Source organism: Pipra filicauda, unplaced genomic scaffold (assembly GCF_003945595.2).
Source record: "Pipra filicauda isolate LSUMZ 115617 unplaced genomic scaffold, ASM394559v2 scaffold436_size1054928_pilon, whole genome shotgun sequence".
Taxonomy (NCBI): domain Eukaryota; kingdom Metazoa; phylum Chordata; class Aves; order Passeriformes; family Pipridae; genus Pipra; species Pipra filicauda.
Genome location: NW_024104572.1, coordinates 324,702 through 468,355, shown reverse-complemented (window position 1 = coordinate 468,355; position 143,654 = coordinate 324,702). Strand labels below are relative to the sequence as shown.

At 44.0% G+C, this 143,654-nt stretch overlaps 4 protein-coding genes across 9 annotated transcripts in view; all 4 read right to left on the bottom strand.

Annotated features, from left to right (window-relative positions):
- The window catches only part of RIPK4 (receptor interacting serine/threonine kinase 4), a 46,835-nt gene extending 40,823 nt beyond the window's left edge, over positions 1-6,012 (bottom strand). The window contains 4 exon segments of the mRNA XM_039385796.1: positions 3,892-3,975; positions 3,977-3,996; positions 5,169-5,340; positions 5,998-6,012. Coding sequence (XP_039241730.1) covers positions 3,892-3,975; positions 3,977-3,996; positions 5,169-5,340; positions 5,998-6,012 — 291 coding nt within the window.
- A 7,930-nt stretch (positions 6,013-13,942) lies between these two features.
- Positions 13,943-51,236, bottom strand: PRDM15 (PR/SET domain 15). 5 transcript variants are annotated; one of them, XM_027741991.2, is made up of 25 exons: positions 51,177-51,236; positions 46,853-46,898; positions 43,582-43,675; positions 39,395-39,548; positions 38,342-38,594; positions 37,109-37,228; positions 34,684-34,782; positions 33,525-33,749; positions 31,963-32,098; positions 30,706-30,887; positions 29,979-30,073; positions 29,010-29,097; positions 27,381-27,548; positions 26,037-26,131; positions 24,799-24,930; positions 24,242-24,376; positions 22,167-22,330; positions 21,354-21,433; positions 20,621-20,740; positions 19,783-19,914; positions 19,208-19,291; positions 18,851-19,026; positions 17,701-17,781; positions 17,150-17,362; positions 13,943-16,131 (listed from the first exon to the last, which is right to left on the bottom strand). In XM_027741991.2, exons 2-25 carry the CDS (start codon positions 46,887-46,889, stop codon positions 15,655-15,657), a joined length of 3,540 nt encoding a protein of 1,179 aa, XP_027597792.1. In that variant the 5' UTR covers positions 46,890-46,898; positions 51,177-51,236; the 3' UTR covers positions 13,943-15,654. The 5 variants fall into 5 exon arrangements, with proteins under 5 accessions (XP_027597792.1, XP_027597795.1, XP_027597794.1 ...); XM_027741994.2 differs by having other exon boundaries at positions 18,851-19,023; XM_027741993.2 differs by having other exon boundaries at positions 15,655-16,131; positions 30,706-30,884.
- Positions 51,237-59,971: 8,735 nt separating this feature from the next.
- On the bottom strand, positions 59,972-94,150 carry C2CD2 (C2 calcium dependent domain containing 2). The gene is made up of 14 exons (XM_027742036.2): positions 93,761-94,150; positions 91,741-91,839; positions 82,176-82,295; positions 81,726-81,827; positions 78,490-78,612; positions 78,227-78,347; positions 74,925-75,033; positions 72,016-72,077; positions 70,343-70,482; positions 69,919-70,090; positions 69,067-69,180; positions 66,575-66,702; positions 65,169-65,481; positions 59,972-60,580 (listed from the first exon to the last, which is right to left on the bottom strand). Exons 1-14 carry the CDS (start codon positions 94,052-94,054, stop codon positions 60,354-60,356), a joined length of 2,124 nt encoding a protein of 707 aa, XP_027597837.1. The 5' UTR covers positions 94,055-94,150; the 3' UTR covers positions 59,972-60,353.
- Positions 94,151-109,823: 15,673 nt separating this feature from the next.
- On the bottom strand, positions 109,824-124,737 carry ZBTB21 (zinc finger and BTB domain containing 21). Of its 2 annotated transcripts, XM_027741942.2 has the most exons (3): positions 124,599-124,628; positions 116,088-116,142; positions 109,824-113,239 (listed from the first exon to the last, which is right to left on the bottom strand). In XM_027741942.2, the coding sequence occupies exon 3, from the start codon at positions 113,224-113,226 to the stop codon at positions 110,050-110,052; it is 3,177 nt and encodes a 1,058-aa protein (XP_027597743.1). In that variant the 5' UTR covers positions 113,227-113,239; positions 116,088-116,142; positions 124,599-124,628; the 3' UTR covers positions 109,824-110,049. The 2 variants fall into 2 exon arrangements, with proteins under 2 accessions (XP_027597743.1, XP_027597740.1); XM_027741939.2 differs by lacking the exons at positions 116,088-116,142; positions 124,599-124,628 and adding an exon at positions 124,700-124,737.
- Positions 124,738-143,654: the final 18,917 nt, after the last annotated feature.

The following is a 143,654-nucleotide window of genomic DNA, read 5'->3' as shown; positions in this document are numbered from 1 at the left end:
GGCTAACTGGGTGAGTAGTCCCCATTCTTTGTGGCAGGGATGTGCCTGTTAATGTGCTTCTGCTGATTTATTTCTTTGGCACATTTTTACCTTCTCCTCTCTCTCCACTTCTCCCTGCTCCTATTCCCGGGAAGGCCATGAGGGCAGTGCAGGTAATTCCAACAGAAATGGGAAGGCTGCACAATGTCTGATCTGAATCAAGTGTCAGGATGCAGCACTGCAGGAGTCAGTACTTATGTGACATGGGGGACTAAACCTTAACTAGCCTCTGCCTCACTCCACAAAAAATCCACACTTGAGAGTGAAAGTAGACTCATATTGCATTTTCTTCAGGTGACACAAGGTGTCATTTGACTGCATCAACTGCATCAGTCCAAATTCAGTGTTCCCCTCAGCTCCCAGTAATTTAACCCTTAACCTCTCTGCTGTGCTGGCACAAATTTTGTAAGGCCACACCCTGAATTTGGGACAAGGAGCTGATCTGGCTCTCAACCAAATCAAACACTGGGGAAGGGAAATGGGAAACAGCTGAAACTCCTTGGGCTGATGTTGCCATGCTGACAATGTACAGCTGATTAAAATGTAAACAGCAGTCTTTTTTTTTTTTTTTTTTTTTTTTTTTTTTAAAGAAAAACATATAAATGAAAAAAACCCACACATTTATTTTGGATTATCTGGTTTTAATCAACCTAATCTTAGCAGAGTGGATTAAACTAAGCTGCCAGGCATTCTGTGTGTGCAGAACAGAGCGTTCACACAAGGAGTTAATCCAGGCAAATCCTGCATTTTAAATTCGTATTCCAATGTATTTCACAACAGCTCCCTAAGGGAGACAAGCCCTTATTTCCTCTGAAGGGCTTGAAACAGGATCTGAGAAATCCAAAGGTCTTGTGTATATGGAAACATATAGGCATAATAAGGTGAATCAACTAAAATATTGAGCCAGACAGATCGAGAACCACTTCACTTCTTAATCAGAGTAACCATATGGGGCTTAAACCCATTGTAATTTGTTGGCACCAAAACTTTGAGTATTTCACCGGAACTTTCTTGAATATTCTTTACATGTAAACAGGAGGGAAGTTTTTGGGGCTGTTGCCTGAGTCGGAAGCTTTACCTTTGGGGGAAACTGAATCCGACACAGCAAGAGGTACCACGAGTGTCGGGGGGAAGATCTATGGGTGATTTTCAAAGAGAATTATATTCATAACTGTGGGAACATATTTGCAGGAGGGTGGGAAAGGTAAGCAGTTTTCCCTGCCCTCAAAATTCTCCTCTTTCACAGTGTGCCCTACCCCACCTTCTGGGTCTGGTGGAGCCTGCCTACTAGGTTGGGAAACATTCTTTTAATTAATAAAATTCACGACATAGTTTGAACTTGAAAAAAACATGTGTGAAAATATTTAGCAGAATGCTACGGAGTCCGGGGTTCCATCAGCCAAAACTGCCCACTTACATAAATGAAAAATGGAACATGAAATCAATTAAGTGATTTTTAAGCGTGTTTTTCAAGCAAAGACTGTGCTCACTGATAGATGCAGCAAAGTAAAATTCTGAGGGCTTTGAACTTTTTCTGAATCTCTCCATTTTTAAAATAAATAGACCAATCATGGCAGTATGTGAGTAAAGACTGATATTGGTATGTATTAAAGAGCATTAGTAACAAAAATGACTGCTGTAAGAAATATGATTCCTGTAAGATACGAGACATAAGGGCAGTAAGATTTGTTTGTAACAACAGTTTGCAATCAAACTATGCAAATAATCCAAAAGTTGTCATAACTAATGCTTAATATTATATATTTAGGTTTACAGCTTTAAAAAGAAAAGAATGGGGTACTACATGTGTAATCCACTAGTAAATAAAAGCCTTTATTTACAGAGATAGAGTTTCTCACAGACTGACGAAACAACAGAACACTCTCTATAAAATTCACTCAGATTTTTATGTCATTCCTTGTTTGATGTAAGGAATAATTAATGAGATGCAAGGTGTCAAAGCATTATGTGAATGCAGATATGCTAAAGTCAGAGCCAAAAGGATATTTCTAGTCATTCTCTCCAGGAATAATGCACAGATGAGGAGGAACTCACCTTTTATATGTGCAATGGCAAAACAATCTCCAGGCTGAAATGTTAGGAGGAAACTGGAAATGAACTTAGACCTAGTAAGGTGAAGGTTAGCAAAGCAGAGCCTGGACTATAACCACCACCAGAAAACAAAAGTAATTTCACTCCACCACTGCAATTTATTTACTTAAATATCACACTGGTTCCAGTTCAAGGATGTGATGCACATGAGGGAGACAATGTCTATGTAAAGCACCACCAGTCTGACATTCCCTTGCGTGGAATTATATTTTCATCCTCATTAGTGTCTGTTCTTAACCTCAAAAAGATAGTTTACATCATTAATTTTGTCACAATTTTAATATGAAAAAATCGTGGGTGATAGAGAAATGGGATTTAAGGATGATAACCCGTGAACCTTTGAAAGGCTTAGATTGATGTAAGGAAAAAAAGGATCAAAGGCCTCTGAAAAACAAAGCTGTTGTTTTGATTCATAGTTAGCCATTATTAAACCTACATCATATGATGTTTGAAAATTTGTTTAGTTTTACAGCTTCTCAGTGTCTCAATTCAGTTGTTTCTTCTTCACCAATATTTTGTTTTCAATTATATCGCTGAAGTGAAACAGAAAAACTCATACAACATGAAAAAATTACTGTAGAGCAGATAAAAAATTTTCCTGCACCTGTTTCTTTTTCTAAGAACTATCTTGCTCAACAGTTAGACCAAAGGAGACGGTAAGAAAATGTCATCACACTTGTGGGTGCAAAGGTAATGCTCAGCAGCCATAAATAACAGCTGATGTTCTGAGGCCAAGAGTGACAGAAAGTGCTTCCCCCTAATGTCATATCAACACGAAGCCACTTTTCATTAGGAATGGACACCTTCAAGATGCAGAAAAAAAAAATATATAGGCATCACTATTTATATCAATATTGTTAAAGAAAAGGATATCAACTGCTATTGTCCTGGTTTACTTGATACAGAAATAGCACAGTCAAAACAGAATGGAAAAATGATTTTATTGAGCACAGGACATCAAAAAGTGGCCAAGATAAAACCCATTTTTAGCTGAAGCCAATCTTAGCCACATTTGGACATTAAACTTATATAAAGAGCTTGTTGCAAATGTCCGATTTTTGTTCCAGTAAAGAAAAAATCCCAAACATTTGCAGCTGACCAAGGAAACATCAGATATTCTGTTGTCTTTCTTCAGACGAACAATAAACACTCTGGACCTGGCTATGAACTACCAAGTTCATTTATTTATCTTTAAAACGGGTACATTAAAACTTTTCATATATGCTCTTAAAACACAAGAGAAGTTGCATCTTTGTCAAAAAGATCGTTTTAGTCCCCTCAAAAAGAAAGAAGATTTGAATTCAAGATAGAAAATTTTATGCAAATATCCCAGAATCCCGGGATGGGTCAGGCTGGAAGGGACCACAGTGGGTCATCTGGTCCAGCCTCCCTGCCCCAGCAGGGCCATCCCAGAGCACATGGCACAGGATTGTGTCCAGATGGCTCTGGAATATCTCCAGTGAAGGAGACTCCACACCCTCTCTGGGCAATCTTTTCCAGTGGTTTACATTTTCGTGGTTGCTACTGTAATAATCATGTGTTACTTGCAAAGATAGTGGGACACAGTGTTCAGAGTGAGCAAAACCACCCAGTTATGAGTCAAATCTAAAGAACGCTGAAGTAAAGTTAGGAAAGAGGGAAAAAAAGGCAGATAAATATCAAGTATTTCACTTGCATCAAAATTCTCCCAACAGCGAAAAAGCCTCCTCCAAAGTCCTTGGGAACTGATGCCAGCTATGCCTGTTCTCCAAACATGAGAATCCTTTAGTGGTAACTGTGAAAATGGACATGTGCTGCCGGCGTTCCGGGATCTTTCACCCCAAAATTCACGACTTCTCCACCAACCTTGCTCTTAAAACGCAAGAAAGAAGTGACATTTTATGGAGCACTGAAATCTGCATGAAATGCAGAAACCTGCACGAAACACACGAAACCTGCAACTGGGCCACAACCCCGAGAATGCCCACAGTACTTACACGTGTAGTGACTTCGTAACTTCTGTGAGTAACCTTAGCAGAGAAGCTGGTAACTGCTATCTGCTGATAATGCACTAGATAAAACTTGCAAATCTCAGTGGCAAACAGATTTTTTCGCTGTCTCACAACTGCAGCAATACCACAGTGCTTTGTTCCTCAAAGCACAGCTTTTTGCAGAGAGGCACTTCATAGATTTGATAGGAAAATTTTGTAAAAATAAGTATTTTCCTAGGTATATACTGTGACACTCTTCAGCTTAGGTCACAGAGACATTGTTAATGTTGGTCCAATTTTACTTTTTTCACCTTTAATTAAAACTCATTCACCTTTAATTAAAATGTCTACACCTGTAATTACACTTGATTACAGTGTTAAGAATAAAGAGCAGGATACACAAGAGCCAAACCAGCTATATTAAAAAGTCTGGTATATTATTGCTATTACATCCACAGAGACTGCCTGTAATTTTCTGCAGAATCGGATTTTTTTGGTTTGCTTTTGAGCACATTTAATACTATTTATATAAAAAGTGTAAACCCCAATACCCATCATAAATACAGCAGTGTATGTACCCAAATAAGGCAAATATCATACAAACAGTAATAGTTTCCATTTTTCCATAAAGATTCATACGAATGCTGCTTTAAACTTAAAATTACGTAGCAGACCAGTTCCCTGACAGGGAAAAACTCTGCCATTCAAAAATAATTTGCTAAAATCTGCATGTGCTGAGGCCCTAATCTCAAAAAAACCCTATTTAAAAAACCTTCAGCAGAAATTCTCATGACATCACCTCTCCCATCTCTTTCCATATAAGTTATAGCTGTCAATACAAAAAAACCCCCAAAAAACCCAACAAGATAATCAGGAATGAAGCAAAAAGCAGGTATGAGCCCTTGACTAAAGGCTTCATGCAGCAGGGGCTTATCAAAGGTGAGGTGCAGGTAAAATGAAGTCTGTATTATTTTTCAGGAAAACTGAAGTTGGAATGATCTCCTAGGCTAGGAATAATCTTCCAAACTGCAACGTAATCCGTGTGACAGGTGAGATATGAATGACCTGCTGTTTCCAGGGGGTGCTGTAGGTACCTGTCCAAGTGTTCCACAATATGATTACAAAATTCCTCCATGCATTTCCCTACAAAGCAGCATTCTTTCCATTCACATGGCGGGATCAATTCAGCGTTCCTGAATTTGCTTCCAGGGGCCGTTGCCTAGAATTTTCAGGAGCACAGAGAAGTTTTAGTTATCACATTGCATTTCTGTAAAATGCTTCTTGTAAGATTAGTGGTCAGGATTGCAGTATCCTCAATGACATGAACATTTAATTTATTTTTTAATTACTGGATGCCTTTTTTTTTTAAGAAACTCAGGTCATATTTTGCAGACATTTACCCCTTGCCAGAAGCCACAAGTTGTAACATTTTCATTCCAACCACACAGTAAGAGTCCTGTGATCACCATCAACAAGCATCTGCTGAGGGTGCCTTTATTGTAATTTAACTCCATGGCAGAATTTTAAAACCTCTTTCCACATAGAAAGCCAAAGCAACCATTACCAGGAATGTAATTCCAGTCACTTTAGCCCGACATCAGCGTGGGCTCCCATTGAACACTCACCTTTTCTTCTTCTTAAGATCCAGCTCTGGAATTGGCACAGCCAGACACTAAATTGATGAGAAAATGGGCCCAAGTGAAAGCTGAGTGTTGAGGGGAATGATGAACAGATAAATCAGCTCAACTGGATGCATGTCTGTATCAATATAAAGGAAGCAACAGGAATATAAACCAAGGAGAAATAGTCCCACTGTTTTTGTTTTCCTGAACAGATATAACAACAGTAAACTTTATTAAAAAAAAAAGAAACCTACTGGCCCATTCTCCATGGTTTTCCACCTCCCTGCTCTTCCCTGTGTTACCAGCTTCCAAGATCTGCCAGTTCAGCTGCTGAGAGAACCACTCCCTAACTCACTTTATTCCCAGCACTCTTGAATTAGTTTTAAGAGTTTAAAGAGCCTCCAAGCAGATCAGCTGATGGAGCTCAGTCAGCAGCAGACTTGGGAAGGAGGATGGCAACAAGCAGCTGGGAGGAGCTTCTTCATTTTCTCATCAGCCCATAAAAATCTGGAAGACAAACTCTGTCCAATAGCCTAAAGCATCAGTGTAAAAGCCTGACTCTGTCTTCCCTGGTGCTGATTCTATTGATTAAAAAAGTTGGGCACTGACATAATGCCAGGTTAAAAAAACCCGTGTGTGAAAGTGGGAAAATGGGCAGGAATCGCTGTGCCAGCTCCATGGTGTTAAGCACTGACACCATCAACATAACTGGCAGCATCTTTGTACTTCCAGCTACTAAAAGTACTGATCTGGAAGTATTTCCCTACCACAGAAGGTAGGAAATACTTTTCCTACTGTAAAGCTTCTGAGAGAACTGATGGTCTTGTGTTCCAAGAGGGGACTCTTCCCACATGGTAACAGTTTAATATAAACTGCTACAACCAACCTTTTCCTTTCACCAGTGCTCCAGCTCACTGACCTGGAGCAGGAAATCCTGGCATCCCTAAAGACAGAAGGAAAGGCGAGAAGAGTAGTGTTTATGCTGCACATTAAATAATCCATGGTCAGGGAACTTTAATAAAGTTATTCCAGCCATGGCATTAATCCTACTGGAACAAAATATTTCAAGTTTTAATTATTCTAATTGACCAACGCCGGCATCCATAATATCCCAACGAGCAAACTGAGAGGCAAAAACCACCAGAGGGAAAGCTGGGAGTGACCTTGAAATCTTCCTGCCCATAACGGCACAGCCCCACCTCGTCTCTAAATCCCACCTGAACCACCCACATCCCCCTTTCCTTGTCTCTGCATCCCACCTGAAGCACCCACATGCCCTTTTCTTATCTCTTCATCCCAGCCAAACCACCCAGATCCCCCTTTCCTTGTCTCTACACCCCAGCTGCGCACTCACCCTCTAATCCTTCCATTTTTTAATATTGCCTAAACCCACCATTTTCAACATCCTTCACACAAAACACCTTTAAAAGTGAGAGTGTACAGCTGGCAGTGGAGACCTGGAAGGATTTGTAGCCAAGCACAGACCACACACATTCATTTACTCCTCCCAAACTGGTAAGTGTCCTGTGTGACCAGAATTTGTGATTTCTTGTGAGCATTAATTGATAACAGCAAGTTCTTGCTCTACTTGAATTACTTCTTAAGCTGCTCTTCATTTTGATAAAATGCTTACACTTAATTTCTAGACATTTTTTGCCAGTAGGTAGAGTCAGAAATCCTGGCTGTGCTGTGAGAAGACGAAGTAAATTAAGAAGGAAATGTGCATTTTGTATAATTAGAAAGACAGATATCCCTGTACTAACTACAAATGCTTTCAGGGGTGAGCGGATGGCTTTAAAACAACAGCAGTAAATAGAGCACTCTTTTCCAAGATCCTTCAGCAGGGAGCACCTCATATCTCTATTCAACCCACTTCTTACCTGAATAACCACACAAGTGTATCGTGCCTGGAGGAAAACTTAGTGCATGTTGGGATTTGCATGTATTTCATGGGAAAAAAAGTAGTGAAAAAGGGAGGAGAGTGAATGAGAAGTAGGTGCATTTGCCTTCAGGACAAAGTTTCTCATTTTTCTCTTTGATTATGCAATCTAAGCTCTTCTTTTTTGTGTCTTTAAAAATGGTGCTTTGTCACTGGTTCCAGTCTCTTCAGCAAAAACCTTCTGTTTGCATCAGCATAGACTCCACAGGAGGGCAATAAAACAACTATTCTTTACTTTTAAAGACACACACAGCCCCCAAACCAACCTGCTCCTGCCCAAATACCCCTAACCTATGTATCCATATTTGCAATATAGCAACCTGGAATTTTATACCCTAACTAGGGCCCTTGGGTGCAAGTGCCATCTGTATGTCTGTCAGACAAAGGTATTCATTCCTTTGAAAGCTCAGACTAAGATCTTAACATGGGCATGGGTGTGGAGAGAAGGGAAAAGGAGCATGAGCATGCAGGTAATTTATTATTTTTTTAACCTACCAGCCAGCATAGCAGATTGAGAGACATTCTTTTTTTACCTACCTCTCCTTGGCACAGGAAGGGTTAGAACTTCCTCGCCCTTTCCTTTAATGAGCTGATTTGATTTTTCAGGGGGGTTTTTTGATTGTAAAGCAACCCTTTATCCCAGTGTCATCCCCTTGACAACACTGGTGTGCCTGGTATCATGGAGGTCTGTTCCGTGCATGAGAAAGGACAGTCACTCTTGAAAAAACACTGCCTACAACCTCGCTTCTGCTCTTCCAAAAGCAGTGAAATGTGGGCCTTCTTCCTTATCACTGATCATCTCACTCCTTGGTTTCTGCACGTTGCTGCACATAACACGCCGAGCGTGTGAATTCAAACCTTGGGGTTTAATTTATGGTAAACTGAACACACAGTGACACTTTCCCCTCATACAAGTAACAGGACATGGATTCTGCTAGAAAAAAGGTGCCTGAATGCAATAATCACTAATTAGTTCACAGCCCTGCAGCCACCACAGCTCATCACACAGCTCAGCACAGCAGGCTGAGCACGTGTTCTCTCACGTTTCTTAGCTATGCTTCCAGTGTTCTTTGTTGCCTCTCAGGTCCCTCTTTATCCACAGTTTTGAATCCACTTCTTGATGCTGAGTAAGTTGGGGCGTGGAGAAGAGAAGGTTGCGTGGAGACCTCACAGCCCCTTCCAGTGACTGAAGGGCCTACAGGGAAGCCAGAGAGGGACTGTTCATCAGGAACAGGGGGGAATGAGTTCAAACTGAATGAGGGGAGGTTTAGATTGGATATTAGGAAGAAAGGCTTTACTGTGAGGGTGGTGAGGTCCTGGCACAGGTTGCCCAGAGAAGCTGTGGAAGCCCCATCCCTGGAAGTGTTCAAGGTCAAGTTGGATGGGGCTTGGAGCAACCTGGGCTAGTGGAAGGTGTCCCTACCCATGGCAGGGGGTTGGAACTGGATGATCTTTAAAGCCACTTCCAAACAAAACCATTCTATGATTCTATGATAACCAGCAACAGGACAAGAGGAAATGACTTCAAGCTGCGCCGGGGGAGATTCACACTGGTCATCAGGAAGAATTTCCTCATGGAAAGGGTTGTCAGGCATTGGAATGGGCTGCCCAGGTGGAGTCACCTGAACACCTTCCCTGGAGGTGTTCAAGAAACAAATGGACCGTGGCACTCAGTGACAAGGTGGTTTTCAGTCACAGGTTGGACTCTATGATCTTGAAGGCCTTTTCCAGCCTAAATGACCCCGTGATTTTATGTTCACTAAACGTGAAAGATCCGACTCCTGGAGACACCAAGGTTACTGAGCTCTGTGAACACAGCCAGCTGAGCTGGGAGGAGATACTGGAATGAGCACATGGCTTGAGGGGAAGGCTGGCAGAGCTTTGCTGGTGTCTGCTCTTAGTAACAACACCCAGCGCGTCAATCCCTACGCGAGGAATTCTGGCAAACGAGCCGGAGCATGTGCAGCCTCCTTCCCTGGGATACCACCACAACAAGAACCTAAGGCTCAGGTGGGCAGGAAAAGGGTGGAAATCTGTAGAAAATGAGCACCATTAGTTTCTCCTAATGTTAACTCCTCATTCTGCCACTGTTACACTTTTTTTTTTTTAGCCTTTTTTACTACACTTCCAGGACACGTTGAAAGTTTCTTAAAATCAAAATCTGCAAGCAAACAGAACAGTACAGGAAAGCACTCAATGACAGAAAAAACTGAAAAACTTAGCTTTAGTTGAAATAAATCCCCAAAGTTGGTATTTTTAGTTGCTTTTGATATCAGCTGATCTGCAGCCATTGCACCCAATAATGAGCTTTTCTGAAATGTTAGCAACTAACCAGGCACTGTGACTGGTCAACACTGCTCATGGATAAGGCAGAAAGACAAGAGCATTTCACTGCAAATGATGATGAAATCCTGACTCTGGGGGGACACTGAAGTCCCCCGGACAAGTCTCACCCTCATTGCCCCTTTCACTTCATATGTAGTGACAGGACAAGGGGGGATGGCTTCAAACTGAAAGAGAGTAGAGTTAGATTGGATATTAGGAAAAAATTCCTCCCTGTGAGGGTGGGGATGCCCTGGCCCAGGTTGCCCAGAGAAGCTGTGGCTGCCTCATCCCTTGAAGTGTCCAAGGCCAGGTTGGATGGGGCTCAGAGCAACTTGGGCTAGTGGAAGGTGTCCTTGCCCATGGCAGGGGATGGGACTGGAAGATCTTTAAGGTCCCTTCCAACCCAAACCATTCTGTGATTCCATTGCAGGGGCTGCATATGCTGAATCCTGTCTGAATTGACCCAGCAGCAGCACACATCCAGAACAGCCTGTCAGCACCCAGGAGGGAAAACAAATCCGGAAGAGCTTTCTCAAAGCATTCTAGGGCAAGAAACATATTTTCCAATCATGCTGGTACTGTATGGTGAAGTACCTGTGGCTTTCTACAGTGTTCCAACATTTTTCATCAAGACATTTTAACAGCTTCTTGCCATGCACAGTGCAAACAACACAGCAGCATCTCAGCACCGAAGAAAATCACTCTTGAGTTGACAAAAAACATGACAGAAATAATTTTTTTCCTTTATCCTGCTGCCACCATGACACTTCAGGTGTGCTATAGGGCAAAAGCCCCTATGTGAACACAAACCTCAGCAACCCATCTCCAAAAAACACTTTCCAAGCAGAGCTTTACTGTGCATCGTGGTGTGGATGAGCAGTACCTCCTCCCATATTTTTCCTTCTCCCTCTACACCAGATCACAGCCACCATGAAAAGGCAGCCAAAAATACGAGGTTTTAAAGACTTCCCAACAGGTACACCCACATCAGTAATAAATGTCAGGCCAAAAGGATTTAGGAGGAGTGACATTATTACTATTACTTTAAATAGCACCAAGGAAATCTCATTGCTGAATAATTCCCAAAGCAATGCTAACAAAGCTATTCACCCCATGCATTTGCATGTAGCACCTATAGTTTGCATATAACTGTCATTTTGGATGTATGGTATTTATTCCATTCCTAGTTTTCAAGATGAGAAACTGAGACATCTTTATGCATGCAGAACACCAGCAAATCACTCTGACAAACTGGCAGGAAACTCAGTTCTTGAAATAAATCCAAGTGTTTCCTGGCTGTTAACTTCAGACAATGTCTGAAACAATAAAATGGTACAGAAATGTAGCTGGTTAGACTGACAGGAGACTGACTGGTAGGTTTGTGCAAAAAGACTCACTTTTCATAGTGACACAGCTAAAAAAAAAATGAATTACTTTCAGAGAGCATATTAGCATTTTATACAGTTGTTTTTCCTGAGAGAACTCGCCACATAGCACAGCCAAGGAAGGCTCAATCTCCTCTGCTTTCTGTTATTACCCAGTAACAAGCTATAGAATCAATATTTTAGAATCAATATTTTAGAATACTGTGGGATCCATAAAGTTCTGTGAGATAATGACTGAGCTCATTGCTTTTGATACAAATCTATGTGATCTGAAGAAAACCACATTTCTTCAGATTTGAAGAAAAAAATGTTCGATACCTTAACGAAGGAACAGGAAAGAATAACACTGGTAGAGAAAGGGTTCTGTACCTTGATGCTCTTTTACTTCAGAGCCTGTGTGCCACAGACAGCATTCAATTAAACAGTCTCAGCAGTAAACAATGACAATACACAGAACACTACACAACATCACTCCTTTGGCTCCAAGTAATTCCAGTTTTCGACTGAACAGTTGTTATGCAAAAATCTCCCAACACCGTGGCTGAAAACAAATAACCTTCAGGTCCTACAGCTGAAGAGGCAGGTAAAAAATGGGCAAAGGAAATTTGGATTGCACATCCCTTAACATCCCTTTTGTCTCTTGTGCAGTTTGAAAACAGCATCGGTACAATTTTGGTATCCACCTGAAAAACACTGGGCTGGGAGAGCAGCTGGACAAGAGTCACTTGCTTGTCCAAGGTAAGCTCTGTGTCTGAAAAGGCAGCAACTTCCAACCTCTCCAAACAAAATAATTTGAAACAAAAGCAAACACAAAAATTAGGTTTTTTTGAAATGTTTTCGTGGTGCAGCACACCCAAGATACAGTTGTGTTCTCGTAGGGATGCCAATAACAGTAGTGATAATAAAGTCATGCTGAGAGATGATGAGGTACCATAGCAAGGGTTGCAGGGAAAGTCACCCTCCTGTCTCAAAGGAGTGCTCTGGGAAGATCAGCTTGCAGAGAACTTTCTATTGCCTGACACAGCCAAAGCCCTTCCAGTGCTTATATTTTTTCTTCCTGAAGTAAAATATTATTTAATTTCTAAGTAAGAACAACCATCCACTGGAACAACCTCCCCAGGGATGTGGTGGAGTCCCTGTCACTGGAGATTGTAAAGATGCAATTGGACAGGGTGCTGGATAATGATGATTCCATGAATCTATAACCTCATCCAAGCTCCCTCTCCCCAAAAAAGGCTGGACCACATCATCTTTTGAGGTGCCTTCCAATTCTATGATTTTGAGGATACTGAGAGACTAATGAGGGATATTTCTAAGTGCCCACCAACTTGCAAGCACTCACTGTGTGATCATTCCTTCTAAAATCAGCTGGAATCGATCCCTGTCAGAAAGGCAAGATCCCACCTGCCTGGGTGGGAACATGAAGGCCAGGTAATGTGGGTGGCAGGCCAGGCCCCACAAAAGTACAATGAACCACAGAAGAGTACAATGGACCACATCAGGGTAAAGAGGCTTTGTAAGGCCAGAGAGGTCTCTAGTGGTCCATTACCTCCATGTGCAATTCTTATCAAACAGGAAATGATGTGTTAAAATGATGCAGGTTGATTCAGTGCAGCATCAAGTGTTACTGTCAGTAGTATTAACATGGAGCAGATGGATTCTGCTAGGGCAAAACCCCTCTTTTTTTTCCCAGTCAAAACCTTAATCACCATTTACGTATGTTTAAACAAAACTTTGTTGTAGAAATTCTATATGCAGCACTGTAACCCTCCATCTGTGTGTACATATATATATATATGTATCTTTTTAGATGTTAGCCATCTTTTATTTACCACAACAGCTCGATCTAGGACCTCTCCATTTGCCTGCCTTCCCTTTTTTCCAACTCTCTCCAAAGTACCCTGCCAAAAGATAACGTGCCTTTACCAATTAGGCACCAAACACAGGGGGAAAAAAAGAAGTTTCAAGTACATAAACAGCATATTTTGTAAATAAAACCTGGCTTCCTCTTGCCCACCAGGTTTAGTGTGAAAGGGAAGCATCTGTGGACAAGACAGCTGAGGAGAAACTTAATTAGCTCAAGCCAGTGGTGAAATAATCCAAGAAGTCTACTTCTTGGGATATTGGGAGTCTAAAAAATTACAGCATCTCGTGATATTGTGTGAAAAGTATCTGAGGAAGACAGAACGGGGTAGGGAATGAAAAATTCTCTTTCCCACACCACTAAAAGGTATTTTCTCTTTCTGATATGTATCCTTGTCCCATCAAATACAGGTCTCCCCCATGCAGACATTTTGTAGACTTTTTGACATTTACAGAAAAGTAGTTCTGCTCCTCTGACACACAAAATCTGTCACCAGAAACCCCTTTCTTACACATGTCCTGCAGCTTTACACAGAGCCTGGCATAGCAAGGCTCTGGACACTGCTATGGCACCAGAAAAACCACTGGAGGTTAATTTTAATATCCAGACATTTATACTTTGGAAGAATTTGTTGCAGAGATCATAAGGCATCCTTTAGGGGTCAAGTAGTCCATGTTAATAGAGACTTTCAAAGCTGAAGTCATTCCTATTTGTATTTTTGCTAATACATGGAACATTTTCATAACTATGACAGGCACAGACAGGATTTTTACAACCATCAATCCATCTGTCAAACACAGCAGCTGCTTTATCCTCAGCAAGAATCCCCAGCAAGGTTCTGTGGCTCAGTCTGCTGCCCCAAAGGACCTTGTTCTTCAGCTGGAAGGACAGATTTGCCTTTCAGGATTCCAGGCAGCAACATATTTTATATATTATATATATTTATTTTTTTTTTAGTTTATTCCTTTTTGCTATCAGCTCTTTTTTCTTTTTTCTTCCTGTGGGAACAGTACTATCTTCTTGACATGCTAAAGTCCAGACTGCACATCAATGTATGGAGAATGGAATGAGAGTGAAGTGTCAGCAAAGATGTCCTTGACCCAACCCACTATTTGTATCCCCAACAGTCATGCAAACCTTGCCCGTTATACACTGGGGCACACTGACTCCATGTGGCAGCACACAGAAAATGCTTCAGACATTCCCTTTTCCTGCATGACACACAACCCTGTGTGTGGCCACGGATTTTGGAAATACTTCTGGAAACAGAAGGAACAGAATCCATACGTTATTTCCGTGAGAAAAGGCAACATGGGGATGAAAAAAATCAATGAATCGTATTGGCAACAATGTTTTTCACACAAATATTCACCAGGAACACACAGTAAAGTACAAAGGCTATATATATATATATGTATATGTATATATATATAAAAAGAATGCTTTCTCAAATGTTTATTACACGATGAAATAAGTCGAATTGAAAAAAATTCACATCCTGAACTTGATCAAAGGGGACTGATTGCTCTTCAGGCCTATTAGCTAAAAGCAAGATTGAAAGAGCAGGTTTGAAAAATTACATAAAACTGTATCACATTCTTTTTTTTTTTTTTTTTCAGTTTGTAATTGGTTTGATTCAAACTTGACTAGAAGACCCCAAAAGTTGCTTTAGCATCAGACCAGCTATCTGATTCAAGTAGCACTAACACTGTGTGACGGGTACAGGGTTTTTCCCATGACTAAAATGGAAATACTTTGTAAAATGGGTATATTTTCTTCCACACCACACTCATGCCCACCCCAAAGCCCCAAATTCCACCTAGTTTACCAGTGTTGTTAAGATACAAGACCTAAAGAAAATAAGAAACAAAGACAATTATTGTTTTGCCCATTTGTGTCTTCACGTTTCAGTCTCTACCAGCTGACCACAAGTACATTCCACTCACTGTGAACAAGGTCTTCACATTTCACTTCCAGACTGCAGAGAAGTGACATGGTATGGCTGAAAGGGTTTTGTACATCACAAGTGCCGTAACATTTAGGATTTCCCTGCTTTGGTTAAGGTGTATGATGATTTGACACCTGTCAAATCTCAATCTTACTGCACGAGTGCAAGGGGATGCTGAATTTGTGGTGAGATTTTTTTTTTCCTTTTTTGTTTTGTTAAGACAGTGCAAGGTCTACAGACAGCATGAGAATCTCAGATCAGGGTGCTGCAGGGTGCTGCTACGCCAATTTTACCTCACACCTCACTGTATAAACATTTTCCCGTCTCTGTTTGGTATCCAGCAAACAATCCTATTAGAAATTTTCCAATGTTTTGTTTTTTTTTTTTTTTTTTTTTTTTTTTTTTTTGTCTCTGAGTACAGTCCATTTCAAAACTTCCCAAAGTTATAAATTAGTAGCTGTACATCTGCTGCTGCTGCTCTGTCTGAACCGGCTGCTGCCCCGGCTGCTGTTGCGTCGCCGGCGCCTGGGGCTGCAGGACATCAGTCTGAGGCACTGACCTCCAGGTCAGGGGGTGCTGTTCCGAAATCTGGTTCCCCAGAGGAGCAATGGAGTTCACCAGGGTGGTCAGGTTTATAAAATGGGCCACGGACTGGGGGTTGGTCGCCTCTGGCTGGGGCTGGATCTGAACGTCGTTCTGGCGGTTGTGCAGCATCGCGGAGCCGCTGACGGTGTCGAAGGTGACGGTGAGGATGGAGTTGTCCAGCTGCAGCTGGCGCTCCGGGGCAGTCAGGTGGCCCACGGCCACTGGCTGGAGGTTTGTGAACTGGGTCCCAGCTGCTGTTGTGATGGGAGTGACGGTGATGTTTGTGAGCCCCACAGAGCTGGAAGGGGCCGTGACGTTTGGGTCGCCGAGGGTCACCACCACCTGAGGGGAAACACAAAGGTGACCTCAACCCATCTGAAGGGAGTTCCAAAATGCAGCAGCACAAGAGAGGAGTGTAAGTCTCTAAGGAAGTCCCCCGAAGGCTTGGGCTCGAGGGATTGGGATTTTCACAAAGTAAGAACAGAAAGATTCTGACTGCAATACTCAAATCTGCTGCCTTAAAAATAAAGGACAGTAACCAATACCACAGAAACTAATTTGAAGGAACTGTGACCTGAAAAGTGACAAAAGGGCTTTTCTCTTTTCTTCCTGGACTCTTGTTGAAGAAAAAGAGAAATTTAATCTAATGTAAATATATTATTTCATTGTAAAAAAAAGACAGTTGTTACCTATATATATATATATATGTATGTAAATAAACCTTGTAAGTATTTTCCCCTTCCCCCAATGCTGAGTAGTTGTGTTTTGCCTGAAAACCGTCTCACACTGAAGCAAATTGTGGGAGAGGGGCTTGAACTTAGAAATTGGATTTTTGAGGGTCTCAAACTGCGACACAACCTTAGACCTTGCACATGACTATCAAATATCGTCAAGGAAGACCACCTGATGGGCTCACATGTTGCTACTGCCAGCAGAAGAAGTCACACGCAGAGGGGAACATAGAAAACTTGGAATATAACAGCTTCCACGTGCAGAAAACTTGGACTATAACAACTTCCACATATAGCAGTACGATGGTAATGGGAGAGGGGGATAGGCAATATTCAAAACAACCAGCCACATTAAGTTTCCTGCTTTTAATCTCATTTTTTAATCAGCCAGCTAGTGGTACCTGGCAAACAAGGAGATGGTAACACCAAAGGAAATGAAAACAAACATAAGGAGCTTACTGGTCCAACTCCTTGTTTTTTTAACGTCTCTATCCATCTTTGTATTACCACTGTTTATCAAATCAGCTCCAGATGTTCCAATCACGCTCTTGTGTTTGCAATTAGCCAAAAACAAAGGGTTATCCCTCTAAGCAATGCCTGCAACTCAGCACCCTGCTCCTGGAGCTCACCTGCTGGATGCTCTGTACAGCTGAATTAGTCTCATCTCCAACATTCCCTGTGAATTCACCTTCCTTCTCTGTGTATTCACTGAAGGCAGGGTCCTCAGGCACTTGAGCTTCCTCCTCCTCACCCGACTTTTGTTTTCGTTTCTGGCCACGTTTAGGAGCTTTTATGTGCTGTTTCCCTTCTGGTAATTCGCCCTGTTCCAAGGCTAATTCCGGCTGGAGCAACACAGTTATAAACAAAACATCAAGTCCTTTTGCTTAATGAAGTTCCAAGTGAGAGCCTATCACCTGAAGCTGTTTTACTGTCAGTTCTCCAGCGAAGAAATAAACCTTAGAAAAACCTGATTTTGGGGAATGAGACTTCACCCTGTAATTATTTCTGTTTTACCAGCACCCTCGTTACACAACCAAACAGATCAAGAACCTGCAGCTGCTTGGACATGTTACTCTGGGGCTGGCTCTGAAAAAGCACATTCCTCACCCACAGCCTGTGCTCAGCTATGTTATGTACCAAAAATGTCCCCACCTCACCCTCCAGTGGGCCTGGAACTTACCTGAACAATCCCAATCGAAGAGGCATCAATGGTAGTTGTCTCTGGCAGCTGCTCTAAATCATCAATCCTCACTGAAAGGATCTGTAGACAAAGAGGTATCAGCTGGTGAGCTGCAGTCAATACAGCATCTCCCTAATAAATCCTGTCACAAAGCCAAAATGATGTAATCTAACATTTTACATGTATCATTTAATATGAAGGAGTTAACCATGGTTTTTTTCTAAATAACCTTTTGGCATAAAGTCTTCTCATTCTCACTGAAAACCAGCAAAGTTTAAAGACACCAATAGAAGAATATGTTTATTTTCACATTCTAGACAGAACAGAACCCACTGGGAAGTGATGAATTATATAGAAAACAACGTGTTTGGAAAAAAATACTGTGTCCTACTTCATTATTTTAAGCTGAATCTCTACATCTCAGCTCATCAAAGAATAGAGCATTTTTAATACCCAAATCAATAAATAGAGCACTTTGTTGACTTCCTTCACAGTCATCATGATAAAACAGCAAAGCAACAATAATGATAAAGTGGTAGTCAAAAAAAAAAAGCCTCAAAGGGAATGGACAAGCCTCAGTCAAAACTAAACAAGGAATGCTGAAGAGAAACACAGCAGCTATTCAGAAAATTAGAACATAGAAAAAACCCCGTTGGGGTCAGACAAAACATCCCTCTAATCCAGATTCTCTCCAGTCAGCATTCATCTTTAATGCTGAGAATAATTTTGTATCATCAGCAGATGCCGCCACCACCTCTCTATTCACCACTTCTTTCAGATCACTTCTGAACACAGGGAACACAATGGGGGAAAAAGAATCCATTACACTCACTAATTGATGAAGACAAAACATGAAAAAACACACATTTAAGCTGAGGCAGAGAAAGAAAAGTGGTTTCAATAAGCAGAAGAACTTCATTTTTAGGGACTGGCAATCAGATCTGTTTACTACTAAAACATGTAATGCAGTTAAATGGCTGATTCAGTTAAGTGCATGTTTCACAGACACTACCTAAAACTGGCTCCAAAAAAGCAGGGAAAAACAGAAAGGGAAAAAAAGTAATTCAAGTCGCTGAAGGCCATAAACTTTCCTAAAAAAAAAAAAAAAACCAAACCAAACCAAACCACCCCACAGTCCAAACTAACTCACTTCTGGATGTTTACGCCTCATGTGCCGACTCATGGAGGCTCTGGTAGAAACCTTTGTCCCACACAGTTGACAGCTCTGGGCTTCCACCTTATCATGAGTGAGCTGGATGTGCTTCTGTAGCATGTAATCAGTGACATACTTCTTATCACACACTGAACATGTCCACTGTTTTCCTACTGGTGGCAGATGGAAGGAAACCCAACAGATGAGTATCGTAATGTCAACACCTCAACAAGAGGAACAATTTTTTGTGTCTGGTAACAGGATATGCAACACCAGTTCCAAGACTGGCAAGACTAAAGCAAGCCTAGGAACAGAATAAAGGTGTTGCTGGATACTGTTTTTTAGAGGGTTTACCTGTATGAATCAGCTTGTGAGTCTCCATTGTGTTTCTCTCACTAAACGTCTTCCCACAGAGCTCACACATGAAATCTTTGATTCCTGCAGGAAGAGCACATTTAGCATCTGTCAAAGGAGCCTAAGGCATCTGGGACAATCCAGAGTCTCACATTACTAACATTAAAAAAACATAAAAACCACAGTCAAACCAGTAGAAGAAGCCCAGCTTCACCACCTACTTTCATCCATGGCACCATATCCAGCAGAAAATAAATCCAAGGGAAACCGATGTGGGAGGTAAAATGTTGGGAAATGAGAACCTGAAGACTAACTTAAAACAAAGCCAACGCTCTGGACCTACCCTAGACCAAAACAACCACTTTCAAAAAAAAACCAAAACTTGAAACCAACTAAGCTGTATCTCTCCAGTTGTAGAACAGGTGATCTCAGCTGAGAAGAGGACAAAATCTCACTTTTCAAAAGGCAGAAAATACGTATTTTATTAGTTTTCCTCATACTCTCTGACTGTTCTAGGTAAGGGTTCTCTACTGGGAAGCATTCAACTGATTAAGTGCCACTTTTAGAGCCCTCACCTGTGTGTCTTTTGTAATGCTTCAGCATATTGACCTTCTGTGCAAATTTTCGGTGGCATTCCTTGCACTCATATTCCTTAATCCCTTTGTGAAGTTTCATGTGGTGACGAAGTGCATGTTTTGTCTTCATTCCTGCGAGACAAAAGGTGCAGCAAGACAGTTACTCCACTGCTCCAACCTTCAGAGAACTCAGGATGATCATGTTGTTACCCAAGAGCTCTAAGCTTATATTTGCCACGAGTCCACAACTGCATATTTTTAATTGTTTATGTAGCAATGCACATTATCATTATTATTTTAATTCCAGGAAAAAGCTCTGGAAAACATCTGAGTAACCACTGAGGAAGAAGCAAAAGAGCAGGGACAAGCAAAGACAAAGCATCATTAGAGGTGTCAGACTTACTACTGCCTGCCACTAAAACACCAGTTCAGATTTGTCCAAGTTGTAACACAAACAATTAAAAAAGTCAAAGCAACTTTGACATTTAAGGCTCTTACAGAGAGAAATTATTCTATTTCTTAAGCCTGAAAACAAGCATATAATTAAAAAGAAAAATCAACTTGCATTCACTTTTGTGCTGCAAATGCATTAGAACCTAGTCAGGCATGTTATAAAAATCAGTGTTTTCTTACAGGCCATAAAACAAAACTATAAAATTGGGGGTAGTTTATGTAACCCTAAGGCTCCTGATTCATACAGTTACTACCTCTCAAAAAATGCAGGATTTACAGCACTCCCAGACCTTCCCAAATACTCTAAGAATGGAAGAAGTCTTAATTCAGATATTCACCTGCTATTCAGTATCACAATTAATGGAAAACAAGGCATCAGACATACCTTTGCCACACTCTGCACACAAGTATTCTCGGATATTATCATGGACTCGCATATGTTCTTTTAACATGTCTTTCCTAGCAAATGATTTGCCACATTGCTCACAAGCATGACTTTTTACACCTTAAAAATAAATTTAAAAGACAACATAAACAAAAAAAAAATGTTAATGAAAAATGTGCATCTCCTAAAAATTGACTAAAGTGGTGACTTAAAGAGGGCAACAGCCCCCCCTGTGCTGTCAACCACACCTTTCATGCATATTGTAGCCCAAACTAAATTAGCAGACTTTGGAGAGAGAGAAAAGCTGTTTTTTTGTGTGAGATCTGTAAAAAAAAGAGGTAAAGCCTGAGGCAGGAAAATACTGAGTAGCATGAAATAGTAATGAGCTGTTGAAAATGATTTTGCAGTAGCAGTTTTCAGCCTGTGTAATGGCAAGAAGGTGGCATGGATAAGAATCTGGGGAAGTACAGAACACAGAATTAGGTGAATCCTGCAACATCATATTATCTAGGAATTTGGATTGTGTGCCCAGATCAAATTTCATTAATATTACCTGCTTTAGAAAACCAGTCTACCCTAAAAGCAAAAATATTACATTTATCTGATTGTATCTTACAGTAAGAACCCATAACTTTTTTCCTCCAGCCAAAAAAAAAACAAACAAAAGGCAGGCACTGACAATAGAAATTTCTTTTTTTGTATTGATAATTATAAAGAAACACAACATTTTTACCTGTATGTATAAGCTTATGTCTTTCCAGATTTCCTATACTGTTAAAAATCCTTCCACAGATTTCACATGGGTGGATGTATCTGAAACCAAAGAGACCAAAAACTGCGATTCTTTTCTTGAGACAGAAGTGATTTTCAGGCATCTCTGTCAATAATTGTATTTCATTTGCTAATACTAATTATTATAAAAGTTCCTTGAAGCTTAATTTTTTTAAAATGAACCTTAAGAAACCTGTAAGTTGACTGCAAGCTTGGAGCAGCCTGGCATTGCTATTAACTCAAAAAGTAGTTTAAAAAAAAATTTATTAAAATAATTGATTTGTAATTTGCAAAGCCCAAACTACGAGGCTGTTGACTAATCATCTGTGTGAAGTCAATCATCAGTGATATTTACCTCAAGCTTTTAATAAACATTTTAACAGCCCTTATACTGTTTCAGATATTTTAGTACAGCCCAATTACACAGAATCACAGACTATGTTGAGCTGGAAGGGACCCACAAGGATTATCGAGTCCAACCCTTAGCCCTGCACAGGAGCATCCCCAGAGTCACACCATGTGCCCCAGAGGATCATCCAAACCCTCCTGGAGCTCTGGCAGCCTTGGTGCTGTGCCCACTGCCCCGGGGAGCCTGTTCAGTGCCCAACCACTCTCTGGGGGAAGAACCTTTCCCTGAGATCCAACCTGACCCTCCCCTGACACAACTTCAGGCCATTCCCTCGGGTCCTTGTCACTGGTTCTCTAAAAGCACCAGGGGGCAGAGCCACTGTCACTCCAAGAAGATGGTTCCTCTTATCAGTGCCACATGTCTTACTTCTGCACCTTGGGGTCAGGCAGGTTCTCCCGGTGGATGACCATGTGTGCGTGGTACGTCGCCTTCAGGGCGAAGCGCCGGTTGCAGATGCTGCAGCCGTAGCCCTTCTCCTTGTGCACGTCCATGATGTGCTTCAGGTACTCCTTCCCTCTGCCAAAAGTCAGCTGGGGAATGAAACAATAGTGAATGAAAGGGGGAAAAAGTCCTCAGGCACAGCAACGAGCTGGGAGTGCACTGCCAGGATCTCGAGGTGGCGTGAGTTGATGTGAATACCCTGTGTATCACTTCAATACCCTGTGTATCACTTCAATACCCTGTGTATCACTTAAATACCCTGTGTATCACTTCAATATCCTGTGTATCACTTCAATATCCTGTGTATCACTTCAATACCCTGTGTATCACTACATGAAAAACCCGTGAAAGCTGGATTTAGGCCTGAACTCCTTTGGCCATTACAAGGACGCTGCTACAGGACATCAGTTTGTTTGGAAAACCTGCTTGAGGTGGTGTCTCCACTTCTTAGACTGCACAAGAAGAGGACCCCAAATTATTCGTGCACTGAGGAACAGCCTTGAAGAGAGCCATGTTTAACCTCCAGCAGCTGTCAAAGTGAGGGTGCCACAGGTGGAAGAAATGTCTGCTGGGCTCTAAGGGCATGGCAAGCTCTAGTCTGCACAGTCAGCTTTGGCACTGGCTTCAGAAGAGTTGGAATTTCTAGGCATTGCAGGGCAGTGACTCCAGCTCAGCTCCTGGAAGTGCTAAAGCTGTGCCAGACAGCAGCTCCACTACTGAGCTCCCTGGGCTAAGTAACCCTGCATATCCAAAATGATCCAGCATGTCCAGACATGCTCCAGAACATCAGGGCAAAGTGCCATAATGACATGATCTTTTGCTCCAACTTTGGAATTAGTCAGGGTATTTCTGACAGCACTGCACAGCTTGGTGAAGGTGTACTTTGGGATGAGAGAAAACACAGAGAGATTTTGAAGAGCTCAGAAGAGGGATTTCACCAAGACTCATTTGTTTGTTGTTTTCCCTTTGGCTGTTCAGTTTCCCAGAAGAGCCTCCCCATCTCCTCACAGCAAATCTCACTTTCCACAGCTGCTCCCTTACACAACTCTTTATTTCACAAACACCTGTAAAAGTACTAAAAACACCCCAGCTTCCAAAAAGAGCCTTCTGATCTAAATGGCCCAATTGCCCTCACTTGGGAGCACACAATTTTATGCAGTTTATGTACCCATGAAGTGTCAGACAGGAAAATTAGCACACTGAAAGCAGCCATGTGATTAACTGCTGTGATACCACACCTTCTGATGTTTACTGGCATAAGCTTCAAATCAGTTTTCACTTTACACCAGTTCACAGATAAGAACAGAAAACTCAAGGATTATCATCTCCAGGTTATAAAATGAAGATAAGGTAAGAACTTTCACCAAAATTAAGTGGGCGCTGTGAAATAAGCTCTGATTTCCAGGGGTCGTCAGTGGCTTAACCACCAAAACTCCCCTGTCCCTATGTCAGTTTGGCCAATTTACTGAGTAAACTACATTCCAGCAGTACTCCCAACACCATCCTGTTAGTCACAGAGCAGCCCAAGAATAAGCAGCCATGCTGAACATAAGCAGCAGTCTTAATCCTCCAAATTGGATATCCACCAGAGGACCATCTGATCTCAGCAAAATCAATTTGTGGACTGTATCATTCAGAAATGCTGTAATGATTTTAGTTGGCACATAATCAAAAGGTGGTATAAGATCTGAATGTTCCTTATTGATTTGAATGTTCCTTTAGTGATTCTTCCTCCGGTTTTGCTTGTTTCCTTCCACGGGTAAGCGAATATATCTGTATTTCTCTTTGTAAGTGTTTAGCATTCACCTTACAGAACACCACTCAAAATCTTATGGAATAACATCACTTCACAGATTAGAGGTAACAAGCACTGCAGACCTGTGGACCGGCCCTCTCTTTGAAAACCCATAATGTTATTTAAAATTCTGAATGATTTACAGACATCGCCACTCTCCCATCCCCATCCCAAAACAAGTTAATTTGAAAGTATTTAAAGCTACCTGGCACCTTTTGCAGCTATACTTGTGAGGCTCAGAATCTGCACTTTCATCAGAGTTGTCATCATTTTCCTCTGATGAGATTCCAATTTTACCAATGAATGCTTCTCTCTGGTGATCATCCATGAGGGCTATGTCCTGTGCAGAGTGGGAAAGAACATTTTGTTTTAATAGATTGAACTTATTCTTCAAAAGGTAAAGACCTGTTGACCTTTTGTTGCCATGAAGACTGCCTTGCATTAACAATTGCTGTAATATTATTTATTTAAAATATCCTCCTGCTTCATTCAATCCAGGTCAACAAAGTTCCTCTGTCCATGACTACACAACAAATAACTTAATTAATTTTTTTATTCAAACAAATAGTATTAATTTTTTGTGTGTATAAAGGGAACTTTAATGTAAAGAGACTCAACTGGTACAGCATTACATCTATAAAAGGATCTTTATGACAACCACTGAGTGATACAATTCCCCTTCCATTCAATCCCTTACAATTCAGTGATAACCTAGTTATGTCAGAACAATCTGCCTCTTCTAATTAAATATTAACACAATACCTTAAAATGGACATGAATATGATCTCTCAACACATCCACCCTGAAAAATTTACGTCCACAGATTTCACAAGTGTACTTCTTGTCTCCATGTGTTAGAAGGTGTTTGTTCATGTTGCTCCTACATGAAAATACCTAAAAGCAAAGAAGGAAGGAAGGGATGAAGGGGTTTTGGACCATGTCCAGCAGTTCTTTGTAATTTATCCAATGAAGAGCACAGAATATATTTACTGTCTTTTTGATTCATTCTGGCCAGAAACATGTAGGATCTCCTGTTAGCCAGCCAGCAGGCTACCTTAGAAACTGCTGGCATGGCAAAATCCAGGGGCAAAGCTCCAAGGAACTGACTGAAACTGGCCATTCATCAGAGATGGACTTCCAAAAAAGCTGCGGCAGAACTACATAGGGTAGAATTAGAAATATTTAGAGTGTCTTTTGAATCATGAATGTTCCACCTGTCTACAAAAAGATATATGCACAAAATCTGCCTTGATTGATATGTAACACATCCAAAGCATCAAATCCAGAGGTCTACACACCAGCTTAAGAGCTGCTCAGGTACATTTTACACCATGAATCATTAACCATTTATAAAATCACTAGTTAAACCCACACTCTCTGTGATAACAGCAACTTAAGATCATGAGTGCTAAAACACCCAAATGCAACAATGCCATTATTATGCTATGAGTTCACTTTGATTCCTAGTGGAAAATGATTCCCAATGCACGCGGTCAACTCCAGCTGTTTACATTCTGGCAGAAAAACTCCACTTTAAATAACCTAAGCCATGAGATTTCACTGACACACACAGGGGCCATGTGTGACACTCCACGTTGTGCTGCATGTCCTGAAAAAAGGTCTTGCCTGAACTTTAGTTTTGTTCTTTTCTTTGTCCTAACAGCTCCCACCATCACAGTGGGCTTGGATACAATGGAGCTACGGCTGTTTAAAGAGCAATGTCTTGACTGGACTCCACAACCTCCCTGGGCAGGCTGTTCCAGTGCTCTGCCACCCTCAGTGGAAAGAAGTTCTTCCTCATGTTGAGGTGGAACTTCTTGTGTTTTAATTTACGGCCGCTGCTCCTCGTCCTATCACCGAAGAGAGTCTGGCACCATCCTCTGACACCCACCTTGGAGATATCTGTATGTATTGATGAAATCCCCCCTCAGCCTTCTCTTCTCTAGACTAAACTGTGGTATCTTTGGGGCTACAGTGCAGACCTGGCCACACACACCCACCTTCCCACACACGGGGCATCCCGAAGGCTCCTTCTTGTAGCGAACCATGTTCTCCGTGCTGTGCTCAAAGTCTTCTCTTTTCACACGCCTCACCCCTTCACAGAACAGTCCCCATCAAAAAAACAAAACAAAAAAATAAACCATGGTTTTCCACTCCAGTCTGCATGCCCTCTCAGGGGAGTACTGGGGAGAAGAGTGAAACACTGGGGAGGCCCTCGATGCAGGATTTAATTGATAACAAAAGGGTGATTTCTAAATTAAAACAGTGTCTTAAGAATATAAAAGCAGTCTCCCAAAGTGATGTGCTATGGCTTATTGGTTATTACACCAACTGTAAAGTGTCTGAAAACAGACATTTGTTGTCAACACCAGGAAACAGGCAGATCTAGTAGGCCTTGGTACTTCAATCAAACATTTTCACTAAGAAGAGGGAGAGGAGGGAGAGTCTCTAAGAAGAGAGGCAACAATTCAGCATCAGCTTTAATGCTCAGTGAGGATTTCAGACCTCTTTCCCTGCTCCTTTTAAGAGGACAGAGGGCTCCAGCTCTTCTGTGACAGCTCAATATGAGACACTTGGCCATTGCCATTCAGCCCCTTGTCCTCTGGCTCTCCTCTGGTTCATGACAAAAGGTCTGAATCACAAAAAGAGCCAGTGACAATCAGCTATGCCCCAAACACAAAATTAGACAATCTGGCTGTTCGTTTTAAATCACCTTTGGTTTTAACAAACAAAGGCATTTTAATACATATTTAGCAACCTATGAAGTTTTTCCAGTCTTTCAGTACCTATAACATCCTTAGATGCTTGAGATTCTGAACAGTAAACTCTCATAATCTCATTCTCATATATTCTCAAGTGTTTGAAAGATAACATCCCACGGCATCCCATTGATACTATATTTATACAGTAGCCACTTCCAGTTGTACATGGCAAGTTAATTCTCTGCTTTCAGATTTTCGAGTTACCACACGATTTTTTAAAAAATTCAAACAGAATTCAAATCATAATTAAAATCAGCTAGTCTAAACTACTGCTTAACAAGCCAAGCAGCTTTCACATGACTGTTAGTAGCACTGGATTCAATCACATGAGGCTGAAAAAAAAGGCAGGTGCATCTCCTAGAAAGTTTTTCACAGAATTAGACAACTCCCCTGCAGGATCCATGACTATTATTTTTAATAAATGTCACATTTTGCTGAAACTTGCTACTCTGGATCAGGTAACTGACAATAAAATAAAAAGCTACCATTCAGAAGAATCTAATGCACACAATCATTTCCCTAACTTTCTCACCTCTACTGCTTTTTGAGAGTAATAATTAGGTTGATCTGCAGTAAACTTACCTCCCAAGTGTCTTCTTTGATGGTCTAGCATGATATCCCTCCTGTAGAACATCTTATTGCAGATTTCACATGCAAACTTCTTATCCCCGTGCTTTTTCTTGTGTTTTGAAAGGTTGCTGTTTGTAGAAAAGAATCTGAAACACATCTCACACTGGAAAGTCTTGTCATCTGTAAGCAAAAGAAACCATGCAGAGCTCTTTATAGATGGACAGAGGCTTTGTATGCTTCTGAGGCAGGTAGTTCTTTTGTTCATCATTGCATGGGTTGAGGAGGGAAATGCAAAAGCATGTGTGTTTCTTTAAATTTATTTTTTTTTCAAAGGTAATAAATATATATGATGCTAACCTGAACGTGGAATCTAGCATTTTAACTTCCTCACATGGGATATTTCCACTGTGGTCTAGCATACACTAAAATAAAGTTTTGGAGTGGATTCTGTTACAACTGATTCGAATATTTAGTGTTGGTACAATCACTAAACAGAGCAACAGAGCATCACAGTTGCGTCTAAGCACCAGAATATTTCTGCCAGCATTGGCTCCTGACACCAGCCAGTACAGAATACTCCAGAATAAAGTATAAAACCTCAAAAATGTACCATCACACGACAATAGGCCTATGGGGAATTTGTTCTGTAGTCAGTATTTGAGACTGTTCTTGCAACACGAAAACATGGTCCTGTAGAGGGACTCTGTCAGTGCTGCAACAATCCCAAAGAAGTTAAAATTTGATGCCCTGAAGAACAGAGAAAACTTTGACCTTTTCAGTCAAAGGTTTGACTTGATGATCTTGGAGGTCTTTTCCAGCCTTAATGATTCTGTGATTCTATTCTATGAAAAACTGCTGCTTGTATTGGTCAGCTCAGAGGGAAAATGAGCTGCTGTCCTTGAATAAACACAATACTGAGGTTACTTGGCACTACTTTCCATTCTGCACGAGGCTGAGGTTTTATACAAGCTGCAGCCTCTGAAAGGAAATGAGAAACCCTGCTTTGAATGGTGCTCTAAGGGGCAGTACCTGGGGGATTCTGGACTGACAGTTATAGTGGGTGCACAAAAGTAAACCAGGATGTCATTTTTTAAGCATAGGATCACCCAGCATAAATAATATGAGTAATCACAAGGGATGGCTATGGGAGAAAAGGACAGGTTCTAGTGACATTAAGAGACACTATTGCAAGTATAAAATGTGAAAAAGCTGAATAAAACTGAGATTCCAGAAAACTACAACTATCACTAGTACTGATCCCCTTTCCAGTTCCTCTGTTTCAGAGAAATGAGGTGGAACTTAGTTTCAGGAAAGAAAATCAAACAGAGATGGTGACAGGTTATGTGTGAACATACAAATAAAATACCAGTGAGGGTATTAGACAGGTGAGCAGGAGATACTAAACAAAGCAGTACCTAACTGCACATGTTGCTCTACAGATTATTGGTTACACTTTTCTTATCAAAAAACCTTTTTTTTTTTTTTTGAGGGAAACAGGAAAGTTTGTTTCTTGTGATGATGGTGATAAAAAACTAAATTCCTACTGCCCTTCTGTAGTTTCTATGCTGAGATGGATTTGTGCACATCTCCCCAAAATGGAGTAGAGATGCCAGAAGAAGTGGAACAGTTATCCATTCTCACCTGTCCTGCAGTTATGGAATTCCAGTGCACTCTCTACCCGAAAGGCCTTTTCACACGTGGTGCATTTGTACCTGTACTCACTGTCAACCTGAGGATTGCAAACAGGAAGAGTATAAGTTGGGGAAAAAGCCAAGTCATGTCTGACAGAGAAATTCTAAATCTCAACTACTTTTTCAGCTTTCTGTCTTTTCCAATTTTTATTCCTTCAAGAGGACATTTAAATACACACTAATGCAAAATTCTGATGCTGTGTCATCCTGCCATGTTCCTACATCTGAGCTATTAAAAAAAAAAAAGGCCATATAGCTACTATGTTCATGTCACAGCCTTCCTGATAACCCCCCAGGCCAACACAGAGACAGAATGTTTGGGAAATAAGATGTGATCTGACTCATCCTCCAGAACAGATGGTAGCAATCTGAGAGCTAAGGACCTTGATGCCAAGCAGAAAAGGGAATATTCACTAATAAGGTGCCACTATAGGTGTGTTACTAATATTCCTATGGCAGCAGCACCAAAAGGCCCTCACCAACAGGCAGAGTTCACACTCTCTGCCCACAGCTCACACATTAAATGACACTACAGGTGGTGATAAATGAAAAACACAGGCAAACAAGACTGGAACAGTCCTATTTAGTACCATAAATTCAAGTCAGATCTCACCTCTGTTGCATCCAGGTCTAGCTAACTCCAGCTTGTCTTGCTGTAACTGATGCCTGGAAGCAACTTTCTATATGAAATTCGGATATGGAAAAGGGTTTGTACGTGCTCAAAAGCACGTCCACACTTTGCAAATTCATCAAACAGAAGATGTTACCTCTCCCCTATCAGTCTTGTCTCACTCCCATGGGATCCCTGCTCACATGGAACTGCCCCAAGCTGCCCAGCTGGCACCTGGAATATCACTGTACCTTCCCACCCAACCTCAGCAAGAGCCCAAGAGTCATTTCCAGAGTCATTTCCACTCACTTCGTTTCTGCTGTGCTTGTATGAAACGTGCTGCTTCAAGCTCTCCTTCCTGCTGAACAGCTTTGCACATTCCTCACATTTAAATAGTTTGTCACCTGAGGGGATCAACCAAGATAAAAGGACAGTACTCAGTGATTGATTATAACCATCTCCAAGCAAGACAGGAGAAACCAAAGCACAAGCAAACTGCAAACAAACAGGCTAGTGATGAAAAACAGTAATTCAGGAGATCTAAATAGTGGATTTTAACCATTTCCAACGATTTTGTTAAGCTCCCCCACCCTTTTTCGGTGACTATTTTTCAAGGAACCCTTAGAATAGGACACAGACCCCTGGAACTGCAGATCACAAGCTAAATAGCACTCAGCTGACATTTACACAGCTATGTTACCCATATGTCTGTGAAGGTGGGGGTGATATATATATATGTATACACTTTAAGGCAAGAATAGTTTTGGAATAAACAGTGCATCCTTGCCCTTACTTAAAAGATGTACTCAATTCAAATTTTAAATACTCTGGCTTCAACTTTCAGCTGTTACCTTCTCATGCTTTGGTCTGCATAACTAAAAGAGTTTCCTAGAGAGAGTTAAGAGAAAGAAAAAAGGAAAAATAGCTCTCTTATAGCTACGTATCCCAATATATAAAATATCCCAGCTATTTTACTCAAAGGTGGAAGCAACAAGAGACAAAATGAATCCCCAAGTGAGGTGAAGAGCAAACCCACCATGAGAACGGATGTGCCTGCTGAGGTTGCTGCTGTTCTGGAAGATCTTACTGCAGATACTGCACTGATAGACCCGCTTGTGCTCCCCAAGCTGCTTTATCAGCTTCCGCCGTATCCTGTGTCTACTAGAGAGAATTAAACTTCTTTTGAGGGACATGGTGTTTTGGTGATGAGCAAACCTACTGGATCAGAGAAAAAGGCAGGGACTGAAAGGTATCCCACAGGTTGCAAGAGAGTTCCACCAGCTGGCAGAAGCTGGAGGAGTGTTAATGCTCAGCTCCTGGCAGGAGAGAGGGAGGGAGGGAGCCTGGATGGAGCTTCCTCAATGCCAAGGTGCCCCCCCCGGCCACCCCCTGGAAGCAGCAGATGCCAGAGTGTGTCTCATTCCAAATTATCTTCACCCAGCACGAACAAGGCAAAAAGCAGCAGCAGATTCTCTTTGCAGGCCCCCTCAGAGGAACAGCAAGGATCTGTTCTGCTCACCCTCTGAAAACATCAGCGCTATTTCAGCTTGGAAACCTTGGCAGTACCCAGGCAAAAGGCATTGCCAGGCAGCACTGTGCTATTTCCCAGCACAACCACACTCTGAAATGCATTTTCTGTGTCTGCTAAGAACTTTAATATACAGCATTACTAGCTAATTTTGAAAAAACGAGTGCTTTATTATAAAAAAAAAATTAATTCAAGAGGCCAATTTTACTAAGACAAAAAGACACAAAAGAATCCAGATTAATCAAACGATACTTAAGAGTCTCCCTGAGGTTCTGTTATACCTAAGTTTTCCCCTCCCACTGCTCTAAATCTGAAGTATCACACAAAACCAACATGAAGTCATTCATGAGTTAAGATGACAAGCAAGACTGAATAATAATAATAACAGTTAGCAAATTGGTTTTTTTAGCAAAAATTTCTTTGCCTGTCTTATCACCAACATTCAATGGGAGTAATATTTCACCTTGCAGCTGCAGGAGGCTTTTGGAATCACACTGAATAAAAGCAGCACTGTGATGGAAAATGAAATTCTCGTTTATGTTCCAAAATTCTACCACCAATATCACACCATCTTCCAGTGCACAGGCCAATCTTTGTGGCACTCAAAAATCAGCTCTTGTAGCGGCAGCAGCAGCAGCAGCAGCATCACACAATTTTATGCTGATAAAAAAGAGCATCTGTGGGCCCAGAAGTCTAGCAGAGCTGCTACATGCTACATAATCTTAATTAAACCCAAGAGGAAACCGTGCATCCCAGAACACTTACTTTGTCACTGAGCTGATGCTATTTGTGGTGCTAGGCATCTTTCCTAAAACCAAATCCATAATCCTCTCCTCTGCAGGTGGAGGCAGGGCGAGCTCTTCTGGAGGGAGCTCAGTTACAATGTCAGCCACATGTTCCACTGCAAACACACCATAAAAATACAGCATTAATGTGGACAGCTAGAAGTACAACCTCAAATGTAGAATTTGTAACAAGATGTGGCAATGGACAAATTAATTGTCCGCAAACACGTTCACAGAATCATAAAACAGGGTGGGTTGGAAGGGAGCCTTAAAGGTCATCTAGCCCAATCCCCCTGCCATGGGCAGGAAGGTCTCTCACTAGACCAGGTTGCTCAGAGCCCTGACCAAACTGCCCTTGAATGTTTCCAGGGATGGGCATCCACCACTTTTCAGAGCAACCTATTCCAGTGTTTCACCACCCTCATTGCAAAAAATTTCTTCCTTATATTTAATCTAAACTGTCCTTCTTTTGGTTTAAAGCCATTCCGCCCTTGTCTTATCACACAGGCCCTGCTAAAAGGTCTGTTCCCATCTCTCTTGCAGGACTACTTTAGGCACTGGAAGGGGCTCTCAGGTCTCTCTGGAGCCTTCTACTTCTCCAGGATGAACAACCCCAGGTCTCTCAGCCTGTCTTTACAGGGGAGGTCTTTGCAGGCCTCCTCTGGACCCAATCCAATAGCTCCATGTCCTTCCTGTGCTGAGGAGCCCAGAGCTGGATGCAGCACTCCAGGTAGGGTCTCGTGAAGGTAGAGAAGAGGGTCAGAACCACCTCCCTCGAGGGCAGCCCAGGACATGGCTGTTTTCTGAGCTGTCAGCACACTCTGCTGGCTCATGTCCAGCCTCTCACTCACCAGCATCCACAAGCCCTTCTCAGATGGGCTGCCCTCAATCCCTTCGTCCCCCAGCCTGTTCTGAGACCACCGCCTTGCACTTGGCCTTGATGAGCCTCACGAGGTTCCAAATGTTATTTGTCAGTGACAAATAATGGATTGCTAACAAGTCACTTCCAGGTCAGAGCAAGTGGCTGCTGAATGACAAGATGTAGCCAAAATCTCATAGGGAGGCCTAATTTCTTACCTTTCCAACCTGTCACTAAAGGGTCAGTTGGCCATGCATTGTAAAATTTCCTACTAGAACTTCCCTTCAAGGAAGATAATGCCCTGAAAAAGGTCTCTTTCAAGAATAAACCTTAAGGTCAAGAGGAAGATGTCTCCTCTTGAGAGGGAAGATACTTTCTCTCCTGTTCCTTCCTGCAGAAAGCAAGGCAGGTCTCATAAACCTGTGTTTCTCTGGGCCTCTCTATCACTAAAACCATCACAGGAGAATGCAGGCAATCTAAATGTAGGTCCTGCAACATCCAGCACAGACAAGGCCCTTGGAGATAATTAACAAAGCCTGTTAATTATCTGCTTTGCTGGTCTAACTAAAAACCTCCGTCTTGTCTCTGTGCTACTTTCTAGGCCTTCCTGAGAAGGCATCAATACAGATGCATGAGCGGATACATTCCTTAACACTTTCTCATTTTCTTAAGTTCTGTTTTACCTGCGGGATCTTTCTCTTCATCAACGACAAGAGGTGCTTCTGCTTTTGGTGTTTTGGCCTTTCTCCCCCTCCTGGCCTTTCTCCTGGAGTCTGTGCTGGCACTGGCTGCATCACTGGGCTCTGGCTGCTCCATGGGGGGAGCCTCTGCTGCCTTCTCTGCCACAGCATCATTTGGGCTGGGCTGGGGGGCACCTTTGGCTTGTTCCAGGTGACTCAGCAAGTGCTCTGGGTGGATGGGAAAGAACAAGAGAGTAAGGAGGAAAGAAACTGTCATGAAAATAGTCCAATGGATCCAGCTGAAGCCCATCTATCAGGTTCATCTCTCTTTGCAGAGACTCACTTCAAATTATTTCAAAAGCAGCCCCAATACCTTCCCAAATAAAAGCATATCATTTATTAAACATTTACACAATTACAGGGACTGAATTTTTTAGGAGATTTGTTGGATATCACTGTTGTGATATCCAGTAAGGTTGTGCATACTAATAACAGGTATGTTTTTCCAAATGCCCAAGTTATTTAGGGGCTAAGCCCCCTTTTCAAAAACAATTAATTTATTGAATGGTCAGAGCTCCTAAATATTTTTTTTTAAAACTGCATAATATAGTTGCAAACAAAATGCAGAAAAAAAATTATTTCATTACTTTTACTAAATATGTGCCATAAATACCAGACAGAAAATATTACGAAGTATAAGCTGGCATCACTGACCTTCCACACTGCTCATGCAGCTCACCATCCTTGATTTTCCTGACAGTCACATGTCATCCTCTAAACGAGTTTTATTTCTTCTAGATTCAACAATAAAGTTGTTTGCCCACAGACTGACCACTCACATCCAAAATCATGGCTAGGCTTCGCGAACGAAGATTTGGGAAGGCTCTATCCACATTTGCTGCAGGCACGCTGGTGGCTTATGAGGCCAATACGTGACAGACAAATCCGATTGCAAAAGGCACAGCAGAAAGACTCCTTAGATGGTGTATTCTGCAATACATGGTTCTTTCTGCGTTGCCTTTTTTCCTCGAGGGTGATCCTGCACAAAAACTAAAACCTTTATCTTACTGCATCGTGGACTGTCATGGCTTCATAGCTGTGGAAGAGCAGAATTCTGCTGATGGTTCTCAGTATTCTCTCATGAATTTCTAGCACTTCTTACCTGTCAGCAGTTGAGGCTCCTGGAAAGCAGATGAACACACTTTACACATCCACTGGCTGGGCTTTGCTTCTGCTGTTCCACTGCCTTCCGGAGTGTTCACTAAATCACAGCAAGAAGAAATACTGAAAAGCCTTGGAAAGGGAAAGGTGGTAAATCCCTGTGGCTTTATTTATCTTGCAATACCTCCCTGAGTATCACAGGTTACAATTTAAGCGGTATAAAAGGCCCATGGGGATCAGCTGGGATCACTTCAGGATTTTCCAAACATGAACATTTGAAATACCAGAAGATACTAAATGATGCCAGGAGAGAGTATCAGTGCTCTTGTAAAGTCCTGAGGGCTCCTTTTTCACTTTCTAAGAACTGTGTTTATAAAAGTCATGATATAATGCAATTTTTAGCACCTTTAAAACTGGAGTTACCAGTGCTCTTCTGGGTCAGCTGAGGAAAGAAGCAGGAGAAGCCTCCTTGTTCTCTGTGAAGAGCATTGCAGAGTAAGAACATTTGGATTAATGGAAGTAAGGGTGAGGACAATGAAAACCTGGATTTGAGCAGTTCCATTAATCAAATGTGCTATGAAACCACCATATTAATGTTTTAATTTAATGTTTTTTCAAGTTCAGGCCAGATAGCGAAAATAAAGAAGAAATTAGAGGGAAAATGGAACTGGAATGAAAAAAAGAAAAAAAAGAGGAAAATGGTTACTCTGTTCAAAGTCCATTGTATTTTAGTCCTTGAATAACGTGTCTGAATTTGTCAAGAGGATCCAATAAATCTGGACCAATTCAGAGATTTTTTTTGCTCACACAAAGCTGAATATTCCACAGTGTACAATACTCCCTCAGAGGAGGAGGATCACACTGAAGTTTGGGTAAGTGAATGGCATCATAGGGAATTCAAATTGTGCTTCAGTTTCTGCCACAGATTAGCAGGTCAGTTCATCTCTCTCTGCCTGAGGACCCCATCTGTGATGGGACAATAAAGTTCTTCCTCCTTTTCAGAGTTGGCTCTTAAACCAAAATAACAGATTCTCTGAGGCAGAGGCTGTTCCCTGCTACAAGTTATGCTCAACATTCTGCACTACAGGGGTGTGATCTCATCCATGCTGTAATAAATAAATAAATAAGAAATTACTAGATAGTACAGCAACAGAAATTCCTTCTTCACAGGGTACATAAAGAACTTCCTGAGAGCTCTGTCCAGGAGGACAAAACCAGCAAATCTAAACCCCAAGATTCTGCATAGCTTAATTTTCCCTGACTCTGCACTTCCCTTGCTCCTCAGCTGCCTCAAGCAGTAAGCCCAGAAACCCTAGTTGTGCTCTGGTTTGTCAGGAAGAGTCAGGTCCTGTTTAAGTTCCCACTTCCTCAGGCTTCCAGGGAGGCTGCAGGGCAACGTGGTTTACTTGGAACCACAGATCTGTCAGTTGGCAACTGCTTTGCATGACTTGAGGCAAACAGTCAGAATCAAAAGGAGAATATTTTGGTTTGGAAGCGCCAAAACACGACATCAGTGGGAACACTTTAGGGTTCCCAAAATACAACAGGCAGCATTTTGTTTCTATTGAAGTTGGACTTTCAGACAGCAGGATGAAGGATGTGGGAGGGGCTGTTCAAATTCTTCATAATTTACCCCCAGAAAAAATCAATAATGCCAAGCTCAAAGACAACTCCCCAGTCAACTTCCCATTTTTAGCTGTGACAGTATCCAAGAGGAACAAATGGATCTTCTAAAGAATTAATTTGTACACATCTGCAACAACTTTCCTCCTGGCTACTTTTAGTATTAATAAGCAAAATTTAGGAAAGTGACCTTTTAAAGAACAGGCCCAGAATGGGTTTTTTTGATCCTGATCTCCACACTAGGTACTCTAATTGTCCTATTTCCTCAGCCATATGTTCTTTGCCAAGAGTATCTGTATTGCTTAAAAATTTATTTAAATTTGAGTTCCTGTAATCCAGAACAGTCTCAACATGAATAGGCTTCTGGTATTATTGTAATTTGGGGATGGCCAGTATTTTTGTAATTTCCAAACTGTTCTTACACCTACCCAACAGTCTCATGTTTTCTTCTGGAACCTGATCATTTGAACTGTTACACTTTGCACAGGGAGTCTGAAGATTTTCTTTAGGAGTGCCTCCACCTCAACACCAACTACCTCCAAAGTCAGGAGCAGTTGTGTTTTTCATGAAAATCACCTGCCTAAAGGTTTGGCCTCTCTGTTTCTTTTCGACCTGCATATGTATTTTAAGCACTGTGCCCATGAAAACTAAAAGAAAAATCCAGACTTTCAAATCCTCTCTAAATTAATATTTGCTGTAAGTTATATAACCATATATATACAATTATATACATAGAACTGTTAGACCTAAGAGCTCTGTAGATCTGCTCTCTACCTCCTTAAAAACACTGTAATTTTGCCTACCTGCTGGATCAGCTGCTGATATGCTGGATTTCTTTGTTTTTTTATGGGGTAAGACAGCAGAAGGTTTTGAAGAGACCTTATTCCCTTCTTTATCAGATTCCATCACTGCCAAGCACACATCTGTGAAGAGGAAAAACAGTTCATCTTCTTTACTTTCCAGACCTTTTGATTCTCTTGCTCTGTGCTGAGAGCAGTAACCATAGTCGTGGTGGTTTGAAACAACCACAAAGTCAAAAAGTTTTACTCTGTAGCAGGCCTGCAAATAACATTCTCATGTAAAATTTTAACCAGGACATTCTTATACCTGAATCTCATGCAATGTGCCTTTAATATTTTGGAGTATACAGTGAAAGTGCTGAACAGAAAGAGTAGGACATATTTAAGCAATATTTTTAAATGCCCATATCCATGCAATAATACATGAACAGGTTAAACTAAAGAGGAAAAAGATGAAACCTCTCAATACCAACCAAAAACATCTCATAATTCAGAAACCTGTTAACTGCAATAACTCAGCTGTAGCACTTGAGATTCTGCTTATGATCAAGATTCAACCATAAAGCTGATGGCAATGGCCTCTCCCCAAGCATTTGTCACCCCAAATTATACTCAGCATAGCAGTAATACCATTCAGGGAACACTCCCAACTCCAGAGCAGGAGGAAAACACCCTTGCAAATAAAGGGGCAGAGGAACAACAGACTTCTGGCAATTCTAATTCAGATTCTAAAAATCCGCTGCCTTTCTTTCCAATGCACAAACAGCCATGTGGATCTTATTCTAGTGGGTCCCATGTCTTAAGACAAATGTAGTTATTTCAGAACTGTGTAACAGTTTTGTGCAAAACCAAAACGCTTTCACTGCAACTGAAGGGGAATGGCTTCCTTAGAAAATCTGCACATATGTTTAGACTTCACTGATACTCGAGTTCCTTTGCCCTTTTACCCAGAAAAACAGAAATGCAACCACCAATTCTTTAGTTAAGAACTATTTATCCAGTTTGTTCACTCCGAAGAGGCTCAGTCACCAACTAGGCCGTCTGTTTTCAAAAACTTGGCTGCACCATGGTGAAGAATCTGTGCTTTCTTCTTGCAGGGCACCCCTGTACGCAGGTTAACCTGACTCAGGGGGCAGAGCCTACTGGATAAACAGCCCTGTCAACTACAACAGCAAGGGACTGTCAGTCCCTGTCAGCACTGGGCCCTTAGGAAGGAAGAAAGGCCCCCACACATACCATTGGCAACACTAGGGACCTGCTTCAGCACTGGCTTTTCCATTTTTTTGGCGTAAAAAGCTGCATACCACACTCGCAGCTCAGTCCCTGGCGGGATATCCTGGCAGGTGGTGAAGTAAATGTCATTGTCATGCTGGAAGGCAGTTAAGTTTTGGTGCTCATACTCGGTGGCCGGTCGCACCATCATCATCCAGTTGCAATCGTCCTCGTTTGTGGTGTCAAAATACACCAGGGGCCCATCCTTCTGGAACACCTACCAAGAAAAACATGTGCATGTAATAAAAACCCCGATAAATAACACGAAGTCAAGGAAGATTTTTATTTCCTGCTTTTGCAATGGCTTCTTTTCAGTGTACAGCAGAGAGACAAGGCAAGCCTCAACACTGGCACGAGGCGTGTTTCATTTATCAGTCGCACCTTCAGATGGGTAAGTCTGAGACAGACTACCAGGAGCAGGACGGGAACAAACTGACTTCCTATCCTAAGAGTTCTTGCTACAGCCACCAGTTTCTCAAAAAACGGCTGGATATAGGAGGATGGAGTGAAATACGCTGCAAAACACCCCTCAGCCCAAGTCATACTCCTAAGGCTTTACTTCTGACTTAGGTATCAGTGAAAACTAAGACCGAATTCCATTTTTAGCGCAGCATTTTTCCTGCCAAAACTTGTCAAGGGAGGAATAAAACAAATGCAAGGCAGAAGAAAAAACCCAACTTATTCTACATGTTCCATAAAGCTAAACAATCCAATTGAAGGGTCTCATTAACTGCCATAGCTGTTGTCCCTCTTGTATCATCACATGTAGAAGGTGAAAGACAACCAGTTTTGCTGACTATACCTCTTATAACACTTCAAACACAGAATGATCCACTAGTTTGCTTCTTCTGTACTTTGCCCAGAGATTGTTTCTTTAACTCATCCATTACAGAGCACACCTAAAAGATGTTCCAAATAATCCCCCTACGTACACTTTTTTCCATAGTTTTAGATGGCATAGATCCATCACAGGTAAAACTGACGGTTTGTTCTCGCTTCTCATGTGCTGTGTCTCACCTTCAGGGGAAAAACTGATTCTTTTTCCACCTTGAGAACTCTCTTGCACTCAAATGGGCCAAACTGGGTGCGTTTCACCAGCTGGGTCAGAGCAAACACTCCTTCAGTCCCATCTTCCAGTTGTCTTATCTCCAAATTAGAAGGCAGAGATGACCTAAAAATTGAAGAGAGTCTTAAGAAAAAAATAATTACCCATGGGACAACACTGCAGGAACCGATGAAAGAAAGAAGTCAACATGTATTCCTCCAAATTCTGGTAACAGCAAAGTTTTCTGATCAACACACCCTAAGTTCTGTGAGGGTTTATAAATGGAGGAAAACAACTACCAGCAGTGGAGGAGGGACAAATCAGTGATTACCTGAGAAAGCTCAGTCTGTGTAAGTCCAGGAGCCTACCTGGACTGGCTGCACCTGAGAATCCCAACAGAGTAGTCCAATACCATACTGAGACTACTCTCAATTGTCTTGGAAAGACCACGGGCATCAGGGGAGATGTCTGATGACTCTCCCCTCAAGAGACCCCAACCTGCAGTGCTGCATCCATCAGGAAAGATGTGGACCTGTTGGAGTGGGTCCAGAGGAGGCCTCAAGGATGATCAGAGGGCTGGAGCAGCTCTGCTGTGAGGAAAGGCTGAGGGAGCTGGGGTTGTTCAGTCTGGAGAAGAGAAGGCTCCAGGGAGATCTCATTGTGGCCTTTCAGTGGGCTTATAAAAAACAGAAAGAGTGACTTTTTGCACAGGTGGATGGTGACAGGACAAGGGGCAATGGTTTTAAACTAAATGAGGAGAGATTTAGATTAGATATTGGGAAGAAATTCTTTACTTCGAGAGTAGTGATGCACTGGAACAGGTTGCCCAGAGAATCTATGGATTCCCCATCCATGGAGGTGTTCAAGGACAGGCTGGATGGGGCTTTGAGCCACCTGGTCTGGGGAATGGCATCCCTGACCATGGCAAGGGAACTGGATGAGCTTTGAAGTCCCTTCCAGCCCAAACCATTCTATGATGGTGACCGAAGAAAGACAAATGTTGCACTCATCTTCAAAAAAGGATTATATTCCAAAGGGTTGATTGGCCTCACTTCAGCCCCTGGGAAAACCATGGAACAAGACCTTTTGGGAGGCATTTATGGGCACATGAGGAGAAGGTGGCTGGAAAGAGTCCCCACGGAATGAATAAGGGCAACTCATGTCTGACAAACTGTTTGTTTTCCAGGACAAAATGACTGGCTTTGTGGATGAGGGAAGAGCAACAGATGCCATGTCCCTTCAGCTTAAGGGAAATTACATTTTTTTAGGCTTTCAACAATCTTCTCTGTATCCAAGTTGGAATGTTGTGGTCTTGGATGGGTACACAACTACTAGAGGACATAACTCATTGGGTGGTCAAGCTTAGAGGGTCATGATCAGTGGAGGCCATAACAACTGGGGCACCACAGAGAGCTGTGCTGGGAACCTGTATTGTTAAACAATCCTTAACAACCTAGAAGGGACAAGGGAGTGCACTCTCATCCAGTGCAGATGACACTAACTGGGGGGCACAGTCCATACATCGGAGGGCAGGACTATCCAGAGGGACCTGGGGAGCCTGGATACACTGGCATGAACCACGTAAAATTCCAGGGACAAATGCAAAGTCCTGCACCTGGGAAGGAAGAACCCCAGCCAGCACCATCACCAGGGAGAAAGACCCTGGGGGGTTGGTGGGCAGCGAGGTGGACATGAGGCCATGTCCCAGCAGCAAAGGGGGCCAAACACAGCCTGGATGATTTGGAGGAGCAGCCAACAAATTGAGGCAATTGATTGTTCCCCTCTGCTCTGCACTCATGAGATCCTGATGATTTACTGCCTCCTTTTTTGGGCTCCCAGTAAGGGAAAGACATCAAAAACGGGCAAAAGCAGAAGGGACAATATGCATAAAAATGAGTGGTTGAGCATGGATGTTAGTTCTGACTGGAATATCCTGAGGCCTCTTCCCAAATGAATTATCCTACACATTTTTGGTTATGATCATGCTTACTTTAAAAAATAAACTATATCCCTCCCCAAATTAACACTTTATAGACTTATGCAGATCAAAAGCCCTGGAAGTTTCCCATCTGCTTTGTAGAGCCCTTATTACAAACACTGATACACTGATCACAAGTGCTTATGTGCAATGAAGATTGTTACTACACAGAATACATAGAGAACATCTTCCCAAAAAAATCATATGACTGGAACCACCGTATTGGTTTTACAGACCCCAAATGCAACTCTGTCTTTTCAGGTCTGTGCTAACAGATGGAAAAGCTAAAAATAATCAGACAAACTACTGACTACAAAAGTTGACACTGGCAGAACTGCTTTAGTGTCTAGATGAAGAGAAATACAAGAAGATAATAGTGATAAGCAAATAAATTGAAAAAAATGTTTTCAGTTTTAAACATAGAATAAGCAATGTTAGAGACAGTGAAGCTCAGGAGATGTTTCTCAACACTTCTTTTATAATCTTTATGGTTTATTCATTTCATCTCTTCATTAGGACAGAGGAAACAACAATTGTGGTTAAACAACTAGACTGGTTTTTAAGAGAGTCATATCCACATTGTGGTTAAACTTGCCCTCAATCTCAGACAACTCACTCTCTCAGCTACTGTTCCCAGATGTAAAATAAAGGTTGCCCTTACATTTCTTCTTTCCTTTTCTTATCTTACCTGATTTCGGCTGTAAACTCTTCAGGAAAATAAACACATTTTTCTGTTATACAGTCAGTTTTAAATTCTGCTTTCAAATCTACTGTCCAGCAGCCCAAACTTCCACTAGGGAAAACTTGGCATTTGCATGTCAAAAAAAAAAAAAGACTGAAAACCAGTGCAAGCACCACATTTGCAAACACTCACAGTTGGAAATTCTGGACGCTGTGGTAATTTTCCACCATACTTATAGTAAGAGCATTAAATTGCAAGGAAAAAGAAAATAGATAAAAGGTTAAGAAACAACAGTCATTCAATCTGTGTAGTGCAGGCTGGAACTTACTGCACTGCCCAGATTCTGTGTGTAAGAAAAGCACCTCCATTCCCAGTTTCTGTTGTTCCTATTTTGAAATTACCCCCAAAGACAAAGCACCTCTAGTGTCAGGGCTGTTAACAGATAACATCTGCTGCAGCAGATCATCCATGGCAGGTTTTTCCAGGCACAGGAAGGTGCTGCCTGGCAGGAGCTGCCAGGGCAGTTCCTTTTCCAGGAAGGCCCAGAAAACCAGTGACAGCTCCTGCACAAGTGCTGCCAGTGTACAGGGTGGGACACCAGAAGCATCCTGCCCCACGTGGCACATCCAGCACATCCAGTATTTGTTACAAAACGATCCTGGGAATACACACTACGGCCTACATAGCCAGCAGGTGCCAGACTTGCTGCCCACATGCCCATGTTTTCTGCCTGTGACTCCCCCAAGGAAAAATATAGAAGCCTTGAGCACATTATATAATCCATTTGAACTCCATTTGAACTCTCTTCCCCTTTTGGATTTGTACTACATCTTCACAATAGCTGATTCCTTTCCTGAGCCTTACATTTTACGTCTTAATATGAATTTTGCTGACAACGCCTGATTGTCTTTCTCTTTAAAAATCACTACTCAGTGTTGTTTGCTCCCAACTAGATTTAGTCTGTTTGTTTCTTTTGGCAAACATGAGCGTTTCTGCTGGGCTGTCACAGATTTTCTGACAGAACTATTACCCCTAATCATTCCTAAAGACCCACAATAATGAGAACAACTTGTTTTGCTTTTAAGCGGAGGAATGATGGGAGTTCATACCAAGCAGGAGGATACAGCATGAATGAGAAATCCTCACACACTTCTCTGAAACTAATACAGTGCATCTGAGGAGGGGAAAAAGTGGCAGGTACTCCACCAAGACAGCAGTCATCACCCCATCTGGCACTACCTGACTTTTTGCCAGAAACCTCTGCGGAGAAACCAGATCCTGATGAGCAGCACGTTATTTTTTTGGCTTCAGTTCAGTACAGCACTTAAGTGCGTGCATCAATTTTTCTATTTAATCAAGGCCATGTGCTTCCCATAAATTTCTGCAGCCCACTGGGACTTCGCTTTCCAGCTGTCAGCGACACCCATTAGCCAGCAGATATGTTTTAAAGGACTAACAGGGGTGTTGGGTTAGGCAGGACTAATTCAAACATTCCTTACCTTGCCCTGCTCAAGACAAAGGAGTCTTTGACTGTCACCACTGGGCCCAGCTCAGGACACTCTGAATCATGGTACTGCCCACAGTCCTCACACCCTGCAAGGAAGCAGAGAGAAAAGGTTGATAAAACACTTTTGTGAGACAGCTGCCGCCTTCTTCCAAGCCAAACCTGGCACCAGGCAAAATACATACATAGAGAGGCAGATGTTTATTTGTATTGCTTAAAAGAACATGAATAATTGAACATCGAGTTGATAGCTGGCACCTGCATAGGTGTGATAACATACTGTGATCAGTGCTATCAGAAGACAATTGTTTAAATTCTCTCTCAGAGGGAAAATAATTGCCTTACATCCACAGTAAATATTCTGCTTAAAGATGGCATTATTCTTCAGATAAAGTGCTGTAACATGTAGCAGATAAAGAAAACCACATTACTACCTTCCCCAGAACCTGGTTTTTTAGAAACAGCTTGGCTAATGTGGTGTTTTCAGTGACAGGAGGCATAAATCAGTACCAGAACTGGCACAGACCTCAGCACAAGCACGTTTTGGGAGCCCAGCTCTGCCCAGAGCCATGCCTGGCCCACACACACTTCTCACCCACAGAGCAGGGAGACAGACCTCTAAGATACCTTCTGGTGCCTTTCCAAACAAGTCATCTGGCTGCACAATACACTTAGTTCACTGTCAGTTTACCTAAATTAACTTTTAGTTTAAGTGGCTGTAAATTACCCAGAACTGAGTGGTTCCTAAGAAACCATTTTCAGACCACGATAATTTGAGGCTTTCTAAAATAAGCTAACTTAACAGGATTCCAAATGCATATACACTGCTTCGCTGTGAAAAAATAGCTGCCAAACTGCCCTGCCTGGTCAGCTGCTGACACAGCTTCAGAGGAGATCATCACACAGGGGTTATATTCCTGTAGTGCCATTTCCATCTGAGCTCCACACTTACAAGAGCAAGTCAGGTAACCACAGTAAGGATGCAAAGAGAAGGATCACTACACCTTGTTTGGGAAGAGACATGACAAAAGCCATGTCATTCCAAGGTATGTTCCCTCTGGTAAAGCTACTCTGAACTCCTAACTGGAAACTTCTGCCCCCCAGGTATTTTTCCCAGTGAATAAAAGGACTTCTTCTAAACCAGGGGATCCCAAACTGCAATACACAGCTCCACATTGTTTCTTCTTCTGGCAACAAAAACAGTTTGCAGTGAAAATTCACGTATATTTGACAAACAGCAGTACTGACTGATGCAACCCCCAAGCCTGGCTGCTGCCTCCTGTTTGTGCTAACTTCTGGTGAACTGAGGAATGAGACAACCAGCTCTTCCCATCAGTTTATTTTTCAGCTGAATTAATTTCCCAGTCTGGCTTGCTGTACAGCACCAGACAGTTGTGTCAGAGCAAAGAATCCGTGGGGAAGTTCCATCCACGCAGCACCAGCATCTAAACTCAGCCTACAGCTGTCCTGTTTACTGTCCCACCATCCCCACTCCTTTAGGTGAGCCTGTAGCTCACACTGTGCCTAATATTCCTGAAATAACCTGGGCTAAATACAGATTTCCCAAAGCAGAGAGGAGCCACAGAGGAATGTGTAAACCAGACTGCTGAAAAAAAACTGGATTATCCCCCACAAAGGGCTGTCATAACCAACGAGGACAGGAAGGAATAGCCAGAGCAGCAGCTTCTCACACAGGCTTTGCTGTCAAAGGAAACTTTGTGTTTTTCTTTTCTCCTGATTGCATCAAGGCACTCCTCATTTCTGCAAAGATAAGCCACTGTATGGGTTCAGACTGCACTGTCCATAACTACATGCAGGAATAAACCACACATTCCTCTCTTCTGCAGAGGAATGACCAGATCCAGGGGAATATGACACTGGCATTGTGTGGCATGTCTCAATATCCAGGGGATACCTTACAGCAACCAAGAGATTACAGCCACAGGAGAAACACAAAAATTAGCATGGGAATAAGCATAAAATACCTCCAGGGGGGACTGTATTCACAGACTTCTATAAAAAAATATTCCAAAACTCTCTTGTCTATGAAATATGTACTCAGGGTTGTTAATTCTGGGAATGCACAGTATCATTTGTAACAACTCGCTTTTTCAGAACATAAGCAGTCCCCACATCCCATGGGAAAAACTAATTACGGAGAGCACAAGAAAACTCGAGACATTCAAAGACCACGGACTTCACTGGAAAGAGGAAAATCGTGTGTGTGACTTTCTATCTGTGCAATTAAGGAATGGCATCACATTTCCATTCTTGTTGCTATCCACCAGAATCTTTCTATGGGAAGACAAGGTAACTTCACTACTGGTATCTGCAACTCAATAAAAATGCCAGCAGTCAACACCATTTTTGAAGGAATCTGTGGTGGAAGGGAAAAGTGGAACTTCCTGATATAGTTGCCATAAGGTTAAAAGTGCACCTGTGGAGCCATCAGGGGTAAAATACTGTGGATCCAGAAACCAAGGACACATTCTGGTCTGCCCTGATCGGATCCACAATATCGGGGCCCTCTCTGCTCACACAAGTAGGTGAGTGGACTCTGCATCTCTTAATTTTTTTCCACGGTGACACCAGATCCTGCACGTCCAGGCTGGTGACAAAGGCAAGGCTGCAGGGCTAATGTGCCACTGGGAAACGAGCTACTGGCCAAGCTCCACCAAGGATGGGACACTGCCCACCACACTCCCTGGCACACCACTGCTGCAGCCTTCCCTCACTCACCACGATCCCACAGTCCAGATCCCAGGCCACATGGGGTTACACAGAGGGCAGAAACGTGAAGCACAGGCAGTGAATGCCACGAGTGAGACTTGTCAGAGCAGTTGGTGCATCTCACACTGGGCTTGTTCTGAAAGAATAATGAGCCTGCCTCCCCCTCCTGTGGAGGTGCAGATCTTCAGGTCAGGCCAGAGGTCACAGTTCCTCACAGACACCTCGGGGTTGCTAAAGCTGCCTGGATAAACAAAGGCTTACACTGGTGTTAGGCCTTCATTCTCACTTACTCCAGCCATGAAAAAGCTGTTCTGCTCACTCACATTCAGAGGTTTCCTTGTGTGTTTGCCAACAGGATCAGAATGTGTATGCTTCAATTACACACCCTCCTCTCTATTCCTCCATAAGCTGTTTGAGCTTCCTTTAATAAAATATTTTTCTAAATAAAATCTTAGTTTGTTTTAGTCTTTAATTTCAAACATTCTGAGTAGACAAGCCACACAACATGAGAGTCGGATCTTTTTCCTGATACTTACAAATAAACATAATCTCATCACTGCCATCTTCGGCCATTTTTTAAACCTGCCAAAATACAAAAGATGAAGTTAGTTCCGAATGACTTTTACTTTCCATATTATGTAAACATCCCTTTGTGAAGTAACGATGCTGACTGACCCAGAGCACACCCAAACACATTAATGTCCCCAAAGGAGTATCAATGGAAAGTTAAAGAAATTAAAGTTGTTAAAACCCCCAGTGACCGCAGAAACAAGGCCCCGTGCAACATTTTCCTGAACAGTAGCTTAAAAAAATTATCTCTGAAAGGCAGATTACTTATTTAATAAACACAATAATCCTAAGAACCTAAAAACTGCAGGTAAAGTCACAGATTTGTTCTAAAGGCTAAGGTATATTGAGGTAATGAACATCAGAAAACCTGGGAAAACAAATCCCATCTCTGACACTGGCCTTCCATGAAATAGTAACTCACCAATTTGCTTTCATGGTTAAATAAGGATAATCTACATTCATTTCATTTTTGTTGACCTGTATTAAAGACTTGCATGAACACTATCTATTGCTCCTCAGTGATTAAATTATGGCAATAAGTCTGATTATTTATGGCTAAGATCACAACAGCAGATAGCTCTCCCTTTTCTAACCATGAAAAGGCTCTCCTCTTCAAACAAGCAATTTTCCCAATAACCCAGTAAGAGGCAAAGCAACAAGAAGATCGTGACCCAAGTTTAAGAGAGATGAGGCTGCAAAAACAGAAAGTATATCGGTCAAGAAGAGAATAGGAAGGAGAAAGAGAGACCCTGTGAGAGGGAGGAGGACAAGAGGAGAGGAAACATGACACACCAAACTAGCAGAGCCCTGTTTGAAAATAGATAAAGCATTTGCTACTACTGCAACAAAAGCCAAGCCAAAGATATGCACAAGAACAGTCATTACTCAGGATCAGGGCAGGAGCAGGACTCCCCATTAGGAGTTTACTCTTGAAGACTGATGCTCCATGTGCTCTGCCTGGCTGGGCTGTGGAAATAGGCCTCAGGTTGGAGCCCAGAGCAGCAGTTACTTCTGCACAGGTACCTCTCAGCACAAGTCCCACACAATCCTTTTCACTGCTTCAGGAAGGATTCCACACTTGTGCCAAGTGTGCTGCTAAAGCCTGGGAGCAATGTCTGATTCCAGCTGCACCCACACCCTGCTCCACCTCCAGCCTCCACCAGAAGCAGCAAACAGGTTCCTTCACCAATCCATAAACAACTCCCAGTTAGCAAAGGGCTCCATCCTCACACAGATATGCACTGGGTAAAAGCCATCACAGCTGATGGGAATACAAAGGGACACCTGGTCACTGTGGCTCTTGGTCATGGCAGGAGGGATCCTGTTACTCAGCTATCTGGGCAACAGCCTAAGGGGAATTTTGGTCATGGAGTATGGGCAGCCTGACTTTCCCACATGGTCTGTCCCAAGCTCTGCCCTGCCCAACTCCACCTGCCAACTGCAGGATCCCTCCTAACACCCACTGCCCTGGGAAGGGGGCAACACTGCCTATCTGTGGCACAAAGCTGGGCCTTTTTTGGCTACAGCTTTTGGGGACTAAGCTCATATAACATAACAAACATTTATACAAAAGCCCAGCGCTGAGCACAACAGCAAATTCAGGAAATTTCCCCAAAAGCTCTTACCCTGAAAGCACAGCAAACAATGTAACACGTATTTAGGGAAATCCAAACTACAATGGTGCAAAACCAGCCACAGAAACTGCATTGTAAGCTGATGTAAAAAATGGGTTTGCTTTTTAACCAAGACTTTATGTGGATGCTTTGCACTATTTCAAGAGGTGTACAAAGGTGTACTATTTTTAGATAGTTGATGTCCTGACAAGACTTTCATCCTAAATATGGCTGAATTAACAAATAACGTCCTCGGTCAATGGTTCAGGGGGGGATGCAGTGCAGCCACACCAGGAATGCTGCTGTGTGACCTGCTCAGCAAAGGCATTCCCCTTCCAGGATGTTCCTGTGTTGCATCCTTGACAAACAGCAGATTGAGGACATGTGTTGTTACAGGAGCAGCAACATCAGTCTTGTTCCAGGGCCCGTCAGATGAGAATAGCAACAAAGGGGCGGAGAAATCACCGTAGCATCAATGTTGTTCAAGGTGATGGGGAGAAAGCATGAAGGTCCCTCAGAGGTCCCTCACGCAGTGGGTAAGGACACCACACCTCAGTTATCACCTGCATTAGCGCAGTTTTCATCTCTGCAGCAAAGATTTTTGTTTTGCACATCGCAGGATGTCACACACCGTTCCCGCGCCCGGCACGACGACCCGCTGGGCTCTGAAACAAACACCCCTATCTGCTTCAAAATTCGGATTTACAGACTCACACTCCTCACCCATGGGCTTCAAAACTCCTCCCAAATCTCACATGTATTTCCCCAAGAGTTTCTGAGATAAATGACACCATGCCACCCGCTCCAGCTGGTAAACAGAGTCACGATGTTCCACGTGGGCTCACATGATGGCACTGAAGACAGGCTTCAGAATTTTACCCTCTTTCTGCTGTTGCTCTGGGCCATGTCTGATTTTTTTTTTTTCTTTTCAAGCATTTGTACCAGAAAAATACTCCATTAAGTCACTCATCCCACTGCCCATAATTCTGCTCTTGTCTTGCAGAGATAATCAAACCTTCTTGGAATTCCAGGTATTTTTTATATGAAACAGAGAGCGATCATTAGCAGTGAATAATCAGGTGAAAAGCTACACGGAAGAAATAAGACCAGGTACAAGGCCTAATTCTGATGGCAGTAAAAGAGCAGAAAACCACATTTTTTTTTCTGCTTGTATAATTAAATGGGTGACTTTGTGCCCGAGAGTAGAGCACACAGCTACATGCAAAAATTCCAGCTGCCACACGGGCCTCCAAACATATTTGGAACTTGAGGGAACCCAAATGAAGACACTGAGGGGCTGCAGCATCACAGGTACCTGCGTGCAGAGCATGACATGTGAGTTACTGTGATGGAACCACTCGTACCATAAAGGATCCAAAAATGTAAGAACTGATGTAAAAACACACTTTCCCCTAATAAACTGCTGAAGGAAGAAATCAGGCTCCAGTGGTAAGCTGAGTAATTCCGACCTTGCAAATGGATTAAAAAAAAATAAGCAAGAATAACTAAAAAATAAATCCAACGCCTAAAAATCTGCGTTTGAACTTAACGACCAACAAGCTAAAATTAAAGTCTGCCTTTCTTCAGTTTTCCATTGGTTTGAGAATGGGCTTCTAGTAAGTGTGAATAAATAATTTGAAAGCACAAGTGGGCGGGTGCTGCAGATGCACGTGTGCGAGAACGCACTTAAAAATGCAGTTTTGCTCATGATGTAGTCAAACTTGTTCATGCTACTGCTCAAAGTAATTGCAGAACATCTGGCAAACTACAGAGAGGCCTTGCATTCCCACAAAATTATGGCCATTCTATCATTTCTTGTCGAGGAGGAGGAGAGGGGGCGATTCCTACACCAGTCGGGGGGGGGACACGGAGTAACACACCGGCTGGGAGAGCCGGCGCCACCTGCCCTTCCCAGCGCTCCCCATCACCATGTGCATGAAGTATACGCAAAGTTTAATGAAAACGAGCGTACTGCAGAAAATTCACGTGTGCGAAGCGCCGCAGTCCGCGGCTTTCCCTCCTTTTGTCTCCTCGGGCTCCCGCCGCACCTTCTCCCACCGGGGCAGGATCAGCATCGCTACACCTGCCTCTTCCTTTTCCTCCCCCGTTCCCTTTGGATCACACATGGAACCTCCCCCCCTGCCCGCCCCCACCCTCCCGATCCATTCCCGAACCCCTGCGGCCAAGCCGAGGCGCTTCCCCGCTCCCGGCCCCGCACCCCCGTGGCCCCGACGGGTCCCTCTCCCTCCGCGGGCCGACCCCCCGCGGACACCCCACCCGCGCCCCGCCGCCCCGGCGGGACCGCGCCGCCTCCACCCCCTCCCGGAGCCCGCCCGGGGCCCGCGATCCGGGAGCGGCTCCGCCGGGTTTTGCCTCGGACCCGCCTCGCCCCCTTCGCTACCGCCCTCCCGGCCGCTGTAACAAAGAACAGGCGGCCTGGAGGAGGCGGCGGCGGCGGAGGAGGACGAGGACGGGGAGGAGGAGGCGGCGGGGCCGCAGCCGCCGCCGCCCCGGGAGCCGCTCGGAGCCGCCGCCGCGCCCGCCCCGGCCCCGCCGCGCGGCGCGGGGGGCGGCGGGAGGAGCCGCGGCGGGGCGGGCGCGGGGGGTCCCGGGCGGGGGGTGCCCCGGGGGAGGGCGCGGGGTGCGGGCGGGAGGAGCGCGGGGGGACCGGCGTTACCTGCCCCGGCAATGGCCAGACCCGGATCGGATCCGCGCTCCGGGTTCCGATCCGCTCCGGAAACCACGCGCCAGCGGAAGGCGGCGGGGCCGGGGCGCGGAGCAGGGCGGGAAGTGTAGTGCGGGGGGCGGCGGCGCCGTCCCCGTCCCTGTGCCTTATCCCTATCCCTGCCCTTATCTCCGTCCCTGTCCATGTCCCTTCCCCGCCCTGGCTCGGGATGCCTCCCCTCCGCCACCCGGAGCCCTTCCCGGGAGAGCACCGCACCCGAGACCCCGCAGCCCTTCCCCGGGAGGCTCCTCCGGCTCCCGTGGCTGCGCTGAGCGTGGCAGAGCACCCGCTTCGCACCGACTGGGTTTCCCTTCTCCTCCTGGGCAGTGCTGGCTGGAGGCGTCCCGGAGCGTTCGAAGGGGATCACAGAGTCAATGACAGGTTGGAAAAGGCCTCTGAAGTCATCGAGTCCAACCTGTGACCGAACGCCACCGTGTCAACTAGACCAGGGCACTGAGTTGACATGTCCAGTCCCTCCAGGGATGGGGACTCCACCACCTCCCTGGGCAGCCCATTCCAATGTCTAATCACCCTTTATGTGAAGAAATTCTTCCTAATGTCCAACCTAAACGTCCCCTGGCACAGTTTAAGATTATTTCCTTTAATCCTGTCGCTGGTTGCTTGTGAGAAGAGCCCGACCTCCAGCTGGCTACAACCTCCTCTCAGGGAGTTGTAGAGAGCAAGAAGGTCCCTCCCAAGCCTCCTTTTCTCCAGGCTTAACACCCCCAGCTCCCTCAGCCACTCCTCATCAGGCTTGTGTTCCAGACCCTTCACCAGCTTCGTTGCCCTTTCTGGACGTGCCTTGTGTTTCCAAAGCCAAAGCCCTGGCCATGCACCTGAGCACCTGTGCCTCTGTATCCCAAGCCTCATAGAGGTTCAGTGCGCCAGGATGAAAGGACATATCCTTGAGCTACGGCAGGGGAGGTTTAGATTGGACATTAGGAAGAATTTCTTCACAGAACGGGTTATTAAACATTGGAATGGGCTGCCCAGGGAGGTGGTGGAGTCACCGTCCCTGGAGCTGTCTAAGGAAAAACTGGGCATGGCACTCAGTGTCTAATTGACATTGTGGTGTTGGACTTGATGATCTCAGAGGTCTTCTCCAACCTAATTGATTCTATGATTCCTAAGTCTCTCGTCAGTTTGGTGTTAGCAGGGTCTATCAGGGCCCAGCCCTGCTGTGCCTGACAGCAAACACTGCAGACACACATCACTCAGAAACCTAAGCAGCAATGCCTATATTTTTATGGGCCACCACAGAGGCTTGGTGCCCAGGAAACAAAGAGTGCTCTTCTTCCCCCAGGGGGCTTAAACCTTCAGTTCAGGGTACTTCACCACTCCCCATGTGAAGTGTCTCTGTGCAGCCAAGAACCCCCTCAGAGGAGGTGGCCATGGAAAGAACTACTCAGGCTTTTTGTGTTCAAGGAAGGTGCCCCCAGTTTTTAGCTCTTGCAGGAAGTGTTACCTGAGTCAGAGTCCCCTCAAAGCCTTACACAGCCGTGCCGCTGTGGTGTGACTGGTTCACAGTCAGAGCACTGCTTCAGATTTAAAGGTGATAGAAAGCAGGCACCAGCTCTGTTCTCTCCAGGGGATGTGCTCTTTTCATGTCTGGCTACATCTTTTAACAGTTGGCAAAGGCCGGGGCCTTTCTTGCTTCTCACCTTACCCATCCCATGAACCCTTCTGCACAACAAGTACCCAGTTTCAAAAGAGATGTGTAGAGAGTATTCACAGAATCACAGGATGGGTGAGGTTGGAAGGGACCACAGTGGGTCATCTGGTCCAGCCTCCCTGCTCCAGCAGGGTCATCCCAGAGCACATGGTACAGGATTGTGTCCAGACAGTTCTGGAATATCCCCAGTGAGGGAGACTCCACACCCTCTCTGGACAATCTGCTCAGTGCTCGGTCACTGCCCAGCAAAGAAGTTCTTCCTCATGTCCAGGTGGAACTTCCTGGGCATCAGTTCCTGTCCGTTCCTCTTGTCCCATTGCTGGGTCCCCCCCCCCCGAGCAGAGCCTGGTCCATCCTCTGCCCCCTCCCTGCAGCCCCTACAGACCTGGGGGAGGTCCCCTCTCAGCGTCTCTTCTCGACGTTGAACAGCCCCAGCTCCCTCAGCCTTTCCTGCTCCCAGAGATGCTCCATCCCTTCAGCATCTTCCTCTGGACCTGCTCCAAGAGCTCCATGTCCCTCCTGTCCTGAGCAGCCCAGACTGGACCCAGCACTGCAGATGTGCCTCTTTAGGGCTGAGCAGAGGGGCAGGATCCCCTTCCTGGACCTGCTGGCAGTGCTCTTCCTGATGCACCCCAGGACCTCGACCATCTTGGGACTGTCTTCTTCTTGGTGCTTGGGTAAACTGAAATAATGCAGCATTTGAATTTTGAAAACATTGTTGTTGGCAAGACAGTGTTAATTTTGGGAGGGGGAACCATTTATTCCTTCAAAATGACTCACCAGAAGTTTTCAATGAGCACAAGAGCAGTAAGGGGAGTTTTTTCAAGGATCTAACTGCAGGTAAAAGTCATTTGCCTTTTCAAAGACCAAAGCTGACTGACCTTTAGCTTTGTATAGTCTGCTTTAATTTATTTTCCCTGTACATCTCAGTGCATACTCACATGGACCTCTGCCTAGTTTTTTCCAGCATCCAGTACACAAGGGTGGTTATCCTACTTGCAGTGCATTCACTTTGTTGGAATAAGTATAAAATAATTCAGAATAGTTATCTGTATGTTTAGAATGCATGTGAGTCTGGATCCTGTAGGTCTAAATTTTTTTTTTTTTTCAGTGTTAACATCATACTGTGAACTTGCACCTTACACTAGCTGGCTTGGATAGAGAGATAATAAAAACATTCATTGTTTAAGAACGATGAACTTAAGGGAAGGGTGTGGTGCCAGACAGTGCTACATCCATTCCTGCTCCCCCTCTGATAGGCCTTGTCACTTTTGCTAATGTACAGAAATGGCATCACACAAAGTATAAAACCTCTCCCCTGATTAGAGCAGGAAGGAAAAGGAAAAAGTTGGGAGACTATTAGGAACTCTCAGCAAAGCAGTGAAATAAACAGGCACGTAAATGTGAGCAGTAACCCCAAGTAAGGAAACATAATATTTCCTTGTAAAAGAAGGGACAGCACTCACTTTTGGAAGAGAAATAGAAACACTGTTGTGGCTATTTTCATGTGAATGCCTATTATTTTTTTGGTTGGCTGTGTGTTCTGTTGTTTTAGTTTTGTTGTGTGTGTTCCCCCCCGGTCTGGTAGGGCTTTGTGGCAGCACTGATTTATAACATAACATTTAAAATAAAATAATTGCAAGAGAACCTCATTTCCCAGGCTGTTCTATTTTAGTACTGGCATCTTCTCCACAGGATCAAGGCCTTAACACTCCTTCCCCTTTGCCCCCCAATTCAGGGTATTACAACATAACTGAGAGAAAGAATAATAAGTAACTACAACAAGTTCCACAATTCCTTCTCGCCATTAAATTCCCACCCAATCCATGTTTCAGGTGATTTCTCAGGCAACAAGGGGCCACCTGATAGGACAGGGTTATCAGAAACAACCCACAGTGTCAGCACAGGGCAGGTAGAGAACTCTGCTCCTGAACAAACAGGTAAATGGACTGTGTTAAGCAACAGGTCGAATGAGTGAAGGAGAGTAGAAATCCATCTGTTATGCTTGGCTGGCTGGGTATGTAGGACAGCACACTACACAGAGACAATAGGCTTTTATTGTATGTACAGCAAGAGTTACTTCTTTAAAAAAATCCTCTTCTCGGGTTTTTTTTGATATAATAAATCTGTACATCGTATATTTCTTAATTGCACCAACTTAAATTCGTGTACACAAAGAAAAAAAGAAACAAACACCACAGAAGAAGTGACCATCACAACTTGATGCTAGAAAAAAAATATTTTACCCCCCCCTGGAATATCAGAGCAGAATACATTATTGGGAAATACAGAGTTATAGTACTGGAAAGACTCCAGATCCATCCTTCCCAGTAATTTTCACACCATGCCAGCACCTTGCATAGTAGCAGTTTGGATATCCTGAGTGAAGTGGTATTATTCACCCTTAACTTAAAGCAATCACCCTTGTTATATAATTAATCTGGAGTTGTTTGTCACCGAGGCTGTGGCTTAGCAATGTACAGAAGCATATGCTGGCTTTAAACACATGAATAAATCCACTTAGATCCTGTGGAGGTCAAAGCATGAGGTCAGCTGTTCCCACTCACAGCAGGAATGTCTTCGCCTGGAGCTATGGCATACTTCATTCTGTACCAGGATAAGCACTTGTCTCAAACTTCAGCTCTACAATTCAAAACCTGCAATAAACTGAAGTGAAAAACCCAGGCAGCTCTCACCTTGGATAGAGCTCTTGCTCCTTGTAACCAAGAGCTACCAGAGCTGAAAAAGGTGACAGAAGAGCAAAATTCTTATTTTGCTTCCCCACCCACATTTGGTAGCATTTTACGTAGTCGACTTTTGCTTTTTCCTATGATACTCTGCACATCAAGAACACCAAAACTTTACAAGAAATACACAGCAGAAAGCTTTCACTTGAAAACCACCTAGAACCAGGGAGGAGATGCAGTACCAGGAAAGGCTGTAAAATTTCACTGATCCCCAAAACTGGTGTCATTGCCAGGCAATTTCCTCAAAAGAAGCAGTGCTGTAAGCCAAGTCCTCTCAAGAGCAAGACAGTAACTAGGTCTATATATGGCCTGGAGCCCCAACTTCTCTCCCAGAGAAAGAGCAGGGAAAAAAGAAAATCTGACAGCATAAAAATAAAGCCCAGTATTTATGCCTGCATTATGCCTGTCCATTAAGCTGAAGAAGTTTGCCAAAGGTGATTTGCTTTTAAAATGAACTTTTTTCCACTCTGGCATTCCTCTTCCTTCCTGCCACCTCAGATTCACAAATTTCATATATTGTTAGGAGTGAAATGACTGTCATTTCTTCCTGGAGTGAATGGGATGAAATAGCAATGATCTAGGGATGAAGGCCCCCCTCCTCTTCAAAGTGACTCTGAAAGTGACCTCAGTCACTTTTTAAAAGTTACCTGGCTTGTATTCACACTGGAGATATTAGGCAGTTTTATTGCTTTAATCTACAAAGAGAAATTTAATTCTTGTCCTATTTACTTGGTCAAAATTCACACTAAAGCCAAGGCAAATCTTGGTTAGGAAGGATGTAGGCTGTCTCCACTGAGGCAAACGAAAAGTTCAAACACCATAAAGCAAAACAAGCCACAAACATAGATTAGGAAGGTTCAACTATGGGCAGAAAAATTCTTCAGAAAGGAAAAACCAGCCTTCATCTCTTAGTCCTCATAAAATAAATACCATGCTGTCTTTGCTGTACAGAACATCCAGAAACAAAAAAGTATGAGAAAAGGGACGAAAAGGAAAAAGTATTTTCACAGGTTGTTTCCAAGCTATTGTTCTGACATTAAACTGGAAGGCAGAAAACAAGAAGTCTTCTGTGTAATAACATTCTGTAGAGATTTCATCTACTATTGAAATGCATGGCTATCAAAATCATGAAGATGGCAAAACATAAAAAAGCAAAGTGATTCCCTCTGGCATCCTTCACACAAGTGCACAGGACACATGCAGGATATGTCACAGTGTTAGTTGTGCCAGTTGACAAATCCAGTCTTCCCAACCCAAACCAGCAGTGTAGATACCACTGGTTGTCAGGATCCAGCTCACACTGACCTAAATAATAGTAGCCCAAAAATGTACATCCTCAGATCTCCTGATCTTAAATGGCAACCTAATTGTCTCAGAAGGGGGGTATGGGATTCAATATTCTGCGCCTTTGGGGTTGTCAAGACTGAGCAACTCAATTGCCCCTTTGTGTTTAGTACCTCAGCTTGTTTTTACAACAGGACATAAGTTATTTGCAGGGGAGTTGGAAGAGGTGAGGAACACACCTCAGATATAGATAGAACCAGCCAGTTCATCAAACCAAACGATGTTTATTTTCCTGAGGAGTGAAGGCAAGTAAAAAAAAACAAGATTCCCTTTTTACCCCAAATGCCTTGCTTTCCTCATCTTAAGAATTCATTGTCTTTCCATACATGCGAGCTCAGACCTTCACACACTCCGTAGTATATAATGTTCTTGGTTCCCAGCATCAAGACAAGCATTTAGGTGATCACCAAGGCCTTAAGAGGAACCAAAAAAATCACATCTTCAGTGTGTATCTATTCTTTGGGGTAACCTAGGAGCAAGCCCTACTCCTGTATTCTGGAAGTTACTTGGTGTTATTTCCACCTCGTTCTACAGTACAAGCTAAAGCTTCTGTGAATGAAAATCCCAGTTCAGTAACTTCAGCAAGACTTCAAGCAGTGTTACTGCTTCTGCATTCCCAGTTCCACAGGTCTTTGTTTTTAGGGTAAAGGTGTTGCTACCCATGGAGCTCAGTTTGATTTCTTCAGCTGGGAGACCAGTTGTGGTTTTCTCCTTCAGCAAACAAGACCGAGCATTTAAACGTGGCAGGGACTTGACCCCCACCCTGCCCTGTCATGCAGAGAGCTCCAAGTAAAATCAAGGGAAAAGATGTATGTTTAGAGAACAGGACATCAGGGGTTTTACTGCTCATACCATGAAGCACTGTAGAACAAATGATGAAACCAACTCTGTAGTAAATTAACAATAAACAAAAGTGTTCAAGCAGATTCAAGCTGGACAAGCCTGTATTACTGAACTGGGATTTCTAAGCACATTACAGCTCTAGAAGATTCATCTGTAACCAATTTTCAAAATACAGAACATTAAAATGCCTTCGAGTGTTTTCATGATAAGCAGCATCCTTAAACATACAACTATTTGATAGTCTGGTCTGCTGTACTACCACAGTGATTTTTGGAGGTTACAAATAAACAGTATTTTTACACAGTTAAAAGATTCTGACAGTTCTGACAGTTCCTCCAATATTTTTGTGGTCGAAAAGAAACCAACCCCCTTCTACTTTGATATTCATTGTACAAGTATTTACCAAAGAATCTTGAGTCCATCAGAAGTTTTGAAATGTGTTTCTATTCCTCTGTGACTTTCTATTTTTGATGAATCGTTTAAATTGAAAGCCCAAATATGTGCCAAAGAGTTGGGACAGCTTAAGGGGAGGAAAGGGGCCAGGGGGAAAATCACTACTGGCAAAGTAGGCACCAATCTATCATCCATTCATTTCAGTAATTTAGATGGAATGAATGGATGTTTTTCTTGGCCGAAGAGAACAGGCTTGGTCCTTTGTCCTCAGCAGGAATGTAGATCATGGAAAAGTACAGGTAAGCACAAAAGATGGTACCTATGAAAGACTGACATTTTACTCTTGATAGCCAAAACAAGAACCATGCCTTTACTTCCATCAGTTTTTCATTTTAATTTAAAGGAGCCAGCTGCAATATTTTACAAGGAGAAAAAGTTAAAAAACTCATCTGACCAACCACTCACCACATGACAACACTGGCAGACCTAGAAACTGAAAGTGAACTAAGGGAATTGTTATTATTTTTTCAAAAGCTTTCTTCACAACTGTGTTTTCTAAGATCTCAGTGTTTGGCAAGTAAAACAGGCTGTCTAATGAAAAGCACTGTAGGGTTAACTATGCTCTATTCACCACTTATTGCTCCTAGCTTTGCATTTGATATGATAGTTAATATACTTGTCTAACAAGTATTGGGAGAAGGAATTAGAGCCCCTAAGACAGGTTTTTGCATCAGCAGTGCAGCCTCTCACACAGGGAAGGAAAGCTACATATAAGACTTGGTAAATGTGTTGTTTGCGAGTAGACTCAAGTAAACTTTGAAAAAAAAAAAAAGTTCTGTTTTGTTAAGCATAACTTCTGCACAGAACATTAAACAATATGCTAGTACAGATATTTGCATAATTTATTGATTTATGGCTAATATCGAAGGCATCTCTCCACCTACATGGACCGAGCAGTTATTACAGCAGGCTACAGTTATTACAGTAGGATATCTGAATCAGCATTTTCCTTCTGCTTCTGAAAACTTACCCGTTTCCACATCACAATACAAACTGGATCTGGGTCTCTTTTTTTTTTTTCCCTTTCAGCCTGACTAGAAAAATCAGTTGAGCCCTGCATTGCTACTGTTGCAGGCTGCAGTGAGGGAGCACAGTGGTGTCTTCTCTCTCTGTAGTGGTTCAGTCACATAACCCAGGGACAATGTTTCAGTTCTGAGCTCGCCATTAACATAAACCAGGTGCTCACATGTGGGTCCTCCCCACAGAATGGGTCAGGATGGAAGGGACCACAGTGGGTCATCTGGTCCAACATCCCTGCTCCAGCAGGGTCATCCCAGAGCACATGGCACAGGATTGTGTCCAGACAGTTCTGGAATATCCCCAGTGAGGGAGACTCCACACCCTCTCTGGACAATCTGTTCAAGTGCTGGGTCACTGCCCAGCAAAGAAGTTTTTCCTCATGTCCAAGTGGAACTTCCTGGGCATCAGTTCCTGCCCGTTCCTCTTGTGCCATTGCTGGGCCCCCCCGAGCAGAGCCTGGTCCATCCTCTGCCCCCTCCCTGCAGCCCCTTCAGACCTGGGGGAGGTCCCCTCTCAGTGTCTGCTCTGGAGGCTGAACAGCCCCAGCTCCCTCAGCCTTTCCTGCTCCCAGAGATGCTCCATCCCTTCAGCATCTTTGCATCTTCCTCTGGACCTGCTCCAAGAGCTCCATGTCCCTCCTGTCCTGAGCAGCCCAGAGCTGGACCCAGCACTGCAGATGTGTCTCGTTAGGGCTGAGCAGAGGGGCAGGATCACTTTCCTGGACCTGCTGGCAGTGCTCTTCCTGATGCACTCCAGGATACCAGTGGCCTTCTTGGTTCCCACCTGCACCATTCCCCATCCTCCCTCATCTTCCACAATAAACCACGTGGTTCTCCAAAGCCTTCACGATTAATGCAGCACTGCTTGCATTTGGAGGAGCAACTTCATCATCAGAGAGAAAAAGCGTTTTGGAAAAACAAACGAAAAAAGACCACTGTGTTAGTGAACATCCTTTTACGCAAGTCACCAGCCATATTTGTACTCTCTAGCACTGCTCTGTAAACAAATGCTCAACTGATGTGCAAGTATCCCAGCAGAGAGGGTCCGGTCTTATATGTACGGTTCTCCCGGAGCACCGTTCAGTTTGCTCTTGCTTTTGTTTCTGGAAAGCAGCTTCCTGCTCAGGATCCGGGACAGGGTGCCTCCCTTCTTGCGGCTCTCCTCTGACAGGGGCTGCTGCAGGTACACAAGGTCGTTGTGGGATTGACTCATTCCTGGATCCTTCTGATGGTGCTGCCGGCGGAAAAAGAGCTTCGCGCTTTTTTTCAGAATCCCACCTGCGGGAAGGAAAAAAAAAGGACACTTGAGAAAGAACAGGCTGCTTTCCCTCTTGAAGCTCAGCTTCAGTGGCAGCCTGACTAAACAAAGCTGACCTTTGATTTCAGCTTCTAAAGTCAATCCACACATCTTGTGGAAGTTTCCTTCCTTACACACCCTTAGTTTCAGATGCTCTTCTGAAAGCTGCGTTAGTGGTCATACACACATGCACAGCCACTGGTGTGGGTTGTACACTGGGTTCTCACGTGTCCAGGAGGCAGAGCCAATCCTTCCAACCAATAAAGGGAGAAAGTATTTTACAAAAAGAATGGAATAGAGGAGGTAGTGTTACTACTCTTTGTTGTTTCAGAGATCAAAGGAGGAAAAGATCAGCCTGTGATACACCACACGAAGGTGGCATTTCAATTTGAGGTGAAAGAGAACAGTACCTGGCATTGAACCTGTGTGCAGTGGGCTCAGAGAAGCCAGGCAGCAGGTGTTCTACATGAATTCAACAGCACCACCCACAGCAACACTCAGGAAGCATTTGCTATTTTAAAATCCTGTTAGGAATAGCAACTCACTTCAAGCAGATTAAAAATAATATTACATCTGCTTCCAACAGGTTCAGTAATCCGCCCAAACCCCTTCTGCAGTAAATTAAGTTGCTGTATTTTCCTGTATTCCTTCCCTTGATCCCATGTCAAAACCCAGCATGCAGCCAAGGCAACTGCAGCTGTCACCTCACCAGGGACTCATGCTGCCAGCACCAGCTACCAGCACTCCTCTCTTTGCAAGCCTGGGTTGTTTTTTGCAGCCGTTCTGCCAAATTCCACCTTCCTTTTCCACGTGTGCACATGTGCCTGACGTGCAAGGCAGCTCGGCTGCAGCTGGCAGGGACACTGCTCCAGGCTACCAGCAACGCTCGACCTGGTGTGGAGACATCAGCTCCACGTTTAAAAGGAAAAGTTTGGTGCAGAATTGGGTGCTGGTGTTGTCCCAGGTGGCAGGAGCCAATTTGAACAGAGGAGGACCCAGGTAGCAAGCCAACACAGGAACCTTCTGGCAGTCAGACCAGTACGTGAGGACAGCCATCTCCCTGGCAAAGCTTCCACACCTTGCTCCCGGCACCACGATCAGGTTTCCTCATTCTTTCTCAGCCTGGCTGTTAATTCCTGTCGCTGCACGGTCTTAAGAGACTCTGCTTTTCCACCCATTGCAGATGGATACAAAAAGCAACACACAGACCAGTTCTTTCATGCCATGCTGTGCCACAGCTAGAATTACGTGTTTGTCCCCCACGGACCCGGCACAGGCCCCGTGTCACTTTGCACAGCGACAGCTGCAGAACAGGTATTTCATGGCAGCTCTGCTGCACGCAGCCAAACGTTGCTTTGTTCACACCAGAGCACTTGCAAACATGTGCTTGGGTTTATTACTTTACGGGCTCAGCACCTGGGAGGATATTCCAGCATGTTTTTCTGCCTGCCGGCTGCCAAGATGCTTCTCACAGGGATGAAGCAGAAATCAGCTGAAAACAACTGGGACTCGTGGATTTGAATCTTGACCGCCCTCCCATCACCCTCTGATCGATCTTTTTGGCAAGGCAGCACCACTTCAAGCTGTTGTCAGCAGCATAAAAGAAGCAGTGTTCAACCCCAGGGCACTGACAGTTGTATTCAATATGCAAAGGCTGAGGGGGATCCACGAGGCCTCGCTGCTGTGCCGTTCTTGTTTGAGCAGGCAGCTGTTCTGCCCAGCAGCCCTGGCAGCTGCAGCTGAAGCTGTGCCAGCAGGAGCAGGACAGAAAGGCTTATCCATAAGCAGATATGTAGTCCTATCCATTCTGTGATTCAGACTGACTTTCCACAGCAGGAGTCAGAACCGAACCAAGAATGCTGTGAAAATGGGTGGCCTGGGACAACTCACTGCAGCCGAAAAATCGTGGGCAGCGCTCCCCCGAGGCTCAGCACAAGCAGCAGTCCCCAAGCATGAAAGCTCCCTGTGTTTTTTGGAGGTGCTGAGGTCATGGCTGTCTGGAAGCTTGCCACATCCCCATCAGTCTGTACCAGTTTGGTGTGTGCTGCCTGGCAGTGGCTCCAGCTGCTGTGGAGACATGCAGCCCTGCCAGGGAGGCAGAGCAGGGCACATCCCCAGCTTGGCAATGCTCGTGCTATTTGCATGCTCACTTCTCGAGTCCAACAGGATCCATATGCCAGCTCTGCCCCTAACACCAGGAGATGAGCAGAGAGCTTACTGTATGAGCTGGCTGGGCTACACAGGCTCCTCTGCACTAGTTTAGGGTGTGCTGAAAATGCTTGTGGGGCTGTGATCACTTCTGAATGTCACTTCTGTTAATCAAGGAAGATTTCCTTTCACATCTACAAGGATATGAATAGAGATTGCTTTCCATTCCTTCCCAACTTCCAAAACAGCTTTTATACAGGTGGTTGTGCAGATACCTGCTGAGGCCCTGGTAGCTCTGCAAGCTAGGGTAGAAAAGCTTTACCTAGAAAACTGTAAGCAGCAGGTTTTAAAGTAAGTTTTTCACCCATGTATATCCAGTTATAGGGTCACACGTGGTTTGCATGAGCAGAGTTTGATTGATTATCAGATGTTACAGGAATGGGCACGATGGAGAGAGAAATCTCAGCCTTCCTTGCTGAGATTTCTGTGTGACCCACCTGAACAGCATGACCACCAGAAGAATAATTTGCTACAGCAGACTAATCTGCTGAGACACTTGAGCACAGGAAGGTAATTTTGGAAGGAGGAAAGAAGTGGATGGGGGAAGAAGAAAACAGGTGCCAAACTATGTTTTGCTTCGGTTTTTACAATGAGTGTCCCATTGTAAAGCTACATTTTCTTAGGGAAAAAAATACACAAAACCAACTTACTGTGTGGGTAATTAATTCTGGCTGGCATAGTAGTCCTCTTAAGTTTATAAAAGGGAATGGGTAAGAAAGAGGAAGTCAGAAAGGTAAAAAAAACCACCAAACAAAAATATGCAAGAGTAAAAAAAAAAACCAGTGCTAACCTTAAGACATTAATACAGATACAAGGCTTTTTAAAGCAGAAGGGGTTTTGTTGGCTTTCAGTTTTGTTTGGGTTTTTTGTTGTCGTGTTAGGGGTTTTATATGTTTGTGGGGTTTTGTTGTTTGTTTTTTTTTTTAAGGGAAAGCATTTGACAAACAGAAACCTTGAACTGTTCACAGCTAACTGAAGGCAGGGGGGTGGGAATGTTTTCCTATCTTACTCCACAAAAGCTACTCAGCTGTGACAAAGCAGAGATTCAAGACTTCCACAAAGACATCTGTGTATAAAGAAAGGGATTTGAGCCAGTTTTCTTAAAGTATTATTCTAAGATGATACAACTCTCTCAAATTAGAGACACTTTGCAGTTTTTAGCAGCCTTACACTACATTGTGTGAAAAGGCTCTTGAGAAGGCTGATCTCTTTGCAACACACAGCACAGGGAAAAACAGAACTAGACAACAGCTCACACACAAACTTGCAGTTGCTTGTTTTAGAACAACAAAAGAAGAGCCCAGAGGTTTTGCAATCTCTCCTACAGCTTCTTAAACTCTTCCAGGCTCCAAAATGAAACAAATCCCTTCACAACTAACCCCCTACCCTCACCCCAAACACACCCGAAACTTTCCAGTGCCTGACCATGTATGTGACACCGATTGTTGCTGTGCCACCCTGATCTCTCATGTGGAGCAATACAGCTGTGGGAAGGCCAGAGAAACTCGAGGCTCTAAGGGAGGGCCCTGACAAAGGGCTCCAGTGTCTGCCCTGCGTGGGGGGGATTGTGATAATCAAGTGAAATAGTGAGGTTTTGTAGTGAGGATCTCTGGGCAAGGAAGGAAGAGAAAATAATAAAGCAAAAGGGGGATGGATGTGGGTGAAAAACATAGTATTTTTTTCAGTTTCAAGGTGCAGCCCATGAGACTGGTGTGTGCCTGTTCAGGGCACAGTCCACTGCACTGGTCCTCGTGTCAGACATCCTAACAGTCCTAATACCACATAGCCACAAACCAGTGCTCAGAGGTTAATGGATTTATCAAGGAAACACAAAGAATCCTAAGACACTTTCGAACTGCAGCTATTCAGGTGTGTAACTACCTAAGCAAAATGATCTGATGCTTTATTTACTTACTAAATTACCTTTTATTCCATTTTCTTTAGCAAACGACGTATTAATGAAATCAGTGAAAAAGGGAGAAACTGTTCACAAGGCAGTTTCTGCTTCAGCTGCTTCCTGAACACACACTTTAGTGAGGGGAGTCCTGAGCTCAGAGGTGTGAAGGAGGAGAAGGAATGTATAAAAAGCAACTGTGAGCCCTACCATTTTCATGTTAGTAATGGGGCTGCCCTTCTGCTTCCTGACTGAGGGCAGCGTAAGAGAGCCTGAGCTGGCTCAGAGAGCAGTGGACTGCACCCTTTGTGCTGCTGGTGAGACAGCTTCAACCAACACCACGGTCACATGGAGTTCAAGGACAAAAAAAAATCAGCAAGAAAGGATGAACTACTACAGCATTGCCTGACTGCCAATTACGCAGAGACAGCAGCCAGTCACTGAGGTGGAAAGTAAGGATCACGTACCTTTGGATTTTTTCATGCTCCCACTTTCTGAAACGCTCAGTGAGCTCCCAGATATTTCTTCAGAGGTCTGGTCTAAGAGGGTGCTGGTGTCCCACTGTTGGCTGCCGTTCTCCAAACCCCAGGCCTTCTGGGTGCTGTGCTGCGGGCCAGTGTCAGGTACTGTTTCTGAGGGACCCAGTGACAGCTTTTCATCAGGGGTGGTTTTTGCAACAGCTTCCTCCACAGGGGGTGGATCTGCTTCTTTGCAGGAGCTGTCCATGGCTGCAGCATAGTCCATCATGAGTGAAGCTTCACTGTCCTGAGATAAAGAGGTCTGCCCAGTGGAAATAAGAGACAACACTGATAGAAGCCATTCTGCTGGAGGAAAGCAAGACTCCCTGCAAAAGTTATTTTTTCCTCTTTACACTTGTATACTATCAGATAAAGACCCTTTAAGCTTCCTTAGCTTTACTAAAGAAGCACGTAGCCAAGTTTTAATCATGTCATTAAGGCCATATAAATGAAAAAAAAAATAAATTAAGTACGTGCCCCTCACCTATCCCTGGCCCCACTACAAACAATAGGACTCTTTCCTGCATGTGCTGCTCTAATGAAGTATCAGCATACACAGAGAATCTTTTGGTCCTTTTAAGAAAAGAAACATCAAAGCATTTCATCTTATAGAAGGATTTGTCAGCTGTATCAGCTAAAACCAAATCCAAGAAGTCCCAGTGCCTTCATTTCCCAGGCAGATACATCTGGCACTGTGGCTGCTGATCCACATTTTCCCCCTCATCACAGCACAGTGATGATGAGGGGATCCATGCCCACTGATCTGACTTTCACTCAGAGCTCTTTAGAGGTCCTGTGCCTAACAGCAACACTGCACAGCACAAATCCGTGGAGCAACCTGCAGGGAAAGCACTACAGGCAGGCACCAGCCATCAAATAGGACACTGAGGCTGTGGATGAAGAAAGTCTGGAGGAATGCTATATACCATGTGAAAACCAGTCTTCTGTTTGCCCTCCCTCTGGAACAGAGCCCAGGAGGTTTTCCAGAAGGTTTTGTTTTAACAGCTTTGAACAAAAAAAAAAAAAAAAAAAAAAGAGAAATCTTTTTCTTTTTCTGTGCATCTTCCCTACATGGGTGAAACACAGAGAAGGACTGATTATCTTCTGTTCTCACCCATATTTGTTCTCCCAAATCCCTAATCATTCCACTCCCATCCAAGCACACCTTGCATTTTAGTCGGGCTGTCAAAACTAACAATCAAAACCCTGATTTGGCTTAACTTGAAACAGTTACAGAAACAACCTGGCACGCAGACCTGGATTCTGCAGAGACAGCAGAACCCACGTTAATGCCACAGTCAGTGGAGCAAAGGCTTTTTCTAACATAATAATGTAAGTGTTGTTTTCTGCTCTACCTTGGACACCCCTGATATGATAATGGTGCTTTTCTTTCTAGGAGACTTCAGCTTCTGCTTTGCAGACTCGCTCAGCTGCCGAATGGCTGCTTCTGCCACAGGATCTGTGCCATTCAGTACCAGCAGCTCTGGAAAGAAAGGATTGTTTCAGAGGGGAGAAAGGGAAAAACAGGAAAAAACAGAGCAAAGAGAGGCGGAGTTTGTTCTTGACTTAAAATTCACAGAAATTGGCAGAAATGATACAAACACCAGGCACACCAAAACATCTTCCAGTTCACCACCCGGCGATCAGGTCTTGTCTTTCCCTCCCATAACCCTTTCTTTGGAGAAAAGGTACTGAAGCTGCACTTACAAACCCCCTCCCTGAGCACAAAGGAGTTTTTCTGGAAGCCTAGACAACACATCAGATTATTTCAATGCACTGCTACACTGTGATGACAGTGGTGAGAGTACCAGGTATCAAAGTCACAAAGAACATGGTGCAAAGCTGGTGCATGACACTGCTTCCTCAGGTAGCTATTTTGCTCTTTTTCCAAACATCCTTGCTCAGCATTTCCAAATTTGCTGTGGCACTTTGATAGGATGGGGAGGGCAAAGTGTCACTCACTCTGCTCTTCATCAGCTGCCTCCAAAGCCTATAAAGTGCACCCCCCCTTTCTCCCCTCCAAACATTGCACAGGAACGTAAAACCTTCTTTATAAAATGCCCTTTAGTGACAAACACATTTATTTTTAAGCATGGCCAATTCTGGCATCTGGTAATGCAAAGTACTTGGGGCACAGCAAACACACACTGATAATTCATCAAGCTGAGGAACAAACCAGGCAAAGAAAGTCAGCAAGACAAAAATCCCCATATTTGATTGTCTGAGGTGAGCTTTTCGGCTAAGAGTTTTAACAGCAAAAAAAAAAAAAACACCAAAAAACAGAGGCAGGAATATCACCAGTGTTAATTAAATTGAGCAGTGTCTTTTGTTACTGTGACATTAATGCAATAAAAGATGAGGCCTGGAATTTAAGAGTATACATGTGCACAAGGGATGTGCATGTCTGCACATTCATCATAAACTTTTACTTTTCCATCTCCCCAGCCTCTGCAAAGCCCCCAGGAATTGCTGAGACCATCCAGGCACTTGTTAATTCTCATTACTGTCATCACTTAGAACCATGGCACCGACACAGCACCTTTTCCAGAGTGCTTATTCCAATTTTGCCATGGTGTTTATGATAATTGTTACCCAAGTCACCGCCATACCAAAAGCTTCTTTGTGTTTCTTTCATTTGGCTTAACCTTTCCTTCTAATGAGTAATTCTTCCTGCTGTACTGTATAAACATTTCACAGAAATTCCCCTGCACTCCCATTAAAAACACTGTCTGTACCATTAGGGTCTGAGCTGCCTTCAGATGAGTTTTCCATTAAGTGTTTTGTGTCTTTAATATCATAAATGCTTAAGGGAGTCAACTCAGAAGTACTGCACTATCTCAACACTTCCCAAATTGAGGCAGTAATATTCCACATTGCTTCATGTTATCACAGCACTTGTTAGCCTGGAGGTGGGACAAGATTCAAGTGCTATTACAGCTATTCATGGTTAGTGCTTCATGCTCTTCCCCATATTTGTTGGCCCCATTTCTGTCTGTCAGCAAACCTTCTGACTCTGCCAGGAGCGGTCTAGATCATCTCCAGATTGTCCCATCTCCACTGAAATCCCTGCAGAGCAATCTTAACTCCACATTATGTGTCACTGGCAGCCAGACTGGGTCACGTCTTTTATTCCTGTTGCCCACAGAGCCCCTGAAAGGCTCAGTGGTGACCACACACAGGACTGAAGAAGATGCAGAAGATTCTGAGTTGCAGCTTGAAAGGGTAAAACAACCCAGAGCCAAGATGAGACTTAATACAATTCAAAGTGAATTTATAATTAAAGTTATTATCAATGCCACCTGCCACTGTGCAGGCACCTGTATGCCAGGTGACTTAGGAAGGTGGACAAACAGGCACAGCAAGATTGGGTATTTGCATTAGCCCCCCAAAAAGCCCAGGATTAAGGCTAGGAAGAGAATTCAGTCTTCCTTACATCAGTCCAACCCCTGTGTTCTCTTCAGACAGAGGGGACTTCACAATGGCCTTAAGAGGTTCTTGTCACAGGGTTTTGATTCTGTGCAGCATCCCCCATGCCTTTATGAAAGGAGGAATCTTTCACTAAAAAGTAAAAGAAAACACAGCCTGGCTTTTCTGCAGTCACTTCCCCTCTCCAAACCACAGCTCATTGTTATTTATTCAAAACCAGTAATTTAAATTGCCAATGAAAAACAGACTTTTACTGCAAGACTGCCATATCCCTTAACCACAGTGCTTTGTAACATAAACATCTCAGTGCTGTTGACAGGCAGCAGCCATATGGGTTGGCTGTTATTTTAAGAGGATCACATCAATCCCACGTGCAGCAGAGAGAGACGTCCTCATTAGCACCTTTGAATATTTCAGTTACCTGTGTCTGAAGATGACAAAGTTTTGCTGACTGGAGCACCATGAGAATGGAGAGCTTCAACAGAGAAATCCTTTTCAGTCACCTTTACTTTAACTGGAGTTTTCACAGGAGAATCTGAGGACCAAGTTTTTTGGTTATTTGAACTATTTGAGACATTTTTTATGACATTAATAAGAATTTATTATACCTGTTGTGTCTGTTCAAAACATAAGTGTTTAAGAAAGCTGTTTAATACACATTCTCAACACATGTTCTGTGGTAACCTGACCCCAGAAAGACCTTTGAAGTGTAGGAATTTATTGTTTTTAAACCTTCTACTGTAATATGCTAGATGACACCCACTTAAGTAAAAGATCTGCTTGAACAACTTAATGCTCATCTTTGTGAGACTTCATATCAAGACCGTTCAGAGGTTTTACTTTCATATTTATCTCAAGAAGAATTGGAAAATCTACTCCTAAAAGACATACTGAAAAGGACTTTGCCACACACCAACCTTCATTAGAAATGATAGCACAGATCAAGGTTAGAAGGCACAGGATGGTCTGTCATCAGCAAACACCCTGAGAGCCTGATACATTTGTCGTGTGAAAAACCACCCTCCAAAATCCAGGTCTTCTGCATTATCACCCTACTGCGAAGTTTTACAGTGTGTATTAAAAGAAGCATTAACTGTTCCTCTTGTAAGAACAAGGTTCCGTGAAAATTAAAAACCTGATTCCAGAGGACACAAAGAGCAACCCCACTCCAACACATCAGAGAACTCCCTCCTTACATCCCACCCCACAGCACTTCTCCCAGGGCCCATGGATAACCCTGTGAGTGAGCACAGGAAGAACTGGAGCCCCTCACCTGTGCTCAGGGGAGATGCTCTCCCTTCCAGACGAGGTTTGGTTCTCACAGCAGTGACAGTAGTGACCACAGTCCCACAGGGCATCACAGTGCGATCCTTTTCTATCTTGGTGGCCAGCACTGGGGAGGAGACTTGCCTTGTCTTCAGTTCATTGGGTTCTATAAAAGAGAACTAAGGAGACCGGAAAAAAAAGTCACCTTAGAAGCACAGTCAAGCAAGAAGGACAGTATTTCTACCTAGTACTTCTGTAATGTTTTTGCTGATGCTCAAGAGCCAAACTCAAGAGCTCATTCTTTTGGTGAGACACAAACACTGCACAATCAGAGTGTGCTACTCTGACTCAGCCACAAGTACAAGACAAGCACTTGCATATACTTCCAGAGGCAAAAGATCCAGCCCAAACCCATCCAAACTCAGCAGTACCTCTGCACTGATGGATCCCAGCCCAGGCCCTGGCTCCAAGCTGCCCTCACTGGCCTCACTGTTCAGGGCAAAGCTTTGCTGGCCAGAGGGTTGTTTCCTGAACAAGTCTAGAGGTACAGTCACCTTCCCAGATAAAGGACCTGGAACAAAGAAAATCAACAAAATCAGTGCACACCTAAGCTGTGAATATGTTTAAGGGGGGGGGGGGAGATGGGAAAAGGGGAGGAAGAGCACAGGCAGCTAATTCCAGAAACTGGTTCTACATCATGGGGCAGAAACCTGGCACTTTTCACAGTTTTCTTTCCATTTTATGACTATTCCTCAGCCTGGCCTAATACTGTGCAACAGGAAAGAATGGAGAAATTAAATACTACTATTTACTAATATTTACTACTATTTCTGGCCATTGTTTTTCCCTGTATACGCAGAATGTTTAGGGAAAAAGAAAACAACTAGAAATATTCCTATAAGGTCCTTGAACAATCCCCACAACCAGCTACCTGCATCTTTCATTCCAGAGGACGCTCTGGATTCCTGCTAGACTGGTGCACCATTGTCTTTCTCACTTTGAACTTCAGTGCAAGTTCAGCAGTTCTCTTGTTCCTCTCCTGACTTTTTTCAGCTCCACGAGATTTAATAGCAAACTATTAGCAAAAGTACTGCATGATTTCAGAGATGAAATCCTAGTTTTCTGTGAAATTCAAAGACAAGTAGGGAACTACATTATGTTCACATTACTCAGCTCTCTGCTCGTTAATATGATTCTACTTTGAGTCTTCTATTCAAATTTTGGGAAGAAGAACAGCTAAGCTGGTATGGGGGGGGCAGAGGGGCAGGAAGACAAATGTCAGTGCAATCCACTGGGACCCTTTTCTTCAGGAAAACAGGCTGATAGTCACACCCTCAGTAGGATGTGGAACATTACTGGTGTTGTTTGCAAGACCCATTGTTAAAGATGTTTAGGTACAGGCAAGACTAAACTTTGTGCAAGGAACAACATACAATTGTTGACTCTATATAGATTCCACTCTATATAGATTTCATTTTTGACTCTATATAGATTCCATATTTTTGTTAAAAATAAAAAACTGCATCCATATCAGAGAAATTTTTTCAAGCTTGTGCCTACATTTAACTTTCCAATCCCTCCAATAATTGCAGATCATATGCAAGGTATCACACAAGTCTGTATATCTAGATTATTAAAAATAATTCTGCAACAACAGAATCAAGTAGCAAAAAGGCTTCAGCCCCCTTTTACATTTAATCCAATATAATCAGAATGAGCATGTTTTATATCTGATAATTTTTAGGCAGCCTCTGGGGCTTGAAAAGGAAGGATTCCCCTTCAGCCATAGAAAGGCCTCGAAAGCTTAACTTGAAACCAAAAAGGCTCACAGTGGATCTGTTAGAAGTTTGGAAGGCTGAAAAATATAGGATATCAGTACATGGAAGACTCAGTATGTTGAGAGTCTAGAAAGAAACTCAAAAGATTCTCTGTAACCTTAACCCAGAGCAGGACAGAGGCACCTGACCAGTGTATTCTCTCTTCTATCCACAGTTACTGATGGGTGTGACCACCAGTTTGGCCATCCAGAACTAAAAGGGGACTTGTCAACAGTCAGCAAAGCTCACAAGCTGATCATGCAAAGCAATTCAGTCTTAATACTTACTATCCATCTTTCCATCTTCTACTATTTGCAGTTGCAATGCTTTTGATTTGGCACTTAGTTCACTGTGAAGTAAACAAAACCATGTTAGGACTTTGCAGGAAAGCAGATTTTCCTCCCTACTCAGGCTTTTTCCCTGTTCCCCAGCTTTTCTCAGCCCTCTCCAATGCCAAGCAAGTGCACCTTGCTGATTAGGGAGGTGGCACTGCCAGGCTGCTGGGCACACAGGTAAGCCTCCCTAAAGGGATCACAGTCAGAAAACCATGGCCTGGTTCCCTCCACCACTGTGGCACAGGTTCAATCTCCTAAAATTTCAGAGGCTCTTCTTCTCCCCAGCAGCTGACAAACACTGCCCTCCAAGTTGATGTTGGTCCCTGGTCTGACAATTACACCACAGCACTAAGAAGCTTTTTTTTTTTTTCCCCCTGAAGGATCAAATTTGTAAGTCAAGATGCTGGAACAGGTTCTTTCAAAAACCCATTCAAAGCTGTGGGGTTCCCTTGTCAAAGCAGGAAAGTGTTCTGCAAAAACAGGATAGACGCAAGAAAATAAAAGTAATTATAGTTTTAAGTGAGAAGAGTCAGTATTGCTTTTCCAAAATAAGGAAAAGCAACAGGGATGTTGCAAGAATTGATTTCTGTGTGACAGGAACAGTGTGAACTATTGACAGAATTACTGGCATATGTGGCACTTCACAAGAGGGACCAGACAACAGATACAAAACCTTTCCTCTGACTGAGACAGTGGAGCAAACTGGGTACCTACTGAGGAACCCTCCAGTAAAACTTTGTTTTATAACCTTCTCAGTGGGTGTTCTGCCAAAAACCCTAAGGGCATATATGTATTTTATTTTGCTATGTCTTTTTGGTTGCAAACATCCCACCTCCATTAGATTCTGTGGGACACCATCTATGCAGCACATTTTAAGCTTTTCCCTGCCACTACCACCCTCTCCTGCACCTCCAAAACTTGAAAGGAAGCACTTTGTTGGTACTCTTGCTGCCTTTGCCACAAAGCTAAAGCAGAGCCTGACATGGTGTTCAGTACACTGGTCCTCAGAGTGGAGGATATTTTTGGCTGTGAAGAAAGAAAAGGGCAGAGGTGCGTGTCCATGAACTTGAATGAAGTTCAGAAAAAATCCTGCCAAAATCCTAATCACTCATCTGTAAAAGTCCCCAGGCTTACCTCATGCACTTCTGAAAAGCAGTGTGGAAACCCCAGCATTATCCCCGGTGTCAAGGCCAAATTCCAGTCAAGTTAATCACATCCTGCCTGCCCTCAGTCTGCACTTTCAGTTAGAAAGGGTATTATTCTTACAAACTTCCTGCCCAAAACTGCTGGGAACCTGTCTGCTCTGCAGCATCGAGCACGGGTGCTGTTCCACCAACAGATGGCTGAAGTGATTCACAGACCCACTGGTGGCTGAAGCACTCTGTGATGCTCCAGAACAGAAAGTTGCAACAGAAGGGCAATTCTCCCCTTCTCACCACGGAGAAGAAATCACATCATGTTAATCCTTAGGTCTCGATGGCAACACAGAGCAGTGTCACAGAAGGTTGTCTGGTCTGTGGCTTTCTTCCAAAGCTGTAGCTGCTCATAACTAAAATCAGACCTCACAAATTGTTGGTTGAAGGGATAAAGCTTCCTGGATGGTTTTCCACTGAACAGCAGGAACCAGGTGCACACACCTCCCTCAGGCCACATAGAAAGGTGGAGGCCTTCCAGTGTTGTTCTACAATATCACTGTTTCTTTGCTGACTACAGTGACTTCTGATCATCATCATCCCCTGTACATGCAGAGGGGTGTTCTCCAAGCCCTGTACAACTTGTGATGACTGGTCAAAGGTGAGGAGGAGCACATCACTCCTCGAGGAAGAGAGCACAGACAGGCACAGGTTCAGTTCCTTGTAACCAAATCTCTGCTTTGCAAGAGAAGGAACAGATCCAGTGGATGCCAGGCTGTGACTAGACAATGAAGAAAAACGTCACACAAAACCATGCAGCATTACTCTCATATAAAAAATATGTATTTTTTATATATATGTAAAGAAGAATGGAACTGAGATAGAAGAGGGAAGCTACAGAAAGAACCAGAGAGACTCCACTGCACATGAAGTGCCTCTCACCTTAATAATCTGGTAGAAAAAATAAGAAAGCAGTGTCTGCAGTATGTTGTATGGCAGCATACACAATTCTACACAATTCCCTTGGAAAGCTGCTTCTGCCTGACTGTGCATGTGCTTAAAGCCACTAAAGGAACATTCTCTGACCTACCCTGCCATCAGTGATTCCTCCTTCCTATACTCGTACATACAGAAGCTACCAGGTATTTTTGCTCTGCTGTTCAAAAGTGAAAATGAAAATAGCTTTAGAACTGCTCCCTTTTGACCTTATTTACAGCAACTGTGTGAATCACAGAACACCGTGTAGGCTGTCCAAAAGTCCCATTTTTGCTCTACAGGAATAAAAAAAGCTAGTTAAGTTTTACTCTGCCTTTTTAGTCACAGCCACCATTCTTTCAGATGGTCAATCGTTTTTGCACATTTACTTTTACCACTCAGGGGAGTGAATGGAGAGACATTACATTCCCTCAAAAGCAGTTTTCAAGGTAAAGTGACTTCAAAACCTTGCTAACACTTTGGTTTGGCACTGTATGAAAGCACAGGGTGATTTATTATGCCTGTTACTGCTGTCATTTACTAGAATCTGATATCTGCCACGGATGATCTAGAGACCTACTTGATCTCATGTCCATGCAGAGGGTAATTAGATATCCTGAAGTCCTCACCAGCTCCAGATTTCTCTGAGGCCACCCAGCTGCTTGTATTTCCAAATGCCACTCTTCCCTCATACAGTTCAAGTACAAAAAGATGCTTTACTGCAAAAGTATTCTCAGTAGGTAAGTTACTTACAAGATAAACTCTTCCTTCCAAAAGGGATGTGCAGCATTTTTGGCTACAGAGCTGGAAAACTTCTGCATAGGGTCATTCAACTGAACTATACACACAAGGTCTGTGCTGCCTGTGAGGGCAAGAAAAACCAAGCCATTAATACTCCACCAGTAAGAGGCCACTTACCCAAAAGAAAGCAAAGAACCCCTTTCATTGCATCCTGCACTTCAGAACAGACTGTTGCAAACACTTTCTCACCCTCCCACAGAATAAATTCCCTCCCTTGGTTTGTACAGCGACAACATTAATGGCAAAGGTCAACATTGCATCACCAGTGTCTTATGTGCTGCTTTACACAGTGTGAAACATGACAACCCAATTTAAATTCTGGCATGAAGCAAGAAAGTGAAGGCATAAAGAGATCAAAAAGGGTGGGGAGACAGCACGGTGAGGAGGTGGCGGTGTGGGTGCGAGGCAGGGAGGGAGCAAAGTTGCCTCCAGCTGCCTTAAGAAACCCAGAAGTTTTTAAAGTCCCTACTGACCACAGTCACAGTGGTTTATTTGGACATGGAAACAAGCTTTCTCTGCGGGCAAGTGACTGACGACAGCAATGCTAATTCACAATGGCTCTGTGGACTGCGGTTTTTAACAAGTTCATGGCATTTTAAAGCACTGCTGCAGCCTTATCTCTGCCTTGATCTTGGAATTTGATAGTGTGGCAAATTGGCGTATTAGAGTAGTCATATTGCTGCTCCAAGGGGGGAAATAGTTTGCAAAATGTGTTGCTCTTAAAACAACTTCTTTTGTAAGGCTTTCACAGCCTCGGAAAAAAATTTCAGACCCAGAGTTCCAAAATATCAAGGAAAGCGACAAAAAAAGCTCAGTACTAACTGCGTGCAAAGCAAAACAAAAGATGCTGCCTCCAGTGCTCCAGAATATTTACTGGTTTATATTTACTATCATCAGCTCTCAGCTGTCCTCTGCTGATGACTCAGGGCTGTGGATCATCCCAGTCTCAGGCACAGAGGCAGCTTGGGCCTGGCAAGGTTATTAGAGGAGACAAAGCACCGCGTACACGCAGCTTATTTGGGATCCAAGCTGACCCTGGAGTAAGTAGTTGAGCTGCTTTCCCAGTGAGCTGAGCCTGAGTTAATGAACCTGGGGTGGTTTCTGCTCACCCAGCCATATGTCCCTGTAGCCTGTCCTGTGCTCAGTAGCCCAGGGCAGAAAGACCTGCACAGCTCTGCCTGAAACTGCAACCAGAGCCACTCACCGACAGTAGCCAGCAGGGAACTGTGGCATTTGTGCCCTGCACACCCTGGTGTAAACAACCAACAACTTCTTCCTTAACAGCAGAAATCACTTTTGCCCTAGATGATTCCCTGTGGACTATGCAGTACAAAATCCGGGGTAATCTTTGTTTACATACACAAACCGAGGAGATAAAAATGGGCACAGCCCATAAGCAGAGACCAGTTCTGCTACTGGTTATTCACCAGTTGAACTAACACATCAACAGCAGAGCCACAAGCTCCTATAAACCATGTTAGCATCCATGGTTTATGATAAATCATACTTGGTTTATGATCATTATCATGGATGATAAATGGTCAAGACAGACAAACTGCCCCTCTCCAACCCTCCATGTACCTGTGCAGGTTGGCCTGAAATACTGCACACTCTTATGGGGCCTCAGAGTTCCAACAGGATAATGAATTATGGCAAGATAAGGACAGGAAAATGGAAAGGATCAATAATTAAAAGGCAGCAAGCTATGTCCAGCAGATAGCACCCTTCCAGCTGTGCAGTATTTCCACTGGATTTCAAGTGTACCAGTTAAACCATGGTGTGAAGTTTTGCTTCTCATACTCAGTTCCAAATGTTTACACTCCCAGAGTTGCTAAGGAACCAGCAAAATTCCCTCCATCTCCTTTGACAATAGCAAATGGGGATTTTGCCTCCCAACATCTGTGTTCCCAGAACAGAGCACATTCATTGTCCACTCTTCCTCTCATTTTCAGGGAAGGTGCAGAGAGGCTTCTCATAAGGTCAATCTTCTATTCTATGCACTGTATGCACATAAAGGTATCTCATCTCATGGCTTTTAAATGCAGTCAAAATGACTTGCTCTTTTGGAAAGCTTAATTTGCACTACAAAATTGTACAGTAATAACAAATCACAGAATCATAGAATGGTTTGGGTTGGAAGGGATCTTAAAGATCATCTTGTTCCAACCCCCCTGCCATTGGCAGGGACACTTGCCACTAGACCAGGTTGCAGTTTCCAGCACAGTTTTATTTATAGAGGACATTTCACAGCACAGAGTTCCAGAATTGCTTTAAAAATAATTTGTTTTTAAAAGAAAAAACAGCCTGCAGAAATTTTTAGGGGAATCACTTCCAATCAGGATAAGCAAAGCAGCATTATGCAAGAGTCTAGGGCAGAAATCTATTACGTCTAACTGAAAAAAGGAGTACAGCAAGTAGGATATATTTATCCAAAACTTGTGCCCTGCCTAATTTAGCAGCCAAAACCTTCCATTAAAAAGACTGTTACAGAACTGTTTAGTGCCTGTAAATAACAGAGCCTCAAATTCGTATTTCTGCTGACAAAACCTGAAATGTTCCTCCTCGTGCCTCAGTCAGCAACAGAGGCCTGACTGCACCTGGAGAAGTCTGAGTACTTGTAAGACAGGCTTGGTGCTACTTTGCAAAACCAATACAGTAACTTCACTAGGCAGTGACCTCCTTTCTGGCTTCAGTCTCCACTTGCAAGAGGTACTGCCTCCCTTACCCCCAGAGGTACTTCCTTAGGGGGAGAAATCCTGACAAAAAAAGATCACCTCTGAAGAGTTTACACAGAGGAGGAGAGTTTCAGATGAACCAGCAAATTGCTCAGAAGTAAAGAAAAGCAGCTGTAAAAATAAGATAACACTGAATCAAACCAATGTCACTGCCAACAGCATAAGCCAAAACCTGCACAAGCAGGACTAAGTCAGCACTGGCACCAGTTGCCCAGAGAAGCTGTGGATGCCCCGCTCCTGGAAGTGTTCCAGGCCAGGTTGGATGAGGCTTGGTCCAGTGGAAGGTGTCCCTGCCCATGGCAGGGGGGTTGGAACAGGATGATCTTTAAGGTCCCTTCCAACTCAAACCGTTCCATGATTCCATGAAGTCTGTTTCTCGGAGTAAAGCAATTCCCTTTTGAGAGAAGGTCGTAACCCAGAACTTCCAAATTATTTCGCCCGAAAGGAAAAAAAAAAACCAAACCAAACAATCCAACCCTGCCTGAACACGAGCAGCACCTCACGGTTATGCTGCGTTACCTGCAGCACGGTGATGGGTCGGGTTTACCGCGATGTTCTTCACCAGCAGCTTGAGTTCATGAGCCCTTGGAGGTTTGGGAGGACTAGTGGCCTGAGGGAGAAGGCTTGTGTTCTGTACATTCTGCAAAAGGCAAGCAGAACAAGAGGGATTGTGCACGTGAAAGCACCCCGGACTAGTGTCACATTTGTGAGTCATGGATATGTAATAAAAACACTAAGCAGAAGGACGCTTCTCAAAGGATTTTGGCAGGAGCAAGACTTACCTGAACCTCCTTTGTATCTGCAGGCCTCACACTCAACACCACAGATGGAGAAGCTGAGCTAAAGAGGTTCTTCAAGACATCTCTGAGCGTTTCAGGTATTGCACATGTCCCTGCTGCCTGTCCCTAGGAGGAAACAAACAATCAGGCTTCTCAAAACTCAGAAGAAGGTAAGGCAAAATTAAATTTGGTGTACCTAAACCACCAAAGCTATCAAACATTAACTTTGTCAGAGGGAGACATGGTTTCTGTTGCCAACAGCAGAATTTAACAAGAGATCATGCAAAGAATTACTTAAATTTCTATATTGTGCCTTAAAGGAAAACTAGGATTAAACAGTTAAAAAAGTCACAAGCTGTTCTGAGAGCTAGGAAGACTACTAGCCACAAAACCAGAAGTTTCACTAACAGCTTTTATCTTATGATGGGTGTTTTAAAGATTGTGTGCTGCTCTGCACTCCACGGAGGGAGCAGATCAGGTCATCAGATAAGCAGATCGGCACCGTTCCACAGATTTAATGGGAGTTATGCCAGCCTGCAGCAGCTGAGGAGAAACTAATCCTGTGCTGCACTGACAAAAAAAATATTACAGCATCTCCTGGAGGTCTTCAACCTTGCTGAAAAAGTGCACTGCAAGGACAGGTAGTCGTGATGCTCCAGGGGACTGGCTCGTGAGTCATTTTTGCCCATTCAAAAAATCTCATGGCTGTCTGTGCTTAGCACCACAATCTCTGAGGGATCAGAACAGACCACAGATTTTGATTACACATGTGGTATGATAAGGTGTATGAAGACAGTGACCTGCCCCTGCCCTTTCTGTGTTCCTGGAGAATGCCTGCTTCCCATAGCATGCTCCTCAGGAATCTTCTTCTGCTCAGCTACCTACAGGGAGTAGATTTTTAAATTAAGCTTCCCCAGAAGGGACAGTCTGACACCCAACAGCTCTGAAGGTAGCACATGAGAAATCTCAGTGAGGTTTCTTCTTTAAAGAAAAGATTTAAGTAGGAGACAATCATCTGACCTAAAAACAGAGGACTCATCCATCTTTTCCCATCTGATACCACACTGGGAGACTTTACTGTTGTGAGGTTACACAAGAGGCCAAACAGATTTGGAGTAACAGCCCTTCCCCAATTACCCAAGTGTTACAGAAACATTTAGGGTGTTTCATAAAAATCCCAGGAATGCCGTGTACAGAATTCCTGTTTTACTGCCTTCTTACCCAACTGGCCTTTGATGACAGGTTCAAAACATAGAACAGCATGGGCCAGTCCCACAGAAACTGTGCTGTACTCACACCGTGCTCCCTCAAACAACTGCCAAGGAAAGAGGCACCTCTGCAACTTGCAGAGAATACTTGTCTACTTTAAAAAAGATTTAAGTAAATTAGGCTGTTTAAAGCTATTTCCTTTTCAGCAATTTCATTACTTAAGTTATTTAAATAAGCAGATAAACTGTGGTTAGTCCTTGCTGTTTTGGAGGTAATTTCCCTCCCTTGCCTTTACCTTAACACTGCTTGATGAACAAATCAAATTCTAAAATCCCAGTTGCCACTTGCTTTGCCATCAACCTTCTCTGATATTTGTTATTTAAAAAAACCAACAACAACCATAGTCACTGGACTTCTACTCATAGGTATTTTCTGTTGCTTCCACAGTTACTTGGAAAAGAGATCAATTAAAGAGCCTCCTGTCAGCCCAACCTCATTTTTAGCCATCCTTACTCAGAAAGTCATGCTCCACCACGACACCCTCGACAGGGCAAGCCCAAAATGATGAAGTCAACAGGTTTCACTTTGGGTTTGACATGGGCTAGGGGTGCACAGCCAGTCACCACAGCCAGCTTGGGGCACACCAGCACACGAAGTCACCCCATGCAAACCCAAGCCCTACGAGTCAGCCAGGTTGCCAAACACAGCTCAGGTTCACCCAGCCATTATCAACAGAAAATGGGTTGTTATACCCAGCCTGTGTGATGACAAAACCACTGTGTAGATAATCACAAGTAATTACAGGTATTTATTTGTACACACGATCTCGCTTCCAAAAGAGGAAAAAAAAAACAGGACACAAAAGCTGACGCTTAAGTTTAGGAGCTGAAGCAATTTCTGAGGTGTAGGTTGCTCACAGGTTTTAGATCTTTGTTTATTGCCTCCCCTCTTCCCTGAGTGCTAATAGAAACTTCAAAGGGAAAATAAAGCCTTTAACTATTAAGAACTTAACAGGCTCATTCTAAAAACGTGGGCAAAGCATAACAAGTTGCAACCTTGCAACGCTGGACTTGGGCACCTCTCAAAAAGCTGTTTGTGAAGTCCACAGTGACTGTAGAGTCATCTGTGTTTGTCAGGAATAATTTAATGACTGTTCAATATGTGGATAATCAGCATGTCACCCCAGCACGTGAGGGTCATTTACACTGCTACGTGTGCACAGTAAAATCTACATTAAAGCACACTTCAAAAGACTTGTCTGTCTTTAGTTATGAGTTTCACATATTTGTGCACAAAAGCCGTGGTAATAAATTAGGGCATTCAGTACAGGTCTTTAGAAGCAGCTCTACAATAAACCTATTTTTTAACAAGGCCTTCAGTCTGAAAAGCAACTTCACAAAACACAAGCAAGTCTTCACCCTCTGTTGTAAGAAAGGCTTAAGTCACCACATTTATGCCAAAAAAATATAATTGTGAAGGCTCAAAGGCAGAAGAGAATCTCAGTCATGAAGAAACTCTTTCAGGGGATGTCCCAGTAAAACAATCCCCAACAAATCAGTTGTTTATATACAAAGATCAGATGCAATTCCAAAAGCATCAAAATATTTTTAGATCGTCCATCATTTCCTTAAACAACTGTATTTTTTCACAGCAATTTCTGAACCATCGTTGCCAGATTTCAAAACTGGTTTAAATTAAGGAAAGGAGCAACTTTGCAATTGCTTTGATGGGGATACCATTACAACTGGGTTTTTTAATTATTTTGGAAGTGCTCAGAGAGAAGGTATTTAGGAACAGACATTTTTCACACTTTTGAATTTGGACAAAAAATGTTTGCAAAGTTATTTGTCCATCAAATACAGACTTGACTTATCTCTAATGCCTCAGTAATCTCTAGAGATGATCCCAGATTTCAGAGATGGAGGGATTTGGTGACTGAGCCATGGCAGAGGCTTTACACTACATTTTGGACCGAAGGGATGGAGAACTGTTTTCTCTACCACTACAACAAATAAAACTTACTGACTGACCTCCTGCACTGCTGGCTGGATTTCAAAGTTGATTTCATTGGTGTTAATGAGGAACCACTCAACTTTGACATCTTCTCCTTTGTCTTTCACGGAGAGCTGGAGCTGTGGATAAGAAAGCAGTTATTGGAGAATGTTCTGGTGTCCTGTCAAGAAACTGTACTAAGGCTTGACAAAGGAAGAATAAGTAACTTCAAAATGACAATCCAAGAAGGCAGAAGGTGCTTAATCTTTGTGAGTGCATGCCAGTCAAAAAAGGGAACTGTTCTATACATCTGACTACTCTACCCAACGTGCTATTTATCCGTAATTTATGAATTTACCACTTGCCCCAGAGGGAAAGTGTAACGTTACTAAACGTTTTACCAGAGCTAACACAAGTGAATACGCAGTTTGCAAACAGCTGAGGGATGAAATGTAACAAAACAAAGGGAAGGGAGAGGAACCCTTTACCTGCAAGTGAAGTGGAGACAGTTTCACACTGTAGGACTGAGGTTCGGCAGCCGCGGGCGAAGGGTCAGAGACGGCGACAACAAACCTTACAGAACCTCCCACAACTTTGCAAGAAACCACCTAGAGAAGTAAAAAGGGCGAGGGGAAACAAAGGAAGAGAAAAACAAATTAGTCTTCAGAAGGTTTGGTAAAAGCAAGAAAGGAACTAAGGAAGGACTTTAGGCTATCAGAATTATGCCAGATTCCACAGGTGGGAAATTCCTGAGCAATTTCATGAATGTTCTGCCTCCTTCTGTACGTTCCTCTAAAAAGATGTAGTTCCAGTGTTCAGTTCTGCACATGAAATTTAATGCCTGCAAATTATGGTGTTTCTCAAAATTTCTTTTGTATTATTATCTAATTCAAAAGTAACTCCTCACCTGACAAAGACTCCTTTCAATTTCATATATCTAGATATTAAAAGCTCAAAGAGGCAATTTTGCATAAGGGAGACAAAGATGTTTGTTCTTCTTCCTCTTCTGGTAAGAACTAGGTAGCCTGAAACAGGACAGCTGTTTTTACCAAACAATCTTTAGTTTAGTGGTATCCTACGAATGTGAAACTTTGGCATAACCCTGCTGCTACAGAAGAGGATTTTGCCTGAATAATTCCAGTTCCCAGGGGGATGGGAAAGAACAGGAGCCTTCAAAAGTTTATTCAAGCCTTTGGCCAAAACAAGAAAGGTCCTGAAATTTGGTGACAAAACTAAACATCTGGGAAAACTCTGTACGCCACCAGACTGCAACAGACTTTGTCGAGTCCACTCCCTCACTTTTACAAGCAGTAATTTAACTTGTTATCACACTGAGTTTACAAACACCAAATAGTTTTTCCTCCCTCTCCTCTGCAAACTGACTGAGGTGCTGGAGCTGCCAGGCGAAATTCCTGGAGTGTGCAGGCTGGCGGCACAGGAAAAGCCCCCAAGGGTAGAAGTCAGAAAACATTCATTACACCACAGAGACACGATCACTTTGCAACCAGACCTGCTGGCTGGAGACATCTGCTTGTCACTGTCCCTCCTCCGTGGTTACTGTCCCCACAGCTCCACTGGAAAGGACAGCTGAGCCCTCCTTAGACTGACTCAGGAGAAGGTAATCAGGTCAATGCAATGCGCAGACAAATTAACTCGCTGCGAGATCTGTCTGACAGAAACTCTGCATGATGCTATTAAACTGTGTTTGTGCACTCACTGCTCCACTTATGGGCACTGGAATTGAAGCTGAAGGCTTTAAAGTGAATCATGTTCCTTCTGGAAGATCCTTATCGGCCTCTCCTTAAATATATTTCATCTCCCTGGGCTCTCTAGGGTACGTTTTAAGGATGACCAGAGCATTATCAAGGGTTTCAGAGCACATCCATTAAGGTAGAGACTTAATTACAAAGAAGCAGGGGGTGTGTGGGGGGGGCAAAGATGACAAATAAAAATCCCAACCACACCCACAAACAACAAGATTTGCCTTTTCAGGTTTGTCTTCTGCAAATTATAGTTTAGAAGTGGACAAATAGAGAGAGCTCACCTCTCCCCTTTCCCAAAGTCTAAATTCCCTCGGAAGTGATTTCTGACATTAATCCCACACAATCAACATGAACACCCGCTATTATGGTAATATATAAAAGATTTTAAGGTATTTTTAATAGCTAACAGGAATGAAGAGCTCAACTGCTTATTTCACTTGTAGCTGAGTTGAAACACAGAATCACTCCACTCAGAGGGCCTGACATGGTGGCTCTTGGAATACCTAAGAAATAAACAGGTTCTTCCCTCTTTTTAGAGGGAAGAGGAGCAAAAAGGACAGGCCTGATGCAAAAGCTCCTGGCACTTGCATGTCCTAAATGCAGTGGTTTATCATCCATGCACATTTCATCCACACATCCACAGGAAGTTCAGTGCATGCAAAACAAGTTGGACTTGCTGCACATGTGATGCAGAGCCAATCATCTGGAATTTCTGGATGTCCAGGAGCCAAGCTTGCCAGGTATGTGGTTGATTAATGCTTTAAAAAAAAAAAAAGTGTGGCCAGAGAGTTTATGTGCCACTTGTTTCTTAATCATGTTTAATTCCAAGTAAAGCATGGAAACAGACAGTGCAGGTGGTGCATTTCTACACTTTGTCAAGAGATGCTGAACTATTTTTTAAAAATATTTTTACCTTTAGCTTCAAAGCCCAAACCAGTACGGCTTGCACTTTTAGTCTCCTTGATGAATTTATTTTCTGCCAAGACATCTACTAAGTCCTACTCCCCTTCTGCCCTCACTTCTAATAAAATAACTGTGGTCTTCAGGTACAGACGTGTTATTTTTTTAATCCAATCAGAAAAAAAGAGCAGTTTCATGTTTGTAAAAGGAAAATAACATATCTTTATATCAGTTGAATCCCTTTGTTCTGGGATCAGGATGGATGAAGGGGTCAGAATACTGAGAGCAGTAGAATTCTGGGCTAGAACTTGACGAGAAAGTGACTTTGTTTCCATTTAAGATCCTGCCACAAGTGGTGAGAAGTTGATTAAAGAGACCACAACTATTGTTTCCCTTGTTAAGCGACCTTCCTTTAGAAGTGTAGATGACTTTGACAGACCAGAGCAGAAACATAAAGGCCAACATCCCCAGGAGTCACACAAAGACAAATACTGAAGCTTTCTGTGCTGTGTTCCTCTCCCCTCCATCCAACCTGCTTCCTCAAATTCATTTTCTCTGCACAGATGAAGAGCTGGAGAAGGGATGATCAGGCAAAGCATCCCTTTCTGGTCGACAGGGGAGAGAAAGAGGAAGGACAGACATCCAGAGGAACCTGAATGGGAAGAGAGTTGGCCTTCAACTTCATTTCTGTTCCTCTCTCTCCCACCCCACTTACCAGGGACATCCCCGGTCATCAACACTTTGCGGTTTAGAGTCTAGAAAATCGTTCATTTTTATAACAAACAGCTCTTTAAAAATTAAGCCCTGCACAGCAGCTGGGACCAGCTAATTCTGGACTCCTGGAGGGGTCACCCCCAGCTCTCTTTTGTGATCCTACCTCTAGGCAAGACAGATCTTCTAAGGAGGTAAAGCAGCAGCACAAAGAAACCAAGACCAAGCTATTTTCCCCCTCCAGCACCTCCCCTGGCACAAACACCCCATCACCAGCCAAGGTCTCTCCATGTGCTTTGGGGATCTCCCATGGAAGGGGTTCCCAGCCCTTCCTCAGGTACCTTTGCCTGCAAGGCTGTGTCCCTGCTCCTCCTCAGCCTTCTGCCATCCCTTCCCATACTCAGCTGACTCCTGGCACGTGATCACCCCTATACCAGGGTTATTCCTGCTGCTTCCTCAACACCCTCCAGCCTCCCCTCTCCATCCCTGACCACACTGGCCCACGATGGGGGTGAGCTGTGATGGCAAAACTCCTCGGCCCAACTGGGCTTTGTCCCCCAGTGAGCTGCAGGTGCTGTGACATAGCTTGCTTACAGGTATCTAAAATTGTTAGGACAATTATCCTGAAAACAATACTCTTCCAGATAAACAAAGGAGACTGAAAAAGCACTACAGTTGGAGCAAGACTATTTTTCTGAGACACTCGAGTGTCCAAACTTGTGCACTCACGGCTATTAAAACCCTTCCCCTTGCTTTGCCCTCCCCCTCTGTATCTTGACATTTTCCCTTTGCAGTTCCTCTGGACAGAGCTGCAAAATCTCAGTTTTTATTCCTTCCTTCATCTCAAGAAGCACCATGCTGCCCCTGCTCCTCACATGTGGTGTCCTCTCACCTTGAGGTTTCAGCTTTGGCATTGGCACCCCAACAATCTGTGCATTACATGTTCCCTTTTTGTTACTCCTCCCTCCCCTCTCCCAGGGCAGCAGCAGGTTCCCTCCCTGAGCTGAAGGGCTGTGACTTCAGGGGGAAGTTCTGACACACATGATGGGGAAGATCTTCTTCACCTTCCCCAGGCCCTGACCACATCACATGTGTGTGTAAAACCCCCAGCAGTACAGGCCTTGATTGCCTTTTTTTGCTTGTTTTCTGGAAGGAAATCAAGTTTTACAGCACGTGGTATTTATTTGCAGAAAGGACAGGTTACTCGGGGTTACTCACCAGTATGTAAGTAGCACAAACATTTAACATTTTCACAAGAAAATTAGTATTCACCATGAGGCAACCACACAGTGAAAGCTGCCTTGATCTCAACTGTAGGGATCAGATTTAGGATCCTCACAATTTCCCATATTTCTCCCAGAGAAATATTTCTCCCATAGAAATATTTCTCCCATATTTTTCCGGGAAGGCTCTTTTTTGGCATGGAAAACTTATCTTTTCAATGGCCACACAGACAGTTTGTGTGCTTGGCTTAAAACTTCACCATAAGATAATTTTTCCAGCCAGAAACTTGTGCCTTTTGATAGTCATGAACACTGAGCTGTTCAGAAGAAGAATTACATGATCTTCTTTGTTTACCAGAGCCAATGCCTTAAATTCTTTGAGGGGGTTTTCTCCAGCTTCTTCACCAACCCCTCTTCACCCAGTTTACCAAGTGACACAGACCAAATGAAGGAGAGAAGACAAATGCAATATCTAACCCAGGCACAGGTAGGTGTGGATTTTTAGGAGCTGGCATCAAAGTGAATTTGCCTGCAAATGCAATGAGACAACCTCAAGTCAGTTTTCCAACCTGATGGTAAACACCATGGTGAAGGCAGGGTGAGTGATGGAATGAGTGCAGGAGAGAGATTCCAGCTCAGCCACAGAAACAAGGCAGAAACTGATAAAACATGTGAATTTATCCACTCCTTTGAGAACGACACATACAAATTCAAGTATGTGGGGAAAAAAAGGGGAGAGGGAGTAAAACAAACAAGCAGGGAGTACAAGGAGACAGGACAGGAAGAATTTTCAATCCACCTATCAAATTAAGTGAGTATCAAACGGTGCAAGGACAGGAAGCAGTCCTCGCACTTCAGAAGGGGGGAAATAAATAAACACCAGAAGCAGACCTGCTGGTTTGGCCTCACTAACTGCAAGTCTTGTCAAACCATCTGAAGACACAGAGGCCAGCAGGAGACAACGAACCCAGGAGAGGTTTGCCAGTTCGTGCTACAGTAGCTTGGAGAGCAATTCAGTTGCAGAGACAGAATGTACCTGTGTGGGGGTGCTGAGGCATCCTTGATCCCCGTGCCAAGCCAGCAGATGTGGCACAAGCCTTCAGGAGGCCCACACACATCTGCAGTAGCAACCAAAGACAAGACAGGTCACCTGACAGTGCCAAAACCAGTGTCATCTCCAGGGAAGCAAACAAACCCCCAGCTTGATGTGCTCCTTGGACAAGACACCCACTTCTGAAGTACCTTGGATCACTGTGTTGTTTTGTCTGTCATCCCCACATTAAGGGGAACGGGGATGTGCTTTTGAATAGGGAGAGGACATCGAGCAAGGAGGTGAAAGCTGGAAAGAAGTTACAAAGGAGCCTGCCAGGCATCAAACCTATTGCACAATTAACATCCAAAATCCCTCAGGAGAAACCTGAAAGAAAATGTGATGCTCAGGAAAGCAAGCTGGGAAACAGCAACACAAAGGAAGACTAGGACATCACACAGGAAAGCTGAAAAACCTTGAAATGTAGGAGAGAAATGCAATACAAAATATGCAGTGTGTGTGTTTGTGTAAGAATTAACAACTACTACTCACACAGAGAACATCTTATCACTGGGAGAACACCACAGGGAGAGAGACCTGGCTGCAACAAATCAGTCACAGTGTGAAGCAGCCACAGGAGGCAGATTGGAGCCTAAAACCCCCCAAGGAAGTACTTTCAGGGACTAAAAGAAGCTATCTCCTTGCACAGTGAGACCTCACCTGTAGGGCTGTGTGTCACTTCAGCCACCACGTTCAAGAACATGGATTTAATTGGAGCTGCTGCTGAGAATGGAGAGACTTATGAGCCAGGACAACGTTGTGAAAGCAGATTTAAGGAGCAACTTACGTAGCCAAGCTAAACAAAAGCTCGAAGGAAATACAAATCCTTCATAATACATTTACTGACAGCAAGAACCATGGAAGAAGAGTAAACACAGTAAGGGTAAGGGGTTATACTAGTACAGAAACTGAAAAAAAAGAAAAAAAAAGTAATAAAAGCTGCATGGGCCATAGTTCCACCTAGGCTTGTGAAAAAACCCCAGTCATTGAAGCAGCAAAGCTCTGGGACAGCTTTTCAAGCAAAACTGAAGGTAAAAGACAATATAGCAACTTATTATCACTCATTAAAGGAATGGCACTCTGAAGAAATTTTATCCCTTTCCAGTTAAGCATGAAGCAGAAAAATAAAGAAGAATTCTGTGGTTGCCTGCTCCATCCAAACCCTCTGTGCCAAGTCCCCAGCAAGAGAATCTTCCTTTTTGTTGCCTTTTTTGTTGCTGTCACTGTTGTGAAGCTCAAATCCTCTGGAAACAGACTGCACTAATGGAAAGGCTGGCAGAAATAGCTAAGAATATTCCTAATGTTTACTTTATTAAAACAAAACAACCAATACCACACAATGAAAACAGGCCACTTCATTCTATATATTTAGGCTCCGGCCCAAAACTGGGAGTGAAGGCGACACATAAACAGAGGCTTTATCAAGGAGCAGTGTGGTGTAACCTTCAGCCACAGAGCAGCTCTGTTCCCATCACAAGAGCTTTGGCCAAGCTGAGAAGCAGCAGCATTCCAACCGTGTCTGCAGCATTTCACTGTGAAGCAAACACAGTTTCACCACTTCCAGCTTCTTCAAGGCCAGGACAGCGGGTACATACCTAAGGACTGCAGGTGCCAGCCCATGTCCTGGTCATAAACAGGGCTGACAGCAGTAATATAATAATTACAGTCTGCCTGGCTGTTTTTTTGGAGCAAGACTTCCCAGGCTCATCACCTGGCTGTGCTCCATGGCCCAGCATACAGGAGGACAGAGGACCACCCACCTGATAGAGGCCTCTATCAGCACACAGTTGCACGAAAGCACTGCACATCCCATGTTTACTGCTATTTTGATCCCTCACCCTCAATCCTCTGCCTCCTTTGATGGCCACAACCCTTCTGATGCAAGGTCTAAGTCATATTTGAAACGACGTGCAATAAATCAAACCCTGGCTGCTGAGCCAAGGCACCCACACGCTCCTTCCATACAGATCACAAGTAAAGCAGCACGTTGAACAGGTTGCAGGAAAAGAGTCTTGTGTGAGGTGATGCCTCAGGCAAGTACAGAGCTCTGTGGGATGCTACAACACTGACAAACACACAGCACGTGGTCACAAACTGCATCCAGAGCCAGTCGCACCGGTAGAGACTTACAAACATGTGCCAGAAGCTTGAGTTTGGACAAACTGCAAAGAGAGATTTCAATTTCATATGCAAATACTGAGAGTTTGAAGAGCAAGGGGGGGTGTGTGTGTGAAAGAAAACACCACAAAAAACCCCTTTGGACCCTGGTATTACCTGAGGAATATGTAAGAGACAATTATCATATAAGAGAACTCCTGAGGTGTTTAGAGAAAGGTATGCATCTGAGGAAGAAGGGAAAGTAGGTACCAGAGTGCCACTCTAAGGTTATTACACACTGAAATTCAAATAAATACTCAGGTTGCAACTTTAACTGAAGGAGTAAGAATAATTTAGAGAAATTCTTCCAGCAGCTGTGCACAAGACTATAGAAATGGGTTTTTTGGAACACTTCAGAACAACCCAGAGGATGAAAGCAAACCTGGTTTAGTCGAATAAATTTTTAAATGTGCTTATATTTAAGCTGCTTTGAAACCACATTAGATTGCTGTCTGCAGTGCAACAGCTCAATTAACATGCTCAAATGGTTCAACCAAAGGTCAGAGAGAAGGACCAGAGACTGCACAAGGGAGGGCGGAGGACTCCAAAGCCACAGGTACAGGAGAGAAGTTCCCTGGATTCAGGCTGCCAGGGAGTCAGCACCTACTGCTTCCAGCTGCCCAAATTTCACCACAGCAGGGGAAGGTGCCCACAGGGCACTGTGGGCACTAACTTACCTCCTTGGTACAGCAGCCAGAACCTACAGGTAAACAACACCCAGGTTAGCTGAGGACTGCAGCACAACCTTCCCTGGGTATGACAAGACTTCAGGGGAACCCAGGACTGCAGCACTGTGCCTTGGTTCTGGCACACAGGCACCAGTTTTAGCCTGGAGATGATGATGCTCTCACTGCCCAAGGGCAGCCAGCAGACCCAGACCTCCTCCTGGCCATCTCCCATGAAAGCACATTTCATAGAATCACAAAATCAGCTGGGTTGGAAGGGACCTCCGAGATCAAGTCCAACCCTTGCAGCCCTGCCCGATTTTCAGCAATGTTTTAGAAACACTGCACTGCAAGACAACAGTTTTTTGTGCTGTTACTTGCCAGTTTTTATTTGCAGCAGATCTCCCTCGGGTGCTGGCTTCACACATTACACAGCACATCCCTTTCAGACCCAGCAGCCCCCTGTCCTTACAATTCCCCATCCTGGTGTCTTCCAGTGGCACAGAGTTAACACTTGTGCCACCTCTACAGCCTCACTAAATCCAGTCTCTCCAGCCCCATTTCTGGGAGGGGAAAAAAAAACCCAACACCACCAAATAAAAAGAGAGAAAACAAGTGCACAAACAACTTTACAAGTTCACAATCCCCCAGCTGCCACCAGTCAGGGTGTGCCTCTAAGTTGTGTATCAGGCAGATAAGCATGCATAGTTTTCAGAGGAATCATAGTAGAGCTGCTTAACATCTAAATCAGACAAGCAAAGCAAAATAACAGAGCGAAACTAAAAGAAAAGCTGCAGGCTAATTTGATGCAGGTGCCTAAAGCTGAGCACAAGCTTGGATGTAAGTAGCACTTACAGTCACTAGGCCGAAAATACAGAATAATAATAAGCATACACAGATCTTTTTTCCCTTTTAATGCATTTTTGCCCTGTTCTAAGAGCCACATTCTGCCTTATTTTAATTTCACAGACACTAAAACACCTCCCAGTATGTGCAGTGGGAGAGGAAGAAAGAAATCACTTGCTCCTCACAGGATTCAGCACAGTCAAGACTTCACCCCCAGGGCTTTGCACCTCTTCCAATGATCCTTACTCAGCTCCCACTTATGAAGCAAACCTGTCATCAGCCACACAAACAGCAAGAGGCAGACAAGGATGTTTTCCTGTCCCAGAGGAGAAATGTCCCTTTCTTTCTTTGTGGAGTCCCCACCCCACACTTCAGCAATAGGATGGGGAACCATCCTAAGGACTGTGGAGGTGGGGGAGAGGGCTCTGCTCTGTGAGCTCATTGAGGGCGTACCCATAAACTTGGCATAACCCTGGTTATTGTTCATTTGGTAGAAGCCCTGGAGCACCTTCTGCTCGTGACTTGCAAAAGAAGTGAATCAATGCAGAGGTTTATTAAGAGAGGCAGCCTCTTACCAGCCTCTGCAAACGCAGGGCAAGGGTACAGGAGTATTGACAAATAAAGCTCCCACCTACGCTAATAAAAGGTAACATTTCCTGCCCCAAAGTACACTGGAACACTACAAATCCAAAGTTTACCTTCTCTTCAGCTGACTTTACAACACTAATAACTTCTTTAACTGCCAGCTCAAGTGGTTCTAGTGGGTCATCTTCCTCAAACGTGAGCAACTGAGAATCCTGAGAAAGAAGAAAAAAAAGAAATATCATCAGGTGACAAAGCCACTGCTTGAAAACAAGTGATAAAAAATGCACCGCCAGTCAAGTTCCTGGAATTGCAAATGCATGTCAAAACTTCTACGTATTAATTGCACGACACCTCACTACATAATATAGGGTAGAGCCTGAAAACATATACTTAGGACATAACCATGGGCCTAATCATAACTCATCTTTCTCTGCAGTAGAATACCAAGGTGCACAACAGCACAGTGCAGAGCAAAGCAACTGAGTTCAGTGAAACTGCTCCTCTTGAGCAAGGATTTATCAGTGCTGCAGTTTGAAAAGGCCTGTTTGCTTTGGCCTAATAATACGGCTGCACTAGGCTGTGCCAAAACTAAGAAACCCCAAACATCGCCTTGCAGAGGTGAGGAAAGAAAGCTTCCCCTCCCCCGTCCTCCCTGTCTGTGACGGCAGGCAGTGCCGACAGCCACCCAGCCTCCACGCAGGCAGCGAGGGGAAAGGCAGCGTTTTGGCAGTGAGGTCACGCTTTCAGAAGCATCAGCGCTGCATTCCCCACCTGCTCCCCGCACCGGGCCGTCAGCCCCGCTCCCCTCGTCACCCGGCCTCGTTTTGCACGCAGGAATTTCACTAGCTGCGTGCCGCTGACATTGTTTTGGGAGCCTGACAGCGGGAGCACGGCCACGCTGCAGCGCCAGGCGGGGAACTCGGCGCTCCAGCTGCTCGCCCGGGCAGGGAGGGTGTGCGTGTGTCCCTGTCAGAGCGGCTTCGGTCTCTGCGCAGGGACGGGAAGCTGCCACTTGTGCCCGGTTCACTTTCAGTTCCCAGCACCTGTGCCCGAGCTGTCTGGGCTCTTCCACAAGTGCAGGGCAAACCTTCATTTCTCAGCACAGCCCCTGCTTTTCTCCTCGTGCAATTTGAAAGGGCGGACGAAGTATTTTCCTCCCACTGCCCTTACTCACAGTGGTATTTGGAAAGTGTTAAATTTATATTCCTTATCTTTCATACACACATGTTGCCCCACTCCTCCTTCTTCCCCAGCTTGCTCCCTGGCATGCAAGAAGAACGGAACCTCCTAGGTCTAAGAAGTCTCCCCCAGGGAGAGGAATGCAAGGAAATTTGGAGACCTGGGGACATGCTGCTTCCTAGACAGCTTAGTCTCAGCATTTTTCACTGACACGACAAGGGTTCAGTCCTCAGGACAAGGAAATCAGGTTGCCACAGCCTCGCCTAAGCTCCTCACCTCTTAGACCCGGGCATACCATTACACACCAACGAGCAGGATCCCACACTGTGCCATTTGCGGGAAGGGCAGGTTGGGATGGGAAGGATTGCCATCCTCCCTGACCCAGGTTAAAAGCAAACTGACCAAACCCTGAGCATCCCACCACCCAGCGGGTCTGAGGGACGCCAGCCTTTGGAGTTACACTACACACACACACGGGTTCAGCAGGGCCTCAGGCAACACGGGGGAAGCCCAGCTCTGGGAATTATTTGCCGAAGGACGGGCCGCAGGCCCAGGCCAGGAAGTTTCCATTGTTTCCTCCTCCCCACGCCCGAACAATGTTATCGGCGGTGCGAACCCCTGCCAGGGGCTGCGGGGGTCGCGGCTTCCCTTTCTCCCCATCCTTCCCAGCTCCCACGCGTGCGCCCATCCCGTGCCTGTGCCCGGCTCCTTCCTGCAAACCCCTGCCGAGCAGCCACCAAACGCACACGTGTAAATACACAAACACACGGAGGGGCAGAAACACGCCGCCAGCACCCTGGTTTATCCCTGAAGCAAATCGCAGCGTCCCTAGGAGCGGGGACAGCCCGGAGCCGCGTCCCCCCATCCCGGCGAGCGCGGGGCGCCGCCCGGAGCATCCCGATCGGGCATCCCCCCCTCTCCCATCCCTCCCTCACCTGCATCCCCGGCACTCACCGCCCGCTCCGCCGCCTCGGCCCGCAGCGCGGCCACCCAGGCCCGCCGCCACTGCCGCCTCCAGCTGCCCCGCGACAGCGCCCAGGCCAGCACCGAGCCGCCCTCGTCCAGCAGCTCGTCCCGCGGGCCGGGAGCGGCGGGAGCCGGGAGAGGCGGCGGCGGGCGGCGGCGGCGCCGCAGCGCCAGCAGCGCGTACTGCACCAGGTACACGGCCAGCGTGGCCAGCGCCGCCACGAACAGGGCGACCAGCGCGCCCCAGCGCAGCTCGGCCAGCCCGCCCGGCAGCCACGCCATGGCTGAGCATAATGGGGGCCGCGGCTCCGGAGCCCTCTCCGCGGAGCGCTCGGCGGCGGCCGCAGCCCCGCGCTGGGCTCGACCCGCGGGCGGAGCAGGGACCGGCGGATCGGACGCCCCGGGACGCGCCGCCTGCCCCGCCCGCCCACGGCGCAGTCCCCGCCCCGGGGCGGTGCGGGGGGAGCGCGGACACGGCCACCGGCACGGACACGGCCCCGGGGATGGCCACGGGCGGTGCCTGCGGGGAGGGGACGGGGGGTGATGGGGTTGCGGTGATGGGTGTCTGGTGCCCCCGCGGGTAGAGGGGGGGAGAGGGGCTCGTGGTGGGCACCCGGTGCCCCCGGGGGTAAAAGGGTCTTGGGTTGGGTTCCTGGTATCCAGGGTGTAAGAGGGGTTCGTGGTGGATGCCTGGTTCCCGGAGATACAAGGCGGTAGAGGGGTTCGTGGTGGGCGCCTGGTATCCCGGGTGAAGAGGGGCTCGGGGTGGATACCGGGTGGCCGGAGGTAGAGGGGGGTAGAGGGGCTTGGAGTGGGCGCCCAGTGCCCCCGGGGCTAAGAGGGTCTTGGGGTGGGCTCCTGATGCCCCAGGGGTAGAGGGGCTCGGGGTGGGTGCCTGGTGATGCGGGGATAAGAGGGATTCCTGGTGGATGCCTGGTGCCCGGAGGTAGAGGGGGGTAGAGAGGCTCCGTGGTGGGTGCTGGGTACCCCAGGTGTAAGAGGGGTTCGGGGTGGATCTCTGGTGCCCCGGGTATGAGAGGGGTTCGGGATGGATGCCTTGTTCCCTTGGAATGGATGCCTGGTGCCCCGGGGGATAGAGAGGCTCTGGGTGGGTTCCTGATGCCCTGGGGGTAGAGGGGCTCTGGGTGGGCTCCTGGTGCCCTGGGGTAAGAGGGGCTCGGGGTGGGCAGGGGGCAGGGGCGGGTGTTCCCTGAGCTGGTGCTTCTCACCAAACCCCAGGCAGAACAGGACAAAAAGAGCACTCCCAAGGATGGGCTAAAAGGGGGAGTTTCAGTAGGGAGAGTGAAGACACAGGCATCAAATATAATAATTTTTGTTGTTTTTCCTGCAGCAAAGTTTCCCCTTCCCTACTGAGTGATGCCGTTTGCACGCTAAGCAACAACTGCAAATGAAAAGCCATGTGAAGAGCCCTGCGTGTCTTTGCACACATAAATAACCCTTTTAATGTCACTTGAGGGCATGGTGGGTTGGCTACAGATGGACCTGGCTTCCTCCCCCAAAAAGGAAGATCATATAATCTTTGTGTTCAGGAGGCTGAGGTTTACTCAGCTGGTTTGTGGCAAAATTATGAATCCCAGTGGATGAAATTGCCACACTTCCCCTCAGTACCAAGCAAGCATTCCAGGAAGGCACCTTTTTACACGGCAGGATAACACTTGGGTGTTTGGGATCAGCCTTCATAGGCTGAGGGAACAGCCAAGGAGATTACGAGACATTTATTTTTCCCCTCTGCTTCCTATGGAAGGCCGAACATGAGCTTCCCTTTTCCTCCCAGTGCCTCCTGATCTCCTCTGCTCAGGATGTCAAACTCACTGGAAGGAGGAAAAACCCAATTCCATGTTTCATTGTGATCTGCAGCCTGGAACATCAATTCAGGACTAAGCACTTTCTGCAGACTGTGCTGAATGACTGTTGTTATCAGTAGGAGGTTTGCGATAAAGGGGAGGAAATTGTGTTTTGATAGTAAATAAAAGTTCCAGAATTATTTATTTTTGCCACGTTCATTTTCAGTAAGTTCCTGTTTGGTTTTCAGAGTGCTGCCTTATCAGCTTATCGCTGTTTGTGTCCTCATTTTTTTACTGCCTTTTTTTGCCTGCTCTGTCTGTGTTTATCCCTGGCAGCTCCCATCCAAAGAACCTCACCTGAATTTTTTTCCCAATCCATGTGCTAAAACAACCCGTCTTTGAGGCTGTAGTGAAGTGTCATTGTAAGTTCTTGCTCTGCTTGGGCTTTGGCCTTTTTAAGGGCAGAAAGATATTTTTGTTGCTGGAAGCTGGAATTCCAGCCCCCTGGAGTGTGTGCTGTGGGTCACGGAGGGGAATTACCAACCCCACAGTACTGGCTCTGGTGGGAGCTGTGCAGGTGCAGGTGATGAGGTGCAGAAGACATGTGGGCTCACAGACCAGACAGCAAATGCTTGTTTGCTGGACATTTTCAAGCATGTTCATGGCTAGAAGCAAAGGTGAGAAGAAAAGGGAGGGGAGTACATGGCAGAATCATGGAATGGTTGTGGATGGAAGGGACCTCTGGAGGTCAGATGGTCCAGTCCCCCATTCCAGTCAGGGCCACTCAGAGCCCATTGTCCAAGACCATGGCCATATTGATGGCTCTTGAATATCTCCCTGGACTCTACAACTTCTCTGAACAACCTGTTCTAGTGCTTGGTCACCCTCACAGTGAAAAAGTTTCTCCTTATGACCAGAGGGAACCTCCTGTGTTTCAGTTCGTGCCCCTTGCATCTTGTTCTGTCACTTGGGCACCACTGAAAATAGCTTGACTCTGTCCTCTTTTCACCATCCCTCCAGACATTTATATACACTGATAAAATCCCCTCCATGAGACCTCTCTTTCCCCCCCTCTTCCCTCAGCCTTTCCTCGTATGAGAGATGCTCCAGCCCATTAATCATCTTTAGTGGCCTTTCACGGGACTCTCTTCAGTGGAGACACGACATTTCAGGTGTGGTCTCACCCCTGTTGAGTAGAGGGGAAGGATTTACTCCCCTCAGCCTGCTGGCAGCACTCCTCCTAATGCAGTCGAGGACGCCATTGGCCTTCTTTGCTGGAAGGATATTCGTTGGCTCATATTAAATTTGCAGTTGACCAGGACCCACAGGTCCTTTCCACAAAGCTGCTTCCCAGCCAGCTGGCCCCCAGCATGTGCTGGTGGCTGGAGTTGTTCCTCCCTGGGTGCAGGACTTCATGGGTCCTCTTGCTGAACTTTGCAAGGTACTGTCAGCCCATTTCTCCAGCCTGTCCACGTCCCTCTGGATGGCACAACAACTCCCTGCTGTGTCAGCCATGCCTCCCAGTTTTGTGTCACCAGGAAATTTGCCAAAGGTACACTCTGCCCCACCATGCAGATCATTAACGAAGCTGTTGAACAGGACTGAACCCAGTATTGGCCCCTGGGGTCACCACTAGTTACAGGCCTCTATCAGTCTTTGTGCCATTGATCATCACCCTCTGGGTCCAGCTGCTCAGCCAGTTTTCAATCCACCTCACTGTCTGCTCATCCAGCCCATATTTCTTCAGCTTCTCCATGAGGATCTGATGGCAGACAGCGTCAAAAGTCTCAGCAGACAATGTCCACTGCTCTCCCCTTGTCGACCAAATCGGTAATTTCATTGTATGAGTTTATATTGCCTTTGGTGAAACCCTCCTGATTGTGTCTGATCACCTTGTTCCTCAAAGTGTCCAGGCTTAGCTGCTCCATCACCTTCTCAGGGATCAAGGCAAGGCTGACTCCTGGCATCCTCCATTCTTCCTTTCTTGGAGTTAGGAGTGGTGTTTGCTTTCCTCCAGTCCTTGGGCACTTCTCCCAGTTACCATGCTCACTTAAAGATGATGGAGAGTGGCCTTGTGATGAGATCTTCCATCTCCCTCAGCACTTGTGGGTGCATCCCATCAGGGCCAGTGGACTTGCATATGTCCCATTTGCTTAAGTATTCCCTGACCTGATCCTCCTTCACCAAGGGTACATCTTTGCTCCATACTCTCACCTTGGTCTCTGGAGCCTGGGATTCCTGGAGGACCATAACACCAACATTTAATACAGCATTTTAGAATAAGAGGGCTCGGCCTCTGGGAGGAGGATCAAGTTGCTGCCTGAGAAGCAATTTGATAATTTTGTGTTATAAATACATTGTCCACATTTGCACCTATAAGATTAACAGGGCCAGAACATGGTTTTATCTGCTGCAGTTGGTTTACTGTAAGGATATAAGAAGAATGGGCTACTTAGGGGTCAAAGTATTTGCTTGGGGCACAGGGAAAGCCCACGCTCCACTCACCAACCAGACACCAGGCAGGTAATTTAGAGTGCACCTGCATGATACCAGGGAGCAAACTGGAACAACCAGAGGTATATTGCCATTTTAGCACAGCTCTGTACGTAGATTAACGGACCCTGCTGAGAGACCAGACTGATTAGCTGGGCTAATTTTAAGATCCAGACCAGTATCTTTGCTGCACCAGCTTTTCTCCTTAGGGTTTTCTGGTACAGCACTGCATCGTGGCAGACAAACCTGCCCTTAGCTTGTCCCGTGTTTCAGTTCCCCACATTTGTCACACAGACAGTTTTCTCTAACTGGCAGGAATTTTGTGAGTCTAATTAGTGAATGTGAAATGGCAAGAAAGACTAAAAGATAACACTGAGATGTTAGGAACAGTTTTCCTTCACGGAACTTTATCGGCTATCTTGTCACTAGAAATACTTAACATTTTTACTTTTGAAGGATACCAAAAATATGTAGTGCCTAATATTTAGTTATTTTCCTTTTTCATGCACCTTGTGAACTTGGAATAGCCCTCTCTGAACCTTCAAGATCTCACCCATGAAAGCCTAGCTCTGGGGATGTGATTAGTAAAGTAATTAGTTTTTCATAATTCTGTGTACTCTGAAGCTGGGAGCTGGGAGTCTGACTTGCTCCTAGGCTCTGCTAGGTGCTATGTTTTTATTAAACAACTTCTGTGTTTCCCAAATCCCAGATTTCCTTTTAATTAGCAAGTAATATATATATATATCTAGATATATAGATATCTGTCAGAAATGTAAAATGAGGGAGACTGATTTTTCATTGTGGTTGCCTCACATGTCCTGTTTTGGTCCTTTGAAGTACGAATTTTGTGAACTGTTTCACTCTGTTTTGGAAAGGCAAGAAGAAAACTGCAGACCTGGAGCTTCCTCTGACCTAGAGTGATGTTAGAGTAGTTCTAAAATGTTCTGCTGGTAGAGCTACCTGAGGCACACGAGCAACAAAGAGACGAAACGTCTCACTCGTTCACTGGTGCTGCCAGGGTCTGCAGCTGTTCTGGATGCTCTTTTTCACCCTGCAGACAGAAGGCAGGCAGAATTTTAGGACCTTGACTGTTGGTGTGACCTTTCAGCTTTGTTGCAGGTGGGTGGAATGGTGGCTGGGACTTGACACAGGTAAATGTGTGTGACAGGGTGGGACACGGCAGGGCACACACTCAAATTTACCACCTGGAATCTGAGATCACCCTGAGTCCCATGTGACAGATGTAAGGAAAGGGAACAGGATGAAACCACAGCTGCTTTAATCAGTTTCATTTTTAAAGCTGTGAGCAGAACAATGGCGAAAAAAAAATATTATGGAGTAGGTTCAATGATCACTTACATGATCACTTACATGATTACAATGCACAGAGATAAAAATCTACCCAAACCTTTCCCACTAATTCTCTGCCTCTGAGCTCCAAAGTATGTTTTCTACACACAAAAGAAAGAGAAGGTTCCTAAGAGGCCACACATGCAGCCCGACACAAAGTCTGAAACAAGTGCTTTGTAGGGCAGTATAATAGTGTGAGATTTGCTTTGTCTGGCAAAACTGTACTTTGGCCAGCAGAGCTCTATCCAGTGTTCCAGGACTCTTTTACTGCTGTGCCAGAGACAGGTAACAGGTGTGTCCTTCCACCTGCTGCCTGTGGCAAGTTTGCTCAGGAGGGCAAGGGGAGGCACAATCCTAAAGCCAGGAGATGGTCCTGTCCTTATGTGCAGTCTGTTTTCTGTAGCCTCTTTCTAGGTGAGATTCAGCACGTGTGACACATCGCATCTCTTTTGAGTCAGTACTTTTGAGGCTTTGGGACAGCTGCCTGAGAAGGAGAGTGATGGGTGTGCAAAGACACGGAGCAAGGGCCAGGTGGGATGCCCAGAGGAGCCTCCTTGGAAGATGGTCAGCAGCCTGGCACAAAGCAAGCTTTCATAACTCTGAGCTGGCATGGGGGGCAAGGAGACTGGCTGTTGATCTGGAATAACCCCCTCAACTCCTGCGTTCCAGAGAACATAATTTTCTTAATGAAGGAGTCTTGCTCCATACACAAAGAGCTCAGAGATGATGACATCATTAGACCTCCACGTTGACTTCTCTTACTTTCAGTTCTTTTCCAAAATCAGGAGACACCTGATCCATCCAAAGACCAAAGAAGTGGCATGTCCACCATGACCTCACAGTAGAAAAACTTCAGCTCAATTAGATCATTCAGTCCTTCTTTGCCCAAATGCCTACATCTCTTAATTGCTTAAGAGGACCTGCTGCCAGGAGCTGAGCTTTTCATTAGATCAGAAAATTGCTTTTATAGCTTTGTTATTATAAGTGGTATTAATATACAGTCCTGGTCCTAAAAATGTCTTGGAAAAACCATGCCCCATGAATATAACTGTTGACAAGGTGCCTAAGCTTCAAAGCAAATGGGTCACAGTGTTCCATTTTTACCAATCATAATTTTGAATTATGTATTTAGACATAAAACAAAGCTGCAAAGCCATTTTTAAATTCTATCAGAACCACGGACCCAAGCTGGTACACCTTGGATACTTTATTTTGAAGACATTCGTGCACCAGAAATACAACCTATCAAGAGGTCATGGTTTAACCCCAAAACCAGAACACAAGGAAAAAGAACATGAGAAAACAGACAAATAATTGGCGCCATGGTGTTTGTATTCATTGTAGCACACCAATATCCCACCCATTAATTTTATAAATGTCATTTATAAGTGTCGTAATTTTGTCATATTATAACAATTTTGCTTTTCCTTGTAGGATCATACTTTTCACTCTCTCCAGATCTGAATTCAAACTGAAAGAGAGAAGGTTTAGATTAGATATTAGGAAGAAATTCTTTACTATGAGGGTGGTGAGGCCCCTGGAATGGGTTGCCCAGAGAAACTGTGGCTGCCTCATCCCTGGAAGTGTCCAAGGCCAGGTTGGATGGGGCTTGGAGCAACCTGGGAGAGTGGAAGGTGTCCCTGCCCATGGCAGAGGGGTTGTAACTGGATGATTTTTAAGGTCCCTTCCAACTCAAACCATTCAGTGATTGCACGATTCCATATCTGATAATTAATCTATTCCTAAGTGATCACGATTTTGCAAAAGGAACAAAGGCAAACAACAGACATTTTGTCTGGAGTTGCTGACAATTGCATTTCTTTTACTACTTGTATCTGACACTGCAGTGGAAGAAGGAAAATTATTTTCGAGACTGTTATTTTTGATTATGACGATGACTCTTCAAGAATATATTTACCAAACTTCAGTAAAATGCGTGAGCTTTTACAAACTAAAACACGACAGATAAGCGCTTGCTTTCTTTCTTTCTTTTTTTTTTTTTTTTTTTTTTTTTTTTTTTTTTTTCCCTTTCTTTCCCCTTTATTTTCACCGATTCTATTCTCTCCACCAGAGAGCGCCAGGATCACCAGAGGTGCCGATGCTGGAATTGTGAGGCTGCAGCGCTTTGAGCCGCTTTCCCCAAGGACGGCACTGTAGACACGATGGGGGATTCCAGCTTCATGAATTTTCTCGCCCGTAGGTTAATTTAGGCTCAGAGTTGTATCCAAATGGTTCAGGCTTCCCATGTCCAAGCTAGAGCTGAAGAATCTCCTGACAAGGAACTACTGGAGAGATCAGTGCCTCTCCTAAATCTTGGGATCCAGCCCAGGAGACGGTGACTTCCCAGGAATGTGGGCTTCTCCCAAGCAGTAAAAACCCCTCAGATGTTTGAGAACACCAAGACCAACTGGCTTTGGGAATGTTAGGCATCAGAAAGAAGAAAGGACTCGGTCAGTAGTAAAAGAGACCTTAAAGTTTTCCATTGAGAGCAGCAGCACTTCAAGGAATTTTGTAGGAAACCAACAACAAGAGCATGAAGGAAAGGCTTTGAAAAAACTCGGAACCCTCTCAGAGAGCAGTGAAAATGCTCTAACTCAGCTGGAGAGCTAAGAAAATCCAAGGGCATGTACCAGTTTTGTGTCAATTTGTCAATCCCAGAGCACACCTCCATGGATGCTGGGCTATGGTTAAAACACCAGAGTGTGGAGCACGTGGCTCACTCATAACGTGGTTATACAAATCCAAGGATGATACGATGTGTTGTGGCCCCAGGAAAGGGCAGAAAGCTTTAAACTCTTCAGTCCTGAGGTCACATTATGTTCAAGTGGGTTGACTTTGTTTTACCATAACAGGTGCTGACTACAACTAATGCTCCTGCATTTTCTTAGGCTGGGATGGACTGGCCTCCTCCTTGGCTTTCCCAACAGGGAGCCAAGGAGTCAGGAGTCTGGAGGTGCATCTCACTCCCAGTCCCAGCTGTCAGCCAGGCAGAAACCACACTGCTTAGTGAAGGAAACACCGGAGAAGACACCTTTGGGGCAAAGTGTGTTGTGACACGCCTTTGGCCTAACAGGGAATTTTCTCCAAATTAATTTCCATATAACTAAGCCATATTTAAGCACACTCACATGCATTTTTATATACACAAATGCATATATATAGAGAGAGGCCTTCACCTTCAGTGTGATGCTTCTGAATGTGGCTCTTCTGGTGGCTGGGATGGTGCAGTCCTTTGTTTCTGGTTCCTCCTAATGCCTGTACACAGCATTAGAGGTGCAGAACAGATTGTAGGATCATGTCCATAAAATGGATGTTCTATGTGATTCTGCCCATCTTGAGCCTTGTATTTGGTAAAAAACTACCCAATTTCAAATCTCATTTTAATATCTGTGAATGTCCTCCAGACTTATTCAGAGTGCCAGTTTAGCGGGTTTACGTTATATTTTTTTTTTCCTCGTGCTTTCAAAAAATGCATTTACGTGCCTTTACTAACCTCAGTCAAATTTTTCCTGAAACAAGTGACCTGAATGCAAGCTAACCAAGCAGAGTTTCCTTCTTGTGGCATTTGGCTGCTCAGCTGACTGATGGGTAAAGAAGAGGCAGCAGCAAACACCGCACAGCTGTAGTTGGCACACCTGGGGAAGCCCTCAGGATGTGCAGCCTTCAAAGCCTGCTCCAAGAGGAACAAAATTTCCCCCGGTGCAAGCCTGAAGAGAAAATATTATTAAACAGCTTTATGGGAAGTTTTTCATCCCTTAAACCGTTTCATAGACTTTATAGCATAGAGTAATGGATGATAAGAGCAATGGATGCAGTTTCTGTCAGCCAAAAAGGGTTAGAAGGTGTCGTACCCCAGGAACGCCTCATTCATTAGGGAAGAAAGGAAAAAGTGGCAACCAAAATAGCCATATTCATCACAAATGACACCTTAAAACAGAGTCTGCTTTTTTTTTGTTCTTGTTTTTGGCAGGGCCACAGCGTGGGCTCTTCTGTATCTCACATCCTTCTGCTGCTGTCATCTTACTTTCTCTGACCTCTTCTGGCTTGCTGCCCTTTGTTCCTTCCAGAAATATTATCCATGGAGGTCTAATAGTAAAGATGATCCTGTTAGTGTTTGTATATTAAAAAAATTGAGTGGAAACAGGAAATATCATCTGAACAGAAAAGTAAGTAAACATTACTGGATTTGTTTGCAGAGCAACTGTCTTAGAAATGGACAACTGGAATGAGAATAAAAATAGCCATGAAAACAGGTGCAGTGCTCATGACACTATCTTCTTATCATTTTGATTTGCTTCTTGAGTTTTATGTCAAGTACAGGCTGTATGGTCTCCAGAGTAGGTGTTTTCTGTGAAGGATTTAAGCAGAAGTTTGTCTGCTCTGAAGGAATAATGGAGACAGGCCTGTGTGTTGATCCTAACTGGATGCAGGAAGAGCTGGAGGAGTTCCTTAGGTTGAAAGGAGAAAGAAGGAGCCAAGTCTCTGGGGCTTGAGACTCTGTGAATCAGTCAGAGAGCAGCTCTCTGCCCTCTCTTTGCCTTTTCCACAGCTCACCTAACTTTGGAGGAGCAGGGATGCTCCACAGAGGGACAGGCCAGGAGCTCTTTGTCCCTGTTTTCAAATCCTCTTGAGCTTGGAGTGCCCTTTCCAGCCTTGATCCGACCAGTTGGCAGAGTTGGTACTTCAGCTGTGCCCAGTGTTTCACCTGACCTATTGCCCCACTCCTTCGAACAGGACAGTGCACACAGTGACAAGCACTGGGGTGAAAAGGGCACAGAAATGTTCAGCACATCCTCTTGCTGCGAGTCTCACCCTTCCCACCGAGACCATTCCTTGATATCCAGTCAGTGGTTTGTACAAAAACTGTGGAGACCTTGTCTCCTCTGTCAAATGTGAATGAAACTGGTTTGACCAAATTGCACAAGGTAAAAATGGCAAAGGGAAGCACATGTGGCTCCAAGAAGCTGAGAAAACTGGCCTAAGCATTTTGAAAGACAGGTCTTATCTAGTTTGAAGAGGGGAACTGAGTAAACCCTGCTTCCAAAAGATAGAAAGGTCATTTTCTGCACCATGGGAATCCACACATTACATTCCCACACTGTGTTTTGAAGAGGGAAATACAAGCAGCAAAACTGCTTTGGAGGAGAGCACTGCGAAATACCATAAAATTCCTGACCGTGTCTTTCCAAACATCTGTCTCAGTCCAGTTTTATAGGAAAGACAGCCAGCTGATGTGTGTTCCCTCCTCAGACTCCCCTTTTAATCTCTGATTTCATAGGAAGCAGAATTTGGGCTGTGCTCACGTTTTTAAGATTGTCTAAAGCAGGTTCAGGTGGGGCACCTACTAAAACAGACAAAAAGCCACTATTTTAGCAATGTAAAAGTAGCATTTACATAAAAAAAAAAAAAAAACAAACAGAACAAAAGATGCTTTTTTACAAACAGGCTTCCCACCCCTGCAGACACAATGGTATGTGCAATAACATCCCACTTTGCCAAGAGATTCCAGCAGAAGACACAGTAATTTCAAAAGAAACAGTGTAAGTTTATTGGACGCCAACAGTTCTTAGTCAAGATCTAAGTAAAGAAAACACACGGTAGAAAAAGTTGTACAAAGCAGCAATGGATTTACATTACATTAAAGAAAAAGTTACCTTAAGCTATTAAGTCTCAGTCCTAAAAAAAGTAAAAACCCATCCTGGTGTATTGAACAGATATAGAATGTATAAGGTACAAGGTACACAGGATTATAAACCCAGCATCCTTTGTCTGACCTCTATAATCCTTTAAAATGACAAGTGATTTTGTGTAACTAACTGGAAAAATTCTCTAGCAAATGTATTGGATAACCCCAATTTTTAGAAACTGTAGGAATCTGTTCCCCTGTACCCAAGCACTAAAAGCGATCCCATTTTCCTGCTTTTTAAAAAGGGACACTGTCAAGAATAAGCCTTAAAATATGTACTTGAAGTGTATTTCGCATGTTACATTGCAAAGGGGAGCTTGTCCTGGTTTTATGCACATATTTGAATTAAAGATGCTGCTGCAGTAGTGGGAAGCTTGTGTCTTTGAAAGATAATGTGTATTGCTGAGAAGCTGGAAAAAGGAAAAATTGGATTGAGTCCTTTATTCTGGCACAGCGAGAGAAAAAGCAACATGAAAAATCAGCTCAACCCACAGAATTCAGATACATTTTCCAGACATCTCTGCAACAACTGAGGATGCCTGGAGTGGGCATTTTCACGCCCAAAAGCAGCTCAAGTGTTATGACTCAATTCTTCAATTTTATTAATGTCAAGTATTTCTAATACAGGTAAGTCCATTTTCTTGTACCCAAACTTTCTCTTGATAGTGTCCCTTTCTGTAGAGCAGTTACAGTACGGTTTTTCACAAGTCATTTTAAATAAACAAGAATCAATGCCATTAAAAATACTATCAGGCTGTGCTCAGCAACAACAGAAAAAGATTTTTAACACTGATTCATTAACACCAACACTAAAAAATAAAACCAAAAACCAAAACAAAAACAAAACCAAAAAAAACCCCAAAAATAAATCCCCAGCAAACCCCAAACCCCTAAGCTCGTTTTGATTTTTAATTAAATGTTCTGGTAAGAAAATGTAAACAATTTCATTGAACAGTATAGGCACATGCCAGATTACAGGCTCATGCCAGATATTTGCACCCTCACTGCGAAGAGCCAAGAAATTAGGCATAGTCTGTCCTTATCCCATGGGAGGAACTAGTTTTAACACTTGGAGCTTGGAACAGAAACAAGAGTCCGTGTAGAGCTTCAGAGCAAACCCGGGTGTCCTGCTTGGGGGGAAAACAAACAATATCAGGCAAAAAAACCTCCTGGATGTTCCTGCCTAAACAGGAAATGCAGGAAAAGCCTCTTACAGCTGTTTGGGGTCAGAGATAAGGAAATATCTCAGTTCTGAAACACCCCAGACAAACTCTGCAGTCGCCCACTTCACCAACTGCCTCCTTAATTACCTGTCACAGGGTGTTTCTCTCCCCCTTACCAAAAAAAACCCCCCAAACTAAACACAGTATCATTCCTGGTTCACATCCTTTGTTTTTGTAAAGCTACATCCAATTCTATATGCAGGTTTTATGGAGAGGAAAATTAATTTTAACTTTTGGTTCCAGGACTTTAAAAAACAAAATCTGTACGTCTTTTGCTGCCATTGCTCATTTTCAAGGCTGATCATGGTCCCAATTCAGCAAAGAACTTAAGGACTTTAAAAAAAATAAATTAAGACTGATCTTAATGGATTTAAGCATAGGCTCAGAGGCTTTGCCAACACGGTGCCTGAAAGGAAAAAAAAGTCCCAAACCAAAATACATTTCATGGCTCAACCCTGCTCCTCTTAAAATGCAACACAAGTTTCCCCTCTACTTCCACTGAAGCAGGATAGTTCACTGAGATTTATCTGACAGATTATAAAAATAGCAAAAAAAAGAGGAGAATTATAGATTCTAATCTATATATTAAAACATCTGCACATTCCTGTCACAAGTTTTAAGAAAAAAAGCAAAACACTTTTTATATTTAACAAGACCTCTAACTTTGTGTCACTTTAGTACACAGCTATAAAATTAAACAAAATATGCTGAAGACAGGCTTTTGTATCAATAAATTTGCCTTTTATTTTGGCTGTGGCCAAACTAGACACTCTTCAAAAGATCTTTATTTATAAACAAGCAACTAACATTTTTTTTTCTCCATAATTTAACTTTTAAAACATATATTAAAGTTATATAAGTGGAAGCATATTTATTCCGTATCCTCCAAAATAAACACTTCTATCAAGGGCTTTTTAAGATACTGTATAAAAGCTAATAGAAAACCAGAACTGCTATATAAACATCTCATATTTAAATTTTAGAGATCCTGAATTCCTTTACTAAACAACAGGAACCAAATTAAAAAAAAAAAAACAAAAAACAAACACACAGAACACGCTCAAAGTTGAAAACAAAATTAAAAAAACCCCCAACCAACCAAACAAAAAACCCCCCAAACACTGAAGAAAAATTTAGGAGGCTATTTAGGCCAAAAATATTTGATGGATTTTTTAGCACACTAGGAAAAAGGTCAAGGTTTCTGCAGAAAGGTCGCACAAGATTTTGATTTGAAGTGTGTAAAATTTCTCATCCTATCACAGAGCAGAATCCCAGTTGGAAGTGAGATGGCTCTGACCCAGCTGAGCTCGCTGCCACCTTCCTTTAGAAAGAACTTTACATCTATGCTTTGAGACTGTTGTGTAGGGGAATAATTGGGGAAAACTCAGGAACCGTTTTACAAAAACACGTTCGTATTTTATATGCACCGATTTCTTAAATACATTTGAAGGATACTTCGTGGGGCTTGATGTTTTTCTGATTTTTTTTTTTAAGCCAGGTTAAGTGCAATAACCATTTTAGTTTGAAATTGTTTCTGGTAAGAAAGAAATTTAGTCTTATTGGGTGGAATAAAAAAAGTCAGTAATGGAAATGTCACTATTAAGCAAGTACCTTCTTTAACTGCAATGCCACTGAAAGAGTTTAACTGATATTCAAGCAAATTAGCCTAATCTTATTCAGCTACAATTTGCCTGGAAGAGGGCAAAAAAAGAACAATATGTTACTAATAGAAGTGTTCAGTAACAATTTTAGATTTTGGTCAAAAATGAAGCAGAAGAGGCTTGAAACTAACATTGCAAATTTTTTGGTAGCTGGAAAAAAAAAAGTCAGGGGTCCGTCCTGAGCTAATATTTTTAAACTTAAATGTTGGAAAAAAATGGTGGCACACTTGGGCTTTCACTGAGAAAAATCTACTCTGGTGTGTGCCTGATTAAGGATGCCCATCCTCAGATTCTTAGGAATTACATTTGTGCTTAATTTTGATAAATCTTAAGTGTCAGCTTGCAATTCTTCCAACTTTTGAGTTTGGGATACTGAAAGAACAGTCACATACATGGTTACACATAGAACTAAAGCCTCACTCCGGCTCCCCCTGAAACTGGTGACCAAACTCTGTGCTGGTTTCAGCAGACACAGACTGGGCTCTGACTCAGCAGTGTGGAATGACATCCCCCCTCTCCCAGCCCTGCAGGGGGAAGGTTGGTCAGGATCAGAAACACTGTTTGCGTCATTTACCTTCACTCTAATCCATCACCACTCCACCGAGTTTAAATTCCAGCAGAAGAATTTCTCACTGCTAGTTCACCTCACGCTTCTGGGAAAGTATTTCCTTTACTTACAGAAAAATTTGGACCCTTACTACAGCTCCTGGTAAATATGTATGATCCTACTTACACTAAATGCTCCAGTTGTGATTTGAGGTAAAATAATGGAACCGCATGGAAGTGGTTCCATTATTACCACAATTTTCGACAAATTGGAAAATTGCAACACAGTATCACATATGATAGAAAAGCTGCAGAAAGAACTACTCTATGCATTGTATTCATAAAATGCTGTGATTGTAGTGTGATTTTCTCCTCTGCTTTGAGCTGGATATGCAACGCTTAATACAAATTTCAAATACATACTTCTTCATTTATACAGGTGTCTATATAAATATTTACATTTTTAGGTTCTGTTAAAACATATCTTTGTACTCATGGCCAAGCTTATGACTGTGTTTAGAAACACAGCTCATCTTCTGTCCCTTGATGAGCTCTCTCCTGTTGATTTAATAGTTATACATTCCTTTGTAGTCAGAATTACAAACAGTTGTACAAATAGTGGAAACAAAGCTATGAAACTTGTCTGACGTCCATTCAACCCCAGTTCATGTTACAAACAGTACCATTTGCATTATGATGGCTCTTATACAATGACTTCAGCTACCCAAGTATCCATAGGAAATTAGTCTTTGGGACATTATATAAAGCAAAGTACCCCCACTCTTGATTTTCCTTAGAAACTTAAAATTAAATGGCTGAGAGCAGACTTGCTGCTACTTCTTATATAAAATCTTAGTAATAATATTGCTGACTTCAGATTCTATTTTAATTTGCACAAGTTCCATACAACAATAAAACAATTCCGTGTTCCCTTAAAATAGCAAACATTCGTATCCAATAACATCAGGATTACTCAAAGTTGAGGTTTATTTGTTATTGCTAAAGGTTTCTAAGACCTAAGTCAATACAGCAAGACACTCCATCCACCTCCTCCCTAACTGCCAGTGTATGGCAATCATTTCTATGGAGCTCGTGTGTTGGCTTCCTTTTTGAAAACAAATTAACGAAGTTGGTTACAGTATTTCACCACTATAAGCTCACAGTTAGAATCCAAATTGTTGTTGCTCTTTCATTTAATATATAACTTTATATATAATACACACGCACACACCAACATCACAGGATGAAGATCCATGCATACAGTCCAGATGCAATCGCATTTCAGTGTTAAATGAAATAAAATTTATACTGTTACTATCAGATCCCAGACCACAGGACTTTAAATTACTCTGCTTTCTACCTAATAACCAAGTTAGCTTCCCCTAATCTTCAAACCCAAGCAGCATCACAGATTCCACATTTTTCATCATTGTTTTGATCCTCTTAAAATTTCTAGTCTGTGTGGCAGACGTGTGAGACCCTGAACACAGCTTTGTAAGGTTTCTGTTAAAGCTTAATTGTGTGTCTGTTCGTGGCTCCAGAGACTAAAAGCCGTCTTGAAAGTCCTGTGACAGAGTTTGCACATGTACTGTCTTTTAAAAGTGATTGCTGAGAGCGGCGGGGCGTGGTAGAACAGCGTGTCTGACTCCTGGGGCACGAACAACTTCTCAGTAGTACTGGAGCTCTCCGGCAAGCCCGTGGGGCTGTCCGGCTCCAAAGGCTGGATTTTGGGGAGCGGCGGGGGCGGGGGTAAGGGCGGCGGGGATGGGGAGTTAGCTGGTGGGCATATCTCAGGCTCCTTGTTCGTGGCCTCCTCTGCAGCCTGCGACATGTGAGACTGGAAGTGGCTCCACAGCCGGAAATTCGTTCGGAAGGCCTTGTTACACACGTGGCAAATAAAGGGCTTCACGGAGCACAGGAGCTCCTGGTGACGCTCCAGCTGCTTGCGCAAGGTGAAAATCTTCCCACACTTCTCACAGGGCCACAAGTTGGCATCCTTCTTGGAGACCACTTCCTTAGGTTCCCTGCTCGTTTCGGTGACCTCGTCCTCGATGTCATCCGCAGGCTCTTCTTTGATCTGGATTTTAAACTGTTTGGAGACACTTAAGTCCTCAGGTAGGCATGAGGAGTCTTCAGAATCAAAGTTGATTTGTTCTGACGAGTCACTGAACACACCATCCTCCTTCGCAGCAACAAAGTTGTTCATTTTATTGGACTCTGACTGCGGGGGCAACCTGGACGAACTGGTTATTTCCCCGTTGTGATCCATGAGAGGTAAGGAAAAGTTCTCTGATGGAGCCATCGTGTTTTGGTTGTGAACCTCAACCTGATGGCGCCAGATGCTGAAGGATGATTTGAAGGTACGCATACACTCGAGGCAAGTGAGCTTCTTGTACTCACACTTGCTTTCGTGCTCGTGCTTCAGCTCTGGAGAAGAAAACCTAAGGCTGCAGTAAGGACAGACAGTGGCGTTCCTACAGAGTCGCTCGTGATTTCCCTGTTCAATGAGTGAGGAGAGTTTGGCATTGCAGAGCCGGCACTGATAAACCTCCTTGTTCTCCACTGGGCTTTCAATGTGAATGTGATCCTTCTGCTTAGGAGCCTTGTTCCCTCCGATGGGTTTCTCCCCTGGGTGCATTTTTATGTGCTGTTTGAACTGCGAGAGGAAGCGATAAGCTTTCCCACAGTAGGTACAAATATAGGCTCCTTTGGTTCTCGACCTTAAATTCCTCTTGATGACCTGCTGCGCTTGTGAAGCGGACTGGCCCTGAAAGCTCTGCTTGCCACGTCTCAGTTTCACGATCAGAGCTTTTTTGATTTCCCTCTCCCTCACTATATCGATCAGTTTTCTTTGGAATTTTTCATCCAAGAGGGCGTGAGAACTGGAGGCCGGTGAGGGGTTCTTCACGATTCCATGCTGGGTCTGGCAGTGCGTCCACACTTTGAAGTTGGTGTGAAATCTCTTGTGGCATATGTCACAAGCGTAGGGCTTCTCTGGATTATGATACATGTTAACGTGACGATGAAGACCTGCTGTCGATCTGAAGATTTTAAGGCAGTGTTTGCATTTAAATTTTTTATTTGGTCTTGCTTCTTCCATCTCGCTGTACTCATCTTTACTGACATCAGAATCAGGAAAATCAGCATCAAGGTGCGGAGGGCTTGCGCCTTCCTCAAAGTTCTCTTCTGAGCCAGGAGAACCCTGATCATCCGCCTTCAGCTTCTTGAATGGCAGCATTCTATCGTCCTGAAACCTCCTTTTTGCTGGAATTCTGCTCGGTTCCTTGTGATCATCCTCGGTTTTAAAAGCAAAGTCTTTATTTGTCGAGGCTGAACCATCACCCACCGTAATTCTTATAATTTCAGCGGGATCTGAGAGTGGACTGCTCGGTTCGGTTTTTATCCGCACCTCCGAGAGAGGGGAAGCCACCTCCCTGTCAGTGGACTGAGAGGCACTGAAAGACCTAAGGCGATGTGGGTGTATTACCTGTGGTTTCTCATCCAGGACTAACTTCTCCGATGACTCTCTCAAGGATGACTTCTGGGACACGACGTTAAATGTTTTCTGGGAATCGTTAGTTCCCGGTGAGGAGGAGGACGACACCTGTGCAGGTTTTAGGTCAACGGAAGGTGAGTAAATAGGAACCTGGCTGTCCATGGACAGTGACCTCCGCAGAAGACTTTTTACAAGGGGCCCACTTCTGTCAATACTTTGGTTTTCTGGGCCAGACCCACTAGACGGGATCACCAGCCCTAACTTTGAGTAGTACAGCAAATTCCTGTCTTCGCCTTGACCGTTTCCTTTTCCTGCCTCTCGCAACAAAAACGTGGATTCTGATGCCCCACGCAGAGACAAGACTGGTGGTCGTGGTCTCTTCAGTGACATCTCCACAGCCTTTCCTCTCAAAAGCTGACCACTGCTTCCTGGCTCATCGTCTGCAATTTCCTTCTCTGCTAAAGGCATCTGAGGCAGCACCGTGTTCCTTTTCACCAAACCACTCCTGCCCTGATCCTCCACAGTTCCAGAAGTTTCATGAACCTTCGTATAGCCCAAAGGACTTTCTTTCAGCCACCTCCTTTCAGTCAGTGATAAGTTGTGAAGGGTTTCAGTTGGTTTTGTTATTTGTGGTCTGCTGCTAGTTTTGACCGCCACAGAGGGCGGAGGTTTAGGAGTATGGCTTAAATCATGCTGTGTTTGATTTATGCTTTTCGCTTGTGCTTCAATTCTGTTCTGACAGACGATGACACTTCTCTTCTGGGAACTACTTTCATCTTCATCTTGATACAGTATTTTCTTGATAGGGCAAGCAGGAAAAGGAGCTTGAGGACTCTTGGAAACGATGTTTGTGAGAAAGGATATCCCAAGACTGTAGCCCAGCTCTTGCACAGCTGCGAGACTGCCTTTCTCAATGAACAAGGATGAAGAATAAATGTAGTTCAACACGTTATCAAAAGCATCCGGCTCACAAAAGTCGAGTTGAAACACCGACTGAGACTCGTTCTCCTTGTTTGTGAACAGAGTCTGGAAGTATTCACTGCTGGCAGCCAGAACGTTCTTATGGGCTCGAAATTTCTGGTCTCCCACTATGAGCACAACGTCACACAGCTGTCCCTTGAGACGCTCCTCGTTCAGGGTGCTCAGAAGGGAAATTGCATGTGCTGGGTTTATGTAGTGCAAGAGCCCCTCCATGATTCTGATGCCTCTGAAAAAGAACAACAACAAAAGTTGTAGGTTGCCTTGTGTGAACGGTAAGAGGTAAAGCAAACACACCTAATCCCCCCTGTACGACAGTAAACTGGCCAAACCACCAACAAATAGTGATTAAGGAAACGGCTTTGTTTGGAGGAAAGGTATGGGAATGAAAACAACACTGTCAGTTCCAACAGATGCACAGGCATGGGAAGAACCAGCTCATCTGACCACTTTCCACTACCCTGTTAATGGCTGATCTTAAATCAGAAATATGACACCACAAATATAGATGGGTGGGCTGTGTTCTTTTCCTGCAATACACAGGGAGGAACAGTTCCATCATTTCACTTCCTATCTCTGCTTTAGTTTTATGAAGATCTGCTTGACAGCTGCATTGATAAACTTTCGGATCAGATGTCTGAACTTAGTTATACCAACTCACCTTTCTGAGCTTAAGCAACCCTGACAGTCTCCTGCTGACCAAACAAATTAAGGGGGTTTTGCTGTCACTTTTAATAGGATGATGGAAAGGGCATTAATACTGGGAAGGGAGAAGGAAGTAGGATTATTGTCTGTAATCTAAATTTATCACGTTTGTTTATGCTTAGTAAGTGCTGTTAATTATATACTTCCAGCAATCAAATATGTGTCACTTAAAACTGTACTGGTAGGATCTGGGAAATGTCACAGTTTTCACTGAGGTATCCCTGCATTGCTTTGCTCTATCTCTGCATTGCTTTGCTGTAGCTGAAAAGCAACCAGAGAACTGAAGTCTCCATTTTATTCATTAGCAGGAGAGCACTTTATGCCCACATTCCATATATTGAGGAACAGTTAGCCTGGGATGCATCTAGGAGTACAGTGAGCACAAATTAAGCTGCAGTGAAGAAATCTCCATGTTCCATGTGCTTCAAAACACAACCTACTCCATACTGCAGCATGTCTCAATAACTCAATATACTGCTCCTGATTGGAGCTTAACAAAACAAGAGAATCAGGTTTTAAGTTAGTATAAATCAAGAACTTCTGGGGCAGGAATTGGAATTTATACATCTGTGCACAGTGACACACACAGACAAATCGGCAATATCCAATTTTCCTTTTTTTTTTGTTTGTTTGTTTGTTGTTTTTTTGTTTTGTTTGTTTGTTTGTTTTGTTTTTTGTGGACACTCTTTACACTGCCTTCCTCCATGGTGGTATAAAACATGTCAATGATGTGTCTGTTAAAAGCAATTCTCTTCTTTCTACAGCTGATTTGAGAAATTACTCTTTAGTTTATGATTTATACATATAAATACATAGACAATGAAAGGGTTTCAGTGTCCATCAGCTTACAAGCAACACTGTAAAGTTTATAAAAATAAAAAAACAGTACTAAGAGGCTGTAACCCCGTGATTAATAAATGAGGGTGGTAAAACTTACAACAAATGGATACAAGTAAGTGATCAAAGCCTAAATTGGTATTATTGAGAAATGACAGAAAGGGTGCTGCATCTCTGGGCATTGAGCTGCCACTTCTGCATCTGAAACTCCCAAATGACTTCACAGTGCCATGGCAATAGGAAAAGCAGAATGCTGTTTCCTCACCAAATCAGTCTTTATCTAGTGTTTCAGTGCCTTGCAGTGTCATTTCACAAACACTAATTTATCCTTAATTCACCTCAGATAGTAATAGTTATAATGCATAATCCCCCCACACCTCCATCTAAAAAAAGCAGTGCAGTCACTCTTCATTTGAGAAACCAATCTGGCTTGGTTTGCTTTCTGTGTTTTGCTTAAAAATACTGGGGGGGATGAGGATGGATGGTGGTTCAGTACCCCTCTCCTTTGTGGGTTACACTGCAATTTAAAGTGGTGGGGTCTGAACAGCCCTAATCCAGTTTCACGGTCTGAGCACCCATTAACACCTGGAGTGTTATAGGAACAAGTGTTCCAGGAAGGCATCTTTTCCTTTAGCTTCATCTGGAAGAAGGTGAATTTGCAAACCCAAGTGATTCATCTGGGATGCAACTTGCAGAGGGTTTATGGAGGACACAGATCAACAGTGTGCTCAGGGAGCTTGAACTAGAACAGTGGTGTAGAGACACCCAACACAAGTTCCTGCATAACCCCCACCTTTGAGGACAGAGTGAAAATACAGTGTATTAGTCACATATTTTGAAATGTTTTCAAATATTTCACTTTAATCTGCTTTGCCCAGGCCCTGTGTTTAGTGTAAGACTGGCAGAATAAACACCATGTAATTACTATGTGTCCCTTTGTCCATCCTAGCACAGTAACTCAGTGTAACCAGCAGAGACTGGTGGAAAATCTACACATCTAAAGCAGAGCCCAACTGTCACCCATCCTTCCTTCCCCATCCTCCTTTTTTAGTCCTAGAACACCTTCAATTCACTACATATAACATGACAAGAGACAATCATCCCTCCCTTTCATGCTCATGGCACAGTATCTTGCGTGCAGTGAAGGAGGGTTTGGTGCAACGTAACTGTGTCACTTTAACAGTAACCAAGGCTGCAAGGTACACAAATGGCAGGGGAACAAATTAATCCTGAAAAAGCAGCTTTAATCCTGGTATTTCCTAATCCAAGTGCTTGACTTTCAGCTTAGTAGCCTTTAGACACAACAGGCAGAAATAAAAGAAACTATGATACCAAGAAGCAAAACCAGATCTGTTTTGCAGAACCATTTTAAGACATTTACACAGACCATCTAAAAGCCTGAAATGCTTAGATGTGGAAAAAAAAATCCAAAGATTACCTGAGTAAATGTACAATGTGTTAAAATTTCACTACATGAACACTTTTCAGTAACAAAGTTGGTCCAAGTTACTCCTGCTCTCTCTTGTTCATCTTACCTGCACACTGCAGGTCACTCCTCCTCCAGCTGTGCCAGTATAAATACCTGCAGGCCTGTGTGACACAGCAGATCAGACAATAAATAAAACTCCAGAATTATTAATTTTCAAATGCTGGTCAATTTTGATATTAAACCACAACGACTGCATTGGCATAACTGAAGAGGCAGCAATTGGAGCAGCCACAGGAAGACAAGAACTTCTCCCAACAGTGTCCCCAAAGCCAGTGTTTGTCTGTTTAGCCCCACACAAAAGCTGTGTCTGGCACAGTGTGTAGATCCAGACCTCTGGAGTCTCCTGTAACACTAGATCTGGTTCCAGGTGTTTGAGGACTCTTACTTCTCAGCTAAAGATTACTTTGCCATTAGCTACCTAAGCTCTTTCCTCCAAATAATCTGCTTCTATTCTCTCCAACCATGTTTTCCAGCCACCTTCACTACTGACTGGAAACAAAGCTCTTTTTATTTTCTTCCATGACGTTTGGGTGACATCAAGGAAACAGCAGGGGCGTATCAGGAAATCTCCCATTATCTGTGTGCCACATGGCACAGCAGCTGCTGGTCCTCAGGAGGAACAGTGACAGTAAAACTACAGGAAGAGCAAGAGCAGCAGGAGCACCTGCAGCCTTCCTTCAGGAGGCCAAGAAGAGATTTTGGTGTTAAGTCTTCACAGAATCACAGAATGGGTCAGGATGGAAGGGACCACAGTGGGTCATCTGGTCCAACCTCCCTGCTCCAGCAGGGTCATCCCAGAGCACATGGCATAGGATTGTGTCCAGATGGGTCTGGAATATCTCCCACCCTCTCTGGACAATCTGTTCAGTGCTCGGTCACTGCCCAGCAAAGAAGTTCTTCCTCATGTCCAGCTGCAACTTCCTGAGCATCAGTTCCTGCCCGTTCCTCTTGTGCCATTGCTGGGCCCCCCTGAGCAGAGCCTGGTCCATCCTCTGCCCCCTCCCTGCAGACCCTACAGACCTGGGGGAGGTCCCCTCTCAGTGTCTGCTCTGGAGGCTGAACAGACCCAGCTCCCTCAGCCTTTCCTGGTCAGAGAGGCTCCAGTCCCCTAATTCCCTCCATCAACAGCCCTCTACTGATCTCAGCAAACTAAATTTCAGAAACCTAAGTACCATATTTGGTACAAGATTGCTTTTATTTTATATTTTGAACAAGGATAGAAAAAGACATCTCTACTATTTCAAAATTACTTCCAGGAAAACAAAATAAAAAAGGAAATCTCTACTCAGGAAAGCTCTACTCAAGGAAAGAGCAGAAAGGTTCAATCTTTGGCCCAACAGTTTCTTGGTCTTCAACATCCACCTGTCTTTGAGGTGGTAGTTCCCCTTCCTTTCCTCTGTCCCTTACTGTCACACCTCCTCCTCCCAGCTCTGTGGTACCCTTCTCTTCCTTTCACCAGCTCAGCTGCTCATCTCACCTCCCAGTGAGTTGATTCAGCTCCCTAAAACTGAAGCAGGAAACAAAGCAACAAACAAAATCAATCCAGCTTTTTATACCTGTTGGCTATTTTCTAGGACAGGAGCTTGATATCTCACTGAGAGGTCAGATGAGCATCAGGATTGCAGTAAGAGAAGCCACGAAACTGCTCATTCTTTGTCAGGAATTTGTTCCACCAGCTTCACCCACCCGAAATTTCACCTTTAGAAACAACGAAGCCACCAACACTGAAAATTTGCGGGCAAGATATTTGCGTGACTGATCTCAGTGCAACAGCTACACATGAGCAACAAATACACATGAACAACTAAGAGAAGATGTTGATGTTGCCTCCTGACATCCATTACAAGGACACAGTTGTCAGCTAAAGCTCCATTAACAGCGTGTTGGGGGTGGAACTGGGAAAGACGATGTTCTGAAGCCCTCAATGAGATGCGATTTTGCAGCAAGGAGGCGCCAGGGCTGTGAGAAACTGTGGCTGGAAGCAGGGAATACAAGGACGGAGGAGGAAACACACGCAGAGGAGACAGGAACCAAAGGAGACTGAACAGGGGTTTCTTCAGGGAAAACACACAGGAAGCGTGGCGGGGGCAAACCCACTAAGAAAGCAAAGAAACATGGATTATAAGACTCAGTGAGTTCCCGGGGCATCCCCAGGTAAATGCGGGAATGTTGCACTCCCTTGTGAGTGCTTTGCAGAGGATCTGATGGCTCTGGTAATTCAGGTGCTGTTTCAGACACAAGGAAGGAAAAACATGATTACTCATCACAAGTCCAGATGCAAAACAAACACACAGCGCTTAAGCTTCTACTCAAGGTTTCTATGCAGGGTTTTTTTACTGGAGCTTGACAACAGTTTATAAAACGTCTCTTCTCCCATCAACAGCCTTTGCAACACACTCTCCCATAGTACATATATATTTACACACTCCCCTACATGCCCCCAAAAGCTGTATGTAAAAGCTCCAAACCTCCACAGAAAGATTGTTTGCACTTCTATAATCTTTTTCTAACTATACATTTAAGTAAGCTCTTCCTGCAAGTTTGAGGATTTCTCTCTCCCTGGGTTTACTGAAATGTGATTTCACTGCTATTGCTGTTTCCTGCTGCTGACAATACTGTGAACTCTCTCCGAGAAGACAAGTGCCTTTTCATGCACAATAAATTAGCAGCAAGGAGAAACTCACTACAGTGAAGAGAGGCATAAAATGAGATAAAGAACATGTTTGCTAGTGTGTGAAATCGGTGGACTAATTTCCAACTATTTATCCTCCACACATACAGAAGCAGAAATATAGGGAGAGGAAAAGAATTCTATAATCAGAGAATCACAGAATGTTTTGGGTTGGAAGGGACCTAAAGATCATCCAGTCCCACTCCTGCCATGGGCAGGGACACCTTCCACTAAACCACATTGCTCCAAGCCCTGTCCAACTTCCAGGGATGGGGCATCCACAACTTCTCTGGGCAACCTGTGCCAGGGTCTCACTAACCTCACAGTAAAGAATATTTTTCTAATATCTAATTTAAAACTACTCTCAGTTTGAATATTGTGCAGTCTCTCTATCTTGCCCTGCACAATGGACAAATAACGAGCAGTTACTCTGACACGGCCTAAAAATTCTCTTAGAAATTAGAGGCTACTTTTCATATTCAGATCACACCCTTGGTTTCCCCATCTGACACTTAAAACAGCTCCTCCTGACTTACAGCAAAGTGCAACATGTCAGAGTAACATCACAAAGCTCCTCTTGTCCTTCTCATTCTTGTTTACAAACCCACAGGACTAAGGGGGCACTTTCATCTCACTCTCAGTCCAGTCTAACCAGGGATTGCTCCTGCAAGGAGCAGTTGGTGTCTCCTCCACCCCTAAGGAAGGACTGGCTCGTGTCAGAGCAGTAAACCACGGGATTGCACAGCCAAGGGATGCAAGCGAGAGGGCAGGAATACGCGCTGGCTGTGAGCTCTCCTGGTTCCTCCCGAAACACTTAATGAAGATCAAGTCACAATCTGACAAAATACTTGTCCTGGCCTCAATGTCTCAACCGAAAGGCGTGTAACTCACCCTCCAAACTGCTGTGAACTAAATCAAACTATCAGAAAGTTTAAAAGTTTAAAAATACTTTTCACTAAGGAGTTCTTCCACTTCCATTCCCTTGAGTTTTGTGATGTTAACCTTTCTGGCGGGACAAGACCAAAAGGCTTGATGGCCATATAATTCAAAAACCTACAGAAACGTCATCCCCAGAAATATTTCATGATTTTTTGGTAAGAGATGTATGAAATCAAGAATTTGAAGAAGGGGAGATGTACACCAAACGTGTACACTTGTACTCTTTCTACAGGTAGACTTTATTATTTTGCTGGTAATGCTGAGATATCAAATGGAATAATATTCATAACAGTCATTCCTTTACTGTTCCTTTACACTTTTTCTTTGTTTAACTGGCCTAATTCAGAATAAATCTTGTCTACAGACTCTTTTAATTTTTTTTAATTTTTTAATTATTTTGTATACTCAAAATGACAACCCCCTAATTGTGGGCATATTTCTATAAATATAACGTGGCTTTTTACAGGCATATTTTAGATAGGAAGAGAAGCCAATTATACCCACATAAGGTACTTTTCTATCAACAGAATTGTGTTTACACAAAGGTTTCTTTTAAAAATACAAGATTTGAAGGGGGAGAGGTCATACACTTAATCTGAAAAATGCACAACTAATACAAAAACTGAGCCTAAAAATTGCCAAGTGAGAAAGTTATGGTTCAGGGAATCCAGGTATCTTCCTCCCACTGAAGGGATCCAAAGAAAATGTCATTCTGCCATCACCAATTATGGGCAAGATACTGGGAAGACAGTGCAGGAAACTGGAAAAGGGGAAAGACAGCAGCAATTTTACCTGAGTTCTACATGAGATTTACAAGGTCAGCATTGCTGAGAATGAACTGCAACCTAAAGATCGCTCACACTGTTCAGTGCTGAGGTAGGATAAACCAGGGATAAGGAGATTAATGCTCCAGGACAAAAAAGGGGAAAATATTTCATCGGTTCCCAAAGAATGCAATTTAATTGCAAACAAACTGCTATCAAAGGACAAGTTTTGCAGCAGTTTTTTTGAAATTATTTGCCCCAAGGATTTTTCAGGCCTTTTCATCACGGACTGTATGGAAAGAATTTGCACAAGATGTGGTGTTTCACTAAATACAAGAGAGAAAAACTCCCTCAACAATCAGGACTAGGTGATTTTGAAACTTTCCTGGTTTTTGGTGGGCTGCAAAATGGTGGTGGTGTTGTTGGTAGACTGAGCTTAGGGAGGTCTAAGAGTTGCTCAACACATTCTTTTCTTGTCCATAAAATATGCCTGAACTGTTCCAGAACAACATAATACATAAAGCAGCCAATAAGCAAAGACAACAGGTGATTTTTTAAATTTATTTCACTGCTGAACGAAAGAAAACATAAGAGAACTGCTGTCTTTAATATTATCATTAAGGGAAATAAAAAGGAAATATTACAGTACAAACACTAATACTAAATTATAACTATTTTGGGAATGAAACCCCCTCTGCACAGAACATCGTTTTTAAAGCAGTGTTTCCACTTGCAACGAAGGATTTTGCTGCTTCTGAAGACTTTTCTTCCCTTCTGGGGATCTCAGTTGATTAAATACAACAGACCCCATTACAAAAGAGCTCACTTGCTCAGAAGTTTAACGAGAGCTGAAACAGTTGCAACTGCAGCTTGTGACTCAGAGCGTGGCCCCTCCCAGCGCAGGACAAACCATGTGCCGGTTACAGCCCAACTTCCTCCCCTCAGCTCCTCCTTCCTCTCCCGGGTGAGTCTACACTTGTTTATTATCACTGTTGGGCAGATAAAATAAACTTCAAACCCCTGAAAGCTATAATGGGAAATTACTTTTTTTTTTTTTTAAGAGTAACTGTTTCACAGCTCCTGCAGTTTAAACCAAAACAACTTCAGTACAGTAAGAAAGCTCAAGGCTTTATGTGAAGTTGTCCTGTTAAACTCAAAGGTTGGCCTGCCCATTACTAATTCTAAGGAAAGCGTGGTCAGCACCAACTATTTAATTCTCTGTGTACAAGTCTTCTCTAGCATCACACACACAAAAACCCCCCCATGAGCTCATAAAACCTAATTTCTTAGTAATACCCAGCTTCTGGTGATGCAGAGGGTTCTCAGTGTGAGATGTTGAATCCGAGTCAGCTGGCACAGCATCACCCTGGCACTTGGAACCTACACAGCAGGAACAGGAGGCACAAATGTTCACATTTATCGCTAAATGTACAGCACAAAGAGGACTTCAAGAACTTCTTAAAAGCTACTGCCTCTGTTTATATTAAATAAGAGGGATAATATGTGCTAGAGGATGTTACTTTAAGCATTAAAAAACCCCACCCAACTCACTATGACTTTAATCCTGTTCTGGATCACAGGGAAATGCTGAAATCAGTCAAGAGCAGCACTGAGGGCACAAGACACTCATTTTCAACTCCAATCCCCAGGGGTTATCTTGGCTCCAGCAGAGTCAGGGGAGCTCCCAGTTGGAGAAATCCCTGAGAAATTCTGGCCTGGCACACACTGCTGCAGCTGAAAACTTCAGAGGTTTGTAATTTGTGACATCTCCCTGCAAGTCCCTACTGAGAACATGTAAATGACAGTTCTTCAAACGTTCACAATCCAGTCAGGGTGGGTGGACTTTCCACGGGTGAACAAAGTGTTCTTATGAGATTTACAAGCGTAGAGCATGCGGGTGAAACACAATTCTGAGAGAAAGGGATGTCGGATCCCCTTTCACCCAAAGGACGGCCACATAATTTGGGGTTTTTTTTTGCAAACAAGGTTTATAAAAACTGTTGCTTAAATTCGCTCAAAACTTCCCCTCAAGAAGATCAGCATAATGCTGGTGGAAAATTTTAGTCAGAGCAGTCAGTGTGAGCAAAGTCACAAGAGAACACAGCAGCTGTCTGTGTTCAGGCAATACACACATAAAGTGGTACTAGATTTACCTGTAGTACGTATTTACCACTCGTGATTTAATATCAAAAGTACGTATTTACTACCCCGATTTAATATTCCTGTACAGAAATACACTAAAAAAATCTATTTATTAATATAAATTTATCTGAGGATAAAAAGATTAATTACAATTTAACCGAAAGATCTTCAGTGTATTCACAAAAAGTCATGAGACTGTGTAATTCATCACAGTCTCTTCTTAGATGTACAGCCCACCCATATTTCCACTGTGAGTCCAAGTGCAAAAAAACTTGAGCTTTAAAGCAAGTGCTATTTAATTATTAAGATGTGCTTACTCAGCACATAATGACATTCCACAATATTTCCTGTCTCCTAATAACTCCTTTAAATTACGTTCTTGTGCCGTTCCTTTGCATGAGCTGCATCCAATCTGGATATAATGTCAGCATGGACTTTAGGAAGGATTACAGTAAAGTTCTCTCTGACAGCTGTGACCACGTAAAACATCTTCCACGGCTTTCTGCAAAGGCACAGCACAGCACTGAGGGTTCCTCCACCAGGCTATGAAATGTACTCCATCCTGATGAATAAACCAGCCCAACAGTGCTCAGACTAGCAAAGCTTTGTCTACAAAATCACAGGATGGGTCAGGTTGGAAAGGACCTCAGAGGGTAATCTGGTCCAACTTCCCTGCTGAAGCAGGGTCATCCCAGAACACCCAGCACAGGACTGTGTCCAGACAGTTCTGGAATATCTCCACTGAGGGGGATTCCACAGCTTCTCTGGTCTCTGTTCTAGTGAAGTTCTTCCTCGCGTTTAGGTGGAAATTTTGTGCATCAGTTCCTGCCCGTTGCCTCTTGTCCCATTGCTGGGCACCCCTGAGCAGAGCCTGGTCCATCCTCTGCCCCCTCCCTGCAGACACTTATCCCTATTAACGAGCTTTAGTACCCGCCTGTACATACACTCCGCAGGCACCTCGCTGGGGGAGGATGAAATGTGCTCTCCCTTCCGGATACATCGGGGAGCATCCATGTCACCGAGGCACAGCCTCTCCCCATGTTTCAGAGTTCGGATCGGAGCCGGGTCGGAGGGGTAAGCAGCGGGACCTTCAGTCCCCCACAACCCCTCACACTCCTCGGGCAGGCGATCACTTGCACCCCTCAGGCGGCCGCTTCTTCGCGCCACCGCTCCCTGGTGTCCATCGGCGGTCCCTGCTGTCCCTCACACCACCTGGTGTCCCTCACACACACCACAGGTCCCTCATATCCCTCACACCGCCGCTCCCTGGTGTCCCTCACAACCGCCACCGATCCCACACACCGCCGGCCCCCGGTGTCCCTGACAGCACCACGGGTCCCTGGTGTCCCTCACAGACACCACCGATCCCACACACCGCCGGCCCCTGGTGTCCCTCACAGCACCACGGGTCCCTGGTGTCCCTCACAGACACCACCGATCCCACACACCGCCGGCCCCTGATGTCCCTGACACCGCCGGCCCCTGGTGTCCCCGACAGCACCACGGGTCCCTGGTGTCCCTCACAGACACCACCGACCCCACACATCGCCAGCCCCTGGTGTCCCTCACATCACCTGGTGCCTCTCACAACCACCGGTCCCTGCTGTTCCTCACACACACACCACAGGTCCCCGATATCCCTCACACCACCGCCCGTCACTCCCCTCAGGCGGCTGAGCCCTCCCGCCCGTGCCGGCGGGTAACGCGCTCCCGAGGCGCCCCCGCTGAGGGAGCGCCGAGACCGCGCGTCCCTTCCCAGCCTTCTCCCCGCTCCCGATCCGCCCCTACCCTTTCTCCTCCCCTCCCTCTCTCCCTCCCCCCCGGCTCATGCGCCCTCCGCCCCAGGCGGGGCGGGCGATGTGGCGGCGGCCGCGGGGGCACCGCCCGCCCGCTCCGAGCGCCTGCGCCGAGCCCCGGGCGAAGGAGGGGGGAAGAGTTTCGTAACCGGCGCATGCGCGCGGGAGCCGCATCCCCGCTCGGCGGAGGAGGAGGAAGGAGGGGGGGGAAGATGTATGGAAAAAACAGAAAAAAAAAAAACCACCTCAGAGTTACGTCAGGAAAAGACGGATTTGTGAGCCGGGGAGACCCGCGCCGCGCGGGCAGCCCCCCGGGACGGGCGCGACACGCGGGGCCGCTACTCACCCTGTCCGCCTCCCCTCCCCGCTCGCCCCCCTCCGGGGCGCCTCCTCTCAGGGCTCGGCCCGCGCTGCCGCCGCCGCCGCCGTGATTCCATCCATCTTGAATTTGACGTCATCCCACAACCGAGGGATGAGGTCATCGCGGGGAGCGCTCGTCACGTGCGCGGCGCCGCGATTGGCCGGGCCCGGGTGGGGGGGGAGCGGGGGGCGAGGGGGCGGCGCGGCGGGGGGGGGGCGATGTGAGGGGACGGGGATGGGGAGCGGGGTCGGGATGGGGGTGCGGATCCCCCCCCGCCCGCCCTGCTTACACCGCGGGCGGAACGCGCCCCGGCCGCCTCCCTCAGCCCGTCCCGCGGGAGGGAAACTGAGGCAGCAGCCGCGGGACGGGGGGCGAAGGGGGGTGCGATCCGGACAAAGGGCAGGTCCCTGCCGTGTGTCCCGTGTGTCCCCCGCCGGTGACAGTGGCACTGGGATTCGGGAGGTGCCGCTGTGGTAAAACCCGCACCCCTTCCCGAGCCTGGGCACCGCGTGGGGGGGAACCAGCGGGCAGCGTCAGTTTGAAATTCACCTGATTTAATCGTCTGGTGGTTGGGGTTTGTTTGTTTGTTTGTTTGTTTGTTTGTTTTTTTCTGGTGGGTTTTTAGTACTAACTTTGATCTTACGGGATTTTTTTTTAAAGTGTAAGGGGAAGATCCAGCGTGCTTTGGAAAGAAGCCCCACGTCTAAGTGGCACATGTGGCATCCTCATGAGCCACCCCCTCCCACCCCTTTCCCCTTGAAAGTCACCCACCGACCTCCTCAAGCCGCTCACAGACCCCTTCACCAGCCAGTCCCCTGTCCCCCTCACAAGACGCCGATCAAACCCTTCCCGAGCCACCCATCGAATCTTTCATAAGCCACCCACTGTCCCTCTCACAAGTTGCCCCCCCTGTCCCCCTCACAAGTCACCCAGTGTCCCCCTCACAAGCTGCCCATTGAGCCCCTCACAAGCCACCCCCGACCCCCTTGCAAGTCACCCAATGTCCCCTTCACAAGTAAATGACTGTTCCCCTCCCAAGCCACCCACCATCCCCCTCCCAAGTCACCCACCGTCCCCCTTGCAAACCAGCCCACCATCCTTTACAAGCCACCCATTGAACCCCTCCCAAGCCACCCACCATCCCACTCACAAGCCACCTATCATCCCTGTCACAAGCCACTCACTGTCCCCCTTGCAAACCAGCTACTGTCCCCCTCACAAGTCACCCACCATCCTTCACAAGCCAGCCCCCTGTCCCCAACATTCCCCTTACAAACAGCCCCCCATCCCCTCACAAGACACCCACTGTCCCCCTCATAAGCCAGCCCACCCCCCTCCATTATCATCTGGGAGGCACCTGCCCAGATCCTGATGGGTTTTAGCTCAGACCCTCTGTAACTGCTGTACTCACTCATCTCGATGCGATTTGAAAAATTATAATGGCCATTATCATTGCTTTAGGCTGGCTTCTCGTTGTAATTATCTGCTTTGAATTAAGTACCTGAATAGGGCTTTGTGTGTCAAAATACTACTATTAAAATAGAAATTAGAATTACAAGATTTCTCTTGTTTTTGTTGAAAGCTAATCTGGCACGTTATCTTTTCATTAAGGGCAGCTCTAGAGATTAGCATCTAATCCCACTGTGGTGTTTTCAATGTGCTTTTAGACATCCCACCTAAGTCACAAATACTCTAGAGCAGCTACTAGAATCCCTGCAATGTGTTTAATGATGTGTTTAAACCTTTTTTGGCGATGATTTTTTGCAAATGGGCTAAACCCTGAGTAAGAAAAATGGCGATGTACCTGACTGGGTCCAGCTCCTTTTTCCCCTCTCCATCTAATTTTTTTTTTTTTTTTTTTTGTCATTGCAGTCTCTTTTGGTGGTTTTGGAAGCTTGGGAAGCTTCCTGTGAAAGGAGTGGTTTTTTTCACCCATGGTCTTGTGCCCTGACGTGAGTGTGGCTGTGCGATGAGCCAGAAGGAAAACTGAGCAGGCTGCTTGGTGTCATCTGGAAAAATTCCCTACTCTGGTTTGCCAGACAACGAGTGTGTAGACAACTGCTCTGGCACAAGGGCCTGCTGTGGTGATGGGAACAAACAACTGGGAAAGCAGTTGCATCTGTTCCCATAAACCAGTTTGTGCAGTGACACTGGCTGTGCTGCCAGGGAAGGATTTGGGAAACCAACCTAAGCTTGGAAATCTAGCAGAGCCCTGTTAGCTTTTTTTTTTTTTTTAATGTGTACTCAGTTATTTCTCAGCCAAGCAGAAACAAACTGATCTTGCATAATTTCTCATCCGTGCTTCTCCAAAAGGGCCTGTGGCACAGATGGAGGATCTCCGTGCTGGAATTACCCCGCCAAAACAAATTGTGTTCTTTAAGGTGTGTACACACACACGTGTGTAAGTTTGTCTTGCTGTGCAGGTATTTATCAGTATTTTTAATTTGTCAGGTTCTCTAGTGAAAGTGCAGCCACTAGAACAGAGCCCATGTAGTGGCTCATATAATTCTGTTGGAGCAAGTCCAGAGGAGGCCACGAGGTTGATAAGAGGACTGGAGTACCTCCCCTATGAACACAGGCTGAGAAAGCTGGGGCTGTTCAGCCTGGAAAAGAGAAGGTTGTGTGGAGACCTCAGAGCAACCTTCCAGTTTCTGAAGGGGCTACAGGGAAGCAGGAGAGGGACTGTTCATCAGGAACTGTAGTGACAGGACAAGGGGGAATGGGTACAAACTGAAAGAGGGAAAATTTAGGCTAGATATTAGGAAGAAATTCTTTGCTGTGAGGGTGATGAGATACTAGAACAGGTCGTCCAGGGAGGTTGTGGATGCCCCAACGCTGGAAGTGTTCAAGGCCAGATTGGATAAGGCCTTGAGTAAAATGGTCTAGTGGAAGGTGTTCCTACCCATGGCAGGGGAGCTGGGACTGGATGATCTTTAAGGTCCCTTCCAACCCAAACCATTCTCTGATTCTCTGATTTTCTGTAGTTCTTACCTTAAACAGATGATTTGAGAAAATTTTGAATGTAGTTCTCCAAGATTTTGTGATTCAAAAGGGCATAAGACTCAATCTGACTGCATTTCATGATCAAGTCTGATTGACTTGTTATTAAAGTTTATGGATGCCTTATTTCCCTGTAGATCATATTTTTCTTGATTCTAATGAAATCTGGTCAAAGAATCCAGTTCTGTAGAAATATTTGGGGTTTAAGTTGTCTCTAAGTAGGTTAGATTTGTCAAAGGTACCACTCACAGTTTTTTGAATACATTATTGTTCTTCAAGAATAGCTTGTTTATGAACAATTTTTCCAACATTTCTAATTTTAGGTGCTTTGATGGAGGGCTTAGTTTGATGCATTTTTCATCCATATGTGTGTGGTTGCAGCTGTTATTACCAGATGCATGTTTGTTCAGTGTAAGGTTTGTTTTCCATTCCGAGTATCCAGTAACTACTCAGATTAACTTTTGATCATACTTGCCAACAAGCTTAATCACTGGAATTTTGTTAAAAACTGAGTCCCTGCAAAGAATAGAATGCAAAGCAAACTATTAAAAAAAAAAGTGTGATTATACATGGACTTTGTGAGAAATTTGCATGTAAAAACTAAAACACTTGCATTGGTTATGCATGTAAGTATGAGAATTATTATCTTCTGTAGTGTAAATATTGCCCCAAAGGGCAAAGTTTTGTACTCTGAATAGTTCAGCTTTTTTAATGGTAACATTTGTTTCACTTTCAATATGAAAATAGCTGGAATAAAATCATATCCTGTCGTTTTTTAAATCTGTAGTTTCAGCCCTTTTTTGATGTAGAGACCCTACATTTTTTTTCAGTGAAGGCTTGGACCTTGTGTGATTAATTTAAATCTAATGACATCAGGTTATTTTCTTTTAGAGAGCCTTAGAAGTATCTCAGATGCCCTTAGGCAGTCCTATATTAGCAGCTGAGAAAGAGTTTTGCAAAGAAGAGCTTGGTTTTGGGGAAGGGGAGACACTAAAGAAAGAAGAACACACCTCTGAAGTTGCTTCATTGCAGTGGGGGAACATTGACAGAGATGTTAAAACTATGATCTTGGTACATTTTATTCAAGTTTTATGTCCATATGGAGAGGTCTGTTCTGTACTTTGGTAGCTTTAAGACAATTTCCTGCTGCAGGATCCTTCCTCCTAGGCAGTGTGGCTTTTCCAGCTCCAAAGTTCTCCCGTAGCTGCTGTAAAAGCAGGAACACACCACCCCAGAGAGAGGGTTATGCCTTCCTTGTTTCCTACCAGAACCTCTGGAACTATTATTGCCAAGGACATATTGCAGAGGGAGATAATTAATCTCTCAGAAACTGCCTCCTCGCTCAGCTGGCCCTGAAAAATCTTATCAGTGGAGCAAATGCTAATGCTGAGGAGGACATTGTGGCTGTGATCCTGTTCCTTCAGATACCAGCTTCTACTCCAGAACTTCTGGGATGTGGAGCACTGGAATCATAGAGGACACTTGAATGAACCCATTCCTTTCAGCCACTGTTGACTGCAGCAGATGTTTCTGGGAACTCCAGAGCTCTAAGCTTTACTGATTCAAAATATTCTGCCAAAACTTAACAACTTGCCAGAATACAAACACAGAATTTTCTACCAGCTCCTCACCGCTGACAGCTGTGCATGGAAAAGGGTGCCTGGATTTTTATGTTTGTTTGGTTTTTTTTTTTCTTTTTTTTTTCTATTTCTAATATATTCATATGACACCTCCCATAACAAATTCTAGCGGGTAAAAAGGAATTTTACTTTTTCTAGTTTAAAAGTCTCACTTGTCACAAAAGTATGGGCACTTCTCAGTATTTTTTTAATACCAGGCAGTGAGCTAAACATTGAGAATACCACAAAAGTAACAGTGTTTCCATTACTGATGTGGTGCAAGGTAGACAGACAAGACTCTTCCTGAAGATTTACATTTCTTACCAGGGAAATAACTATAAAACAGTCAAATGTAAAACTGTCTTCATTCCTGGTATTGCAGTTTCTGAGTGCCAAGTCTTGTGCTTTTTTAGCTGTCACCCTCATTCTTCTGCAAATAGCACAATCTAGTTAATATTTTCCACTTGGACTCCACATGCAACAGCTCAAACAGTTTCAGATAAATGCTGCAAGACAGAGACAAGCTGCATGGTAATATTAATCCAGCAAACTGTTAAGTATTAGTAAACACATACCTACTTAAAAAGGTGATTGTTCCACAGGTCAGGCAGTGACTCAGAGAAAAATACTACAGGTATTAAGGCCTATGTTCTCTAAGTGGTTTGGATGGGCATGGTTACTATGTTTTTTATTTAAAAAAAATAATATATCTTCATTTGCAAATAGTGAAGGGTTTCAAATTCGTGGATACTTCTAAAAAGCAACGTTGATAAAAAGCTGCAGGAGCAACCGAAATAGAAAATCTGTCCCAGTGCAGCAGACAGGGTTAAATTCCATGTTAGCAGTTTTCACAGCTCTGCGTAACTTCAGCTGGAGTTTGGTGTCTGTGCCTTCTAAAATTAAAATTCCGAGTATTCTGATTACAGTGGAAGTGTGTAAGAATATTAAAAAGTGGCTTTGGTTTCCTAGTTACAAGTGTGTTCATCCCAGCTCATTATTTTAGACAAATAGTATGTGAAGAAATTCAGGATGAAGCAAACGGAGAGATGGATGATATGGGAAGCATTTTCAATAATTCTGTCCAGAAAATAAGTCTAAGCAAGGAAAAGCAAAGAAAACTGAAGTGTCTGGTGCTTGTTATGAAATTAAGGGAAGCTCATGCTTTTGTTCATGTTCAGCAAAGTTTATTTTCAGGAAGTATAAACGGAATGATACTGCGAAATTTTGCATTAATACAATAATTCTGTTTATTGTCCTGTTTTCCTGTAAACGTGGCTTGAAGGATCAAGTTTCTCAATGGAAAGCAGGGCTGCAGCCTCAGTTCTCTAGAATTTTACGTAAGTAAATCAGGGAGAGCACCAAAGAGCTATTAGTGCTATGGTATATTTTAAAAGTGAGCTTGATGTTTTAGTTCCTCAGCGTCAGTCAGGGAGTTTGGCCTCAGAAAACAGTCTTCTGTGGTTGGAGATTACACAGAGATGGACAGCAGTTTACAGAGTTATGACAAGACCATTTGTGTTTGTGCATTGCTAAGATGCTGGAGAAATGCAGTGTACGTTGAGTAGATTATTTTTCTTTTCGGCAATTGTATCCAAACGTTAGAGGTGATTTGTTTTAAGTTCTCATCAAGTAAAAAGTACAAAATCTAGGAAGGAAATCTATTGCCTTGCTGAAAAAAAATGGTGTCTGCATTTCTTTGTTTCACCAAATAGTGCCAGAAGTGTTTGGTTTTAGATGGTATTTTTTTGTTTGTGCGTGTACTATACCCGAGGGTGCTGTTGTGTCACCAGGTCATTTCATATATGATGTTAACATGCTGGTTCTGAGGCCACAAAATGTGCATGCCGAGGAGAGGTTGCAATTTATAACAACTTTAAACTTATTCTCGTGCCTTTCTGTGCACTGTAAAGACATGACCACAACGTGCTTTCAGGCAGTGAGCACAGAAGTTCTGCCCTGTGACAACTGAGGGTCAGCTTTGTGCCTCTGTGGCCTGTGCAGTCCTACAGATGTCACATCTGCACTGATTTATTCATTACTGAGTGGAAAGCTCAAGTGGCGAACCAAAAATAACCAAGATACCAAATTAGTGATGTCTTTATGTTCAGCCTACTGACTGAATTTATTGTCGATTCTGTACTGTGAAATCACATTCTTTGCATGACGAGTTCAGACCTAAAACAAAATGGGGATTTATTTAGTAAGTGTTGCTCTACAGTCCCGAAGGACAGAAACAGAGCACTGGAAGAGGCCTTTTCGCCTGACCTGCTTTTCTGTCAATTTAATGCTCTTCCCCCCCCAGTTCCCTGTGGCAGTTCATTATAATAGAGCCAATGATACATGGACAAGAGAGAGGCCGATTGCCTCTCCAGCACCAGCGTCCTGCTGGGAACTGGGAGCGGCTTCAGTGTGTTATATTCCAGGGATTTGAATGCTGATTGTGAAGAGGCAAAATTTGCCCGTGCCATTACGCAGTCGGCTTCCCCTCTCTTGATTACGCAAACGTTACTCTCTCCAATGTCATTCTCTTAGTTATGTTCACAGAGGTCATAGTTCTAGATCACATGTGACCAGTACAGCTAGAGTATGTCCTGGAGAACCCCAGGACAAGTGTTTCTGTTTGAAAACAACCCTGATGGTAAAATCACACGCGTGAGCTGCACTGTTTCGTTTACCAGCCTCCTCATGGTCTGATAACTTCTTAACAGCATCTCCCTCGGTGTTGTTATGGACCTTCTTGGGGGGAAAAAAACCCACTACCTCAAAAACAAAAAAAGAAAAGGTCTAATGGATAGAGCTGCCCGGAGTTTTAGTCAGAGTTTGAAGTGTCTTACCAGGAATCCTCACTTCACATCAGGGTTGGAAAGAGCCAGGGTCATGAGATGGAAATGACAGAAAGGAGGACCTCAGAGCTCTGCAGTTCTCCAGCCTGAGCTAGGGCTGTGTGGTGGTGTAGGTGCTGCACCTGTCTCAGTGCACCATATCTAAGCATCAGTTTTGCTGCAGCTGTGGGCTTCCACCTCACATTTAATGTAGATTTTTGGGCAGACTGCAGCAAAGCCTCAGCATTATGCTCCATGTGGTGTGTTGCCACAGGACACTGTGATCTGATGTTTCTCTGTGCAAATTACAAAGCTAATCAGAATAGTTGCAAAAAAGGATAAAAATAAATGGGCAAATCTGGCTTTAAGCTTTTTTATTTTTTGTGCTTTGTGATGTTTGTTTGTGTGAAGCATTATTGCCTGTACTGCACATATGAGAAGACGTTGCACTAGCTATGATAGCTGATGGCTCAGAACTAGAGAAATCTTAAGCTGACATTGGACCTTGAGGTGAAATTGCCTGCAAGGTTATGCAAGTATATTTTCATGCTGAATTAAAAGATTATGGCACTTACCTGGCCAATTAATGGCTAATTAAAGCACTGAAAATACTGAGAGTCTCACAGTTGGCACAGAAGGACCCAGCTGTTGCACTTCAGTGTATGTGACTGTTGTTTCTTAAAGTCTCCTCCTATTTCCAAAGTAGCACAAAGTTGTATTAAAGTTATCTTTAAATACAAAAGGGAAGTTGGAGAGAACACAATGAAAATACAAATTTCTCTTTGTATGTGGGTGATGGAGGTAGCTGAAGTGGGAAAAGGCAGAAGGTGTCATATGCCAGGATGGCATATCAGGGAATTGCTGCTGGAACCTGACACACAGGAGACATCAGCATTTTCCAGGCTGCTACTGGAGTATTTGAGAAATCCGACCCCTGCAGTCTTGTCAGTGGACTCTGGACTTACTGAAGGGGCATATTTGTTCTCAGGAATCTGCAGAAACCTGTGATGTGGAACAAGAATTCTCTCCTCTCCGGCAGGCCACTCAGCTGCCTGGATATGGGGTTTCCCCCCTTTAAGCAGGACATTTTTTCATTTAAATTAGGGCTGTAAATGTTCTGTGAACATGTGAAGGCTCTCTCTGCATTGGAAAATGATTCCCCACTGCTTCCCAACTGCTGCAGACCTGTACTGCTCTGAGACCTGATCTGTTCTCATTTTATTCATTAGGACAACGCTGACCTGGAAGAGAGAAAATGAGAGGGGACTCTGTAATTCATTACATATTTGATATCTTATTTTAAAAAGCCCATAAATTGATTTTTAATTTATTTTATATCCTTAACTGGCAGTGTCACCCTTGGAGATGGGCTGGCACGTGTGGTACTTTGGGTGTGCCCTGGCTTTTGTGGCTGAGACCTGCAGAAGGGCAGACCTGTCCATTTTATCTTGTAATAGATAAATCCTCCACTGTACCTGGATAAAGCTGTAGCAACCAACACTGTCTTATGGTTTCTGTTGGTCAAACATTTCTGAAAGATTATGCCTGGAATTATTTTGCTGTAAAAGCTAAAATGACACACTTTCTTCCCTTCTATGTTTCATCGTTCCCTCTATTTTAGGTCAGATGATTCATCTCTGCATTACTGTTCCTGCATTTCCATTGCCTTAATTGGGTCTTTTGGAGTTATCATAGTCTATATAGAATTGTCAATTCTATTTCTAACAACATACAGATTTGTTATCTCCCTACTTCTCTTCGTTCCTCCCTTCCATGCCCTGGAGGGTTGGAACTATAAGATCTTTAAGGTCCCTTCCAACCCAAACCATTCTGTGGTTCTGTGATCCCTCTCTTCCTCCTTCATCTCTCTTCTCTGCTTTCCCTGATCCCCCCTCTGGACCTCCCTGAGTCACAGGTGGTTTCTTTCTTCCTGTCTTTACTGCACCGCAGCTTTTTGGGGAGTGAGCTGGAGGGTTTCTCTCACTCTCCTGCTAAAAGGTGACTTGTTTTCTTAAGCCATGATTTAGCTCAGAGGAAAGTCCTCATGACTTTTCGTGCTGTTTTAAGGTACAGCCAGGTATCTACAAAAAACCCTTGCAGGCAAAGGATGTTGGGAGATGTCCTGGACCAGCACATTTACTGAGAATTTCAGATACTACATCAGCAATTATTAATATTCATTTTTAGCAGGAGGACCCAGTGCCCGGAGATTGCTTTTCATCCCATTACGAGCTTTTCCCACCAAGGTTTAACAGAGTACCACTGGCCACCTAAAACTGAAAAATCTGGCTGGAATTTAGCCAGTGGTGAACAGAATAAAATACTACTAAGGATGGTGAACATCAAATTGTTTAATACTTAAAAGTGCCATCTATGATGCCTTATTGTTCCTAGATTTGTGTTCAAAGGTGGTGTGTGCATTTACAGTTTGAAGGAAGTGTTTGAGAAGGAAGCGTTTGAAAAGGAAGCAGTTTGTCATTATTACTTACATGGAAACTTTCTGTTTGGGATTTTAAAATCCTGAAATTAAAGAGGACTATTAATTATAATCATGTAATACGTCTCTGCAATTAAACAGTACACAAAGCCCTTCATTAAGCCTGCACTGAATTTGTAGATTTTAGTAGAGCTTTGCCTTTTCTACTCACTTGAAAGACCTGAACCTTTCAAAATCATCTCCTCTCCTATGAAAACTTAGGAAACCAATGAGCATTTGCTCTCAAAATATTTTAAGCAAAAAAAGAGGTAATTAAAGTTTCCAGCTTGGGAGCTGTAACTTCAAGAAAGACGGAAAAAGAAGCTTATTTTAACAGCAAGGATTATTAAGCACTTGAAAAATTTGCTGAGGGTCATGGTGGCTTCCCTGTCATCAAGACTGGGTCCCTGTCTGGAGGTCGTGCCACAGCTGGTACATGTGTCCAGCGTGTTCCCACAGGAATGGTGCTGTGTACAGAGCCTGGGGGAACATTTCAGCTGGGAATTTGCCCCCCCAGATCTTCTTGAAGCTCCAGATGCGGCAGCCTGGAGGATAATGCTGAGTGTGCACAGCCAAACTCTTAATTCCTTCTGAGCTGCATCCTGATTGTTGTCACTCCATAGCTGCAGAGTTTAGTGGACTACAGAGATCTGAGTTTTTCGAACTGCTGAAATTTCTGGACATCTGTTTAGCTTCAATTATGGGCTCACTGGAATAAAACCCAGGCAAAACTTTGCGTTTTGTCACTAGCGGGTGACCTAAAAATAATAAATTCAGGGCATTCTCTCAAGATATAGCAATAATTTCCTGTTGCCTGGCAATGTCTCCGGCACTGAACACAGAACTGGGAGTTTATTTTATGATGCTGTGCAGAAAAATTTGTTTACAGTTTTCCACTGTGATTCCCCCAAGAGGAAGAACCCGTGGCTCATACAGCAAGAGCAAACATTAATGACACCTTCTATTCATCTTGGCAAATTTATGACCAAGTTTCTGTTCCTCTTTATGTATTTCCATAAATATTTACTGACAGACTTGTCTTTTCTTGAAATTCATCCCACTTATTTTCAGTGGAAATTAGCTTGAACTTACTCTAAACAGCTTATTATAGCATAATTTAAATTTTAGTTTGTTTTTAAGTACTTCTTTTTAAATAATCCTGCCTTCACATGGCATGCAAAAATATTTTTACGTTTCTTCAAGGAGGACTAAGGAACTTTCTAATGCATTTCTAGATGACATTTTATTACCCATACAGTTTGCTTGGTATGGTTTAAAGGAAGTCTTATACATGCACGATGTACTGTGCTTGATAGAAGAATGTGAAGATCAAAATTTCATAGTATCCTTCAGGCAAATAAGCTGCTGCATCCACTCCTGAACAACAGTATTTACTATTACTTGTAGGACTAGGATATTTTTGTGACTGAATTCAGCCCCAGCAATAAAAAAGGACAAGCTGAGTGATTTTGTTCTCCTGGAATATACTGCTAAGAGCAGGACAGAAACCTTCATGGTTTCGTGGGCTGGGATAAGTTTTTCCTGTGACCTGGGAACACAGACCCAGTGTGTGCCTTCAGTCTGCATTTTTTGGGCAATACATTAACACTGGAAATAGGCTTGTAATGAACTGACTCCATGAAGAAAGTCATGAAATAAATCATGCAGAGCCGTTTCAATGACAACCACAGTGGATCTATTGCACTTTTAGAAAGCAAATCCACGCTAAAATCACCAGTTTCAAATACTTTGAGTTTCTTCTCTCCATTGGTATTTTAACATTTGGTCAATCCCTCTGACAACTGTAAATCCCCAAATCTCCTTTTTTGGTCAATTCTATCAGAGAGGATCCTGCTGATGAAAGGAGAGCTAATCAAAATTAGGCTTAGCTGGTGATGAGCTCAACAGAGCGAGTGAGATTTTGTTCTTGTTTTTCTTTTGTTTACATGGTAACTGTCTCTTTCCTTTTCCTGTACAAATGGATGTCATTTAGCACAGCCGAGATGTGCTGCCCTTTATTTGCCAGGAGAAGTTTCTAATAATTGAGCCACTTGACTTTTCAATGCAAACAAGTATTAATATGCTGCCAGTTGAACTCTGTGGCATGTCAAGAGCACCCTGTCACTCCTACCTCCTAAAAATACTGAATTCTTTTGTTCCTCTGGGAAAGGTGACGAAGTTGTCCAAATCCTCAAAATTCACTGTTTGAGTCACATATTTTCTTTGCAGCATCTTGATGGTTTTAAGCATAATCTCAGCAGCAGCTTCTTTTCACAGCACAGGAAAAGTAAATCAGACATCAAACTGATCCTAACTCAGGCTATCAAATGCTTTTTGAAGGGAATAGATTTTGAACTGATCTTTAAACACAGAAAAACAAAATAAGTTTTGTTTGTTTTCATAGCAGCTAACTGGGTAATGTGATTTAGCTTGAATGCAGAGGGCTGGAAGGAATAAACAAGTCAATAAGGTGCTGTGGGACTTGCCTTTATGGTGCACATGTAAAGACTTGTTAAGGGTAGAGGCTTAAACTAAACTGATGGATAAAAGCTTCTGGAGGGTGTTTACAACATCGAGCTCAAGCACCCAATGTGTAGGGAGCGTTTCTCTCCTCACTGATTGCACACAGTTGCAAACTACTTCTATTTCTTTCTTTTTTTTTTTTTAATCTTTTGTCTCATCTACCTGTACCAGAACTGTTCCTTCCTTGTCACATTTGCTTTCTGTCTAAATTGTGATGCTTAAAGAGTGAAATAATCATGGTTGAAAAATGGGTTTTTCAAGATCAGGTCTCAGCAGGTTGATACAGTTCCATCACTTTTAATTTAAATGTTAACAGTGTTGAATCAAATACAATTCCACTTGCAATAGTTGTATCTTTGCATGAGCATGAGTATGTTTATACACTTATATATGCTTTTTTGTACCTGAATGTATTTGTTTAAATATACAAAGCACATGTTTGTGTATGAATATAAACAAGTATGTATATAAACATAAATGTGTATAGTGGCAGAGACATGTTAAGGAACAAACCCAAGCAAAAGATTCATCTGCATTCAGTATTCAGACTGACAGAAATGTAAAAGGGGAAAGACAGAAGAGAACCTAAAAGTAAATTAGATGAAAAAGACCTTTCTGTTTAGATAATCTTTAGTGCTCTTTGTAGGAATGTGGAAGAGATTTTTGAAGTGGACACTGAGCTATGTGCATAACCCTTACCCTTTTGGGAAAACAGCCCTCTCAAATCTATTTTTAGACAACTCCAGGCTGAAAATCAGCCTATTTTGTTAGGGACTAAGTAGTTGCATAATGTAGGCACATGACTCTTCAAAATTTAGATGTTAGCTTTTAAAAAAAGAGGTTGAACTTCCCATTTTTGTACTTGGCTCAGCAAAAGGAAAGGGAACACCAGTACTGGTGGAATTTGCCTTTGCCACCTTCGTCTCCTTGTTTCGGCAGCATCTTAACAAGCAAAACTGTTCTGACTAATCCTTCTTTTCTCTGCCTCAAGGATCAGAGAATTACTCAGAGCCCATTTTTCCAGGTGTGCATCACCCTTTGTTCCAAATTAAACTCCAGGTAATTTGCTGAGTGTTTGGCTGCTTCAGCCATGCCATTTTTGACGTGGAAATGCTGCTTTAGTTGCGGATCATACGGTAAATCCTTTCTTGCTGGACCCTTTTTATCCACAGAGATATGTCTGTTACCATGAGGATACTTTTCTGTGTCCTTCCACAGCATGAGATTCCCACCTTGCCGGTAAGGAAACGTACTCACCACATCCTGAGGAAGCCTCAAATTCCAGCACTGACATCAGGGTGATTTTCTCAGACTGATGATTAAGGTTCTACCCATCTGCTGCTGTTTATAAGCCCTTGGGGCTCATCATGTGAACTTTTCCAGTGCCTAAAGTTGCGTTAAGTGTTCTTGTCCCTCTTGCTTCTGGAAGGACAAGGTCTATCAAAACCAGATCTTTTGCAAGCAGGGAGTGATGTTACCCTTCAGTGTTTTTCCTCCTGCTTAGAAACAGGGGCATATAGGCAAAGCATTCATCTACTTTTGTCATCAGCTGAGCTTTAACTTTCTCATTGAAGAAATAAATTGCAGCTAAAGCATGGAAGTTTTGTAGACTGTCCTAAACCCTTCTGTGACTTTGCCAGTGGGGCCCAGTCCATCCATCCCATGAGATCTCTGAGAAGAAAAGAACAGTGAATCAAGCAAAAATATGTTAGATACTACCTTATTTCATTTGCCTCCCACTTTTTAAGACATGCACACACATTCTCTTATCTCTCATTAAACTGATTTTACTGATGCACATAATTACATCAGCAGTGCTGCCTTTTGGGGAAGGCTGACACACCCTGGGCTCCTACCCTTCCATGGGAATTTGAAGCATTAGATTGGTTTGTGAGCTCCATTTCTCACATAGGATAATATTGAGTAGTTTTTAGAATATGACAGAAATTAATTGCAAGGATGGAGAGGGATGGAATATGTGTGCTGATATTTATACTTGGCATTTTAGCAATAAGTGAATGTTAATGATGACAAAACCCATGTTCTCATCATCCTGCAGTGGTAGCATTACCATTATTGTATCCATAAAGTGAAATTCCTATCTTTTTCAGCTGCAAATAACAAAGAAAACCCTCCCTGTCCTAGAGCTTTTGCAGTCCAAATATCACAAAGGACAGGGTTACGTGCCTCCTTAACCAAAGCCAGATGTTTGATTTCAAGGAGGGAATTAAAACTATTTTCACTGGGGATTTTTTCTCATGCAGAGGGTCAGCATGGGAGAAAGCACGCAGGAAGTTTCCCTACTGGCATTTGTGCTAATTAAGGGTGCAGAACAGATTCAGTAAATAACCCACTGTTTTCACAAGCCAATAAACATTTTGAAAAGCATCTCCTTTTGAGCTTTAAATATCAGCTCTCAATATCTGGCAAAATATGTTTTGTTGTGGTGGGTTTTTTTAGTTAAATAGAGTGAGATAATTTTAGTTGGGGTTTTTGTGGTCTGAAGACTGGAAGGAGAGGAAAAAATCAAGAAAACGGTTTTCCTCCTTTTTTTACAGTGCATGGCCACGTATTCCTCTTCACCTGAGAATGCCAAAACCTGGTGTGAAATCTCTTTGCAATCCAAACATTGAACCTCCCTGCCAGGCTCTCCCTCCTTTTTCCTCATTAGGTTTGCAAAGAAGGTGATCGATCGTTTCTTTTATGGATTACCAAGCCAGTGATGCAATATATAATCTTTATTCCAAAGTATTTGTGTTTCAACTTCTCCTTTCAGCACCGTGACATCAGAAAGAAACTGCCAGTGCTTGTGTCAGCAGTTGATGCTGTTGGGAGGTGGGAATGATTCTCTTTTCCTGAGTACCTGGAGATTCCGACCGTGCCGTCTCACTGAGGCAGGGGCTGCACGTAGGAGAGGGTGTAGAAAGAGCAGCACTTTTCCTGGCATCAGAAGTGGAAATATCAGTGCTGAGAAATTCCTCAGAGACGGAGCCTGGTTCTTCTCCAGCATAACAAAAAAATCATGTTCTGAGGCTGGAGGATTCCTTCTGCCTGCACGGTCCAGTGAGGTGCCCCCCTTGTGGGACACCTGGGGGCTAATATTAGATTCCTCACATTACTTAATTCACAGGTACTGGTGGAATAAGTCCTGCTGGTGTGCTGGAAAACACTGTGCAAGCTGGAGCTCTGCCCTCCTCTGTTTAAGCAAAAGCTTCAACTCAACAGATGCTTCGGATGACAGAAGCCACTCGGTGGGCGAAGCCGTGGCGAATTTGTACGTGTCAAAATGCAGAGTCAGAGCAGGATTGGAGTAGCCTCCTGCTGCTGAGTAATTCTGGGGGTGGATTAGCCTGGCAGTGCCTTCTGGGCAAGGCTGGATGTTTGTTCAGACTTGGCTTGTTTCTGACAGACACCTGGTGCAGGGGTTCTTACAAGTAGTTTGCAATCTTTATTTGGGGGAAAGGTATGAGCAAAGGCGTGGAAAACCCAGAGATCCCTTGATTTTAACCACACAGATGATTCATAATCAATCTCAAAGCAGAAACAATTTTAAAACAGCATTTATGATGCACAGCAGGCCAGGGTTTTCTTTAAAAAAAAAAAAAGAGAGAAGAAAAAAGGAAAGCATTTCCTCACTGTACGCAGTGAGATCACCAGTGAATTTTCTGTTTGTGCAGAATTCTTCAGAGATTTGAGCTCATAACTTGTCTAGTCATTACCATTCTGGCAGAAAGATTAAAACTCTTGTTCTTTTTCTTGCAGCACAAGCTTCCCTGTACCCCAAACTGCCGTTTCATATTGTCTTTAATCATTTGTTGCTTTAGTCATCTATTGTTTTTCTGCCCACTTAAAAAGCTCCTTGCCTCCTTTGTACTTAGCAATCCAGTGTTTGTTCTGGGTCAATCACAATTAAAGGTATTAATGGAGAGGAAAAAAGAAACAAAACACCTCCCCGGAACAACTTACTTTGTTCCTTCTTCTAAACAAACCTACTGAAGTGTTTGTACCCTCTAACCAGGTTAAAATGTGCTGGGTTTTTGCAAACCTTTACTGATTCCTCACTCAGTATTCACACAGTGGGAGAGAGGTGCCATTCCATACTTTTTCCATATTGGATGTTCCCTTAGTCCAGTGTTTCTGCTTTGAAAGGCTCCTCCTCCTTCATGAGCTGCTCTGTATTCATTTGAGCTGGCTCAGGAGCCTGCAGAAACAAGGTGCCTTTAGGTCCTTTAAAGTGAGAAGCTTCCTGTAAGCATTTAAATTTAATGCATTGATAAAAGATCTTACACAAACTGTGAAATACATTTCTGGGGTTTGGACTGTAGATTTGTTTCTGCAACAATGTAGGCAAATCTCTCATCAGAACCAGGTACTCAGGTCTGTGTGTGTATTTCTATAACTCTTAGCTGGAAGTGAGGGCTAAATCTTACGTTGACTAACAGTGAAAAGAGGATTGTGTGTTTTGGTTGGTTTATTTTGTGCTTCAAATCTGGTTACTAGAGGTGGGTTTTGCATCCGTGTGCAAGAGATGGATTCACAAAGGGAAGTGCCAGTTGCCTGCACAGTCTCTTGTCCTTCCCATCTATATCTCAGCTGTATGTTGGATGGGTTTAGGAGAAATAAAAAATGTGAAGTCATCCTTTTTCCAAAAGGAGCAGCAAGTACCTTCAGCCAAAAATGGGTTACAGGCAGCAGCACCAGCACAAGCCAGTGAAGCAGGGCCAGATCTGTGGGCTGGTGTTTGCAAGATGTTGGTGTTCTTGAGCCTCGTGACATTGGGTCAGCAAGGAAGTGTGAGGTCAGAGTAACCCATGGGGGGATGCTAAGCAGGAGACACTCTGACTTTTCTCCCAGGTAAACCTCCATAGCAAAGGTTTGCCCAGGCTGCTTTCCTTCAAAACTGCCTGGGTTTAGAGTTAAAACCGGGAAGAACGCTACGAAATGTCTCAGATGGGATTTACTCCCCTGCGGCGCCGCTAAATCATGGATGAGGTGTGATCGAGTCTCATCTGGTACCCAGCTCGTGTGTTGGGAATGGGACCCTGCTGTCAAAGCCCTGGAGCAAACAAGAGCTTCTCTGTGCTGGAATTGCACAACCAGCTCCCCATCGGAGCAGCAGGGCCAGCAGAGGTTCAGCATGACCTCCGCCTGACTCATATTTTTTCCTCCCGTTACGAATAAGAACTTTTTCCTCATGAGTCACTTTAAAACAGTTTGTGAGTGTTCAGGGAAAGAACAAAACCCGAAGATTTTCCTGAGGAACGGTTTCTTGGTGAGACAGAACAAACCACTGGATACTGTCAGGGACTGTTCTGCTCGCACAGCTCAGCTAATGAGCTCCTAGGGCTGTAAGTGGATTTTTTGCTGTCATTTGTGTGTGCCCCTTCATTTTAATGCCTTTTTCTCTGAAGTGCATCAGTGAAAAACACAAGTGCTACTATTCCACTTTTTGGATATGTGTCTGAAGCTCAGGGAAACAAGGACCCCTTCAAAAAATTGCCAGTTTAGTTGTTGTCCATCCTAACATCGGCCTAGGATACAGTGGCAAATCAGTGCTTTTTCTCTTCTCTTTTTTCTGAAGTAACATAAGCAAAAGCATATTTATTAGTATTGTAGCTGTGACTCTTACAAGGTCTGAAACACTGAGATTTCTGCCCTCTCCCATCCCCATGGCTTCATTGCAGGGCCAAATTCCACCCGTGTAACTCACCTGTGGCTGCTTAAGAGGTCTGTGGCAGCGCCAGGGAACTCAAGTCCCTGGAATCATGGACCGGCATTTTAACTCTGAGAACGGAATAGTTAAGGTTTCTGAGAAGTTCCATTCTCTGCAGGGAGTAGACATTGAAGTGTCCATTAGAATCACAGAATCATAGAATCAGCATAGATTCATTTTCAGAATCGGAAATAAGTTTGTATCCTGACGGCAGGAATGATTTATTTTGTTTTGTATTTGGCTGCAAAAAGGTCACTTCAGGCTGAGTCAGCCTATTTCTCTCTTCTAACACCTTTTGGCCCTGCTGACTGATTTAAGCCAGTTTTGACAGATCAGCTGAAGGCTCAGACAATCGAGTTTCTGTAGGATTCACAAAGATCAGGAATGTAGAAGAGGAAAGAAACCTTAGCACTGCCCCACTAAGGGAAAGACTGACATGAGCTCAGCCCTTGCTAAACATCTGAAATGTCACAGCAGGAGCGGTTTTTAAGACTGCCTGAGACAAAATTCACTGGGAGCCACAGGCATCAGAGAATGCAGTCAGGAGGCAGAAACCAGATGGAAAACAAGTCTCATACGAATTTCCTGTCACCTTCACTGGCAGCAGGGTTTTGCCTTTGCCTTCCCGACCTGGATTGGTTCATTTCCACAATCAGATCCTCAGGATCGGTGGCCCCTCCATCTATTCCCACAGTCTGCTGTGGCCACAGTAGGGGCTTTGTCAGGTTGACAGGCCGTAATCTGGCTGAAATTGTGGGAGCCTGGGTGAGGTATCTGGGAGAAACTT

Excerpts from the sequence above, each read along its gene's own strand:
- PRDM15 (XM_027741991.2), bottom strand. The coding sequence starts at position 46,889 with ATGGCCGAAGATGGCAGTGATGAGATTATGTTTATTT. Across the intron at positions 24,377-24,798 it reads ATATTCATGTCCATTTTAAG|GACATAGCCCTCATGGATGA; the intron begins GTATTGTGTTAA and ends CACTCTGCACAG. Across the intron at positions 21,434-22,166 it reads CCTGACCCCAAGGTGCAGAA|ATACATCCACCCATGTGAAA; the intron begins GTAAGACATGTG and ends CTTTGGTTTCAG.
- C2CD2 (XM_027742036.2), bottom strand. The coding sequence starts at position 94,054 with ATGGCGTGGCTGCCGGGCGGGCTGGCCGAGCTGCGCTGGGGCGCGCTG. Across the intron at positions 70,091-70,342 it reads TGGGATCCATCAGTGCAGAG|TTCTCTTTTATAGAACCCAA; the intron begins GTACTGCTGAGT and ends CGGTCTCCTTAG. Across the intron at positions 65,482-66,574 it reads TCATATCAGGGGTGTCCAAG|ACCTCTTTATCTCAGGACAG; the intron begins GTAGAGCAGAAA and ends TCCACTGGGCAG.
- ZBTB21 (XM_027741939.2), bottom strand. The coding sequence starts at position 113,226 with ATGGAGGGGCTCTTGCACTACATAAACCCAGCACATGCAATTTCCCTT.